This window comes from Cervus canadensis, chromosome 19 (assembly GCF_019320065.1).
Source record: "Cervus canadensis isolate Bull #8, Minnesota chromosome 19, ASM1932006v1, whole genome shotgun sequence".
NCBI classification, from domain to species: Eukaryota; Metazoa; Chordata; class Mammalia; order Artiodactyla; family Cervidae; genus Cervus; species Cervus canadensis.
The window spans coordinates 38200861-38320608 of NC_057404.1; the positions used below are offsets into that span (position 1 = coordinate 38200861).

At 37.5% G+C, this 119748-nt stretch overlaps 2 protein-coding genes and 1 long non-coding RNA gene across 6 annotated transcripts; 1 reads left to right on the forward strand and 2 right to left on the reverse strand.

The window, feature by feature from the left end:
* Positions 1 to 16857: 16857 nt before the first annotated feature.
* On the reverse strand, positions 16858 to 17739 carry LOC122422343. The gene is made up of 2 exons (XR_006263787.1): positions 17691 to 17739; positions 16858 to 16985 (listed from the first exon to the last, which is right to left on the reverse strand). It is a non-coding gene; the product is annotated as an uncharacterized LOC122422343 (long non-coding RNA).
* Positions 17740 to 21385: 3646 nt separating this feature from the next.
* EIF4E (eukaryotic translation initiation factor 4E) lies at positions 21386 to 104610 on the reverse strand. Of its 4 annotated transcripts, none has more exons than XM_043438810.1 (8): positions 104517 to 104610; positions 59744 to 59790; positions 36403 to 36509; positions 30920 to 31015; positions 28058 to 28121; positions 27241 to 27354; positions 25027 to 25166; positions 21386 to 22966 (listed from the first exon to the last, which is right to left on the reverse strand). In XM_043438810.1, the coding sequence occupies exons 1-8, from the start codon at positions 104593 to 104595 to the stop codon at positions 22852 to 22854; spliced, it is 762 nt and encodes a 253-aa protein (XP_043294745.1). In that variant the 5' UTR covers positions 104596 to 104610; the 3' UTR covers positions 21386 to 22851. The 4 variants fall into 4 exon arrangements, with proteins under 4 accessions (XP_043294745.1, XP_043294747.1, XP_043294746.1 ...); XM_043438812.1 differs by lacking the exon at positions 104517 to 104610 and adding an exon at positions 88715 to 88733; XM_043438811.1 differs by lacking the exons at positions 59744 to 59790; positions 104517 to 104610 and adding an exon at positions 59262 to 59505.
* Positions 87162 to 87410, forward strand: LOC122421999 (40S ribosomal protein S27-like). The gene has a single exon (XM_043438176.1). It carries the CDS (start codon positions 87162 to 87164, stop codon positions 87408 to 87410), a length of 249 nt encoding a protein of 82 aa, XP_043294111.1.
* Positions 104611 to 119748: the final 15138 nt, after the last annotated feature.

Sequence of the window (119748 nt, forward strand, 5' to 3'; positions counted from 1 at the left end):
GAGACACAGATGTATAGAACAGACTTTTGGACTCTGTCGGAGAAGGCAAGGTGGGATGATCTGAGAGAACAGCATTGAAACATGTATATTATCAAGTGTGAAACAGATCACCAGCCCAGGTTGGATGCATGAGACAAGTGCTCAGGGCTGGTGCACTGGGAAGACCCAGAGGGATGGGATGGGGAGGGATGTGGGAGGGGGGATCAGGATGGGGAACACATGTAAATCCATGGCTGATTCATGTCAATGCATGGAAAAAAAAACACTACAATATTGTAAAGTAATTAGCCTCCAACTAATAAAAATAAATGAAAAAAAAATAAAACCATATGATTTCCTTATTATGTTTATCTTGTCTCCTCCCTCTGAAATATAAGCTATATGAAGTAAGATATCTTTGTCCATTTTGTTCACTGATATATCCTCAGCAACTGCTACTATTCCTGGCACACAGTAGGTGATCAATAAATGTTGAATAAATAAACAATAATTTTAGAGGTTGCTGAGCACTATGGAAAGAAATAGATCTGGAAATGCAACACAGAGTACTGAATGTACAGGATCGAGGATGGAAGTAGAGACATAATTCAGAATGTAGCCTGAGCCTTATTATTTATTTTGGTCACACCATGTGGTATGTGGGATCCCAGTTCCATGATCAGGAATCAAACCCATGCCCTATGCAATGTAACTGTGGTGTCCTAGTCATTAGACTGCCAGGGAAGTCCAGGCTGAGTCTTACTGAAGTGACTTCAGGAAAAATTTGAAGAGAGAAATTGGATACAATGAGTAAACACAACATTTCTGAGCTTTGCTGAAAAGGGGAACAGAGAATGATTCAAGCAGAAGTTTTATGTTTTAAGCTGGTAGACATAATAGTGTCATAATTATGTCGTTGTTGTTGTTCAGTCCCTCAGTCGTGTCCGCCTCTTTGTGATCCCATGGACTGCAGCATGCCAGGCTTCCCTGTCCTTCACCATCTCCCGGAACTTGCTCAAACTCATGTCCAGTGAGTCAGTGATGCCATCCAGCAATATTGTTCTCTGTTGTCCCCTTCTCCTCCTGCCTTCAATCTTTCCCAGCATCAGGGTCTTTTCTAATGAGTTGGCTCTTTATATCAGGTGGACAAAGTATTGGAGCTTCAGCTTCAGCATCAGTCCTTCCAATGAATATTCAGGACTGACTTCCTTTAGGGATGGACTGGTTTGATCTTGCAGTCCAAAGGACTCGCAGCAGTCTTCTGCAACACCACAGTTGAAAGGCATCAATTCTTCAGTGCTCAGACTTCTTTATGGCCCAGCTCTCACATCCATACATGACTACTGGAAAAATCATAGCTTTGACTAGACAGACCTTTGTCGTACTTTGCTGACAAAGGTTGTATTTATATGCTAATATAAATGGCCCAATAGAAGAGGAAAAACGCATTGGTGGTTCCAAAACCTGGGATTCTAAACTCTAGGAGAGAGAAGGAACCAGTGAAAGAGAAGGAGCAGAAGAGCAGAAAAAATATGTGACTGTTAAAGAACAATATGTACACACATAGTCTCTGGCTTCAAATTGTAGCTACCAAAGAAACCCCATTTCTCTCTGAATACCTGAGAGTAAGACGACATATCTCTACCCCCTTCCATGAAACAATTATGTCAGGAGAGAAGTTATCCACCAAGGTGCGTGACAGTTTGTCAACTTTAACCTCCATGGTTGTGTTGGGGGTGGGGGATGCTATGACCCCTCCTAGTTCACATTACTACCATTTCCTCCTTCAGTTCTTGATTTTATTCTCTGGTTAACTGGATGTGATATATCTTAACATTTAAATCCTACCTCTCCACCCTTCTGCAGCATATTCACTCATCAAGGCACACACTGCCTGATTGCTGTCTTCAACTTTATTTGCATATACCATAGCAGAGTTAAATGGGTGAAGTACTGACTCAAAGATCTTTCTTTTGGAGAAAGATGCAACCATCCAGATCAGGGTTTCTTAATCTCTGCAGGACGACATTTTTTGGCAGGATAATCCTTTGTTGTGTGGTGCATTTGTTCTTGCTGTCAAGTATTGAGCAACATTCTTGGCCAGGACCCACTAGGAGCCAGAAGCACCTTCCTCTCCCTCCCACTTCCTGCACCAATCATGACCAAAAGAATGTCTCTAGACATCGTCAGACATCCCCCAGGAGGTAAAAATCACTCTCTAGTTGAGAACCACCAGTATAAATATAAAGTTTCTCAATATATTATTTAATAAATTCTTTTGTGGTGTCAATGATAATACATGGGATGAAGCCGGGGACTTGTTACCTATATCTTTATTCTGTGCTTTTGTCATAGGTAATCATTCTTAACCCTTCTCTTCTTACCACTAGTCTCAAAATGAGGATCCAGTATAAAGGGATAACTAACTTCACCCTCACTGTAAAACCTGGTACATTTCTATACATCATAGGAATGGGGAGGAGGAAGGAATGAGAACAGATGTACTATGGAAACTTAAAATACTAGTGGTGAGATTTTGCCATCTAAAGTTTTTCAAAATATTTGCTCAAGCACCATACAGGGATTTTTTCCTATCAACTGATTGCTGATAACCTAAATTGGGTCTTATCCACATTGAGTGCATAAGGTATCAAAAAAATCAGAACCAGAAGAGCCCAATTAAGTTTGAAAAGAACATATTTGAATTTAAGAACTAGAACAAACTTACAGTAGTTAAGATAGTGTGGGACTGGCACAAGATATACAAACAGACCAATGGAACAGAACAGTCAGAAAAAGACATAGGTTAATTAGGGCAGGTCTATAAGGAAATGAATGGTTTCTCAGTAAGGGGTATTGGGACATTTGGTATTCTACAGACCAAAACAGAACTTGATCCCTACCAAACGTGACATATAAAATTTAATTTGAGATACATCACAATTGTAAATGTGTAAAGCAATAAAGCCTTTAGACTAAAACAAGAAAGTTTCCTCATGACAGTCTTAAGTAGAACACAAAAAACACTAACCATAAAAGACTGACTTTATTAAAACTAAGAACTATATTCATCAAAAGACAAAATTAAGCAAGGAAAAAAAGGCAAATCATAGACACAAAGATCTTCATGACATAAATTCAACATATCTAAATCAGTAAGAAAATGACCATAATCCAATTTTTAAAATAGGTAAAAGTCCCAAAGAGGTCTGTCACAAAAGAGGCCATTCAAAAGGCCGACAAGCATATGAAATGGTATTTAATTATTTGTCACAGAAATAATAGAGCATAATGAGATTACAGAGTGACTAAAATTTAAAGGACTATTACTGTCAAATATTATAAGGATAAGAAGCAACAGTTGGAACGCTCATATATTGCTGATGGGAAGGTAAATTATTTCAAACACTTTGGAAAATAGTTAGGCAATAGAAAAATTAATGACACTGTGTAGTAAAATGAAACACACACCTACCCCTCAAAGTAGCAATTCTTCCCTTAGGTACAAACCCATGAAAAGTGAGGGCACCTTCCTATCAGAATATATTTTTAAGAATATTCACAGCGGCATTACTCAAACTAGTCAAAATAGAAGCCACCCATATGTCCATCAATAGAAGAATGAATCAAACATGGTAGAGTCTCACATGGAAGACTACATAATAATTTAATTAAAAAACCCAGAATCTCTTGATATTTGCAACAAAACAAATGAAGACCATAGACACTGTATTAAGTGAAAGTAGTCACAACAGTACATACGGATGATGCATTTATATGAAGTTAAAGATTAGGCAAAACAAATAACAATAGAAGTCAGAATATTGATTACCTTTGGAGGATGTGTTGAGTAGGAATGGGCATGAGTAAACCTTCTGGAGAGATGAAGTATTCCATAAATTTATATGGGTCCTATGGAACATACAGACAATTCTTTTGAGTTTTGCTGCCAAGCAGAGAATCAAGGCAGTATGTAGCTGAGAAGGTGGGGTCAAAAATTTTTTAAAGGACAGAAGAAATAGGAATAACTGATAGGAATAACTCAGTAGCGAGGGAAAATGATACAGAGAAAATGCTGGAGTAATGTCCTATGCAAGGTGGGATAAGATGTGATGAGAGCCTAGGAAGTTCTTTTCTGATCATTTCCATCTTTTTGGAGAATTAGGAAGTAAAACTGGCAGAGTGAGGATAGAGGAAGTGATTTGGAAGTAGGGGGAAAGAGAAGTGTGAAATAATCAAAAGGGTAGTACAGTGAATGGACCAAGGAGCTGTATGTACTTCAACCGTGAGGTACCACTGAGGCCCATTTAAGGTTAGGGTGATGCATCCAGTTAGGGTGGTGTGTTCTCCACTCGTGCCGGCACCTGAGGAGTAGAGCACTAAATTAACCAGCTTTACAGTTTTCCCACAGAATGTCAGTTTTATGAATGAGGTCATATATACCTGGGAATCTCATTTTACCAGTTGGGGCATCACTAGTTTCATGCTCTTTTCATGGGCAAAACTAGGAAATAATTCTTAAAATATTTTTAAATGACTTCATAATAATATTTATCATATTTGATATTATAGGGACTTTCTGGACTTTCGGGTTTATCTTTGTGTATCTTTTCTCTGGCAGTGAAAATCTTGGCTCTATTACTGTCAGCAATAAAATTACCTAGTGAAATTTCAAAATTTATTTACGGTTTTGTCCTTAGAATATATCCCTTTTGTTGTTGTTGTTTAGTTACTTAGTCATGTCAGACTCTTTTGCGACCCCATGGACTGAAGCCCAACACATTCCTTTGTCCACGGGATTCTCCAGGGATTCCCGAACACTGGTCTGGATTGCCATTTCCTTCTTCAGGGATATGTTCCATTAAGGATGTACAAATAGAGTATTAGATTCAACATTCACTTGGAATACTTTTCTCTGTATAGATTCTACCAAATAAAATAAAAAATAGGCCTTTTGATTGTTGAAGTTAAATTTGGATGTTTGCATTTTATATTTCTTCTAAATGTAATGTTTACTATATGACACATTCATAAGAGAAAATAAAAACTATATAAAAAGTTACTCATATATACATATGTAACTGAATCATTTTGCTGTACACCTGAAATTAATATATGGCAAATTAACTAAACTTTAACTTTTTAATGGTTTTTTAAAAAGGGGAAAAAAGTTAGAGAAGAATTACTTCTGTCCTTCTCCTGTTCCTATGCCCCCTTCATCCATTATAGGTGACAATTTTCTCACTCTGTAAAGAATTAAACATTTATCCTGCCTTTGGGGAAGAACTGTAACTTATATTTTGTTGATGAGGGGAAATTCTTCTTTACAGAAGACTGTCAGCTAATAAATGTAGAAGGAATTGTTTAACTGGAAAATCTTTCTGCAATTCTTAGTGAAATAATTAATTCAGACAAGATGTTAAAACCATTGGGTAAAAGGTTGTTGAAGATGATATTGGCACAGAATCAAGTATCACCCCACAGACTACTTGCTTATTGAAAAGGAAAAATGTATCTTACAACTGATTGAGCTGGCATTATCATCTCAGCCAAGTGACAAACTTGACATTATGTGCTCACTTATGGGATGCAATGTTAAATACACAACATTAACCATGAAGCATTCTTGCCAAAACACAAAAAGTTTAATGTGTTTCTAGCCAAACCTTTGGGCTAAACCTCCAGTTAATAGGAATGTGGGAGTTAAAAGATTAAGTTAAACAATCAGATCAATCCAGAATATGTGACATCTTACAAGACAACTGATCTGGTTTCGTCTAATGGCAATCTCAAGGAGGAAAATTGACAAAGGTGTTCTAGGTTAAGGGACTAAACAAGACTACATTTTAAAATAACAATGATTCACAAATAGTAAGGCATTCACACCAGGTACATAAAGTTCAACACTTCACAATATTAAACAACTTATTATTATCTTACATTTCTGCATAAGTAGTTGTAGAAATAATAAGTAACGTGCAAAGTGTGTTACTAATTTTTTACATTAGCAACAAGATGGACATTGAACATTAGAATTGCAGGGAGTTTTATTTTTAAAACTATTTAATTACATTTTATTAAAGTTTCCAAAAATTAAGTTATTTAAATTTTTATTTAAAATTGAGATAACAATTATATTCATAATAATTCTAATTTTAATAAACAGCTTTGAATATTTTAAGACTTTTTAAAATATAAAAATAATTTTAGTATTTAATTTCCTCTTTGATGAAATATTTAAATATTATATACCTAGAATACATTTTTTATTCTTTACTGCCAATAGCCATTGTGAACAAATTCTTATAAGAACATAATCAAAGATTTTGTTAGAATTAAAGTAAGAAAAATGGGAAAATTTCTTTAGTTTTGGAAAGATGAGAAAAAACAATGAATGAATATCTAAATATGTAGAGAATAGAATCAAAATAAGCAGTGCTCCTGAAGGAGAATCCTGAAACAGAAGCATTATTGAAAGACATATGTCTTTATTACTCACCCAAACACTGCTGTTGAACACTCAGATATGTGCAATAACGAAATTCAGTCATCTTTGATATTTTACACTTTGTCATATAAAAACTATAGCACTGTACATCTTTTTCTATTTTAATAAAACTTTATTTGCCAAGGTAAGAGGATATTTTAAGTTTGTTATCATGATTCAAACATTTAAAAATTTTAGACATATGGATCTCCATTCAAACTCTTGCCTTGGGTTCTGCAAACATTAGTGGTGGGCCTGACTGCAATTTCAAATACCAAGAGTAATTAAGCAGTATCTATAAAGTGTTCAGAGAAAACTGCAATTCTAGAATCATTAGCCATTTATGTCTATTCAAGTTTCCTTTAACATGTAAAAAGAAACCAAAAGATCATTTCAGATATGTAAAGACTGAGAAAATATATCATGAATCCTTCTTCGAAAAGGTACATAAAGAGATGTCTAACAAGTGACCCAAAATTAAGAGCTCAAGATTGGGAAATTTCTGGGAAGATGGCAGTGTTAATGTACTTCCTATTGCTCAGCTCTTTGAACTGCAGCCCAAATACCAACTACTTCTCCCAAGTGGGCAGGTTGTGTGCATAAGTTAGATCTCAAATTTCCTTAGATCTCTTCTGAAGACTTACCCTCCCTTTCAGGCCTGACAAAACCTGGGAGTCTTGTAGAAAGAGCAAGAGCCTTGGAGTAAGGACTGAAAAGTCACTGATACACGATCATGTGATCATACTAGGTCTCAGTCCTTTCACATGTTTGGCTCTTAGGGATAAACGGAGAAATGACTCACTGACTGAATCCCTCCTGCCCCCAGAATCTGGGGATTCAGGAGAGCAGAGAGCTCTGAGTAGGGGATAAGCAAACTTCTGGCTTGAGTGCCAGCAGAGTGCAAGACAGAAAACCCAGTGCCTTTCAGAACTAATAGAGTTGCAGGTACACCAGCAGCAGGACTTGAACGCTGAGCAAGGGTGGAAGCCTACATGCGAAAGGGAACTAACGAGGCCCCTAATTAGGCAGCCACCGTGAGGAAGGACAGAGCTACTGGAGGGCAAAGCAGTGACCTGAAGCATACAAAACGAAAGTGCTTAAGAAAATCTGATTACAAATCACAAACCATGGACTTAAATTAAAAAAATTTTTTAATTAGAGAAAGGTCACTGCTTAGACCTCAATTAATTAAAGGTCAGGTCAGAGGCCTAGCTCAAAACATTAGCAAGCATGCAAAAAATGGGACTCCAGAGGCGATGACAACTGTGCTGGACAGATCCAAAGGCATCTCTCATAAAAAATCATGGAGTACCAGGAGAAAGTAAGGAAATATAGATGAAGGAAAGGCAGTAACTAACCAAGTCATGGGGAATTCCTTGGCAGTTCAGTGGTTAGGGCTCCACACTCTCACTGCCAAGGGCCCAGGTTCAGTCCCTTGTAGGGATCTAAGATCCCACAAGCCATAACGTAAATCCAAAAAAAACCAAAAAAGATAGTAAAATAAAATGTAAACTTGTAGATTAAAGGGGTTAGGAGCCCCAGTTAAGGCTGTTTGAGAAAACCCACACACCTAAATTAGCTTCATAAAACTCAATTATTTCAATAAAATCATACAAGCTTCAAGGATAAAAGGAAAAAAGACTGCGAGAGAGAAAAAGAATCATCTTCCCATCCCACCCCTTGAAAAAGATCAGTGTTACATTTTCCTTTTTTAACAATACAAAATAAAATTAGTTTAGCTTCTTTCTTAGTTAAATTTTAGTCTTTTCTTGAGTATTTTGCTAAGATGGTGTAGATGGCTGGTAGAATTTCTGAATGTTTCCCTATCTGGGATTTTTTTTTCTTTTCACTAAACAAATGAAGGATGACAGACACTTGTATAATACATAGTGTGCCAGACATTGTTCTACACACTTTAAAAGTATTAATTCTTTCAATGCTTATAACAATTCCATGAGGTAGATGCTATTATAATCCTTATTTTATAGATGAGGAAAGAAAGCAGAGAGGTTTGTCCAAAGTCACAAGCTAGTAAGTGGTGAAACCTTTTCTCTCTACTCACATCAGTCAATGTACAATATAATATTAAAAGTTCTAAGAAGGGACTTGCCTGGTGGTCCAGTGGTTAAGACTCTGTGCTTCCACTGAAGTGGGCACAGATTCAATCCTTGGTCGGGGAACTAAGATCCTGCATGCTGCAAGATGTGGCCAAAAAATTTAAAAATAAATTAAAAAAAAATTAAGCCGTAAACAAAATAAAAAGACACATTATATAAAAAGCAACTAGTACAATGATCATAAATCTGTAAGCTCCAATAACACAAATAGTTGTGTCTTAAAAAAAGTTCAGTTTTTGGATGAGAAAATATAGTACTTATAAAAGTATTTATGATGCAAAACAAGTAAGTAATTTCATAGAAAACAACAGTAAAAAGCAACTTGACAGGAAAGTGGACTATGAATATAAATATGCAGAAGAGTAAATGTTAATAGGCAGACAAGTCAATCCAAAGACACTTAAGAAAATTTTTCAAAACACTAATATACAGAGAAATAAAACAATGATGTATTACATCTATCAAACCGTCAAGAATTATGAGCCTCAGTTAACACCTTACGAAAGGTCTTACTATGGCTGACTGGCTCATGTTCAGTTGTGTTCGACTCTGCGATTCTATGGGCCTGTAATTTGCCAGGCTCCTCTGTCGATGAAAATTTCCAGGCAAGAATATTGGAGTGGGTTGCCATTTCCTCCAGCAGGCGGATTATGTACCACTGAGCTATCAAAGAAGCCCCTATGACTGACCAGGCCTAACTTAGTCTAGACTGCCCCTTCTGACCTCTCTTCTTTGCTTTCTTTATCGTTCAGCCACTGTCCAGCTTCAAATGCATCTTTAAATGTAAAAAACATCGATCCTTCTGCCTAAATACTCCATCCTTAGATATTATGGTGGCTTTCTCCTTCACTTACATCAGATCTTTGCTCCAAAGTCAACTGCTCAGAAATGTGCCCTTATCACTTAATACAGAATCCTCCTCCCACAAAGCTTCCTCTGCTTATCTTACTCATTCTTCCTTACATTTATCAGTTACCTAGTGTAACTGATTGTCTTACTGCATTTGTGCAATATTTATAGAATTGTATTAGTCGTTGTAATGTAATTGCTTATTGCTTCTCTTTCTCAGTAGACTCTAGACTCCAGGAAAGCTGAAACTTTTTTTTAATCTAGTGTCTAGAATAATGCCAGACACATGGCAGAAATACTTGTTGGTGGAATGAACAAACAATACAATGAGCAAACAACTACGAGTAAAGGTGCTAAGAAAATGGAACTCTTCTAAAGAAGGACATGTGGGTTTACACATTTTAAAATTTATATAAAATTATGCACATGTATGACAATATCTCCTTTAACTTTTAATGGGTCAGCATCCACATAATCTAAAGTTTCAAAATATAAGGACATATACGTAAGAAGGATGTGTGTAATGATACTATTTGTAGAGGAGAAAAACTGGAAATAAGAAAAAAATGTTCACCAATAAGGATATGGTTGGATAAAACATGGTACATAGACAGCAGAGATCATGTAAGCTTTAAAATAGCTGAAATTAGATCTGTGCTGAAATTAGATCTGTATCTGATAGGCATAGATAGTAATATATATATTACTACAGGTTAATACAGATATAAATAGTAAATACTATTTATTTGTATTAAATAGTAATCAAGAAAAGCAATATTCAGATAAATGTGTACAATGTGAGCTTATTTTACAAACCAACAAAACCTCCTCTCTCTATGTGTGCATAAATAAGCATGATGAAGGCTGAAGTAATAGATTTTAAATAATGGTTATGTGGGGTTTGAGTTTGGTAAGGAAAATGTCCACACCAAAACAAACACAAGACACGGCCACCTTATAAAGTTACAAATATGACAGATACTGTTGGCTGTCCATCCAACAGCCCTTCCCTTTCATTCTTTCTTGCTATCTTTCAACCTCTCAATATAGAAGCAGAAAATGCCAGAAGCACTTTTTCCCAGCCTCTCTTGAGGGTGAGGCATGGCCATGTACTCTGATCAATGTAAAGTAAAAATCTGCTAGGGTCTCCTAGGAAAGATTTTTTTTTCTCCTTGAAAAGATATGAGGAGAAGCAGCTTATTTTGTGCTGTTGAACATGGCTATCTGAGGAAGTTATGGCTGGAGCTGTGAGAGCCATCTTGTGACTATGAAGGGAAAGCCAAGAAAATCAAAAGTCAGTACAAAGTCTTGACTTTGGTAAACTGCTGTAAATCCTGTAACCACCAACCTCTAGCCTTCGTATTATATTTAATTAATAAACCTCTATAGTTAGTATTACTTTTAGCAAAATATTTGAATCAATTATAGCCCTGTATCTTAACTAGCTCTGTGTTTATGAGTATGAATACATGAAAATTTGACCATCAAAACATTAACAGTAGTTCTCATATAAATTGTTTAAATTGTTTGAATCTTTAATAAGCAAATACTTATAGTCAGATAAAAAGAATAAAGCTGATTTCACTGCTTTTAAAAGTGATGACTTCAGGGTCAGAGATAAACATTAAATATTGTAAATGTGATTATGTAACAGTATAAATTATTAAAATTATTACTCATTGAGAAAATGCAGTGTAAAAAAGTAATAAAAATCTAACTAGCCTCTTAAAAAGACTGAAAATTGTAAAACTTTAAGCATTATTTTAAATAAGGGCTAAAAATATTACGTCATGGAAAAGTTAATATTTATAAAGAACACAAGAATGCTTTGAAAACTTAAAATATCCACTGCAAGAAGCAAAAATAAAATATACATTTTATTAAGACAAAAGCAAAGAAAATAGTTTAAAATAAACTCTGAAAAAAGAAGTAGCAATCAAATATTGGGGGGGAATTTTGATTTTTATTTTTTGGCTGTAACAAAAAATCTTGAATCTGCACTATATAAAGCTCTTACAATAAGAAGCCAACTAATGAATACAGAGATGACGGAAGTAGAAAAATCACCACTTGCCAATCATAACTGAAAGTGAGACCATCAATGGGCATCAAAACTTTGAGGATATAATTTATGGAGAAACAGGAAGTTCTGCTACAAGAGATTTAACTACTACAAAGGAAAAATCACAAGTTTATAATGGAGATACCCACAGACATCACCTTAATCAAGCAATCAAAGTTACCACCACCAGTAATCGAACAAACTGATGTCATGTGCTCCCTGGTTAAGATGCCCTGAGAAACGTATTTATTCTATAATTGCCCTAAGTTCATAGCCTGATTCTAATCATGAGCAAACATTCAAACCCAGATAGAGATATTCTACAAGATACTGGCACATACTTTTCAAAAATGTTATCTCCTTAAACATAGAGGAGTGAGGACTTGTTTCAAATAACAGACTAAAGGAATATGAGAGCTGAATGCAAGGTATAAATGGAGGCTTTCATTTGCTATCTAGGAAACTGTCCAGTATAATAATGATGGTAAAATTTGAATAAAACTTAATTACTGTAATAACTCTTTATTTCCTGATTTGATCATTGTATTATGGTTATGTAAGAAAATGTTGTTTTTAGAAAATATACCCCCCAAACTTTAGAAAACACAATGATGTGTTTAGGACAGAGGGGGACATCAGCTTATTCTCAAATGGTTTAGAAACATATTTTAACTAAGTGACAGGAATTCCCTAGCAGTGACTCTGTGCTTCCACTGCACGGGGTACAGGTTCCATCCCTGATTGGGGAACTAAGATCCCACATGCACCATGGCATGGCAAAAAAATCAAAATAAGATAAAATGGGTAAAATGTTAACATCTGATGAATCTGGGTGAAGGGTATATGGAAATTCTTTATATTATTCTTACCAATTTTCTATAACTTTGAAATTATGTCAAAATTAAAAGTTTTAAAATGCTTATCTGTAGTTCATACATAGATAACTTTTATTGGTCTGAAATGAAACTGATTCATTTAAGAGTCAGACCTAAAGCCAAGTGGACCTCAGGGAGTCGAGAGAAGCAACAGTTCCTAGAAGCAAAAGGTTCTGGGCAGGTAACGTCAGTGGTGTCTACTGCAATGGAAAATTAGCCATTTCCCTGTACGATAAAGCACAATGAAAACTGTCATCTTTAAGCATCAAGTAACATTGAACTGTACAAAGCAAAAACCGTTAAAAAGACATGTAGAAAATGAACATATCTACAAATCTATTAGAGCAAAGGCATAATTACGGGAAGAGATTTTTGTTCTGTTTTATTAGTATGAACTAGTCTGGCACATAGCAACCATTTAGTAAGTGTACTTTCACACATTTACATTATATAAACTCAGGGATTATGATCATTAGGGTGGAATCATGTCTATTTTGTTCTCACGTCTATTCAACAGCAATGGCTGGCACATAATAGGTGTTCCATGAATATTTGTTTAACAACTAAATACTGAATCTGCACTTTCATACTTGTGGGACACTGAGTAGTAAGAAATACCTTTAATAGATTAGAATTACAGTATGATAAACTAATGTACATATTCCCCCCCACCTTCTAACTTTTAACTTAAGAAGCTGATACCACACTTGGGTAAGAATAATACAGGCTCTTTGGCTATACAAATTAAGTATCTGTGTTGTTGCAAATGATTGGCTTAGCAGTCATGAACCATGTGATCTTAAATAGCTGTCTTACAATGTAATGTAATTATTGTCTCACCATGTACCCTGAAGAAAACCTACATTCCAGAGAGTACCTATCAGCACAAAAACAGCATTATTACTTTGGAGAATGACTAAACTATTTAACTGATTAAGAGTTAACCATGCCAAGTGGCAAGATAACTCATTCGGCTATCTAGGAATGCATTTTGTACTTAAGACTCTAATTAAAAATTAAATTAACCAAGTGTAAACCATCAATGGAGGATTTAGAGACTTTTTTTAAAATGCCAACTGATATAAACTGCTTTATAAATTTAATAGGTTCATAATACTAGAGATACTTTTCATGGTATTTTTTCAAGCTGCAGGTTGTGAATATCTGAAAAGGACTGAGACCAAAATTTTAAAATAGACTATAGAAAAATCTCAAGATACCTTCATTCCCTATGGTAGAATACAGCTGAATGAAACTTTTGGTATATACATATATAAACAAAGCCACAACATAAAATGTGTTATTGTAGGCTACTGTAAGCAGCTTTCCTTCTTTCATCCTCATCAAGAGACTTTTTAGCTCCTCTTTGCAGTCATCAGAGTGGTACCATCTGCATTATCTGAGGCTGTTGCTATTTCTCCAGGCTATCTTTATTCCTGTTTGTGATTCATTTAGCCTGGCATTTCGAACAACATACTCTGCATGTGTATTAAACAAGCAGGGTGACAGTATTCAGTCTTGTTATACTCCTTCCCCAATTTTGAACCTGTCAGTAGTTCCATGCCCAATTCTAACAGTTGCTTCTTGAACCACACACAGGTTTCTTAGGAGACAGGTAAGGCAGTCTGGTATACAATTTTCCAGTTTGTTGTGATGCACACAGACTTTAGCATAGTCTATGAAGCAGTAGTAGATGTTTTCTGGAATTCCCTTGCTTTCTCTATGATTCAATGAAGGTTAGGAATTTGATCTCTGGTTCCTCTCTTTTCTAAACTCAACTTGGGTATCTGGAAGGTCTCTGTTCGTGTTACTATTGAAGCCTAACTTGAAGGATATTGAGCATAACCTTACTATCATGTGAAATGAGCACAACTGTACGGTAATTTGGACATTCTTTGGCATTGCCCTTCTTTGGGGCTGGAATGGAAATTGACCTTTTCCAGTCCTGTGGCCACACTGCTGAGTTTTTCAAATTAGCTGACAATATATTAAGTGCAACACTTTAGTTCTTCAGTACTAGTAAAACTCACTGCTATTTGAAACTTATAGCAATGACAGAATGCCCAATATCTGAGCTACTGTTTTGAACATTGCAGATTCAGATTATGTCATACAGTATGGTCCCTGGGTCACATTAATCATCACAAGATCCACTTAGGAGTTTCTTAGAAATGTAGAATTAAGGCCTGATTCCAGGAGTAATCTTTCAGACTGACCATTTGATTCATGTGCACAATGAAATTTGAAAAGGATTGTTTCTCAAGGGACACAGTATCACTGACTACCATAACCAGTAGAAATTTATGGGACACTTGGACTGTAACAATTATAGGTGAGGTTACATCTGGAATTATTAGGGATGAGCAATACACAGATGTACACACCCAAGAGCTGGTATCCCAAATGACGTTCAAACACCCGGCCAGCCATTCATGTGAAAAGTTTTAAAATCTACTTCTAATACTGAAATTTGAATCTAACTGTATTATCTAACATGTAACACCAAATAATCTCTGTACAATTTTAATATACTGAATTTTCCAGAATATTTTGTATAAGATGAAAAAAGGTATACTTTTGTCTAGAACTTAACTAAGCATTTTTACCATTTCAGAGTAATTCGCTAACTTGCATTTAGAGTTGTTCACACTGATACTAGGTAAGTGTTCAAATATCAGATTACTTTCCTTAAATAATCACATTTGAGCTAAAATAATTTTCCTAAAAACTTCCCTCTAATTTCCCCTTATTTTACTGTTAGCTCTATTATTCTAGACAGGGAATTTTTTTCTTAAATAAGTGGTAAGCAAGTTATATTACCTATGAATTTCATTTGAGGATAATGAGTATGCAATATATAACTGGTTTAAAAAATTATGCAGCCCTTACCATTCCTAGTTCAGGAGTCCTTGATATGAGAATACAAGGACATTCAGCCCAAGGAAACCATATAGTGGCTTCAGAACAATAGAAATTCTAAATAGTACAATTTGATACATACATATAGCCACCCTGAGGGGTTAACACATAATTTTGTTCCACCCAAAACTGTAAGAACCACTACATCACACCCTGAAACTATATACAATGGGCTGGATTATAAACTTGGATCTCAAAATGTGGTCAAGCCCCACACCCAACTTCATTTATGGAATGAAATTGCATATTTAGGCAATTTGCATTTATGCAAATTATAATTTGCATCATTTTACCAGCCTACACTGGCTATTAAAAAACAATCCCATAAAAGCTAGAATTACTATATAGTGTCAGTCACTGCATGATGCACACGACAGGAGTTTTTTTTAAGGAAGACCTACAGAAAGCTAAAATTCATTAAAGATTTGCTCTGCACCAAGCACTGAACTATACACAACCAACCTTGTCTCACGACTGCCCTCTGATACAGGTATCACTCCTCGTTTCAGAGATGACAAAAACTGGCTTAGAAATCTCAACTAACTTGACTAGGTTGGTACATCGAATAGACTGCAGAACTAGAATGTGAACCGAGGCTATAGCACACCAAAGCATGTGTGTGCTTTTCCAGGGCAGGTTGCCACGTAGCCTTCACCTTTACTGCGGAGCATCTGCTGAATCCTGTCTTTATTTGACTATCTAGTCAGCTGGATACTTACCACAAAAATTGTGTCTCACAAAAGGCAATTGCTCAAGCACGACATGAGCATCGTTGAAGGACTTGCTTCTCCATTTTATTTGGTTATTAGAATGGGCTTTATGGAATACATTTTGCATGCTAACCTCACTTCTGGCTTAATCTTTTCTCACATTCTATCTTCATTTTTTCACTTCCTATAATAAAGCAACAAACAAAGAGGCATACCACATGCTGCTTTAGGTAATACAAAAAAATGTATTATTAAGACAGTCCTAATAGAGTAGAAGCTTTGCTAAATGATTTAGAAACTACTGTGCAATCACTTTTATAGTTAAAAACCCAATTATCATTCTGAGAATAAGTATATAAGCTCCAGTGTTTCCCAGTTACAGACCTCTGGTTACCTTGGCTGCTTTTCAGAAAGTAAAAGAAATCTTAACATACAGATAAACAATGAGCATTTGAGGACATGGAAAAAGTAAAACAGGGCTCAGTGGCATGTCTTTAAGCTAAGAACCCAGACAATACCATGGACAATCAAGAGAAACTGCAGTGGACTCAAGGACAAGGAGAGGAAAAAAGTAAATATCGAGGCAAATCACACTTTGCTGACTGGATTAATGACAAAGTCATCAGGTGGGAATGGGGTTAGGAGCCTGCTGGAAGTGAAAAGGAAATGAAAACAGGGTTAAGACATTTAGATTTACTGACAGTCACCACAAAACATTTAGAGCAAGGATCAGCAAACTTCTACAAAGGTCCTAAGAGTAGTAAGTATCCGACACTTTGCAGGCCTGTCTTAGTCACTAGTTAACTCTGTCATTATAGAACACACACCAAAGGGAAAAAAAAGACATGTGAACAAATGGGCAAGTCCATGTTTTAATAAAACTTTAATAAAACAGTAATTACAAAACAGAATGCATGCCAAATATGACCTATGAGGTGTAGTTTACTGTCCTGAAAAGAGGTTCAGTAGGCATGGAGACACATGGATCTGAAAGACAAGAGGAAGGCTGTGGTTAAGGACAGAGATTTGGAAGCCACTGTCACAAAGTGACAGTATGGATAACCTAAGAATAGTGAAGATGGGAGATATGAACATTTAAATCAGAATTCTTATAAAATAGCAACACTTGAAAAAAACATTAAGAGAAGGTAAATAATGATTTTCTCAAAGGAGAAAAATTGTGTGAAATGGGAACTTATGAAAAACAAACATCCTTAAAATCAAAACAACTGCCAAAAGAAACTTTTTATGACAATATAAAGATGAATCTGGGAAATGTCCTCAGTTAAAGAAAATCGCAAAGTTAAATTCAGTCTGAGGCTTGAAAACAAAACTAGGTCCTGTTATCAGTGCTGATTCAAGCTTTTTAAATGTTTACAGGCTTAAAACAAAATTAACAACTTTATGCTTATCCTTTGGAAAAAGTTCAATCCAGAGAACTATTTTACTTGTATGTTAAACCAATATTGGCTCATTAGAAGAAAATAAAACAATATTGATCATAAAAATATCATGAAGACCAAAACTGAAAAACTTGCTAAACAGCATCCTGTAGAACACAACCACAACACTGGAGATGACCCTTTAATGCACATGAGAACAGTCTGGGTTTGGAATGCATAGAGAGAGACTAAGGGCCATTTAGTGCTAAAGAAAAGGGATTCCCAAGTTGCTCAGTGGTAGAGAATCTACCTGGCCAGGAGGAGACACAGGGTTGATCCCTGGTTTCAGAAGATCCTCTGGAGTAGAAAATGGCAACCCACTCCAGTATTCTTGCCTGGGAAATCCCGCAGACAGATGAGCCTGGCTGGCTTCAGTCGACGGACTTGCAAAGGGTTGGACACGACTTAGCAACTAAACAACAAAAAAAATGGAAACTGTTTTGCACATATCAAAAAAAATTACACTACACACAGATAAGACTACAACTTACACTGGGAAACCGTAAAGGCAAAAATTACAAGCAAGCAAGGAAGGAAGCCAGTCCTTCAATAAGGCATACATTCATCTAATGGATCACTAGAATATGAAAGTTTTATGTGTTATGACATAAAACTCAACTTTTCAAGATTATTAAATGAAAAAGCAATGCTGAATGATTTGGGTCCAAAGAAAAAAGTCACATGTAGCTGGTGTATGCACAGAAAATTCTTAGACGTATATAAGAAACTGGAGTGGTACCTTGAAAAAGAAAAGTAGGATTGAAGGAGGTAGGAAATTGTCACCTTCTACCTTCTGTAGTCAAAACAGGTATGTTATGTCTGGTCAAACACTGAAAAAAAAACAGGTGACTAAACGGAGAACTGCCATCTACAAAACCACATCAAAGCAGACACAATCACATTTAAAATGCTTCAACAAATTCAAAAGTATGCTAAAACAAGGAAACTTTTTAAAAGCACAATCTCATAGCTGAAAAAGAGCCACACCCACAAAACTACTTGGAGAGTCATACAGATTTCAACAATGTAAAGTAGAAGTTAAGTCTTACAAAAGCTGTAATTTACACATGGGGGTTTGGTCGAGTCCTCCTATCTAGTGTGACCCATTTAGACTCACTGTAAGTTAGTGCTGAAAGGGTGTTTTATATTTACCTATAGACTACTAATCCCTAGTAACAGAAACTCTATTACAATAATACAAGCTATCTGCAGAAACTGTGGAAAGATAGAATTATTTTGGATACCTGCTTTTAAAAGTTTAGAGCACAGACCAGTCTATTTTGTTTTCTTCTGTACACCCAGCCATCTACAGCACAATAAACTGAGGTACTCAAAATGCGTTTTTTGGAGAAAAAGTAGGGATATAACTTCTGTGCAAAACTATCAAGAATTTACAAGCTCAGAAGTAAAAGAAAAGGGGGCAAGATTAAAACATGGAATCTGGTTCCTGTGAATTGGGAAAGGTATAGCACATCTGACCTCACACCCAGTTTCATTTTTTTGCTTCTGGCAGTAAAATAAGTAATCACAAGAATATTAAAACATGAAACCATCCAAGGTGTTAGGGTAACTACCTCATGTCTACTTCAAAATTCACAGTAAGCAAGATATAAAAAAGTGTTATTGCAAGATGCTACAGACTGAGGCTGAAACTTCCACACTAAGTCCATTAGTTGTGAGTTGAGAAGTAGAGATAATGAGCTGGTTGTTTTCAGCAACTGATGGGCAAATGAGCTGATCCGGGCTACTGAAGACGACAACCTAAGAGGGGTGTCTCTCCAACTGTATGTGATAAAGGAGCAGGTTTAAACCCCAAAATGCACACTCCTGTCACAAATGTAAATATATATATATCACATACTTCTTCCCAAGTGGTGCAAGAGGTAAAGAACCCACTTGCCAATGCAGGAGACATGAGACACATGGGTGTGATCCATGGGTCAGAAGACCCTGGAGGAGGGCATAGCAACCCACTTCCAGTATTCTTGCTTGGAGAATTCCATGGACAGAGGAGCCGGGTAGGCTACAGTCAGATACAACTGAAGCAACTTCCACACACACAATGTCACAGCAATATCTGATTTCTGTAGAAGTTTCTAGATACACAATTTCTATACTGGTCTAGAGAAACACCTGCTAGCACTACCTAGGGTCAATTTGATCTGAAACCTTGCATTTATCTGGGTCTAACTCTTGAATGAGAAAATTCAGTTCTTTTTTCCTTCGACTCAGTAAATGAAGACAATCCAATCCAACAATTAGATAAAAAGTAGCACAGAGACTTGTCATTAACTTGTTTTAATTTTAAAATGTAAAACATCACATTATCACACTGCCTTAGTAAATTAAAATTATCCTTTTGAATGCAAACTTCAGCATTTAAGAATCTCAACTCGAAAACTTTGCTTTATTTTGCCATTTATCTTAGAGGATAACAGGACATAGATACTTAAAACCGGATATGAAAATGTTCACTTGATCTATGTACCTCTAAACTCCTGTACCTTTGTCTCCATGTTCTCAGGAAAAAAAGCCAAATGATTAGCTGAGTGTGAACAGAGTACCCTCAGGAGACTCCCCATCTCTTATACGTTTCATTACAAAGGAAGTAAAATTTAAAATGTTCTGACCTATATAAACTGACTACAATCTGGTACAATTTACTGTAGCCCATGAGGTAGGCTCCATACCTCTGAGACCGTATCATGTGCTTTACAGAATTTCTGGAACAAAATTTCCAGGACTCAAATCCATACTATGTGACTTAAATCCTCACTGTTTCTGTTTCTTCATCTGTAAAAAGGGGGTAAGAGCACCTACATCAAAGGATTATTGTGCAGGTTAAAGTGCATATGAAGTGCTTAGAACACTGCCTGGCACATAGTAAGTACGAAATAAGGATTTTAACTTTTTGATTCTTTCATAGTATAATTCAAATCCTTCTGAAGAACTAGAATTTTAACAATTAAATTGGTTAAATGAAATATGGCATATCCTTATGATGAAATACTAATTATCCATTAAAGATTGTTTTAATAATCTATTATGAAAATATATTTAAGCTATAATATCCTGTTGAACAAAAAGGAAAAAGTAAATTAGAAAATCATGCACAATCTAATCTTATATTTAGAAAAGATGCTAATAGTTATAAACTTTGCAAGTTATTCTGATATTTAAGTGATATTTGCCAAAAGACACTCAGAATCATTCCACCCTTACTGGAAAAAAAGACTTAAAACCAACTGTGATTCTCAGCTGATAATGAGGATAATAAAATGCCATAAATTAGGATTCTTAACAATTTAGAACTGTGTACATTTAATGCATTATCTCTTCTCTACTCTCAAAGGCTGATACCTCTTAAAAAGGACTGCATCCTAGAATTAATAAAGCACTGATTTCTGATACATTCCTCCAATGCCACCCACTGCCAACATACTAACATTACCACTGTTACTTTTAAGCAAGCTCTTGAAGTGCTCACAACTACATATACCAAAAGACAATAAATCACCTTAACCAATCACCCAGATTTAAACAAGATATTATTAGGTACATATTTGAGATTATAAATATAAAAGACACAGTATTTATAGAATACTGAACAAGTGGTGTTTGTGGTATTGAGTACTCAGATGGTAGCTTGTGGTACCCTTTAAACGGTTTCAAATTCTCAGTACTATTAATTTCACGTTTATTTTACATAGGATTTTTGTCACTTACCAGTTTTAAATGATTAATTCATAATCACCATCTAGAGACAAAATTTCCTCTCAACTAATGGTTGTTCTACCTACAGTTCCAGCTCACTCTTCCGTCTACAATAGTTATATTTCATTTTATCAAATCTGAAATATACAATTATGCATTACAGATAACCTGTTTTCAAATTCACTTAAAGAGTAGATCAAGTTTTCAATTTTACATAAAGCCATACACCAGTTATCATTAAAAATATGAGTCTTCATAACCTGTTTATTCCAATTCTATTTAGACAGCAACACTAACAAAATTCTTAATGCATACAGCCCCATCACCTACAAGTCTTTCCTTATGCTATTATTTTGACATTTAAAGAAGAACATCTCAATTTAACAACCAAGTTTTATAACTACTATCCCTACCAATCAAATGGTGATGCATCAAGGTCGCAATTTTCATGAGTTTTAACATATTAAGAGTACATTATTTACCTAAGACTAAAGGACTGCGCCTTATTTAAAAAAAAAAAAAGCCACATCAATTTAATTTCATATATATGATGCTACCTATTCAATTTATTAAAAATTAAACAAAATAACCAAACTAATGCTCCAAACTTATGCTGTTCATGTGGAAGACACTACAAGAGAAGACACAATAGAGACTGCCTTGCAATAAGAAATACAAATTCCTTCTACAGAGATGGAGAAATAAAAGGACAATTCTAGTTGTCTAAAAGACAATTCACTGTACACATTTTATTTACAGTTTTGTACACTGTCTTAATATGAATGGGACCGCTTTTCTACTTGAGCCAATTTTGTAACCAAAGCAAAATAACCTAAGTAATACAAAGTGTTAAAATACAGCATAAAGATACAAAAACAGACATACTAATTCTAATTAGGAATGTAATTATGATGTTACATTTTTTTATAATCCACAATTAAGTTTAGGAAATCACACATAGATCACTGATTTGAATGAAATGCATAAATTTGTAGCAAAGCGTTGTAGTTTTAAATTACAAAAAAAAAATTACCAAAGAATGCACAAAATTAATGTTTATTCCACCTTTGTGTCATATTCCTGGATCCTTCACCAATGTTACATGAGAAAGAAAAACTAAAGCAAAACAAATGAAAACTGAAATCAGAATCACTAATGTTATCAAGTAGGGAAACAAATAAATTAAAATCTAGCAGCCATCAGCAAGAGTACAGCACAGACAGTGCCGTAAAAAGAAACAAAGGAAATTGCCAGGAAACTGTGTGCATCACACTCTTTCAAACCAGCAAAATATGCCCCTGCATACAATGGAACGTAAACAAAGTCATTCTCTTGTAAGGTACAGAAATGCAAGTTCTTTTTTTTTTTTAATATTGTAGATGGGTCAAATGTGTTTGTGATGGTTATTTCTATTAAGCTATTACAGAGTGGGCCAGGAACACATTTATGGATTCTGGGGATGATGTGTATTGTAATTCTTTGATTGGGATAATGGACACTCTAGCCAAAAAAAAAAGAAAATATGAACACAGAAGTACAAGACAAAGGCGAATGAGACTTCTCTTATATCTTAGCAACATTTAGATGGAAATCAAATTTAAATGCAGTCCACTCTGCTTTTGAAGAGGCTTTGGTTCAGCTCCCAAATCTCGATTGCTTGACGCAGTCTCCTATGAGAATACTCAGAAGGTGTCTTCTTAAACAACAAACCTATTTTTAGTGGTGGAGCCGCTCTTAGTAGCTGTGTCTGCATGGGACTGATAACCAATCACTATCTTTGGAGGAAGTCCTAACCTTTCCTTGTATACCCTCCTAGAGGAAGAAAAAGAAAAGTAGCCATTAATTTTTATTCAAACATACACCCCAGATCCAGCATTACTATTCTTTATTAAAAAAAAAAAACCAAAAAACTAGAGAGTGAAATAAGAAACTGCACATTTTCCTTTTAGCAAAACATACTCTTCCTTTTCACTACAATCTTGGTTAATCACTTAACCAATATTTGAGAATCTACTATGTACCAGGTACTATGGTAATTATCAATAAATTAATAATAAGCAAAGCAGTGACAGTCCCTGGGGTCATGGTATTTATAGTTTAGAGTATTTGATTATTTACAAATAATCACAAATACATATGGTGGAGCTGCATCACATGCAAAATTAATTTGTGTAAAATCAATTATATGCACCTATTTTAATTTTTTGATCTAAAATGCTTCAATTATATTTTACATATAAACTTTAGTAAATATTTTATGTTACTACAATTACATTTACCTTATCTATTACTGACAAGAAAGCACACTCAAAAATTAAATACTTCAAAGGCAATTTGTAATATTTTCAAATCATATGTGATTCCATTTTAAGGACAAATATGAGTATCAAAGAAGGTAAGTACAGGGGCTGCAATATCATTAATAAGAATGATCTAATCTCCTGGAAAACAAAGAAATCTCTCCTTTTAAATTTATGAGGTCAAAGGTATAATGCTACGAGAATGAAGCACATCTGAAGGTTGAAAAATAAAAATAAAGCTCACTGGCTATAGCTCGCAAGAAAAGTAAATATGACAGGTAAGGCTGACAAGGTAAAACTGGACACAGATCTGAGAACATCACAGGTCAGGCTAGAAACCTGGTATCTAAGAAGAGCAAAATTTAAAAATAAGCACCAAATGAAACAAAAATAAAGATATGTATTTTTTCATGGAGCTGAATCCTCCAGTATACTAGGAAAATTTATTCATACTCTACCCTCCAGAAGATTTCGGTACCTTCCCTAGAATAAGGTATTTGAAAATAATTTTATGATACCTAAAATTACAACTAGTATCAGGTTGACATTAGGATACAATGTACCTTCAATTATACTTAATTACTAAAAATGCCAGAAAGCAAGAGTACTGAGCCATGCAACTTAAAAGGGTGGAAAAATATCCTTCCTTGAAAAACTGAAGTCAAATGTTTAAATAAAGAGTTCAAAACTTGTTAACACTGACACAATTAAAAATCTTCCCGAGGAAAGAAATTCATATCTAATTTCTTTAATGCACTTTCAAAGAAATATGAGATCCCCACAATCAGTAAGATTCAACGCTGACAAAAAGATCAGGAATATGACGACAATCAATTATCAATTTTCTCTTACAGAAACCCTCTGGAAAATGAAGCCTAGAAAGTCCCCACACCTTTTAATTATACTTGCCAGAAAGGAATTATGTTCATAGAATTCATATTGTTGGAAAAATCAACATACAAAGGGGCAAATCAAACATACTGAGACCTATGACCTGTACTTAATTTCAATATAAAATTTAAAGTTCAGTTTTACTAATTTAAATTTAGTAAAAATTAACATTGACTGACATTTGAGGGGGAGAAAAATGACAGGCAATTTTTGCAAATGGTAGTATTTGCCAAAAAAGTTTTAAAATATATACATGTGGGCTTTAAGCATGGACAAAACCAAGCTACTGTCACTTATATCTCAATGGAAATTTCATTTAAGTGTACACATATGTGGCAAAATACACATATACCATTTGCCAATATTCACCAATGTATTGAGTATTATACATTAGCACTGCGGTTTTTAAAGTACATTAAAGAAAAGACACATTCTCATTTGATAAATAAAATGTGACATGCTAAAATAGTGTTCCAGTGATTCTATACTCCATTGAGAGGAAAAAGAAATTTTACAGAAATGAAGAAGGATGAACCAGACACAGAACACCAATACAGCAGTTCAAGGTTATAAATGTGTTCATGAAAACAAGAAAAATAATGATCTACATAAACGTATTTTTTTAAAAGTAGTTCTGCTTTTAGTTATCTATTTTAAAAGTACACAAACAGCAAAACTTACCCTATATGTGTAACAGCTTCTCTGTTTTCACATTCAGTAGTCCATATTGCTATTTTATCACCTTTAGCTCTAACGTTAACAACAGCTCCACATACATCATCACTGTAGTCATCAAAAGATTCTCCAATAAGGCACAGCAGCTTAAAAGAAAAAACTCAATTTCAAATTACATTCAACAGATTATAAACAGCTTCTTAAGTTGCAAAATGTCTCATATATTTATATACAAAGCTAAGAAAGTTTATATATATAGTTTTTTGTCCTGGCTTTTTAATTTGATGCTTTAATACCAAAACCATTAACAGTTTTGTTAACTTTTTCAGTAAACTGGGCAACTGATGTCAGGGCACATAAAAAGTGAATTATTTTATTAATATTCATTTGCTCTGCTGCTGCTTATACTTGCCAACAAACAAGTTTTAATGGAATAAATGAAAAGTTGCTCATGGATGAAATGCCTCTTGTTTCTGTTGCTTTTCATGAACTTTCCCTAATAAAAAAAAAAAATATGGCAAATGCGTAACATAAAATTTACCATTTTAACCATTTTTAAGTGAATGGTTTAGTGATATTAAGTATATTTATATTCACACTGTACCACCATCTGTCTCCACAACTTTTGTCATCTTGCAAAACTGAAATGACTTAATAAAGAGTTCTAAAATGGTATTTACTGATAATCTCTCCCAAAAGAAAACTAAGTTTTTCCTCAATAAAAGCCATTTACTGAAATATTTATTATTGCTCAATTTAGTAAGTGCTAACCACGAACTTCCCTGGTGATCCAGTGGTTAAGACTCCATGCTTCCATGGTAGGGGGCTTGGGTTCAATCCACAGTCAGGGAACTAAGATGATGCATGCCATGTGGCATGCTTAAAACACTAACTACAGACCAGACCAGTGTTCAGGATACAAAAAAAAGTATAATCCCTGACCTTAAAAGCCTGGAGTTTAAAACCTTTCACTAGAGAAAATGTCTATTATCTCAATTTAATAAATGTTGTATGAAGCCAAAAGTTCCAAATTACATCACAACATATAAGCTGAATGATACCAAGCTACAATTTCACTATTTCCTTCACAGATCTAAAAAGTTGAGTACCCAAAGCAATACTCTAAGGACTGTAAAAACTTGTATCATACAAAATGTGAAAGTTACCATAATTTTGAACTTAGTGAAATAACTAGGATGACCTTATTGTGGAAAGTCAGTCAATTGCCAATCACTTTCTGGATTTGTAATATGTGGCAGGGCATTTTACTGTACTAGTATGTAAATATATATAAGATTCATTCACATGATAGAACAAAATTAAGTGCTGATCTAGATTTCTAGAGTGGCATCCTTATCTTCTCTTTGAGTAACCAACGTAAAAAGCAACAAAGTTTTCTACCACTTTAATGGCAGAAAGTGAAGAAGAGCCTCTTGATGAAGGTGAAAGAGCAGAGTGAAAAAGCTGGCTTAAAGCTCAACATTAAAAAAATGAAGATAATGGCATCTGGTTGTATCACTTCATGGCAAACAGAGGTGGAAGATGTAGGAAACAAGAGTCAGTCTTCATTTTTTAGGGCTCCATAATCACTGTGGACAGTGACTGCAGCCACGGAATTAAGACACTTGCTCCTTGCAAGAACAGCTATGACAAACCTAGACAGCATATTAAAAAGCAGAGACATCACTTTGCTGACAAAGGTCCGTCTAGTCAAAGCTATAGTTTTTCCAGTAGTCATGTATGGATGTGAGAGGTGGACTATAAAGAAGGCTGAGCACCGAAGAATTGATGCTTTCCAACTGTGGTGCTGGAGAAGACTCTTGTGGTGCTGTAGAAGATGCTTGAGAATCCCGTGGACAGCAAGGAGATCACACCAATCAATCTGAAAGTAAATCAACCCTGAATATTCACTGAAAGGACTGCTGCTGAAGCTCCAATACTTTGGATACATGATGCAAAAAGCTGACTCATTAGAGAAGACCCTAATGATGGGAAAAATTAAGGGCAAGAGGAGAAGAGGGCAACAGAGGATGAAATGGCTGTATGGTGTCACTGACTCAATGGACACGAGTTTGAACAAACTATGGGAGATAGTGAAGGACAGGGAAGCCTGGAGTGCTGCAGTTCAATGGGTCACAGAATCAGAAACAACTTAGCAACTGAATAACTAGCAACACAGTTTTAGTACTGTGAAACAGCTTTATAATTTTAAAACCTTACTGTCTCTAGCCAAAAACGATCGAGGTCACTTCGTCTCTGCTGTTTGTTCAGTGTAATTAGCCATCGTCCTCCTCGTTTGTTTTTCTCATCTTCCCACATAGGCTCAATACCATCCTGCAAGGTTAGAGATACAACAATATGAGACAATATTGTTAGTTTAACTTCAGATAATACTAAAAACAGTAAGCAACAACCATGTTGTTTACTTTATACTCATAAAACTGTTATTGAGGTAGTGGGAAAAGCACACAAAACTTAAAGCTAGAGGCATGGGATTGCAAAAACATGGAATTGCAAGAACAGAGCCCTGATTAGGGCACTTACTAGCTATCAAATATTGGGTTTGACTTAATTTGGAGATTCTAAAACATTCTGAGTAACATACACCTTTGAGAAGCTATACACATTTCTGTATCTAAAAAATACATACAAAAGTTACACCACTTCAGAGAGCTAATGACTGTCCCACCCACTAATAGCTGACAAAACTCATAAAAGTATCTCGAGGACGCACATACTCCTGACAAACTCTGCACTTCAATCTACTCAAGTATATAAAGAAGAAATAGGACTGGATAATCAAAGCTCTCCTCAAAATCAATCACAGTATGTGCCCATACAGCCAAACTCTCACTTAATTTCAATTATTTATACTAAAAGAAGCCAAAATATACTTATGCTAAAATATGGTAAAGCTAATACAATTATTCTCCAAGCATCGCAACATTAACTATTTCTAAGTTCACAGTAAGATTTTAATGAATACCTGAATGGTCTAGTCTTATAATAAATATATGAAGTCACCAATTAAGCATACCTTAAAAAGTGAGTAGTCACAGCCAGGCATTAAATTACTAGACAACTGGATATGGTTGTAAAGACTAGGTAAAAGAAAAGAACAATTATAAACATAGAAAATGTAGTGCAGAGTTTAGGTGTTTGTATGTACATTCAGAGAATATGATAAAAATAAACAAGATAAAAACTCTTTTACTTTCTTCCCCCTAAGGAGTCAATTTCTGAAACAGACCAAACAGATCTTAATGACAGTCAGCTTTAAGAATCAATCTGATGATTTTTAGAAAATATCTTCAGTGATTTTATCCTGACAATTCTGATGTATTAGTTAACTTAATATATACACATTATTACAAGAAATTGAGAAGAGAGGTACAAGATGGCTTTAAGTAAATGAAAGAATCCAAGAGGCTAACAGGCAGTTTTAAACACACAAAGAGAAATCTACAGAAAGTAAGATAAAACTCCCTGATCATCAGGATTGCATGACAAAACTAAGTCAACATTATTATTATCTGTGAAAGTACGCAAGAGTGGAAAAGATCAGTGGTCCCCAAACACCACACACCGTTACTAGTTTAAGTCAGCAAGCATAATAATCTTTGGGGGAGCTTTTAACGACAGAACAGTTCCACATCCTACTTCTTACAATTTTAATTCCTTAAATATAGGCTGGAACCACAGAATGTGTATTTCTAAACTAGCAATGTAACAGATTAAACATTTGGGATGAATTAGGTATTCCACTAGCCTGAAGGTAGAATGCTAGATTGGATCATTTGATCTCTTGAAGTCTACCATAGCAAAATTGTTATAAAACTGGCAATAGAGTAAGAATGCTTTGCCTGTCTCCAGTATTTTATACAGAAGTGATGATCTTATATGACTAGCAATAATACCACACAGATGGTATTATTTTCCTTAGTAAGATTTTCTTACTGCTATTTTAACCCAGTCTGTACTTCAAGCAGAGTTTTAAGAAAGAGTCAAGGATTCTTTGGATGACATTGCACAGTTTAACAACAAATCCAGTTTGAATGAGAGAGCATTAAGACAGCATACAGCTTGCTGGGTTATTCTAATAGTTAACTCTTTCCAAACTAGATTATCACTGACAAGATTCCACTAGGCAAGAAAAGAGACATGGATACCAACAGTACCTACAGAATTAGAACCACCATTTCTTCACAATTAATGGCTAGTGTGGAAGGGACATTCTTCAATGGCATTCAAAGTAGAAAAGACCAATGCTTCTTTCGGCTGTCTTCTTTCTCCTTAATCATGCTCTAAGGTCTCTTACTAAGTTTACAATTAGAATCTGTAATGGCACACTTAAATAGAATCCTAATGCTACAGACAAGACTAGATTAAAAAAAACCAACCTCAAAGGCTATTTCATTAAATTTGCCCACCAAAAGTGAGAAACTAAGAAGTGACAAAGATAGAAAGCTTAAGGATTTATCTCTCAATTTATGGCATAAAAATCCACTAAGCAATAATATTGCTTACAACATGCCTAAAAACTGTGGTGTCATGTTCTAATTAGAGGCCATTTAGGGATATAATTATGTAAAACTGGTGACAGCCAAACAAACTCAGATAAATGCAAATCTTATTCAGTGGGAGAACAGCTCAGGACTCTGCTCTCCCTCCTCCACAGGGTACTGGAGACTATTATGTTTCAGAAAACTCTTGAAAAAATACAATTAGAGAAGAAAAACAAACAACTAAAGAAGAAAAACACTCAATGTTTTGATGAACGGCAAAACAGAACCATAATTTAACTAGACCTATGAATTACTAGGAGTTTCAAATGAAGTTCATTTTTAAAAAAATGTTTTCACTAAATTAAAAACTTTTTTAAAAAAAGCCCGTAAGTTCAATTAAAAGTGACTAAAGTGATCCCAACATAGTTTCTTTAATTATTCTATGCTTTGTTTGTTTTCAGTGATTCAAATGCATACTAAATGCCTAATATGCTGAAGTATACATCATATGTATAAAATTTTTAATCATACTCTATTAATTTATAATTTTCTAACCACAATCTATCTGTGTGATACACCCAAGCATTAACATTAAAACATAGGAATCACATCATTGATACGATCCAAAATATACCAACTGAACAAATTAGAATACTTAGATAACTGCTAGATAATTTACAGCTCTTAAACATGTTTTTAATAAGCTGTATCTTTCATGTTCTCCAACAGTTTCTCCCTATATATTTTTCAAGCAAATAAGACATACTAAATAAACTGTTTTTAAAGAATCAATATTCCAAAACTTCCTGCAAAGAACTTTATAGCTCTAAATTAAATTATATTGCTAAATCTGAAACAAAATCTCAAAAATATTTGAAGTATTCTTAAGTTGACCACAAAGTATAATAAAATTATCTATCATCACAGATACTGTCATTCTTTGATAAACCCTGATTTATGAGCAGTTCAGCCTTTGAAATCTCAGAATCTTTATCACAGGAAATCCACAGTTTATGCTAAAGAGGATCTGTAGAAATGCTAAGAAAAGCATTCTTTTCCTAAGAAAGCTCTGGAATACCTAAAAATAGAGCAAATTTGCCTAGGTAACCAAGAAAGGGGACAAGGTCCTAAAAGTTGTCAGAAGTTCCAGTGACAATAAAGGATTCTCAATGAATGATATCTTAGGACAAGAAATAGAGAAGAGGCAGAGCTAAATGATGACAAGATGGAAGCTTTCTAAAACTGGTAAGAAATAATCACCAATTCTAACAGTTGTGAGAAGATGGACAAGCAAAAAAGTAAATATTAACTCTTCACCTTACCCTTCTTTTTGTGAATACAACTTAAAATAAAAAAGTACACAATACAACAAACATCCTAAAATGGTTACTTACGCCCAAAAGTCTTCAACAGTATCAAACTTAGAGATCAATCGAAGGTTTGCTTGCCAAGTTTTGCTTTTATCATTTTTAAAAAACCAGAGTGCCCATCTAAAAACAGAAAGTCAGTGTCAACAAAAGTTTTACATCCATGTTCAAAGCAGCAGTGAGTTTCACTTATTAATAAAAATGTTGTCTGAAGACAGTTTTCCAAGTGGACATATATTTTATAACTTTATGATTAATGCTTAATAATCTCAGACATAAAAATGAGATGCATTTCAACACCTACTTGGTAATGTGTATTTGCCAACCCCTGATCAAGGAAAAAAATATTTTGAAAAAGCAAAGGCAGAAAAACTACTAAACACACAGTATCAAGTACTGTACCCTGGATGTCTAAAACTAATTTAGTCTTTCCTGAGAAAATTAAAAACAGAACTACCATTTGATCCAGCAATTCCACTTCTGGGTATTATCTGAAGAAAATGAAAATACTAACTTGAAAAAGATATATGAATCCCCATGATTAGTGTAGCTTTACAAGAGGTTAAGATACAGAAGCAACTTAAATGTTCATCAGGGGGTGAAAAAAGAAAATATGTATGTATGTATGAATGTGTCTATTCAATGGATTATTCACTCATAAAAGAAAAGAAAAATTTGCTAGTTCCAACATGGATGGACCACAGAACTTTCTAACAAGCTAAATAAATCACACACTAGACAGGAAAAACAAATACTATATGATTTTGCTTATACGTGGAATCTAAAAAAAACTTTAAAAAAGGAGAAAAACCCACCCCAAGCTCACTGATATAGAGAACAGACTGGTGGTTCCCAGAGGAAAAGGGGTGGGGAAATGCATGAAGGGGATCAAGTGGTACAAACTTCCAGTTATAAAATAAGTAAGTCATGGGGATGCAACGTACAACATAGTAAATATAGTTCATAATACTGCACTGCAAATTTGAAAGTTGTGAAGAGACTAAATCTTACAAGTTCTCATTATAAGAAATTATAAATATGTATTGTGATAGATGTTGATTATGATCATTCCATAATATATACAAATACTGAATCACTGTGTTGTACATTTGAAATTGTTACACCTCAACTGAAAATAAAAAAATTCCATTCCATCTTTAAAAAAAAAATTGCATTCAGCCATTAAAGGTTTATTCTAAGTAAATGACTGGATGACTAAGCAAAAATATTTGTACAATAAGGTTCTTAAATTTGGAAAACTGGAAACATCTTAAGTGCCTATTAACAATTCTCAGAATGTGGTTTACAAGACCCCTTAGGCATCTTAAGACCCTTTCAGGAGCACTGATGCGTAAAAACCATTTCACAAAAATCCTAAGATATTTTATTTTTCACTGTGTTGACATTTTCACTGGTGATGCAAAAACAACAGTAAACCTAGCGGTGATGTGCCGAACAAGAATCATACAGTGGCACCCATGTCTACCGTTTGTCACTGTTCCTGTATTATCATCAACTCTCAGAGGAATAACTGTCAGTTTCAGTTAAGAATGCCACTGATGAAACAGTAATAAAATACTTGTTTTATTAAATTTCAATTTGTGTACATGTTGTTTTCTGCACAAAAATACTTCTGCACACCAAATACAATGCTTAGGCAATTGAACTGTGAGGAGAACTAGTTGCTTTTTCAAAGAACACCACTTTTACTGGAAGAATAGGCTGATCAAGCATGGTTACTTCTTGAAAAATGAACAGTGAGCATGTTGCTAAAATTTGAGCTTTCAGGAGAAAAATCAGAATTTTGGAAAGCCTGCAGGTGCCACTGAGCATGACAATTTAACAAAACTTGGGGACATTTCTGAGGCATTTAGTAATGATGATGTTATTGTTTTGATATCATATAATGAAAAATGCCAATATTTAGATCTACAAACTCACTGAACCAGTATTTTTTCTAAATGACCAGTAGTATGCATGAGTGGAGAAGGATATATTCCAAATGCAAGACAGATCAATGGATTTTAAAGTAACAGAGTAGAAAAAAGTTCTTGGATGTGGTTTCAGATTCTACATTGCAACTAGCCTGCAAGAAACCTAGTATCAAAGGAAGGAGATATTCCTAATTATAAAAGGCCATTAAAATTTCTCCTTTTCCAACCATGTATATTTGAGGTCATATTTTATCCTTATACTTCCTCTGAAACAACATATCTCCAAAGACTGAAAATGCAGAACCAGCTATGAAAACCTAGCTGATTTCTATTAAGTCAGGCACTTAAAATATTTACAAAAATGCTGTTCTTCTCACTATGTATGTTTTATTTTGAATAAATTTTTTCCATAAAAATCATTTACATTAACATTCAATGAGTTAAGTACATATGTAGTTTTACATTTTTGAGAATTATTTTATTTTCTAATATAGCAAATGAAAATAGATGAAAATCTACATAACCTGTAAAACACTGTGGAATCCTCAATAATTTTTAAGAATGTAAAGGGGTCATGAGCCCAAAGAAGTAATATTTAAATAATTACAATAAATAACTTCAAAAATATAATAAACATAATAAATACATGCAAGAAGACTTCTAGGCTGCTATTAAATCGGTTAATTGTGTGGGCTAAAAAAAAAAAAAATAGGATAACTGTGTGGGTAAAATTCTCTTAAGACTGACATGAAACCCAGAAACCATGGAGGAAAGTTGGTATTTGATTATATGAAAATAAAAAACCTTTAAAATAACATAACTCTTTAGACAATGTTAAAAGACAAATGATTTGGAAGTGTACTTTCAATCTAATCCCCCCCTTGGATGGGTTAGCATCCCTAAAGTACAATGCTTGGAAATAAACTTGAAAAGATAATCCAAAAGAAAATAACAGACAATAAGAACTGAACAGACTTCTCACAGGTAAAAACACAAATAAGCAATTGTCTTGAACAAAACTGTTTTGAAACTTCAATAGAAGAAATGCACATTTAAAACAATAAGACATTGTTTTCGCAAATCAGACTAGAACCAATCTGACAGGCAATTAAATTTAACAGATTGACAGTACCAGTTGGCAAGGATGCAGAAATCAGTAATTCTAAGCAGATAAACGAGGATAATTTGGCAGTGTCTACAAAGGTAGATAATGGGCAGTCTTAAACCTAAGAACTCTGAAATTTTACCATATAGATATACCACTATATTCACACAAGTGTAAAAAAATATAAGGATGTATACGTAAATTTAAAAAATCTGCATACTCATTAATGTAAGCCTGATAAAATACACGACTATATATTCATTTAATACTAACAAGGCTGTCGATTGAAATAAAGACTTAAAATTTACATGTACAAACAAAAACCTCAATAGTATGGCAATCTGTATTAAAAAAAAGTATATATATGTACATTGAAAGGTTTTGGAAAAACACAAACCAAATTTTTACTATTTTGGGGAGTGGAGCAAAACAAAATGGGGAAGAAGGAATCAGAGAAAAACAGAGAACTTACACTTTGTATACTTCGTGCCTCGATGATTTAATCTTTCCTACAATACTATAGTGGTTTTTTTTTTTTTAAGAAAACATAATTCCTTACAAAATTATTTACAAAAAGTAAATAATGAAGAAATTACCAAAATCAGAACCAAAAATGTCTTAGAACAGTTTTCAATGTGATATTATTTTATGCAAGAAATAGAAATTACAGAGAAATTAAAATCCTCACAGATTTCATTTTAGGACTTAATCAGTTTGTTCACTGATAAGGGCACCTTTCAGGAATCTCAGATTTCATCTTAAGCTATGAGGGATATATGCCTTGACCTCCCAATAATAGCAACATGAAGAACTGTGTTCACAGACAGAAGACAGTAAGCTTTTTATACGATACCACTGAAAAGATGGGGGAAAAATAAAGGTTTTAGTACTGCTGCTAGGATGAACTACATAAAACTGCCACTAATCAATTGTAATCAACTTAGTATTACTTTGGCACAATGCTTTCCCGAAGAAGAATTTTTTCCTTTTATCAACTATTTGACCTTTGGTATTTCACACACTGGCTGACAATCCACAGTATCTAGAGAACTGATTTGTTCCTCCCTGGAGGGTATGCTGAATCAACCATCTCCTATGAAAAAACTACCAAAACATATTTGCATTATTACTTCAGTAGGTCTACAATGATAATGAAGGGGAAAAAAGGACATAAAGGGACAATACATTTTTCAGATAAATGAAACCTAATTATAGACTTGTAGGGTCTGGGAGAGGGGGAATGAAAGGAATTAAAGATCCTCGAAAGTTAACTTATCCAATTTACTTTCCTCCAGATTCTGAGGAAATGTTTCTGAGTTTTCCCACCATCAGCTCTCAGTGAATTAAAGTTAAGTTTTATCAGATAAACCAGAAAGATAATTAAGTAAAAGCACAAACATACTGGGAAGTGGTAGGGTGGAGATAGGAAAAACCATATACTGAAGTATTAAACTACTACACTGCAACTATGAAAACTTAACTCATCCAAAACTCTCTTTTCCTCTTCTAAACTTCTCTTAAAATACAAACCAACCAATATCCAGACTCCACATACCTTAGGCTCTTTCTCCTTCACAGACCATCTGAACTTTCTCCTTCAAATTGCCTATTACTGCTCTATACATTTGTATAATTTCTATTCACTCTTCAAACTATGCCAATCTTTTTCCATCATCTACTCTACTAAACGTTCTCCAATGTTAGCAAGGACTTACTGTTCAATCCAATGAATATTTGACCTTTTTGGGGCATATATGCTGTACCTTGTCCTTAAAATAAACCATTTTCTTGGTTTCCATGACCAACACTCTGTCCTAGTTTATACAGTATATATGTCTATACACTCCCATAGGCATTCTTTTTTTATTTTATTTTATTTTTTTTAGGCATTCTTTTTTTAAAATTTTATTGAAGTACAGTTGATTTACAATGTTATGGTAATTTCTGCTGTTCAGCAAAGTGACTCAGCTATACATATGAATACATATTTTCATATTCTTCTCCATTATGGTTTATCACAAGATATTAACTATGTAGTTCTCTGGGCTATACTGTAGGACCTTGTTGTTTATCCACTCTATATATAAAATAATTTGCATCTGCCAACTCCAAACTACCAGTCCATCCCTGCCCAACCCCCTCTCTCTTTGCACCACGTCTGTTTTCTTCATAGGTACTCTTACCCAAAAAAATCCCCTATGTGCTAATATTCCAAGCCTCTGTTGTGAGTCAAATTCATTTAAGAGAACTCATTTACTACTCTGGTTTCAACTACCATTCAAAGTTCTACTTTCTGAGCTCAAGATTCACACGTAAAACTGCTTGCCAGATGTCGGTCATCCAAGAGAAAATGGAATCCTCAACCTAACATACCTAAAACTAGTCTTATCTAACCTTCCCCTCCAAACCTGTCCCATTCACCATTTACCTTGTTGCCCAAGTCAAAAAAATCCATGTGTCAGAAAGCTTACCTGTTCTGTAAAGGGTGTTTAATATAGTGTTCTGGGTTAGCAACCTCCTGATTAGATTCTGTTTTCTCTTCCTCTGTAGGCGGGGGATTCGGAGTAGGGGTGGTTTCCTAGTGGAAAATAATTAAACATTATAAACTTTTTAACATGAAAAAACAACATGAAGAAATTTATTTGTACATTTTTATTGAAATATAGTTAAGTTACAATGTTGGAAAACTTAATCTCTATGATAGCAATACTCTAAATAAATCTGAATCAATACTGTCCATAACATTTTTTAAAGAATGAATTACAGGAGACGCATTTGATAGACAACTAGCCAAACTCTAAGAAAAGCACCAGACTCTTCTAGCATCTCTTCATTAAGAGCAAAATGTTTCTCAAATTTAAAATATATATTGTTATCTTCCACTTACACATTTAACATAAGATTATTAGACACCATGCAAAACAGGAAAATGAAGCATCTTTCTTTTAACACACCATTAAAGTGCTGGCAGGGCGGTTAGCGGGGAGGGCCGGTTCAACTCAAGTTTGGAGAGCATGATTAACTATATTACATGACACACAAAAAAACCTTTATAAAGTGAATAAGGCAATACTACATAGATCCTTGCCTTCATGTCAAACTGTTATGATATATGGTAACTTAAATTGAGCAACTTCTGTCATTTTCAAATGACCCGAAGGAAAAAAGCTGGACACCAGCTTGATTTGAAATCTTCTATATCAGGAAAGGTGTACATCAAGGCGGTTTACTGTCACCCTGCTTATTTAACTTATATGCAGAGTACATCATGAGAAACGCTAGGCTGCATGAAGCACAAGCTGGAATCAAGATTGCCGGGAGAAATATCAATAACCTCAGATATGCAGATGACACCACTCTTATGGCAGAAAGCAAAGAAGAACTAAAGAGCCTCTTGATGAAAGTGAAAGCGGAGAGTGAAAAAGTTGGCTTAAAACTCAACATTCAGAAAAATAAGGTCATGGCATCCAGTCCCATCTCTTCATGGCAAATAGATGGGGAAAGAGTGAGAGACTATTTTTTTGAGCTCCAAAACCACTGCAGATGGTGACTGCAGCCATGAAATTAAGACACTTGCTCCTTGAAAGAAATGTTATGACCAATCTTGACAGCATATTAAAAAGCAGAGACATTCCTTTGCCAACAAAGGTCCATCTAGTCAAAGCTATGGTTTTTCCAGTAGTCATGTATGGATGTGAGAGTTGGACTATAAAGAGAGCTGAGTGCCAAAGAACTGATGCTTTTGAACTGTGGCGTTGGAGAAGACTCTTGAGAGTCCCTTGGACTGCAAGGAAATCCAGCCAGTCCATCCTAAAGAAAATCAATCCTAAATATTCATTGGAAGGACTGATGCTGAAGCTGAAACTCCAATACTTTGGCCACCTGATGCGAAGAACTGAATCATTTGAAAAGACCCTGATTCTGGGAAAGATTGAAGGCAGGAGAAGGGGACGACAGAGGATGAGATGGTTGGATGCCATCACTGAGTCACTGGACATGAGTTTGAGTAAACTTGGGAGTTGGTGATGGACAGAGAGGCGTGGCATGCTGCAGTCCATGGGGTCGCAAAAAGTCGGGCACAACTGAGTGACTGAACTGAAGTGAGACATAGTTATCATCATCATTTAAAAATGTCATGGAAAAATGGAGCCTGGGAATAATGCATATTATCCACATTAATCTATGTAACTCTTCACCCTACTGTAAATTGCTGTCAACAAAAAGACAGCTAAGAAAAGGGACTAGAAACTGAAACAAGTTGATACAAAAGAGGAGGGCACTGCAACAAGGGTTTGGATATCAGATTTAAATGGAACCAGAAAAACAATAAAGATACATATTCACATTAACATTTTATAAATCAGAGATGTATGATCTAAAAGACTTCAGAGCAGACAGAGGATACATATTTTACAAAAATAAAAATTCATTTTTCTAATCAAAACGACACCTCCAGGAACTACTTTTTACTAGCCTATGAAGTCACTCACAGCAAGGACTTTATCTCGATTTTGCTCACAACTATAATGCCAATGAGGAAAATACTACACCCAACAGAAACTTACTGGCTCGATTCCTTAAATTTTAAATATTTACACGAGTAGTTTAGGCCCTAAAATTTACATATAGTAGCCAATGACTTAATATCACATTTTTACCAGCATTTTCTCATCACAATCCATTTAAATCTTCAAATAGATGATCATTACCAAATGCCATTCTTCACTAGCTTAAAATTAATGATGGTCTCCAAACAGGGGCAGTCTGAGTGAATAGAGAAAGTAGGAAACAATTAGGGACTGATAAGGCAGGTGGGTTTCAGGGACAGTGTACCAGAGAAAAGGGTGCTGCGGGAATGAGATTCAAACAGTCAAACATCATCAAACATGCAAAGAAAATTTTCTACAGCAACTGATGATCAAGAGATTAAACTGTCTATAGAAAGAGACCTAGATAACATACATATGATCCAGAGAACAGGGCTAGCAGACAGTCTTAACTTTGTTTAGTTGTTGTGTCCGACTCTCTTGTGACCCCACTGACTGCAGCCCACCACCCTGCTCTGTCCTTGAGATTCCCCAAGCAAGAATACTAGAGTGGGTTGCCATTTCCTTTTCCAGGGGATCTTCCCAACCCAGGGATCAAACCCACATCTCCAGCACTGGCAAGCAGAACCACTGAGCCACCTTATTATTACGGTAAAATATAAGATGGAGGGAATTCCCTGGTGGTCCAGTGGTTAGGATGTGGTGCTTTCACTGCAGGGGCCAGGGTTCAATCCCTGGTTGAGGAACTGTGATCCCACATGCATGCAGCATGGCAAAAAGAATTTTTTTAAAAAAGATATTCTTCCCCTCAAAGTTAAGAAATACTGCAAATTCTCTTATTTACCTAAAGGACAATGATTAGTAAAATGTACTCATGAATTCAAATTCATTCAAATTCAAACTGCATTCCCAGTTCATTCCCTCATTACAATCCACAATTGTACAATTCCACAGTGTTTGTTTACATCTTTTATCAATACCTCAGCAGCACATAAAAAACAATGAATTACACTAGGAGTAACTACAAGTTTCAGAGGATACAAAATGTCACTTCCTAAGTCATTCTTCTCTCCTATTCTACTCTTTTCACCATTAGGAGAATGATGGAAGACTTAGATGATATCTAAAGTCTCTAGATATTTGAGAATTAAAACCAAATATGCTCACTTCCTTAAAAAGTGTTCCTTTAAATTGAAAGTTCTATTTTAATTGAAATTTTAGTCTTTATATTAAGAATATACAATTTTGGAGTTTTCCTATAACTGAAATAAAAAGTTACTAATCTTTAAATAAATGTGTGTAGGTATGAACAAGTATACTATTTTAAAATCTTTCATCTTTGCTTTCAGTATCACACAAACAAGCTAGATTTTAAGAAAAATACTCTAAAACACTTTGTCTCTTCTTTTCAGTATTTGACATGTTTTTTAATATAAGCCTTTCCCCCTCCTTGGCCACAATGACCAGGGATGGAAGCTGTGCCCCTTGCAATGAAAGTACAGATTCCTAACCACTGGACCACCAGGGAATTCCTGTCTTTTTTAGCCTTTTAAGCTACTATCTAGAGTCTGATAGATGTGCAAATTTTTAAGCTTATTTGAATTTCTCAAATCCTCTTAATAACATAAAAGTGATTAACAGCCAATTGTTTCCATGACACAATAAAAATTACTCAAATACTCTACAAAAACATGGCACAGGCCAAATCTAGTAAGAAATCATTTTCATGATGGAAATTACTTATGAAAACATTAATATTATAAGGACATATTTTCTCAGTACAAATTTTCTCAGGTCATGTTGTGCTATGGCCATCTACTTATCACAACAATTCAAAGCTTTAAAAAGCGTACAATCAACCATTCACCCTGAAAACTTCTTGATTCTACAACTATGTTGTACATTATTGCAAAGGAAAATATTTTTGTTTGAGACTACTGAGGCATGCCCCATTATAAAATCATTTTCTGTTCATTTCTTTCAACTTACTGTTTTATTTTTTGTTTAAAATCTCTTAACTTTGATATAAATAACCAGGGTGCATTTTTTCAACTTAGATAAAGCAAAAAAACACACCAAAGTACAGCCATGTTCGATGTTATTTTAACCTTTAAGATTAATTCTATGGCGGTGGTCTGTTCTATGGGGAAGCTCCAATATCATTTTTTTTTTTTTGGCTTGAACACGTCTTAGTTGCAGCATGTGGGATCTAGTTCCTTGACCAAGGATCAAGCTTAGACCCCCAGAACTGGGAATGCACAATCTTAGCCACTGGACCACCAGGGAAGTCCCTCCCATACCTTATAAATCTGTGGTAGTACATATAATGAGAAGTAATGTCCAGGATGATGGCCATGCTGTATTATTAAATTCTTTGATCAAAAATTAGTTTACAGTTATAGTTGTTGTTCAGTTGCTAAGTCACGTGACCCCATGGACTATATGGCACACCAGGCTCCTCTGTCCTCCACTATATCCCATAGTTTGCTCAAATTCATGTCCACTGAGTCGGTGATGCTAACCATTTCATCCTCTGCCACCCTTTTCTTCTTTTGCCTTCAATCTTAGACATATGCCAAATTAATTATAGACATATACCAAAAAAGAATGAAGTAACATTTCAAAAGAACCCTAAAAGGGGGAATTTCCTGGCAGTCCAGTGATCAGGACTCAGTGATTTCATTGTCATGGCCCAGGTTCAATCCCTGGTCCAAAAGACTGGACAGCCAAGGTATTTCCTACATCCAATTTAAAAACAAAATTCTCTCCTGCAATGTCCTGTAACATCCCTCCAGTTTGGTGACCACCCAGCTTGGTAGTCACCCCACAGAAGGAAATTTCACTGAAAATTACATTTTAAATATCCCAGAAACTACCCAGACAAACCAGGAAAGGCTCATTTTAAAGACCATGGCTACTCTCAAATTAATCAAATACAATTTCAACCTAAAAGACAATCTGCAAGTGAAAAACCACTGTGTGACACATTTCAGGTGGGTAGAAAGGTGAATAAAGCTGTGACATGGTACAGTGTTTTATCGAGAGACAGTAAGGAAGCAGGGAGTCTAAAGTGAACGTTCATGAAACCAAAGATAGAGTTAGAACAGTAGACTGGAGCAAGACTCTAAAACGCCTGAGGCTGAAACTGTATCTTTCCACATGGAAGCAGTGGAAGCCATTAATTGACAGGTCAAAGTTATTAAATACAACTAACAAGTAAGGGAATAGAAGAGACAACCAGTTTAAGAACAAGTTATTAAACCTGGTTTTGGATTTGTTGAGTTTATGAGATTCAAATAAAAATATATGGAGAAGAGGGCGTCTCTGGTGGTCCAGTGGTTGGGAATCCACCTGCCAATGCAGGAGACTCAGATTCAATCCCTGGTCCAGGAAGATCCTACATGCCACAGGGTAACTAGGCCCAAGCACCGTAACTACAGACGCTGTGCTCTAGAGCCCCCGAGACACAACTACTGAAGCCCTCACACTCTAGAGCCCTGTGCCATTAATCAAGAGGAGCCACCAGGAAAAGCCACCGCAATGAGAAGCCTGTGCACTGCTTGCCGCAACTAGAGAAAGCCTGCACACAGCAACAAACACCCAGCACAGCCAAAAATAAATAAGTAATTCTTTAAAAAATATGGAGAGGGAGAGCAAGAGCTTTCAATTAACAGATACAAACTACTATATATAAAATAAACAAGGTCCTACTATACAGAACGTGAAACTATATTGAATATCTTGCAATAACCTATAGTGGAATGCAGAGAAGCACACACATACATATATAAATACATTACATTATATGTATATACATACATATACTAATAAACTGAATCACTAGGCTGTGTACCATAAACAGGATGTTGTAAATTAACTATACTTCAATTTTTAAAAACTTAATGTACAGTATTACAATTTATAATTTGACTCAATGAACATGAGGTGAGCAAACTCCAGAAGATAATGAAGGACAGGGAAGCCTGGTGTGCTGCAGTCCTTTGGGGTCACAAAGAGTTGGACATGACTTCTTAGTGACTGAACAGCAACTACCAGCTTATTAACACAGTACCTCAGCAGACTGAAAGCACTACATATTAAAGATATGAAATAACGAACAGAAGCGTAAGCAAAGAATAGAAAAGGACAGCAGTGCTTTATGATTTTCAAGTGGTAACACCAATCCTCACACTTGTATCAAACTATGAGTTCTTTTACATGATAGGTAACATTTACTAAGCAGTTACTAACAAGCAATAGGCTACATTTATATACATTATCTCAATACAGGGAAGCCCTATAGGGCCTATAGGAAGAAATATAGGGCTTCCCTTGTGGCTCAGCTGGTAAAGAATCCGCCTGCAATGCAGAGGCCTGGGTTCGATCCCTGGGTTGGGAAAATCCCCTGGAGAAGGGAATGGCTACCCACTCCAGTATTCTGGCCTGGAGAATTAGACGGACTGCATATAGTCCATGGGGTCACAGAGTCAGCCACGACTAAGTGACTTTCACTTTCATCTCAATATATTCAATCTTCACAATACTGTGAAACTACTACTCTCTCTGCTCTTCAAACTTAAGCCGTGGACACTAACATGTACTGTCTATAGCCTGACATTTTATTGCAGGACTGTCAAGATTCACAAATAAGGATGCTATGTCTCTAAGTTTTACCTGTTTGTTGTTTCAGCATAATTATTATTACTAGAGCCCTTGTTCACTCTCACAAGTGTCCAGAATGGTTACCAAGACACTCCTTCTAGGCTGCATAACCCTACAGTATACATTAATACCATGCTTTGTACCACAGCCTCAGGTCCCACACCTTCACTCTCTTTCAAGTGCATGCCACAAAAAAGACATGAATAGTACACTTCACTCTTCCAACACACACACACACTCCACTAGGAAAAAATATGTAAATGCCAATGATTAATTATAGGGATTCTATATTATGCAAGATAGTATACTAAATACATCAAAATATCTCAGAGCTACAGGTAAACATAGATAAAAACTCTCTTTTATGGATACAAATAATTAACTCTAAGAATATTATTATTTGATATAAGTGACATATGTAAATAGAATTCATGATTCTTTTACTCTTCCTTTTATTATCCAAACATTCAGTTCCCAGGTCTCTTTTCAGCAAAGATGCACTTCCCACAGACCCTCCCATATGTAAATTAGTTTAATTATCTAGTACACAAAAACAAATAGCCTCACATGCCTTGTAAGGAATGAAAAATCTGGTATAAACAGTAAAAACTGCCACAAATAATTAAACCAGCTATTTTTGGGTGTTAGTTCTCAATTACATTATCTATAGTAAAGGAATACCAGCTAACCTGGCATCACTCATCAGGAAAAGTATAGCTATGGATTTTGCAAGTATTCCCTGTCTGTATCAAAGGATCAAACTGGTGACACCTTTGTGCCATAAACTAAAAAGCTGGAGAAGATAAACAATAAATGTTGATTTAGCAAAATACAAATCTTCTAGGGTTTAAAACACTGCTCAAATAGATAATTTTTTCATGCAAAGGACTGTGAGATCCCATATATTACCTCTGATTCCAGACAGTACTTTTTAGTATTCTTTTAAACTAATTTAATATGACACCTAAACAATGAAAAAAATTGAAAATTGAGGTATAGAGGGAAGAGCTGTGACCATTTGCATAAACTGTATTGTGTCCAAAAATTACTCCAAAATTTAATAGCTGTTCAAGTTATAAGAGCTATCTAAAATTTAAGACTAGCACTAGATTTGAGTTCAATTTGCTGTGCTATATGTTTTTGGATAGTCAGCAAGCTACATCTAGCCACTTTTCACTAATATAAAATAATTCTTATAGGTCATACTTGAATTTCTGATCTTCTAGAACCTAATTTTTAAAACCAGAAAGACTTGTGGGCATTTAAAATAAACTAATTCTTAAAACAGCATTAAAAAAAAAAACAGCATTAATATTTGTCAACCAAATTATTCTGCACATCTTAAGTTGCTTAGGACAAGTCTACAAATTCAGAAAGTGTGGTAGAGACAAAAGAATTAACAAACATGTATGATCTAGAATAAGGTTAATAAAATTTAAATGTGAATGCTACTTAAACCAAAGGCCACCAGAAGACTCATATATTCTTTTTAGTTTTTACTGGAGTATAAAACACACAATGTTGTGTTAACTTCTGCTCTGAAGCAAAGTCAATCAACTATAGTTGTGTTGTTCAGTCGCTAAGTCATGTCTGATTTTTTGCAACCCCATGAACTGCAGCATGCCAGGCTTCCTTGTCCTTCACAATCTCCTTGAGTTTGTTCAAACTCATGTCCATTGAGTCGGTGATGTCATCTAACCATCTCATCCTTTGTCGCTCTCTTCTTCTTCTGCCTTCAATCTTTCCTAGGATCAGTGTCTTTTCCAAATGAGTCAGCTCGTTACATCAGGTGGCCGAAGTATTGAAACTTCAGCATCAGTCCTTCCAATAAATATTCAGGGTTGATGTCTTTTTGGATTGACTGGTTTGATCTCCTTGCAGTCCAAAGGACTCTCAAGAGTCTTCTCCAGCACAATTTGAAAGCATCACTTCTTCAGTGCTCAGCCTTCAGGGCTTCCCTGGAGGTTCAGCTGGTAAAGAACCTGCCTGCAATGTGGAAGACCTGGGTTCGATCCCTGAGTTGGGAAGCTCTCCTGGAGAAGGAAACAGCTACCCACCCTAGTATTCTGGCCTGGAGAATCCCATGGACTGTCACAAAGAGTCCATGGGGTCGCAAAGAGTTGGACGTGACTGAGCGATTTTCACTTTCAGTCTTCACTATGATCCAAGTCTCATATCCATACATGACTACTGGGAAAACCATGGCTTTGACTATACGAATCTTTGTCAGCAAAGTGATGTCTTTGCTTTTTAATACGCTGTCTAGGTTTGTTACAGCTTTCCTTCCAAACAGCAAGCATCTTTTAATTTTATGGCTGCAGTCACAGTCCACAGTGATTTTGGAGCCCAAGAAAATAAAATTTGTCTAAAAAAGAAGGGATATATGTATACATATAAGCAGAATCAGCTATACATATACATATATATCCTCTCTTGGATTCCTTCCCAATCAAGTTGTCAAAGAGCAACGAATTTCCTGTGCTGTTCAGTAGGCTCTCATTAGTTATCTGTTTTATACACAGTAGTGTATGTGTAGTACTGTAGTCAGTACCAGTCTCCCAATTCAAGACTAATTTTAAAGTAACTATGGAGAAATTTATATAAGTTGAACATTATATAAAAGTAAAAATTAGTGCTTCAAATCAATCAGTAATATTAAAATGTTAGGACAAGCACCTACACTGCACAAAATTACACTGGTTCCAGTAAGGTAATAATTTATATTTTATTCATTCTTTAAAGTTTTATAATTATAATTTGAAAGGCAAACACTGGAAAGAATTTAACTACAGCTTCTTTTAAACTTCATTCCTGGACTTCACTGGGGATCTACCTGCCATCAGTAAACACGGGTTCTATCTCTAGTCTAGGAAGACTTCACATCCCACGGGGCAACTCAACCCATGTGCCGCAACTCCTGAGAGCCCATGCTCTAGAGATCATGGGCTACACCTCCTGAGCCTGAGTATGCGCACCCTAGAACAAGAGGAGCCACTGCAAGAAGCCCGAGCACTGCAACTAGAGGAGCCCTCACAAGCTGCAACTAAAGAAAGCCCGCACACAGCAATGAGAATCCAGCACAGCAAAAAATAGGTAAAAAATTTAAAATTTGAAAAGCGTAACTCAAATGTAACAATACTGATTAAACGTTAGTTTAAATAATCAATTTTAACATGTCACAGTTAAACAAGCAGTTGAATTCTTTTTAAATTCCATGCATTAGTTTTAAGTTCTATAATGCTAAATAGCAAGGAGGTATAGCTTTGAGTAAACTCCAGGAGTTGGTGATGGACACGGAGGCCTGGCGTGCTGCAGTCCATGTGGTCGCAAAGAGTCAAACACGACTGAGCAACTGAACTGAATGCTAAATGTTAAAATTTTAAATTTCAACGTTAAAATTTCTTACTAAAACTATGGTTTTGGTAAGAATATTAGATTTATCCTTATATTCTCTGAGTATCTGAATCATCTTTCCAAAGTCGTCAATCTGTATTTCTTTAAAAACTAAAAAACCAGGTACTGCAGCCACTGTTTCAAATGTCCCCAGGTTTAGAGAGTATGGTTATATCCTTTCACTTAATGAACCATCCAAACTTCCAAATATAAAAACATCTATAATCTTTAACCCAGTTATACTTTTAATTCTGTATTTATTCAAAGGAACTCTCAGGATAATAGGAGCTTTATATATTTTATATTAGTAAGCAAAAGTAGAGGCAAACAAGATACAGGTTTAACAGATAAATCAGTGTTTATGATTTATGAACTAGCTTGGAAAAATCATTTTAAAGTGCTAACATAAATGCGGAAAAGATTTCAGGACTACATAAACAGAGAATTCTACTTTTAGGGGGCTGGGAGCCACTTTTTTAATTTAACAAGTCCCAAATATATTGTGGTATCTCCAGACAATGGAATATTTTTCTACAATAAGAAAACAAGCTATCAAGCTGTGAAAAGACATGGAGGAATCTTAAATGCATATTATTAAGTGAAAGGATACTTAAAGGGTACATACTGTTTAACTATATGATAACAACTATATTTCTGGCAAAGACAAAGGATAATAAAAAGATTTGTAGTTGCTAAGGGTTGTGGAGGAGGAAGGGATAAACAGAAGACTTTTAGGCAGTGAAACAATGTGTATGAAACTATAATGGTAAATGGGTTATGTCAAGTGTCCAAACCAAACAGAATATGCAACAGTAAGAGTGAATCCTGATGTCAGTTACAGTCTTCGGGTACTAATGATGTGTCAATGTAGGTTCATCCAATGTTAAAGAATGGACCATTCTGGTGTGGAATGTTGACTGCGGGGGAGACTGTGCCTGTCGGGGCAGGAGATACATCAGAACCCTTCAGACCTTCCTTTCAATTTTGTGGTGAAATAAATAAATAAAATTAAAAAAAAAAATTTTGTAGTGAACCTAAAATTGCTCTAAAAAAAGTTAAAGGAAAAGGAAAAGGCACAAAGAGAGACATGGTTGGGGGAGGGAGGGGGAAGAGTCCACAAACAAGTAAACCAAAATATTAACCAGAGAACATACTGTTAGGATTACAGATGACTTTTTTCTTCATACATATCTAAATGTTCCAAATTTATTATGAAAAAATTAATACTGAAGCCCAAATATATATAGTGTCTACTTCTGGAATGCTCAGTCTGTTCCAGAGATGTCAGTCCCTACTTGCACCAACATCACATTTTTAAAAGTACCTTTGTTGAATGTTTCTCCTCGCAGGGGACATTCTTGTTTCCCCTTTTCTCCTCCTTTCCAAAAATTTACTGCCATTCTCATTTGTTTAGTCTTTCAAATAAACTTATAAACTTTTTCTTTAAATGGCCAGAGAGTAAATATTTTAGGCTGGGAATCTGATCACTTATTCATTGTTTTGTTTTACAATCTTGTGAAATAAAAACCATTCTTGGTTAGCAGGCCACACAAAAAAGCAGCCCTAAGGCCAGCTTGTGAACCCCAGCATCAAGTGTAGCTTTCACTGCACTAGCAAATATTTTGATTCAGTTCATACAGAATGTACACATTAACTTTCAGAAAAATTACCAATCTTTCCAATAGTAACTCTTTGAAAAGCAAATCATGACTCTTCACTTATTAAAGTCCTCTACTGTATTTCTCACTTTATTTATGAATCCTGCAAACTGTTAGGATTTATAATTTCTAGGCACTTCAAGACTCTAGCAATTTGAGTATATGATTGCTGCAAAGAATGTCCAAGTTTGTTATTATTCCTGGCATCTTTGGCCTAGTTATACAGAAAAATTGTTAACACTGTATTCTATAATCAGAATGCAACAAGTTACTTTTTAAATGTCATAATAAGTATTAGTTCTTTATTTCTATTCAGTAATCCAGTATCTCGTAGGTTAAGGGAGAGCTGGGTTAAGCACTCAAGAGTGCGTGGCACATGACAGGCACTTAAATGTTTGAATAAAGAAATGATTCTAATTTTGTTCCTAGTCAAAATTGCACTAAAACCACAGTGAATTAAAAAAAAAAAAAAAAAAAGAAGGTGGTCCAGAATCATGGATGGGGAGAGCAGGGAAAAAAAAAGAGAAAGAAAAGTGGAATGTAGATGGACAAGTGGTAACTATCAATACACACCTTCAAGTCTCCTGGCAGCACCTTTATAACTTGGAGTGAGGGGAGTAAATTAAAAAGAATTTGGTGAGGGTTTCCCTGGTGGTCCAATGGTTAAGAATCTGCCTTGCAATGAATGAACACCGGTTCAATCCCTGGTCCGGGGAGACCCCACATGCCACATGGCAACTGTGTACCCTAACTACTGAAGCCTGTGTGCCTATAGAGCCTGTGCTCCACAAGAGAAGCCACCTCAACGAGTAGCCTGCACACCACAACGAAGAGCAGCCCCCACTTACCGCCACTAGAGAAAGGCCATGTGCAGCAACAAAGACCCAGCATAGCCAAAAATAAATAGATAAAAAGAATCCAGTGAAAGCTGTTTCGGAAATAACTAGGTCTCTCCATCCCCAACCCCACCCAACCACTCCAAGTCCCTAGCATTGCTGCCATGAGTTCAAGAATAAAAAGAAGAAAAGCAACTTGGAGAAGATAGCCAGGTATAGATCATGCCTTTAAAAATATGTACCTATGTATGTCCTCCAAAAGTTCAGATTGTGCACGCATACAATTATTCCAGGAAGCTATGAAAATGAGCATTCAGAAGATCAGAGAGAGAGAGAACATCTGGAAATTTAAATTATGAGACAGAAAAGGTTGGAAGTGGTAAAGAACCTGCCTGCCAATGCAGGAGACACAATAGATGCAGTTTCAATTGCTGGATTGGGAAGATTCCTTGGAGGAGCGGCATGGCAACCAACTATCACTGGACTGGATATATGGGTACAATAAAAATTATATTTCAGAGTTTCCCCATTTAATTATAGAAAAATGGTATCTCAGCGAAGTTTTAATTCAGATTTCACTTATTATGAGTAAGGATGAGCATCTCATGTTTTATGCCTCTACTTCCATTTCAGGGCTTCCCTGGTGGCTCAGATGGTAAAGAATCCACATGCAATGCAGGAGACTGGGGTTCGATTCCTGGGTTGGGAAGATCCCCTGGAGATGGAAATGGCAATCCACTCCAGTATTCTTGCCTGGAGAATCCTATGGATAGAGGAACCTTGCAGGCTACAGTACATGGGGTAGCAAAGAGTCGGACACAACTGAAGCAACTTAGCACGCACAGAAAACAAAACAAAAAGAGATGGGAAATGAGAGCAAAATTTAGATTTAATTTAGAGAGCACACAAGAGCATGTCAGAGCATGCAGACATGAATGACTCAGTGACTCCAATATATAATTAACTGTTTCAAAGAGGAAAAATAGGGATAGGAAAATCACCAATAGATTTCTCAGAAGAGATGGATATGAGTTGCTATATTTAAAAAGTTCAATGAGTACGCAGCACAACAGACAATATTCACACTAAAGTATGTCACTGTGAAATGAGGATAAGGAAACTTGACAAATTTCTAGGGAATGGAAAGGGAACTGGTCACGTTAAAAAAAAAACAGAAAACACCATCAGAGTAATTCCTGAATTAAACAATTATAAGAGAAAATGACCATGGGACTTAAAAATTCTGAAGAAAAGGCTACACCCAAACTACATGTTCAATATGCATGGTTTCAAAACTCTTTCTCATGCACCTTTTCTCAAAAATCTTCTGGAAGATGTGATCCACCATAGTGAAACAAGTAACCATAATCAGAGGAAGAAAAGAGATACAGCAAGCAGAGGGGTGTAACACAGAAGTCAAGACAGCAAATCAGGAACACAGTCTAAAGGGATCCAAGTAAGACAGGTGTGCACCAGATATAGAGAGCAACAGTCTAGACTGGAGCAATGTGATTCTGGCTACATTCATTTCGCATCTGTTATGACCAAAGGGCTTACTATTCTACCTTCTATTAAAAACAGATTGACATGTTGTCTGGCCTGGGTGTTTACATACACTTAACTCAGCTTAAACATATGCTAACAAAGCTCCCTTTTCCCTCTTCTGTGCCCTGCTCCCTGGAACAGCTAAGAATTTGACACCAAAATTATATTTTGTTGTTCTTAAATACAGAACAACTCACTCCAAGAGACCTCTTTATTAACTGAAGGTTCTCCGCCTGGCCCATTTCACAGCCCCACCAGGTAACTAGAGAGTCCTGTGTTTCCCAGAACATAATCTCACCTGTTGGTTTTCTCAAGAAGGGCTCTAGTAGAAATTTCAGGAAGTTGAAACCAAGCTATAACCCAGAAGGTGTGTTCAGCTACAGCAGCAATACTGTGCTTTCCTTATACATCATCTAAGTTTTTAGTTTTTCAAAATTAAAACAGCTGAAAGATACACAGACTGGATGTTAAACTCTAAAGACAATTAGACTGTTCAAAAAAAATCAAGGAAATGATTAACATGAAAGTCAGGTTAGTGAGTAGGTGAGGAGGCAGAGAAATAAAGTGTAACCATGGGGTACAACGCAGAAGCACTAATGATGTCTTAACATGACAAGTCTTCAGTTTATTACTCTAAAACTTACAGACACGGGTATATTTTTTCTACATATAAATATCTCAGAAAGGAGTTCTAAAAAGAAAAAAATTGTAGCCTGATAGCCAATGACAGTAACAGAAGTGCTTTATCAGTAGAGTTTTTAAATTTTCAATTTGTTGCCAAAACATTCACCCTACAGATATACCACCTCATGTATAGAATACTATAGATAAGAGCTATTCATCACAGCACTTAACTAGCAAATGGTTGGAATTCCAAAGTAAGTTACATGGCTAAACGGGATGGGACGTAGGGTGGGAGGTAAGGGATGTGTGTGTACGACAGGAGGGGAGCTGTAGACTACTCAAAAGTATGGCTACATGGATACAGGGAGGTATGATTATAGACAGCATAACTCTAACAATCTTTCACATCTTTGAATTTTCTACTGCTTTTCTCAAATAATTACAGTAGTTACAAATCTTTCTAACTGTTCAATTTATCACCTCAGTTCAGTTGCTCAGTCGTGTCTGACTCTTTGCGACCCCATGAATCGCAGCATGCCAGGCCTCCCTGTCCATCACCAACTCCCGGAGTCTACTCAAACTCATGCCCATCGAGTCGGTGATGCCATCCAGCATTCTCATCCTCTGTCGTCCCCTTCTCCTCCTGCCCCCAATCCCTCCCCGCATCAGCGTCTTTTTCAATGAGTCAACTCTTCGCATGAGGTGGCCAAAGTATTGGAATTTCAGCTTCAGCATCAGTCCTTCCAATGAACACCCAGGACTGATCTCCTTTAGGATGGACTGGTTGGATCTCCTTGCAGTCCAAGGGACTCTCAAGAGTCTTCTCCAACACCACACTTCAAAAGCATCAATTTTTCAGCGTTCAGCTTTCTTCACAGTCCAACTCTCACATCCATACATGACCACTGGAAAAACCATAGCCTTGACTAGACGGACCTTTGTTGGCAAAGTAACGTCTCTGCTTTTTAATATGCTATCTAGGTTGGTCATAACTTTCCTTCCAAGGAGTAAGCGTCTTTTAATTTCATGGCTGCAATCACCATCTGCAATTTATCACCTAGTCCTCAGTTTATCTGGTATGGATAACACAGCCAAACCAATAAACACAAATGGTACTATAATTCATCCCCAGATTAACAATCACATTCCCTCTTATAATCAATTCAGGATAATAAACTTTGATATACTTATATGCCTTAATTGGACCCCAGGAAGTGTTCATCAACATAGAAATAATATGTTTTAAGATCAAACCATGTAATATATATCATCAGAAAAAAAAATGAAAACTTGATTGTTGATATGAAATGCTCTAAAAGACATAATAATAAGAAAAACACAAAAGGCCAGAATAGTGTATGGAGTTGGCTACCACTTATTTTTTGTAAAGAATGTACAGTTGATCCTTTAACAATGTAGCGGTTAAGGGTACCGCTTATACAGTCAAAAATCCACACACAACTTTACAGTCAGCCCTTCTCATCCCAAACCTAGCATTTGTGGACTCAAACAACTGCAGATCATGTAGTATCATAGAATGCATTTAGTGAAAAAAAATTCATACATAAGTGGAGCCCCAGATTTCCAATCAAGGTTGCTCAAGGGTCAATATCACATTTGCTTGTGTGTATATATATTATTTAGTGTGTATATACACACACACACACACACACTTCAGTATCTGTGGCAGATTGGTTCCAGGACACCCTAAGATACCAAAATCTACAGATGTTCAAGTCCCTTAAATAAAATGGCACAGGACAGAGAACCCTCCAAAATTTGATACAGTTGATTGAATCCTTGGATGGAAATCCGGGGTGGGGGTGGGAGGGACACTGAATATACAAATTTCCACAGAAAGATATGAACTGACCACCTGACCATGCTGGTTGCCCCTAAAAGTGATCCATCTGGATGGGAACAGCCTGAGAAAACCTCATATACTCTTTTGTACAAAAATTGATTTGTGGACAATGTAAACAACAACTGGCTATTCACTCACACGCTTTCAGAAGAATCCTCAAATAAGCCAGTTAATATGTGAATGCTTTGGAGAGAACTAGGTGGTTGGAAAGAACAGGAGATAGGTTTTTCACATCAGTAAAACAGGACTTGGCCTGTGCCAGGCAGCATCCTTAATGTTTCATGTTAACGCTTTTAATCCTCACTGTTCTTCAATTATTTTCCTTTGTAATCCTAAGTATTAATAGTTTATTTAATGCATTTAAAAACCGTATTCTGATAATGAGGTCACAAGCTCCAGCAGACTGCTAAAAGGATCCATCACCTTTAAGGAAAAAGTAATTAAAAAAGCTAAAATAGCATTAATTATAAATCAAGATCCAAAGGTGATTTTACTAAATACTGTTTGAGAATATAAGTTGTTCAAGTTCAAAAAAAAAAAATTAATTGTATCACTCATAAATCCTATCATGCTACCACCCATACATCCTTTCAGATTTGATTTTATGTTTACTTGTGTGCAATCTATGAATCAGTTCTATCCTTAAGGTAAGAGTTTTTCCTGAAGGTAAAGAGTTGGACTTCTGAGTGTTGGTTGAATTTTAGTTTCTTTTTTCTAAGTGTAGTAATAAAGCTTGTAGGCAGAACCTGGGTTTGAGATCCAGCGCTCTCATTTACGAACTATGTGACCCTGGCAGAATTTTTTTTTTTTAAGTTACTTGAAATGTGAATTTTTCACCAATAAAAAGTATTTATCCCACGACATTAAAATTTTTTTAAAACTACAAGAAAAAGATGTGCATTTTCTCTCTACTGAAATATTTCTTGCCTTAGTTAATACTTTAAGTTATCAGACTTTGTGGTTACATAAACTGTTATCTGAAGATGACCCATGGAAAATCACATAAGAATTTTTTATAACAATTTTTTAGTTCACATAAATACTAAAATCTTATTGGCTGTCATTATAATAAGCACAGCATTTTACAGTAACAAGTTTAAAATACATAACTAAAGACATTTTAGCTTTATAGATTACTGCAAAGAATTTACTTCAAACATTACTCAGAGAAATCTTAAGTCTTATTACTACCACCTCCTCCAAATAATTCAGCTTTTAAGATGAGTAACATACTATAACTGAAACTTTTTCAAAACTGCTTAACTCTTTGCCAGACCTTTCACCAAAATTACTAAAAGTACAAAGGTAGCTGAGAATAGATGCCATATTTGCCAATTTTTAAAAAATTTTACTACACTGTTTCCACTAGCAAAATATTTCACCTGTCAAATCATTTGAATTGACAAGGTCCAGAAATCAAATGAGAAGGGGGAGAAGGGAAGAGATCATTCACTTTCTTTAGAAATCAACCCACAAAGTCCTAGACGTTTACTGAAGAAGGAACAGTATAACTAACTTGTTTAGTCCTTAGACTTTCGACACAATGTTGCTATTTTCTTAAGATTCTATACTTTGGATATCAGCAAACACTGCAGGACAACAGAAACTAAAAACAAACGTCCACATATTTTCTTTTAGAGCTTTAGCAAAATATCTATTAAGTTTATCAAATTAATCTTTCCAAGTCACACAAGGAACACACACTACATGCCTCTTGGAAAGACAGTGTCATGTTTAACACACTCTGGAACTTGGCTGCTTTAGTTTGAACTCCACCCCACCACTTATTAGCTGTGTGATCTTGGGCAAGTTAGTCACACAAAGTTACTTCATTTCTCTGTGCCTTGGTTTCCTTATCTGTGAAATAAGAATAATACCTACCTCATAAGGCTGCTAAAAATTAAATGAATATATGTAAAGCACTTAGTAAGATGCCTGATGTGTTAACTATTATCAAGCTATAAAGACTGCTTAAGTTAAAATTCACTATTACAGACTGTATTTAAAAAGAACATTTCTATTAAGTCAGTTGCTTAGAACTTTAAATCTGCAGCCCTAGAAATGCAAAGCTGATTAGATCTGTTATAGTTCCACAGACTCTTAGTGAACACAGTGAGCAAAAACTACAGCTTCCCATTGTTTCTATGAAAGATATATCAAAAGTTCCAACTGGGGGAAAAAAATCTTATTTTTCTGATCACATTCTCAGGTTCTAGAAGTAAGAGACTAGAAATGACTACATAGTACTTAAGAGATAAAAGTCATCTTTTTTCTCTAGACACATTATAGGAACTTTTAAAACACTACTGATTTTTACTGTAAAGAGCGGGAAGAGTATCAATCATTTACAGGTCATAAGCTTTGTATTTCTGAATAATGACAAAGAAAAGATAAAAATAAAGTCAGCTATGTGAACCTCCTAGCAAAGAGAGGAAAAGGTAAGCATACCCATGCATGAATACACCTGCATGCAGTACATCAATGGAATATTAACTTTATCTAGTTCTTCATAACTGACAAATTGTCATTTCTAAATATTGTTATTTGAAAATCAAAATCACTGTACTTATTCCCATTTTCTAGCTAGCTTTAGAAATTTCAAGGTTTCAACACAGATAATAAAATTAGATTGTAATTCAGGCTCATTTCCACTTCTCAAAAAATTCTCTATGACAAAGATGGAGCAACTCCAAAACAGCAAGAAAATTTCTAATAGAAGCAGAGAAGGAAAGAAGAAATTACCATTGCTATAACAACTACTTCACTGGTTCCTTGTTACATCCAGGATTGCAGGTACTTCTATATTCTTAATCTTATATAAATTAAATAGAATACTTAAAAATTTTTTGTGTGTAGAATTTTCTATCCAAACTGGATTATGGTTACATAATTCATTAAACATTTTATTCTCTGCAACTTTGGAGTGCAGACTATGTCTGTTTCTAAGCTGGACTTCTCTAAGTCAAATAATTAGGCATAATATAAATTCAGAGTAAAAAACAAAGTAAAATGTAAAATATAAACACTAGAACCAAATTTCTTTGGCTGGTGAATGGACTCTCATAACACTACGTTTTCTTAAAGGAAAAACACGCATATTAATATGCAAGGTCTGCTTGTCAACAGTCTTTGTTTAGCAAAAAACATGGCATTATGTAACATATTTGTCACATGAATTTAAGATTTACTTTTTATAAACTCTCTGCAAAACATGTTTCTAAGGGATAAAAAAGGAAACATTAGATTAGCTGACTGTCCAAGTGGATTCCACCTATGAAACTAAGGTATAGTTTAAAAAAATTCAAAAGATATAATGTAAAAGCAAGTAAAACTATATACCTTCAGTTTAACTAAGGAAATAAAAATCTCTTATCTTTGAAAGAATTACAAGTCAAAAAACAACCCAATAATGAAGAAAACAGAATGAAGATAAAAGCTACCAAAACAATGACCCACTGGAGGCAAGATGGCCTGCCATTTTTATCAACTGATATTAAGTCTAACTTTGATCTACTCACAAGCTCTAATTCTGACCTGGCCATAATTCAAATGCCAACAGAGTTAACAGGAGAGTATTGTTCAAAATTTTCCAACAGTACCTGTTAAGAGATAAGTGGTTCCTTTAATTTGCCTATCAACCTTCTTAACAAATTTAGTATCATCCAGTATCCTTCTGCGTGTCCATGTGTTCTGTCGTGGGTTTTTTTTTTTTAAGTATAGTTGATTTACAAAGTTGTGCTAATTTGAGGTATACTGGCAAAGTTTTAAATATACACACACACAGACACATATATATTTACCTTCTTTTTCATTATAGTTATTACAAGGTACCAAATATAGTTCCCTGTGTTATAAAGCAGGTCCCTGTGCTCTATTTTATATATCCTGGTGTGTTTCTGTTAACCCCAAACTCTTAATTTATCCCTTTCTCCTCCCTTTCCCCTTTGGTAACCATAAATTTGTTTTCTGTGTCCGCGAATCTATTCCTGTTTTGAAAGTAAGTTCATTTTAATCATTTTTTTAGATTCCGTGTAAGACACATCTTAATGTAACTGATCACACACACACGCTCGATAATTACATATCAAATTGAAAATGATATTTTACGTAACTGTCAGAGACAAAAATTCCCCGAATGCCTACCAAGGTGGGACAAGCAGGAAAAACCTATGACTCTTTAGGTGCTTATGATTATGCCCAGCAAAAAAGAAAGAAGGAAACTCACAAGCTAACTGAAATAGCAATGAATAAATACACTTTTTTGTAGGCTTTTACAGGGATACTTCAATTGCAACAAATACTAATCAGTTGCTTAAAAAAAAAAAAAAGCCACTATTTAAAATTGCCAAAAAGAATTCTAAATGACTAATCTGCAGACAAGGGTACATTAAAAATACTAAAAAAAAAAAAAAAAGATTTTTTTTTTAAAGTCGTATTTTTACACTAAAAAGGAACCCTTCGAAGTATTTTACAGGCATCCTCAAACTACTATAGTTTCAATCTGGCTTTCGACTTTCACAAACCAGATTTTTAGGTTCCCTACTCCCCAAATTTAAATGAAGTATTCAAATCTCCCAAGGGTCAACAACTAGAAGGAATACTATACTTTATCACTGACCAGGATCATTAGAAATTAAGCTTCTAAAAGTTCACGTTGAACAAGGTATAGAATCCCATTTTGTATAATTTGTATCCTCAAGAACACCTGGTACAAGCTCCTAAAAATATCCGGGGCTATAAATATTTACTGACTAAATACACTCCTTCAACACTTTGTAGTTTTGTTCCCTGCTGTTGAAACAAAACAGCATAGCTTTGCAAAACCCAAAGGACCTAAATGTTGCTGAAACTTCAGAGAATACATTATTGTTTTGTTTAGAGCGTTTAGCCTTGCCCCTATGACCAGCTATAGTGCTTTTAACTGATGCTAGCACAGAGGGCAAGAGAGTTAGCAGTTTTAAGTAGTATCATACCCCATTAAAGGGTTTTAAATTAAAGGTTTTACGTATTTATCGTTTAGCTATTTAACATTAATGTTCTAAAAATCAGTTAATTGTATCAGCAACTTAAAGAGAATTCTGTAGTCAATCTAATTTCCAGGAAAATAAACACATACTGGTACCAATAAAGGAAGAAATAACCAAGCTTTCTGCCTTAAACTCCGACAGTAAGCTAAGGATAGTTTACATCAATGTAATGAAAAGTAAGTATTTTTGTATTCTACAGACGTTTCCATACCTAGTTTTCAAAGTAGTTATAGAAATCTTTAAAAAGAGTCAAAGCAAACTGGGAAGCCATGATCAAAATCACAAACTACCATTAAAGATACACGAAAACATCTGGCAACGAAGGTCTGGAATTGGTTCCAGAGTATCAAAGGTTTTCTGGCGAATGTATTACGCCTCTAAATTATCACTTAGATGCGACATTTCTAAAACGGCAACACAGGCCTAGAAGTTTCAGTGAGCCAGTGCCGGCAAAACCAAACTATGTCAAAGATACTCTCTCCTTTGAGCGGTAACAATCAACTTTGTACTCTGGGATCAACTTGCTTCAAAGAAGTTTAAGATGATACCTAAAATGGGAGGGAAGCCAGTAGAACGGATAAAGAGAGAATCAAATAGAAAATTAACTTGAAAAGTTAAGTTTCTATTTCCAATAAACTGCGTCTGTGAAATCTTCCAGACGATAAAGACTCGGAAGAACAGACGGATCTAGACCCAGTCGCATTCTCTGAGGCGTGCGCACAGCGCGGAAAGGATGAATGAATGGAAGACAGGCGCGTGTGAAATGCAGCAGGTCCCGCCGGCAACCAGACCGGCTGCAGCTCTCCGTAGGCCTCGCTCCTCCCCCTTCCCTCCTCCATGACAGCCCGGTCTCGAGCACGGAGGGGCGAGGACAATGTGGTCCCCCTTCTAACCACCCCCCCCCCCGCCCTTTCATCCTCCTCTCAGAGGTTTACCGCGCGGCACGGGGTTCTCCTCCCCACCCCAAACCTTTCTCGCCTCCCCTGCCGCCAACCCCGGCAACTCTCCGACGCGCTGGAGTAACATGCGCTCGCCCCTCTCGGCTCCCCGCGGCGAGGTCGAAGCTTCTCCGCGCGTGCCGCGGCACCACTCCCGCCCAACCCACCCTCTGGCAACGCGCGCCCACCGGCCTCCCGGCCCACCCGTCTAATGAACCCCGGCACGCGCGCCGCACCCGAGTCCCTGGGCTGGATAGAGGCTCGGGAGGGAGAGGGAAAGGCTGCCCCGGGGCTCCCTCCTCCATCTCATTCCAGGCCGGCTCGCCGCCCACCGTCCCTGTGGATCCCGACGCCTGCTCGGAGCCGGCCCTGCGCCCTCCAATCCCGAAAACACAATTCCCATCACCCGAGCCCAGGGCCCCGAACACCCTCCATCCTCGTGGCCCCCTCAAGGCTCTGCCGGAGGCGCCGCGCCGCCCCTCCCCCCACTTCTCTCCCCGAGCTCTCGGGCCCCCACCAGAACGTGTGCTCCACACGCCGTAGCGGCCAACCTCCGGGGCGCCCCCAGTTGTCCGCGGGGAGGTCAGGCCCAAGAAGAGGGGGAGGGGGCGGCAAGGGGTAGCATGCGCGCCGGGAACGCCGTCCCGCGGGGTCCCCCAGTCCGAAGGGAGACGGAGCGCGGGGACCGGTGGGGGTGGGGGCCAAAGGCAATACTCACCGGTTCCACAGTCGCCATCTTAGATCGATCTGATCGCACAACCGCTCCTGAAGGGGGGGGGGTGAGAGGAAAAAAAGGAGATTCAAACCGGATTGGCCGGCTACTGTTCACGTGACGGACGTGTCCGTTTGGCCCTGGCGGCGCCTGCGCAAGACTGCGGCTGCGTGTTTAACGAGAGGCTTCTGGGAAGTGAAGTCTCTCCCCCTTTTTTTTTCTTTAAGGCAAAGAAGTTAAAAAAAAAAAAAAGAACTGGTCACGTGGTCGATGGGTACGGTTCGCGGTTCTCGGCGCTGCGGACACTCGCGTTCTGCAGGGTGGTTTTCAGTGCCCTGCTCTTCCGCCTGGATAGATGCTGTCGCACTTACTGCCAGGCATGCCTCCTGTGCCCTTTGTCGCCCTGTCCTCCCATCTTCCCTGGAAGGTTGGGAACCGAAGGCTCAGCACGCTCAATAAGGCTTCATTTGCTTAGCTGAGGTCCTAGGACGAGTTGCCTGTGTGTTTATTTAATTTTCTTTTGACTTCTCACCATTTTCTCTTAGTTTTACAAAGAGTTGGCGATGGATAGTTGTGTGAGCAGTCAACCCTCCCCGGTCCCTTGGCGCCGCTAACACTGGTGGTCACTCATCGCCATCACTGCGAACGGGGTGGCGGCACCGCCCACAGTACCCACTTGCCACAGGTTGGGGGAGGGGGAGTGCACCCGACAGCTTTTCCTGTTCCAACTCCTGAAACTAAGACCTTAGAGTTAAATCTTGCGTGGAAGTAAAAATGATTTGCAAGTTGTGTCCTCTCGCTTCCACTGTTCTGCTTTAACGTGAACGGAAACAGCCCAAGTCCAGGTGCCAGCCAGGGAAGCCACTCCGGCCCCCGCTGACTAAGCCCTGGACTGACGGTCAGGAGTCGTTAGGCCAGGTCAACTATGACTCTTGACGTTGACTCATTCTCGTTAGGCAAGTGACTTAGTCAGTGCCTCAGCTTTTTCATTTATGAACCACAGATAATAATACACTTACCTCACAAGGGTTTGCTGTGCTAATGATTGTAACCAGTTTTGAAGAAGCATCGGACTCTATAAATGCTTCAGTAGGCAACCTCGTGTCTTCCTGAGGATCAGCGGCTTCCCTTAATGTTTGTTTTTTTTTTTTTTAAACAATTAAAAAGTTTTTTCTTTCGTGTACTTTGTTACATTGTCATGTACACCAATGCAATTTTAAAGTTTCAGGACAAGCTCCCCCCCTCCCCCTTTTTAACTGTAGCTACCCTCCACAGAGACTTTAATGTTCAGGAAAATATTGTTATATTCACAATAATCACTGGCAATTAGAAATTCATCCCCACTATGGCATCCTACATCTCCTTTCCATGTAACATACTGTGCTGTCATTTCTCAAGACAGTGTTACTCTGCACGGCTATAGATAGAGGTAAAGATATCTAGTAGAGTGCTACTCTAAGGTTTAATGAGGAAGACATTATAAAGTTTCTACTTCCCATGCTTTTTAAGAATGTTAACACCAGAAAAATAAGTATAAGCAGGTTGCCTGTGCCTGCCTGCTTATAGTGTTGCTGATGTTCTTAACTGTGTCATACCTATTATTGAGTACATAATGGGTGCTTGAGCTGACTAACACATAATTGAGGCTGTAATAAGAACTCAAAAACCACGGCCTGTTCATATGCTTTGGTTTACCTGGATGTCAGAGACAATTAATGAAAGCTTCTGACCAGTCAGTTTAGCTTTAGTAGGTTTAAAGTAGAATTCTGAAAAAATAAATGGATAATATGGATTTCTATTTACAGAGACTATCTACTTTTAGCCTATCCGAAGTAATTACAGTGGATCTCCATCTTACTTTCTGTTGTTTAAAATTAGTATCCTGTTACCCGCTCTGACTATATAGTATAGATGTATTATTTTCCCAGTGCTGCTAGTTAACAGAACAAAAGAGATTTAAAATTTGAAGAGATTTTAGTTCCCATGTGGGATTGAAAACCAGTGATGTCTTTAAAACTTGTTTTTAATGATAGCTTCCATTTTATTAGCTTTTCTCTTGATAAAACACACACCTCACTTTTGTCAATCATCCTTGTGCTTCTACAATATATGTGTATATACTCCTATTCTTTACAGCTAATTTCTATTTTGTATGAGCTTTGTTGCATGTGTTTTATGGCACATTCATATGTCTTTGCTTAATATTACCATCAGATTCTGCCATGTCAAAAACTTGGTGATTAGGTTTTTAATCTATGTATCTATATAGTTGCTTTGTTTTACCAACCTGAAATACACAGAGCAGAAATTTTATACTTTATCTTCTAATCCACAGAAAAAGTACATATTTGTGCTTGTACTTAAAGAGGGATATGGTATTAAAACACTTTTATACTTATTGGAGTTATATAATTAACACATAACTAATGACCCAGCATAGTATCATGGTGAAGTGAAGTGAAACTATTATTTAAAAGCCTGGAATAATTGGTTATCATTTAACATCTGTAAATAGTCATGGTCTTTTCTCTGCATAGTATATTCCTGAAGCTGATACATTACTAGTCTTTATAGATTTAACTCATAGTAAAAAGACTTTAAATAATTTAATAGAATACATCATAATAAAAACATCACATCATTTTTATCATGTATTTTGTCACTGGAATTTTATTTAGAGTTTCTAGATAACCAAAGTCATTGTTTTACTGGACACTGTTTAACTATGGTTCAAACTAATCACATCTGCTATGATCAGTCCCTCAAAAATATTACTGTTGCAGTGTCTAGAAATTTTTTTAAATAGGCCTTGGAATTTTAGACAGTCTATTTAAATTAGATGTCTTTCTTAGACTCTGATTAGTACAAAGCAATCATTTGTCTTAAAATGGGTAGGTTTTGAGACTGAGGATATGAAATTGCATAATAAAGTAAATGATTCTTAATATTTTAATGTTGGGTATTAATTTTAGATATAATCTAAATCAACCTCTAGTTAACACTTTTTAAAAAACCATTTCACTCTTTTTTTCATTTTTTTCACTCTCAAACTTGGTTATACTTTACAGTCTATTTTTTAAATTGCTATCGTCACTTTCTACAGTGATGTTACTTTAGGAAGGACCTAAAATGATGGCTTCTAACATGATGAATAATCTTTTAAATTACAATTAGTTTAGTATTTGTGAACATGAGCTCCAATGTCAAATTTTCTTGGTTCATAATCCTCATTCTACCACTTACTGTGTGACCATATGCAGATATCTGTCTCTTTCTGCCTCATTTTTTGTCATGAGTTAGATGGGCCAATAATAGTACTTACCTTGCATGATCAGTGTGAGAAATAAATTAATCCATTAACATGCTTAGAATAGTTCTTAGAACATAGTAGCACTATGTTAACTATAATTACCATGATAAAATATCACATGAACATAAATTTCTGATTTCTACTTTTTGTATAGTATAGTATGCTTAAAAATTCTTTTATGCAGAGAGCCAACCCCCACTCACTGTCTTTAAGCATAATTAAACATTATCACCTCCATCTATAGACAGACTCAGTAAAGTTAGGGGACACAGGCAAATCTACCCAGCCAATGGGGAACCGGAATCCAAACCCAGTTCTCTCAACTCTAAGATATTCTTTCCTCCATACCAGAGCTGCTTTCCTCCAACAGGGTCTTCCAAAATGCCTAGGTCTCTTTGAAGAACTTTTAGTACTAAGTTCAATTACAAAACTTGACAATTCAAGAAGAACTATGTTAGTAATGGGAAGTGTGTAATATTTGAAGGATACTGACGGGACATGGGACGCCCAGGCACTTCCTTTCTGGCCTGTAAAATCTGTTTGCCATCCTAAGTCATGGGTATATAAATAGTTCACTACCCATAAAAGAAGTGTGACTAAGAACCGAGACGGTGCAGCTCACAAGCACCATAATAAACTCATCCACCTAATGATAGAGACAGGCACTGAGCTGCTTCCCTCATTGCATTCAGATCTCCATCCCAGTGCCATCCCCTGAAGGAAGCATTCCTTGACCACCCTGTCTAAATCATCATGGTCATTACTATTTATCCCCCTGCACTGCTTTATCAGACCACTTTGTAACCCTTGCTTTAAACCCAGTATTATATTAAATATTTAATTGTCGGTTGTCTCCACTAGCATAATATTAGCTCCTTGATGATTTGTAGGTAGATTGCTAATCAATATTTGGGGAAAACACAAATCTAATTTTTAAAACTTCACCAAAGTCTGGCCTCAGGACTAATAATGCAATAGAAAAAATATGTCTATGTCCAGGCATCATGTTAAGCAGTTTACATGTGTTGATGGTACCTCATTTTATCTTCAAAAGAACTTTCTGAGATAAGGAAACTGAGGTTAAATAACTTTGCCAGAAATAGTTCTGCCTTCAGGGCTCTTAACAATATATGATATTGACTAGATTGTAATTGGACTGCCTAATAAGAAAGTCAGTCATTGGAAACAATGAGAAATAACCTGCAAATAGTATGTGAAAAATTCATGTTTAGTACCAACAATTACTATAAATACACTTAATGCATCTTTTAAAATTGAAATTTGAAAAAAATTTAAATGTATGGGATGCAATCAGTAGTCTATAGAAATAATCTGCATGATTGTAAACACCCAAAATTCAGAGATTTGGGTGGAACTTCAGAGAGGATTTTCTGAAAATCCATGACTGCATTTTCATTGCTACATATCTGAGTAAGTGCTTACACTGAATTGTCTAGAGAAAGAAATGTATTAATGGGTGGAAGTTGATCTGCTTGCCATGTGTAACAGAGGAATCCAGGATAACAAAATTTGATGATCTAGCATTGTTCTGGGGACAGAGTCGTTGTTCAGTCGCTAAATCCTGTCTGACTCTTTGCGACCCTATAAACTACAGCATGCCAGGCTTCTCGGTCCATCACTATCTCCCTGAGTTTCCTCAAACTCATCTCCATTGAGTTAGTGATGCCATCCAACCATCTCACCCTCTGTTGTCCCCTTCTCTTGCCTTCAGTTTTTCCCAGCATCAGGGTCTTTTCCAATGAGTCAGTTTTTCCTATCAGGTGGCCAAAGTATTGGAGTTTCAGCTTCAGCATCAGTCCTTCCAATGAATATTCAGGGTTGAGGGGACAGAGTACCCTGGCACAAAAATATGAACTCTGGTCCATTGGCCCCCAATGGGAATGGTTTCTTGGGGACACCACAACTATACAATTGCCTTGTTTTGATTCCAGGTTTACCAAGCAACCATATAATGAACATATCTTCTGGTATTGATTTGTATATATGTAGGGTTGATATGGATACATGAATGTCTAGACCACAATAGTTACATTGATCAGAGACCATTTTTTAAATGGCATTAAGTTTTTTAGCTTGTTTTACTTATGCTCTGGTAGCTTGGCTAAAAGAAAACTACCCCTGTGGACTGGATTTTCTGTGTGTCCTCAGACTGTGATGATTCTCTGTTGAAATGCCAATCTACAGGAACTGTCTGTATGGCTACCCTCCCTAGGGCTTGTCAAGTGTTCTTCTCCAACAGTATCTTTGGAGACTTGTGAATTATAAATTTTTTAATTCATCTGCCTTTAAATTCTTAAAAACAGGGGATGTACTAAAAATTCTCAGATATTACCCTACATGTTTCAAGTAGCTAATAGAAAACCATGATTAGTTTTGTAAAAATAAATAATATAACCATAATTATACTCCCAGAAAGCCATTTATATATTTTTTTAAAAAATGAGAAATCACTATTAAAGACTTGGTATTTGGGGAGACTTGGTATTGTCAGGTCTGTGGATGCATTTAGTGCAAATGTGACAGCATTCACAGCTCTGAAATGGGAAGTTGGGAAACAAAGGCCCATACTTCCTCACATCAATGCCTGAGATTTTCAGGGATCAATGCCTGAGATTATCAGGTTTTAAGAAGGCGAAAAGGATTTGACCCTGATATACATATCAGCAGACTGGATGTTGCTGTTGTTGCTCTTCAGTCAGTAAGTCGTGTTCGACCCTTTGTGACTCCATGGACTGCAGCATACCAGGGCTCCCTGCCCTGACTATCTCCTGGAGTTTGCCCAAGTTCATGTCCATTGGGTTGGTAATGCTATCCAATCATCCTCTGCCGCTCTCCTCTCCTTTTGCCTTCAGTCTTTCCCAGGATCAGGGTCTTTTCCACTGGATGCACTTAGTTTATAAAAAGTGACTTCTGGGAAATGGAAAAAAAAAAAAAAAAACATGCTGGGCAGATTTATGAAACCTGTTAGTTTAATTGTGAGGCAGTTTATGGAGATGGAACCTTAAAAAAAATCTGACCTTGCTTAAACATTTCCCCATATATGTCTATATGTTTTTCTCCCCTGAAGGGTAAGAAAATAGGTTCATATGATAATAATAGTCAAATGGGATATCTATTTCATTTTGCAATAAAATAAGATGGCAAGTAAACATGATCTTATTCCTTTATTAGGGCTTAATTTTTACACTTTGAAATATATTTTGGAAATATATAGGAAAATGTCAGCAGTCATTGTTGAAACTGAAAAACTAAAGGGGAATTACTGTTTTGTTAAGTAACAAAAAAAAACGATTAGCTAAATGTAATTAATACTTGAAGAGCAAATCAATCAATAGTACTTGGCTGAAACTATTTGAATGAAAACATTTAAATGTAACTCAATAACATTTTTTGTCTTAAAAAGAAATGTTACATTATATGTCAACTGTACCACACTACAACTTAACTATATCATTATTTTGGGAGATTAAATCACATATCTGATAGAAGATACTGTTGTTGTTGCTCAGTTGCTAAATCATGTCCAACTCTTTGCAATGAGCCCATGGACTCCTAGGCTTCCCTGTCCTTCACTGTCTCCTGGAGTTTGCTCAAACTCATGTTCATTGAGTTGGTGATGCCATCCAACCGTCTCATCCTATGTCCTCCCTTTCTCCTCCTGCCTTCCATTTTCCCCAGCATCAGGGTCTTTTCTAATGAGTTGGCTGTTTACATCACGTGGCCAAAGTATTGGAGCTTCAGCTTCAGTCCTTCCAGTGAATATTCAGGGTTGATTTCCTGTAATATTGATTGATTTGATCTTCTTGCCATTCAAAGGACTCTCAAAAGTCTTCTCCAACACCGCAGTTCAAAAGCATCAATTCTTCGGTGCTCAGCCTTCTTTATAGTCCAACTCTCACATTCACACATGACTACTGGAAAAACCATAGCTTTGACTTATGTAGATCTCTGTGGGCAAAGTGATGTCTCTGCTTTTTAATATGCTGTCTAGGTTTTTCATAGCTGTTCCTTCAAGGAGCAAGCGTCTTTTAATGTCAGGGCTGCAGTCAACATCTGCAGTGATTGTGGAGCCCAATAAAATAAAATCTATCACTGTTTCCATCGTTTCCCCATCGATCTGTCATGAAGTGATAGGACCAGATGCCATGATCTTAGTTTTTTGAATGGTGAATTTAAAGTCAGCTTTTTCACTCTCCTCTTTCACCTTCATCAAGAGGCTCTTTCATTCCTCTTCACTTTCTGCCATTAGGGTGGTGTCATCTGCATATCCAAGGTTACTGATATTTCTCACAGCAATCTTGATTCCAGCTTGAGCTTCATCCAGCCCAGCATTTTGCATGAGGTACTCTGCATATAAGTTAAATAAGCAGAGTGGCAACATACAGCCTTGACGTACTCCTTTCCCAATTTGGAACCAGTCCGTTGTTTCATGTCCAGTTCTAACTGCTGCTTCTTGACCTGCATACAGATTTCTCAGGAGGCAGGTAAGGTAGTCTGGTATTCCCATCTCTTTAAGAATCTTCTATAGTTTGTTGTCCGCACAGTCAAAGGCTTTAGCATAGTCAATGAAACAGAAGTAGATGTTTTTCTGAAATTCCCTTGCTTTTTCTATGATCCAACAGATGTTGGCAATTTGATCTCTGGTTCCTCTGCCTTTTCTAAATTCAAATTGCACATCTGGAAGTTCTTTGTTCATGTGCTGTTGAAGCCTAGCTTGAAGGAGTTTGAGCATTACCTTGCTAGCATGCGAAATGAGTACAATTGTACAGTAGTTTGAACATTCTTTGGCACTGCCCTTCTTTAGGATTGGAATGAAAACGGATCTTTTTCAGTTATGTGGCCACTGCTGAGTTTTTCAAATTTTGCTGGCATTTTGAGTGCAACACTTCAAAAGCACCATCTTTTAGGATCTAAAATAGCTCAGCTGGAATTCCATCACCTCCACTAGCTTTGTCCCTAGTGATGCTTCCTAAGGCCCACTTGATTTCATACTCCAGGATGTCTGCTCTAAGTTGAGTGATCACACCATCATGGTTATCCAGGTCATTAAGATTTCTTTCTAAATAGTTATTCTGTGTATTCTTGCCACCTTTTCTTAATATTTTCTGCTTCTGTTAGGTCCATACCATTTCTGTCCTTTATTGTGCCCATCTTTGCATGAAATGTTCCATTGGCATCTCTAATTTTCTTAAAAAGTTCTCTAGTCTTTCCCATTCTATTGTTTTCTTCTATTTCTTTGCATTGTTCACTTAAGGCTTTCTTATCTTTCCTTGCTATTCTTTGAAACTCTGCTTTCAAATGGGTATATCTTTCCTTTTCTCTTTTGCCTTTAGCTTCTCTTCTTTTCTCAGCTAAGGCCTGAAAAAGGCCTCCTCAGACAGCCACTGTAAGGCCTCCTCAGACAGCCACTTTGCCTTTTTGCATTTCTTTTTCTTGGGGATGGTTTTGATCATCACCTCCTGTACAAGGTTATGAACCTCCGTCCATAGTTCTTCAGGCACTCTATCAAATTGAATCCCTTGAATCTATTTGTCACCTCCACCGCATAATCATAAGGGATTTGATTTAGGTCATACCTGAATGGACTATGGGATTTTCCTACTTTCTTCAATTTAAGTCTGAATTTTGCATAAGGAGTTTATGATCTGAGCCACAATCAGCTCCCAATCTTGTTTTGCTGACTGTATACAGCGTCTCCATTTTTGGCTGCAAAGAATATAATCAATCTGATTTCAGTATTGACCATCTGGTGTTGTCCATGTGTAGAGTCATCTCTTGTGTTATTGGACGAGGGTGTTTGCTATGACCAGTGCCTTCTCTTGGCAAAACTCTGTTAGCTTTTGCCCTGCTTCATTTTGTACTCCAAGGCCAAGCTTGCCTGTTACTTGAGATATCTCTTGACTTTCTACTTTGGCATTTCAGTCCCTATAATGAACATGACATCCTTCTTTTGGTGTTAGTTCTAGAAGGTCTTGTAGGTCTATGTCTAGTGCTTAGCTCTGTTTAAAAAAAAAAAAATCACACTTCCAGAGGGGAATGTGTTTATTTGCCTTTCAATCTGAAGCTGGGATGGGACAATTGCTTAAATTGGCTTGAATCTATAAATTAAACTTTTGTCCTTCAAAATGTTTAAGGAAGGAATTCCCTGGCTTTACAGTGGTTAGGACTCCTGCTTCCACTGCCAAAGGCCCACATTTGATTCCTGGTCGAGGAATGAAGGGCCCTGAAGACACATGGCCAAAGGAAAAAAAAAAAGTTTAAGGAATCATAGAGTAAAACTGGAATTTAAAAAATTATTTTATTACTTCCCTGGCAGTTCAGTGGTTAAGCCTTCCCCTTCCAGTGCAGGAGGGTTTGGGTTCCATCCTTGGGCAGGGTAGATAAGATCCCACTTGTCTCTGGGCCAAAACATAAGACAGAAGCAGTATTATAACAAATTCAATAAAGACTTTAAAAATGGCCCACATTAAAAAAAAACTCTTTAAACAATTATTTTATTTTTATTGTTTTATTTTATACTGTTCTTCAGCTTGGTGATTATTTTTTTCTTTTTTACCCCTTGGTTTTTCTTTTTTAAATGCATTTAATCTTATAATGGTTTCATTTTAAATACAATATAACAAACATCATAGAATTGGTGCTCTTGAATTATGGTGCTGGAAAAGACTCTTGAGAGTCCCTTGAATGGCGAGATCAAACCAGTCAATCCTAAAGGAAATCAACCCTGAATACTCACTGGAAGGACTGATGCTAAAGCTAAAGCTCCCATACTTTGGCCACTTGATGTAAAGAGCCAACTCATTGGAAAAGACTCTGATGCTGGGAAAGACTGAGGGCAGGAGGAGAATGGGATGACAGAGGATGAGATGGGTGGATGGCACCACCGACTCAATGGACATGTTTCAGCAAACTCCGGGAGATAGTGAAGGACAGGAAAACTTGGCCTTTTGCAGTCCGTGAAGTTACAAAGAGTGGGACACAATTTAGTGACTGTACAACAACAACAACAACAACAACAAACAGCATTAAAGAAAAAAAATTTTTAAGGAAAATCCCCCCTACTACCCTAATAGATCTATATGCCAGCATTTTATGCTTTTATAATTATGGGGCACATGCAATTTTGAACTGTGCATTTTTCACATGGTCTCTTATTGCAAAAATTTTCAACACTGTGGACTGGATAATACTTTTTAAACATTTTATTTTGAAAAATTATCAAACTACAGAATATGTTCAATAGTAACTTCCACAAACCCTTCTAAATTAGCCAGTTGTCAACATGTTGCCTTATCTGTCTCAATCTTTCTTTCAGTATTTCCAAGCCATTTGAGAGCAAGTTGCAGACACAATGACCTCTAAATATTTCAACAGGTTCCTCCTAAATATTTTCTTACAGAGCCATAACACAAATCAGGAAACGTAATATTCAAAACTTTTACCTAAAATATAATAACTGACTCAATATTCAAATTTTTCCAATTGTTTGAATAATGACTTTTACATTTTTTTTCCAACTTAGGATCATGCATTGCATTAGTTGTCATGTCTCTTCAGTTTAATCTGAAATAGTTCCTCAGCTTGTCTTTTCAGACACTGGCACTCAAGAGTAAAGGACAGGGACTTCCCTGGTGGTCCAGTGGCTAAAACGCTAAGCTCCTAATGCAGGGGACCCCAGTTCAATCCCTGGTCAGGGAACTAGATCCTATATGCCACAAGCAACTGAGTTCCCATGCTGCAACTAAAGATACTGCACGCTGCAACAGGCATCAAAGATCCTGTGTGCCCCAACCAAGATCCAGCACAGCCAAACGAATAAATAATTAAAACATAAATAAATAAATGTTTAAGAGTAAAGGACAGGACTTCCCTGGTGATCCAATGGTTACAAATCCGCCTGCCAATGCAGGGGACACAAGTTCAGTTCCTGGTCTGAGAAGATCCCGGGTGCTGCAGCAGCTAAGCCCGTGCACTGTAACTATTGAAGCCCGTGCATCCTAGAACCATGCTCTGCAACGTGAAGCCGCCGCAGCGAGAAGCCTGTGCACCACAACTAGAGAGCAGGCTCCACTCACTGCAACTAGAGAACGCCAGAGCCCCTCAACGAAAGCCCAGCACAGCCAAAAATACATAAATAAATAATTAAAAAAAAGAGTAAAGGACAGCTGTTTTGAAGAATATCCTTTAATTTAGTTTGTCTGATTGTTTCCTATGACAGTTTAATACTTGATGCTCATAGGGTTACAATATTGTGAACTTGTTATGTTCATGCAACACTTTTGAACTGTACATTTTTGGCAAAAATACTGCGTCAGTAATATTGTGTCTTTCCCAGTGTGTCACGTCAACACTGGTAACCTTCGTGGTCTCAGAATACTTTATTAAGTAGATACACTACCATACCTAATTCTTCATGGTTACATACTCTGGTTATTTTCAGGTTTCTCCTATTAAGAAAAATGCACTAATGCATACATTCATGAGAAATTTGTTTACATAGATTAGATAATTCCTTCAGGATAAGTTTTCAGCAATGGAATTTGTACAACAGAACTTTTGCTTTTTACACATATTGGAATTCACATTGTTCTCCAAAGTCTTGTATCAACCTAACAGGTCACAACAAACTTATCAGCTTGGGCCTTAAAGCAATTAAAAAAATTTTAATTATAAGAATATATTGCTGATAATTTTTGTCACTGGTTTTTTTATTTACTAATTCATAGCCTTTATCTTTGTTCCCCTACATTTATTTTGCAAATTAAAAAATCTGCAAAATGTTGAAACAGAACATTAAGTACCTGTAAACCCATCATCTAGATTCTCTGATTGTTAATCTTTGGTGATGACTTTTTTTTTTTGGCCGCACCATGCAGCATGTGGAATTTCCCTGACCAGGAATTGAACCCTTGCCCCCTGCAGTGGAAGCACAGAATCTTAGCCACAGGACCACCAGGGAATCCCGGTAGTTATTAATCTTTGGATCAATAAGGATTGATAAGAATATTCATGATAATTGAAAAGTCAGCAGCAGTCAATGGGGTTGTCCCTTAGAATTGTGGAAATAGCTAATAGGACATGGAGTCTCTAGGTGTAAAATAGATGGGGAGCCAACAATGGTACTATTTGACTTATATATTAAAAAAACAATCAATAATAGATGGTAAGAAGCCTGAAGGCAGTTATTACCAATAAAACATCACAATCTTTTGCCCATTTCCTGGATCTGAGCCAGTTTTCAGACTCAGAGTTCATCACCTGAAGGAGCTGGGTGCCTAGGAGAAAGGAACCATGGCCATCAATGGGGAAATAATTTCCCCAGTTCTTTTCCAAATGAATCTCTAGTCATTTATTTGGATAAGTGTATAGTTTGGAAAAGGGAGTATCCAAACATTTCTATAATTGTTGGACTTAGGTTTGACTTTACACTGGTAGGTACCCAGAGACTTGAAGCATCATCCTGACTTCCCTTTTAGAAGGAGAGCATATGAGGTTCAGGCAATAACTGGAATCCTGGTCAGGGTCTAGCTCCAGTGAGCCCATTGTACCCACAAACCTACCAGTGGTTATTTTACCATTCCCTAAATATATACCTGGAATAGACACACTTAGTGGTTGGAACCTTGGCCCAATGAAGAGGTATCGTAGTAAGGAAGGCCAAGTGAAAACCTCTGAAACTGCTCTACCTCCTCTACTAACTCCAGTTAAGATGATAAACCAAAAGGAGTATATTTCTGGAAAGGATAGTAGTATAATTAGTACCACTCCTAAGATTCAAAAGGACTCAGGGATGGTGGTCCGCATATTATCTTGATTTAGTTAACAAGTCTGGTCCATGCAAAAACTGGCTAGATCCTAAAACATGACAGTGGACTATTGAACTCAATCAAGTTGAAGCCCCAATCGCTACTGCTATACCAGACATAGGATCTTTGCTATAGCAAATTAATATGGCCTCAATAGATGGTATATACCTACTAATTTGGTGACATTTCTTTTCCACCTCTACCAAAATGGGGATTAGAAAGACATGGACAGGACAGTGTACATGTAAAATCTTGCTCTCAGGCTGTGTTACAATACAATATATGTTTCTGCCTTAGTATAATCCCATGAGGTGTTTTGTTTGTTTTTCGGCCACACTGTACAGCTTGTGGGATCATCCCGAACCAGGAAACGAACATGGGCCCCGGCAGTGAAAGCAGAGTCCTAACCACTAGACAACCAGGGAATTCCCCCAGTGAGGTTCTGAACGTCTGAAAATCCTGCAAACATCATATTGACCCACTATATCAATGACATCATTCTAATCAAACTGGTTAAGCACAAAAGGGCTACAACATTGGAGACCTTGACAGGACATATGTGCAATCAAAGAGTGGAGAATAAAATGTACTAAGATTCAGGAGCCTGCCATGAAAATACAGTTTAAAAAAAAAAATTTATTTAGGCTGTGCTGGGTCTTAGTTTGCGGCACATGGGATCTAGTTCCCTGACCAGGGAACCAGCCCCACCCCCTCCCTGCATTGCGAGCTCAGAATCTCAGCCACTGGACCACCAGAGAAGTCCCTGAAAATACAACTTTTTAAAAACTTATTTATTGTTTAATTGAAGGATAATTGCTTTACAGAATTTTGCTGTTTTCTATCAAACATGAAAATACAATTTTTAAGAATCCATTAGTCAAGGGCATGTCAGGATATGCCTTCCAAACTAAAGGATCAATTATGGCATCTCACATCCCCCACAGTGAAAAAAGGGAGCCCAACATCAAATATGTCTCTTCAGGCTCTAAAGGTAGCATATTCTACATGTAGGTTCAAGTGATAAGAAAGGCTGCTAGCTTTGAGCAGGGCCCAGAGGAGAAAGGGCTTTGAAGTAGTATCAGACTATGGTGCAATCAGGCCTTGGGCTACACTGCCTGGAAGACATATGATGTTAGATGTGTCAATGGTGGTGAAAGATGCTATGTGGACTTTTTTCAAACCCCAGTGGGATAATCACAATGCAGGCCTCTAGGGCTCTACAGCAAGGCCACAACATTTGTAGCAGAGAATTTTACTCTTGAAAAAAAAATTCTGGCATGCTATTAGACCCTGGTAGAAGAAAGGGGTCTTTTTTGTTTGTTTTTGTTTTTTTTTAGGCTGCACCGTCCTGTATGAGGGATCTTAGTTTCTCGATCAGGAATCAAACCTGTGCCCTTGCATTGAGAGTGCAGAGTCTTAACTACTGGACAACCAGGGAAGTCCCAAAAGGGGCTTACTCATGGTTACTGGACACCAAGTAACCTTACGGTTATAACTACCCTGGTGAGGTGGGTTCTGTGAGACCTATTTCACCAAGTCAAAGCTTAGGCAGGCTAGCAATGATTCATTATGAGATGAAAGTGGTACATCTAGGATTCAGCACAAGTAGGACTCATGGGCACAAGCAGGTTGCACCAGCACCTTCCCTTCCATTTTCACTATGGCTATGTGGGAAATTTCTCAGGAAGAGCTTATGGAGGAGAAAGATTCAAGCTTGAACCATGGCTGGGTTAACTCCACATGGGGATGCAAGTTGAAAAGAGAAGTGTCACTACAGCCCCACATAAGTGTGGCCTCAAAAAAAAAAAAAGGTGGTGAGTGAATTTCCTCCCAAAGGGTATATTGTGTCCTGGCTCCTCTGCTTTGTGTGGAAAGATAAGTGGCCCACGGTCAGACCATATGCAAACTCATGTCAATGGTGAATGGCTTGGCCACCTGGGCAGGTATCTGAAGGAAGATTACAAAACTAGAATAGAGTAGGTCTAGGGTAGATTGGATAGACAGATGAGAGTGTACACAAACTATGAGGATCTTTGTATCCTATGTTAATCTCCACCAGACAGCACCCATCATGGAAGAAACATAAGCAACTAAGAAACAAAATGACTTGGCCACTTGATGGTAGTCAGCCTCTGTCATCAGCCACTTCAGTGCTTGACCAGTGGGTGCTTGAATAGAATATCCATGGTGACTGAACATGGACCCAAAAAGATGAATTTCACTTGCCAAGGCTGATCCATCTACTATCATTGGCAAAATCCAACTTAGTAGACAAAGAGAGGAATCATCATTCCCTCAGAAATAACTGACCCTGATGACCAACCAGGAAGGGAGGATAAGCTTGGTGCCCAGAAAATCTACTTGGGCACCTCTTGATACTTCCTGCCCAATTGTGATGGCAAATGGACAAGTATACAAATTATTATGTACCAAAGAAGACATGGTTCCCTGGGAACCAGACCTGTAGGATAAGGACCTGACCCAAACCATGGGGCAAACTGCTAAGACCAGCAAAGGTGTTCTCAGAGAATGATAAGAATCTTCAGTAGATAGTGGAGGAGAGGCAAGATGAACTCAGCTACAGCCCTGACATCAGGGCTGTAATTCTTTCCACTCAACTTCCACTTCTAAATTTCCCCTAGAAAATAGGTCTACTGGATCTGGGAGGAGGTATTCCAGAATGTATGTGAAGAAGTGGATCTAAGCAGCACAAGGGTTAAACTTCTGTCAACACAGTGGTGAGCCACCAAGGTTCAACTTAATGAATGGCTTGCTGCCTCAAGCTCTGTGTCAGAGTCTACTTCCCTCCCAGGGAACCCAACCAGTAACAATCAATATACATAGACAACAGTTTAAAATTCTGAATTATTATAGTTTGAAACATAGGTGTAGAAGAACACCTATATTCAGTATATTTTTTAAAAACTTAAAAGAACATGTACTAGCATTTGAATTGACTTGGAGAAGTTTATAATTTGAATTATAATTTATGAACAAATTAGAAAAGATATAATGGCATAATTTGTCATAAAACTCTGAGTACATATATTAAGCTGAATATGTAAATCAAAGATGAAAAGTATTAACTTAAATGACACATGTGGCAACTTAAGTTGTGATTTACATATTTTTTAGAAATTGCTTGTAAATAATGCATGTCATGACCTGAAGGATTACTATTGCCATTTAGGATAATACAGTTTGAGAATGTGGCTGAATGTTATTATACTTAGATAGATACCTTACTCATGTCTATATTTAGAAATGCTAAAATCCTGAAATGTTATCTCCAATGTCCCTGCTATTTTTGCTTAGTAAAAATTCAGCATTTAAACAAACTGATCTTATAGTCTCCAATCCCCAACACCAAATTCTAGACCCTGGAAGGCAAGACCTTCCCACTAAGTGACATTATGTGATTGTATTAGTCAGGGTTCTCCAGAGAAATAGAATCGATAGGAGATACAAACAGGAATATATATACATACTCAGTCACTTCAGTCATGTCTGACTCTGCAACTCTATGGACTATAGCCAGCCAGGCTCCTCTGTCCATGGGGATTCTCCAGGCAAGAATACTGGAGTGGGATTTATATATATATATATATAATAGGAATCAGCTCATACAGTTATGTAGGCCAGGAAGATCCACAATCTGTGGTCTGCAAGATGAAAAATTAGGAAAGTCACTAGTAATTCACTCTTACTCTGAAGGCCTGAGAACCAGAGCAGCAAGTGTTGTGTGTTCCAGTCCAAGTCCAAAGGTCCAGGAATTGAGAAGCTGATGGTAAGTCTGGGTCCTAGTGCAAAGGCTGGAGAAGATGGATGTCTCAAACCAAGTAGAGAGCAAATTCACCCGTCTTCCACTTTTTTGTTCTAGTCAGCCCCTGAGCAGATTGGATGATGCCCACCCACATAGATGGGTGTACCATTCAAACACTAATCTCTTCCAGAAACACCTTCACAGACATTTCCAGAAATAATGTTTTACCAGCTATCTAGGAATTCTTTAGTCTAGTCAAGGGGCACATGAATTTTTTTTATTTGAAGTATAGTTGATTTACAATGTTGTGCCAATCTCTGTTGTACAGCAAAGTGACTCAGTTATACACATATATACATTTTTAAAAATATTCTTTTCCATCATGTTTATCCCAGGAGATTGAATATAGTTCCCCTCTACTATACAGTACAGTAGAACTTTGTTGTTACATTTATCCATTCTAAATGTAAGAGTTTGCATCTATACCAACTCCAAACTCCCAGTCCATCCTTCTCCCTACCCCCGCATCACTCTGGCAATCACAAGCTTGATCTCTATGTCTGTGAGTATACTTCTGTTTAATAAATGGGTTCATTTGTGCCATACTTTAGATTCTCTATATAAGTGATACCACATGGTATTTGCCTTTCTGTTTATGACTTCCCTGGCGACTCAGACAGTAAAGAATCTGCCGGCAATGCAGGAGACCCAGGTTCGATCCCTGGGTCAGAAAGATCCCCTAGAGAAGGGCATGGCAACCTACTCCAGTTTTCTTGTCTGGAGAATCCCATAGACAGTGGAGCCTGATGGTCTACATGGGGTTGCAAAGAGTAGGACACAGCTGAGCAACTAACACTTATGACTTCACAGAGTATGATAATCTCTAGTTACATCCATATTGCTGCAAATGGCATTATTTCATTCTTTTTTATGGCTGAGTAGTATTCCATTGTATATACGTACCACATCTTCTTTATCCATTAATCTATCAATGGATGTTTAGGTTGTCTTCATGTTTCAGCTGTTGTGAAGAGTGCTGCCATAAACATATGGCTGCATGTGTCTCTTTGAATTAGAGTTTTGCTCAAGTATATGCCCCAGAGTGGGATTGCTGGATCATATGGTAATTCTATTTTAGTTTTCTTTCTTCCTTCCTTCCTTTCCTTCTTGCCACAATCTTTGGCTTGCAGGATCTTAGTTCTCCAATCGGGGAATCTAACCCATGCCCTTGGCAGTGAAAGCCTGGAGTCTTAACCACTGCACCACCAGGGAATTCTTTTAGTTTTTTAAGGAACCTCCATACTGTTTTCTATAGTGGCCGCACAAATTTACATTCCCACCAACAGTATAGGAGAGTTCCCATTTCTCCACACCCTCTGCAGCATTTGTTATTTATATACTTTTTGATGATGGCCATTCTGACTGGTATGAGGTGGTACCTCATTATAGTTTTGATTTGCATTTCTCTAATAATTAGTGATGTTGAGCATCTTTTCATGTGCCTACTGGCCATCTGCATGTCTTCTTTGGAGAAATGTCTTTTAAGATCTTCACCTCATTTTTTGCTTGGGTCAGTTGTTTTTTTGTTGTTGAGTTATATGAGCAGTTTTCATATTTTGGAGATTAAGCCCTTGTCAGTCACATAATTTGTGAATATTTTCTCCCATTCCATAGGTTGTCTTTCAGTTTTTAAAATGGTATCCTTTGCTGCGTGAAAGCTTGTAAGTTTTAAGTCAGGTGCCCACACCTGACCAATCAACAAAGTTCAGCAGTACTGGGGTATTCTAACTTGGGTTATAAAGTCACTCTTGGGCCAGTCAATTCTGCCTGGAGGAAGGGGTAGCATGTGTAACAATGTAATGACTCTGTGTGAGCCAGAGAGCTGAAGGAGTGGGAAGAGCAGGTTACAGAAAAGGGGAAGGAGTGATGTGCTACCAAGAAGAGAGTGTTTAGTAGAGAAGAAATCAACACAAGAGCTTAATATCATACAAAGATGAATAATTATCCCGGTTGACCAACTTAAGCATTATAAAATGTATAATCTCTAATAAAAGAGTAAAAACTAAAGCATATTTTGAAAGAAAGATAATTTGAAAATATCTAGAGGGATATATATTGCTATATTAACAGTGGTTAATTCTGGAGAATGTGCAAGGGGAAGGGATCATGGTTGGGGGGAGACTTTCTAACTTCTACGATGTTTGAAATTTTTTATAAATATAACTACATTTGTAGTGTACCAAAACTTTTGAATATAGAGAAAAGAGAGAAGACCTACGATTCCTTAAAAGTCCTTTAAGCAACAGAAATAGGGGAAAGATAAATACTCAGAAACTAAAAGAGGTGCATATGTGTAAAAAAAATAACCCAGAATCTATAGACTGTGAGAGAAATTGATTCCGTAGACTTGAAATGAAGAAAGATAGCTGTTTACTCTCTGGGAGAAGAACATCTGCAAGAGAAACGAAATCCAAACTGACACAGTTGATAAGATACTGATGTCCTAAGTTGTTCAGTCCTGTCTAACTCTTTGCTACCTCATGGACTGTAGTCCGCCAGGCTCCTCTGTCCACAGGATCCTCCAGGCAAGGATACTGGAGTGGGTTGCCATGGCCTCCTCCAGGGGATCTTCCTGACTCAGGGATCAAACCCATGCCTCTTACGTCCTATAAGGTGGGTTCTTCACCACTAGCACCACCTGGGAAGAGCAAGATACTGATAGGTCACTAAGTGATCTGGATTCTAGATAGGTAAGAAAGAAAAATAAATAATTAGAGGAATCTGAGGCAAGAGAAAGTTGGTAAGGACTAGTTCAAATATTTCTGAGACCTAGATTGTTGAGATAGAACTGTAACCAATAATTTAAAACATAACACAATGAGAGGTTCAAAGATCTAAAAGCAAGGAATGTTATGAAATGATGAGTTTGCTTCCCCAGAGAGAACGGAATGAGGAAGAATAGCATGTTGCCTGATTAGGTAGAACTTGGTTTTTTTTTTTAAAAAAAAAAAAAAAAAATTTAAAAATTGGCCAGCTGCTACTCTGTATGAACACAGAATTTCCCTTTAGAGCATATCTTTTTCTGCGAGAAACTGCTGGAGTGACTGCTCTCAGTTATGTAAATGTAAGAATATAGGCACTCTTTACACTTTATTTTGTGGCTTAATAAAGCCTGCCCTTCCTAATGCCTCTTCATATGAGAATTTTCATAGAAAGCAAAAGGAGTCTCCTGGGTAGAAAGGAACCAAGACCTTGACCTCTCCTCTTTTGCTATTCCAATTTATTACCATCTATTTAACGGATTGAGCTGGTCTCAACTGATGCCCTTGCAGTGAAGGACACCAGAAATGAGCCATGAAGAAAAGGGGCATCTGGGGAAGGGAACCGGGCCCTACATGGCATAGTGTGTGGCTCCCCAGGAATCTCTCCCCCTCACCCCTTTGCCTTTCACTTGTTTTGGAGGATGTGTCCCCAAATATAAGTCAAAATGCTATGGATTTGGGGCCTACACCGAAGGTATTTGGTCTCCATTTGGACCAGCAAGATTATCATTGCTATGTTAGTAGACAAAATAATACCCCTGAACTACAACTGTTAGTGAACTGGGCCACTGCTCTAATTCTTCTTCAGTAACTAAACAGTTTGGAATTAGGACACGCCTCCTTGGCGAGTTTGGGATTAACCTAGACACCAGATGGCTCAGTGGGTAAGGGATCTGACTGCAATGCAGGAGACACAGGAGACACGGGTTTGATTCCTGGGTTGGGAAGATCCCTTGGTGAAGGAAATGCAACCCATTCCAGTTTTTCTTGCCTGAAAAATCCCATGGATAGAGGAGCCTGGTGGGCTACAGCGCAAGGGGTCACAAAGATTTGGACACAACTGAAATATAGAACAGATAACCAGCAAGGACCTCCTGTATAGCACAGAGAACTATACTCAATGCTTTGTAATAAACTACAAGGGAGAAGAATCTGAAAAACAATACATATATGAAACTGAATCACTGTGATGTACACCTGAAACTAAGACAACATTGTAAATCAACTATACATCAGTAGAAAAATAAATAGAAAAATTCTGAAAAAATAAAAAAAGAACTTGGACTCAGTAAGTTTCAAAGTATTTTTTAATAAGTCAGAGGAAAATGCCCAAACAAAGCCTAGTTCCCCAATACTGAGTAGAAATTACCAAAATCAATCAAGATGGCTTAGGTATAATTACAGAGAGGCACAATTGGATTGTGATTTTGACCAAGAAACTTAGAACCAAGTTGTTGCAGTAGATCCTGCCTGAACAACTGCTGTGATTCAACAAAGGAGTGGGAGAGGGTAGTGGCCTCTCAGTCATCTTTAAAAGCAAAGTCCAGAAAGATAAATTTGACAGGGTATTTTCTGCAAACTCAGGGCCCACGAATACAATAGGGTAGCTGACTTGCCAGCCAAGAACCACCCTGTATCAGGCTTATAAAATTGTTGACACATAGTATTGAATAGTACATAACACTCAAAAACAGCCCTATAAAATTAATCCTGATAACTGCTTCCAGAGGAATGCTGACAAAGGCAAGTGGAGCCTAAAACAGCACTTCATCTCCCTTGTACCTCACCACACATGTTTCTTTTCCTGAATTTTCTATTCTGGTTAACAGTAAAATCACTTCCCAGTTATTCTTTTCTATAAATCTTAACATCTCTCCAATGACAGTCTCTCTCCCATTTTTTACGTCTAGAAAATCATCAGGTATTAACAATTCCTTTTTTATTTTTACTTATTTATTTTTGGCTACACTGGGTCTTCACTGCTGCTCTGACTTGTCTTCAATTGTGGTGAGCAGGGGCTACTCTCTAGTTGCAGAGCATGGGCTTCTCACTGCAGTGGCTTCTCTTGTTGTGGAGCAGACATAGACATACACCCATATATGTGTATGTATATGTAGAAGATATACTGTCAGAAGATATCTGCGCTCTTGTGTGTGTATATAAAGTTAGATGCAAGAAATATATATATATGCACACACATAAAGATTCACACACACACACAAATAGAGGTGCGGGGGTGCAGATATCTTCCGACAGTATATCTTCCACATATATATATATATTTTTTCAGTCACTAAGCTGTGTCCAACTCTTTGTGACCCCATGGACTGAAATGTACCAGGCTCTTCTGTCCTCTTCTATATGTAGTGGAATACTATTTAGTCACAAAAAGAAGAAAAAGAAGGAAACCCTGCCATTTACGACCACATATATGGGTCTATCTCTGTCAGAAGATATATACACACATATGGGGGTGCAGATATCTTCCAAAAGACATGGTGATTTCTTTTCCTTTGGACATATATTCAAAATTGGAATTGCTGGACCTATTTTTAGTTTTTTGATGTGACTTCATACTGTTTTCCACGGTGACTGCATCAATCTACATTCCCACCAACAGTGCACAAGGATTGGGGTCAGGTAATTTTTGGTCATGGTGCACTGTTCAAGTGTGTTCTAGGATGTTTAGCAGTGTCGTTTGCTTCTACCCTAAAGATGTGAGTGGCACCCTTTCTCCAGGTGTGACTAGAATGTCTCCAGATATTGCTGAATGCCCCCCGGAAGGCAAAATTACCCTGGGTTGAGAAACAGTGGTGGTGAGTGTGCGCTCAGTCACGTCCAACTCTTTGTGACCCCATGGACTGTAGCTCACCAGGCTCCTCTGTCCGTAGAACTTTTCAAGCAAGAATACTGGAATGGGTTGCCATTTCTAACTCCTGGGGATCTTCCCAACCCAGGGATCAAACCCTTGTCTCCTGCGTCTCCTGCACTGGCAGGTGGATTCTTCACCCCTGAGCCACCTGGGAAGCCTGAGAACCACTGGTCTAAGCGATTTATTTTCCAGTGTTAGGTCTCAGACTGGGAAGATTTTACAAACCTGGCCAATGTGACATCAAGGCTTGTCCACTAGAGGGCTTCCAGGAAGATTTCCTCACTCCTAGGAAAGTGGTTGGAGAAGGTAATGGCAACCCACTCCAGTACTCTTGCCTGGAAAATCCCAGGGATGGTGGAGCCTGGTGGGCTGCCGTCTATGGGGTCGCACAGAGTCGGACACGACTGAAGCGACTTAGCAGCAGCAGCAGGAAAGTGGTGGCTCAGATGGTAAAGGCTCTGCCTGCAATGCAGGAGACCTGGGTTTGATCCCTGGGTTGGGAAGATCCCCTGGAGGAGAGCATAACAACCCACTCCAGTATTCTTGCCTGGAGAATCCCTATGGACAGAGGAGCCTGGTGGGTACAGTCCATGGGGTCACAAAGAGTTGGACACGACTGAGCAACTGAGCACAACACAGCACAGGAAAGTGGACCCAAAAAGAGACATTCTTGCTGGGAGTTGTGTCTTCATGTAAATACTTAAATGGCTGCAGCCATCACGTGGCCACAAGGGAACAAGTTTTAGGATAAAGCCAATTTGGAGGGAGAAATGTAGGAATGTAGAGAACTGCAAGAAATGTGCACCCTTTAGTATTGAGTGGATGATTTCCCTGCATGCACCTACAGCCATCTTTTTAAAAAAAAATTATTTTATTTATTTTAATTGGAGGATAATTACAATATTGTGATGTTTTTTGCCGCACATCAACATGAATCAGCCATGGGTATCCATGTGTCCCCCTTCCTGAACCCCTCTTCCACTTCCCTCCCCACCCTATCCCTCCAAATTGTCCCAGAGCACTGGCTTTGGGTACCCTGCTTCATGCATCGAATTTGCTCTGGTCATCTATTTTACATATGGTAATATACATGTTTCAATGTTATTCTCTCAAATCATCTCACCCTCACCTTCTCACAGAGTCCAAAGTCTGTTCCTTACATCTGTGTCTCTTTTGCTGCCCTGCATGTAGGATTGTCACTACCGTGTTTCAAAATTCCATATATATGCATCAATATACAGTATTTGTGTTTCTCTTTCTAACTTACTTCACTCTGTATAATAGGCTCCAGTTTCACCCACCTCATTAGAATTGACTCAAATGCGTCCCTTTTAAGAGTTGAGTAATATTCCATTGTGATTATGTACCATAACTTCCTTATCCATTCATCTGCTGATGGACACCTAGGTTGCTTCCATGTGCTAGCTATTGTAAATAGTGCTGCAATGAACACTGGGGTACATGTGTCTCTTTCAATTCCACCTACTGTGATCTTATCTCTGGGCTGCCAGTTATTTTTGAGTATATTTAGGTATGTGTATATATTTTGAATATATATAATAAACAGCAGTATATATATAATACACCAATTTACTCTCACTTGGGTTTGTGTATTTTTTCACATACTATTTGTAGGAGATGTCTCCATATAAATATACTGTATATAGAACAGTTTTATTCTTTCCATTGACTGAAAATTATTCCATTTTATAGATAAAATAAAACTTATTTAACCAGCATCCTAGAGGCTTTTGCTTGTTTTTTTGAAAAACATTTTTCTAATGTAAAGAATGGTTCAGTAAACTTCCTCATACATAAGTCATTTCACATGTAAGTATGCATATGGGATAGATTATAGAAAGTTCCAGAAGACAAAACTTGAATTTTCCCCATGCCTGAATGCCTGTAACTATTTACATAACATTTACATTGTATTAAATATTTTAAGTGATCTACAGATGATTTAAAGTACACAAGAGGAGGGCTTCCCCGGTGGCTCAGTGGTAGAGAATCCACCTGCCCACACAGGAGACATGGGTTTCATCCCTGGTTGGGGAAGATCCCACATGCCGTGGCACAACTAAGCCTGTGCCCCGCAACTACTGAGCCTGCGCTCTAGAGCCTGTGAGCGCCAAATACTGAGCCCATGTGCTACAGCTGCCGAAGACTGAGTGCCTAGAGCCTGTGCTCTGCAACAAGAGAAGCCACTTCAATGAGAAGCCTGCCCAGTGCGACTAGAGAGTAGCCCCCACTCACGGCAACTAGAGAAAAAGCCTTAGCAGCAATGAAGACCTGACACATCAAGAAATAAACACAATTATATAAAAGAGGATATGCACAGATATAGAATGTGCAAAATCTATGCCTTATATATAAAGAACTTGAACATACTTAGATTTTGGTATCTGTGACGGGTCCTGGAACCAATATCCCTGTGGATATTGAGGGATGACTACTTTAATTTTTGTGTGTTTTAATTTTTTAATGTGGAAAATTCCAAACATACACAAAAGTAGTAAGAATAATAACAAATCTCATTTGCCTATAACTCAGCTTCAACTGTTATCAATTTATGGCTTTTAAAATTCTTGGTATGAACCTTTCCCTGGTTTCCACACAAATGAGAATATTGCTCTAGCAAGGGAGAAAACTGCTAGGAAAGGGAGGATCCATGGGTCTATACCTATCTTTTTAGATTTTCTGAAAGTCTTAAACCCAAAACTTGTGCTATTCTGATTTAACTGATTTTTCCTGCAACAGTAACAGCCTTACCAGGCTGTCATATCTGTCCTATTTTTTTTGTTTGTTTGTTTGTTTTCACTCTAATTACCCTACTTTGGGCCATCATAACTTCTTTCTCCTAAATTACTGCAATGGCAGCCCAATTGGTCTTCCTGTATTCAGATATCTATTTTCAGTCCACCCTTCACATTGTTCAAAGATCATTTTTATATCATAAGCCTAATTATGGCAGTCTGTTTAGAAGCCCAAGAATTGCCCTCATTTGCCTACAGAATAAAATTCAAACTGTCTTTTTTTCCACAAGAATCTGAAGTGGACCTTTTTAGCCTTTCCTAAGAATATGTCAGGCAATACACTATACTATAGAACAATACATACAATATACTATACTACAGACCAATATACTATAGTTCTTCTACCCTGAGATACCACTGATTATGACACAGCATTGATGCAATACAGCTTTGGGGTATGAGTCCCAGTGGCAAGGTGGCCCCTACACATCATGGATAGGATATAATGATTTCACAATTATCACAGATACCATATCAGGGCAACAGCAAAACCTGGATGCCATACACTTTTATTCAACATAGTTTTGAAAGTCCAAGACATATTAATCACAGAAGAAAAAGAACTGAAATGAATCTAAATTGGAAAGGAAAAATTAAAACTGTTGCTGTTTACAGATGACATGATCCTACACAATAGAAAATCCTAAAGATGTTACCAGAAAACTACTAGAGTTCATCAATGAATTCAGTAAAGTGGTAGGACACAAAATTAACATACAGAAATTTGTTGCATTTCTATATACTAATAACTATCAGAAAAAGAACTTAATGAAATAGTTCTCTTTACCATCACATCAAAAAGAATAAAATACCTAGAAATAAATCTACCTAAGTAGGGAAAAGACCTGTACTCAGAAAACTATAAGATACTGATGAAAGCAACTGAAGATGACACAAATAGATGGAAAGATATACCACATTTCTGGGTTGGAAGAATCAATAGCGCTAAAATAATCATACTACCCAAGTCAATCTACAGATTCAATTTAATTCCTAGCGAAATGATATTTTTCACAGAACTAGAAAAAATAATTTTAAAATTTGTATGGAAACACAAAAGGCCTCAGATGGCCAAAACAATCTTGAGAAAGAAGAATAGAGCTTGAAGACTCATGTGCCTTGATGTCAGACTATACTACAAAGCTACAATAATCAAAGCAGTATGATACTGGCACAAAAGCAGATAAACAAATCAGTGGAATAGGATAGAGGACCCAATATTGAGCTGGATTCTAAATAAGAGCTGTGCCTTCAGTAGAGGAAGCAAGCCATGGAGACACGGCAGGGAGGGGGTCAGGGAGCAGATATTCCTACTTCAGTCTTCTCTCACTCTCGTATTTTCCCAACTGGAAGCCAGAGAAAAAGCAAGTCTATCAGTGCAGGTAAACTTTCCCAGGCATAAGGACTCTTCTCAAGAGTATGAACATTCAATGTGGAGCACAGTGAAGAGGGGACCCAAAGGAGCAAATACATGTTATCTGACACACCTTCCATCCCACCTACTTTAACTCTTAAATCACAGATTATATCTCCACACATCTGTAGATTTGCACATTTAGCTCTCATCTAGTCTTCAAGTCCAGATTAATTTCCTTTTCCATGAAGCCTTCTTTGCCTTCTTTAGTCAATTTGTTTTCCTATATGTTCTCATAAAATTCCCTTTAAAAGATTTATTTTTTATACCTTAAGCATGCTGTATATATTTATCTTCTCTGATATAAACATTTTGATGGTAAGGGAAAGTTTTTAATCATTTTGTCTTATGCCTTCCACTGAAAATGCACAAACCCACCCATCACACTGTCTTCTAGAATCAAATATTTTAGAGCTAGAATAAAAAAGTCCTAGAAACAACTCATCCATCTACTTTATCAGTGAAGAAACTGGATCTCAAATCAGTGTTGCAAAGAGCTAGTTGAAGTGAAAGTGAAGATTCAGCAAAAAAAGCCAATGATGCCTTCAAAAGCACTTTCAAAACAAGTCTTTCCGGTGGTGATGACCTCATCATGAGAACATGCCTCTCGAAAAGGATCTTCTTCATCCCTCTCCAGAAGAGGAAAAGAGGAAACACAAGAAGAAGCGCCTGGTGCAGAGCCCCAATTCCTATTTCATGGATGTAAAACACTCAGGATGCTATAAAATCACCACCGTTTTCAGCCATGCACAAACAGTAGTTTTGTGTGTTGGCTGCTCTACCATCCTCTGTCAGCCTACAGGAGGAAAAGCAAGGCTTACAGAAGGATGCTCCTTCAGATGGAAGTAACACTAAAAGTACCCTGTAGTAAGATGAATGGGAAACCATTCCAATAAACACATTTTGGGTACAAAAACAAACAAAAAAACAAGTGGGAAAAAAACTAACTTTTTGTGGAAAATCTATGGAAACTTGTCAGCTGGAAAACAGTTGATGAATGGGGTTTTCACTCAAGTCTCCCTGCTTTTCTAAGAAGAATGAATTTAAGTTCATACATATAGAGTCTTAACAGAGAACCAGCACATGGTAAACAAAGAAAAGTGGGTATTTGCTTTAGAGACATAATGGTGAAGTAACTTTCAAGAAATTTCAAAATAAAATGTTCCTCTGATATTTTAACCTTAAAATTTTAAACACATAGGGAATTCCCTGGCGAACCAGTGGTAGGACTTGGTACTTTCATTGATGTGGCCCAGATTCGATCCCTGGAAGAGGAACTAAGATCCTGCAAGATGTGCAGTGTGACCAAAGCAGGGAAAATTAAACACAATAAATTGTGGGACATTCATACAAGGTAACAATATATACCTGCTACAATGACAGCTAAAATGATGACCACCGGCTCTGGGAGTTGGTGATGGACAGGGAAGCTGGTGTGCTGCAGTCTATGAGGTCACAAAGAGTCAGACACGACTGAGTGAATGAACTGAACTGAAAATGATGACAAACATTTATAGCTACTGACATGGAAAAATGTCTATAGTATATTGCAGAGTAAAAAAGTAGGTTATAAAAAGGCATGTATAATATAATACTTTTTTCATTTTAATTGAGGGTGATCTGGAAGGATGTTTACCAAAATAACAATGGCTTTAACTGGTTAGTGGTTCCTCTGGTCAATTTTATATTCTTTAAGCTTTTCTGGAGTATTTAATTGCTTTGTAACCTGCTTGTATTGTTTTTAAAATCAGAAAATAAACGTTATTTTTCATATCAAAAGCAAAAACCAATAATAAGTAAAGTCACCTTAAATAGAGTGGCTTCCAGATCAACCTAAGTGGACTATGTGTGTGTGTTAGTTGTTCAGTTGTGTCCAACTCTTTGCAACCCCACGGACTGTAGCTCACCAGGCTCCTCTGTCCATGGGATGATCCAGACAGGAATACTGGAGTGGGTTGCCATTCCCTTCTCCAGGGGATCTTCCCAGCCCAGGAATTGAACCCAGGTCTCCTGCATTGCAGGCAGATTCTTACCACTGAGCCACCAGGGAAGTCTTTAACATATCTAAAGAAAGAATGTGTCAGACAGCAGGCATCTGGTCAGTTATTGAAGTGCTGAATGAGAAGAATCAGAGAAACAAATTCAGGCAGTACCCATCCAAGCTCTGTCCAAGAGAGGGAGAATCGTGGCCAGTGGAGAGGCTTTATTGACAAGATAATTCCTGTTGGGTAGATGGGTATCTCAAGCACTCTCAGCCGATGACCTTAAATTATAACAAAAGAGAGAAAAAACAAATACCTATATTAGAAATGAGAAAGGGAATGTAACCAAAAATCTGGAAGAGATTTTTAAAAAATTACATGGACATGTTATATATAACTTATTGCCAAAAAAATCAAAGAATTTAGCTAAGAATAGTCATAGCTAAACACAACAGCAACAGAAGAACTTGAGAAGATAGGCAAAGTACTGTGTGCATGAGTGCTTGCTCAGTCACGTCTCTTTGAACCCTATGGACTGTAGCCTGCCTGGCTCCTCTATTGATGCGATCTTCCAGGCAAGAATATTGGAGTGGGTTGCCATTTCTTACTCCAGGGGATCTTCCTGACCCATCGATTGAATCCGTGTCTCCTGCATTGACCCAACTATGTGGGTACTTGCCAGCTGAGCAACTGCCTGCTTTTTCAGGCACAATGCTCAGCGAGGAGCAGAGAAACATATACATAAGATGAGCTGGAGATGGGACTGTGTTAGTCTAAGTCTTAAACTGCATATCATTGTGAACCCCATCTGTGGAACAAATCAGAGGTGCGTCTCAAGGATGTGACTGATCATAGGTATCTGTAAACACTGGTCATATATGAAATAGAAGAAATCATTCCTTAGGTAAGAAATTCCTCAAAGATTGAGCTGAAATCTTTTAAGATCACGCGCACATGGTGACCAGACCTGTGGTATGTATACTGGCAACATTTGTTTTGGTTTTCTTTAGTCCCCTTGTGATTTGGGACCTCTCACCTCTGCTTCTGGTTTGCCATAAGTATTATCTCTTGCACCAGGATTTCCCCCTAAACCTCTGAATTCTCTTACTTCATGGTCACATCTCCTGGGTATCTTTTTCCTCTTCGGCAAGCATGACATTTTATAACTTGCAAAATTATTTTATTTTTTCTGGCCATGCAATGCAGCATGTGGGACCTTAGTTTCCTGACCAGGGATTGAACCTGCACCCATTACATTGGAAGCATGGAGTCTTAACCACTGGACCACGGTGGAAGTCCCCGCAAAGTTCTTAAGGTTTAGTCGTCACTTTATCTAAAATTAGTTATAGTTTTGAAATTTCAAAATTCTTTAGTTTCTTTTTTACTTAAAATGTGGTATTCATATGTAAGTTAGAGGAATAATGATGGAAATCAATTATGCTTTATATGTGTCACATATGTGACACATATGTGTTCCAAGGACTTTACACATGAAATTGCATCTAATCCTCATCACATTCTATGAGATGGGCACTATTATTATTCCCATTTTCAAATGAGGAAACTGAGGCACAGAGATGTTAAGTGCATTTCCAGGTTCAACCTCGTAATAGATGCAGAGTCAGAACCAGAATCCAGACTATTTGGCTCTGGTGTGGGTCCCCGTCGCTTTGATATGGGGCTGCAAGAAGGCAGCCCAGAATATTTGAGGGAAATAGTCCTTCTTTTATACATGACAATCATTCATTTGTTCCTTCATTTATCATACTATTTGGAGTGCATACTACGGAAAAAAAGAAAATGGTCTTCTGGGAATGGTACAGACATTAAAAACCAAACAAATAATCAACCACTGGGACTTCCCTGGTGGTTCAGAGGTTAAGACTCCACATTCCCAATGCAGGGGGCCCAGGTTTAATTCCTGATCAAGGAACGAGATCCTGCATGCTGCAACTAAAACCCAGCAAAGGCAAAAAGAAACCCCAAATAAACAAACCCAACAAGTGCTATAGAAATAGAAAAATGTATAAACTCAGGATGAAATAGTTTAATCAACTGTATTAGTGATTTATTATAATTAGATTTGTAATTAACTTTTGAGTTTATGGTAAATTGTTCTTGAATCTGTAATGAATGCTTTTGACATTTCTCAACAAAACTAGCTCAAAATTACATTTTATTTTATTTAATTCTGTTTAATTTACATAAAAATTTGCTCTAAGCAAAGCTAAAATAGGTTAGCAAGATAGATTCAAGTCTTTATTTTCTTTGTTCTTCAGTCCCATGAATTACTGACAGACAGCTTTCTTAATGATTCTGAGATTCTGGATTTCAATGATTTATTATTTATGCAATAATTTCTGCAAAGCTGCTGAAAGCCGGAAAGTCTATAATTAATTACATATATTAGCCTAAGCAGTTGGCTCTGACATGAAGTGGGTTTGTTTTTCTCATCTCTACAGTATTTTTTGTCACTGTGTTAGCACTTGCTAATGTCTATAGAGCTGTTTTGGTTTTCTTTTAGAGGTGGAAAGAGCATACTTATTTATGCACAATTACTTGAAGATTTCGTTTTAATCTGGCAGATAGAATTGGGGGAGAAAGTTGTAATTAGGTGAATTTCAGGCAAGAGCCGGAGTATCTGGCAAACTGGTAAGGTGGGCCCACATAGAACCATTTGGATAAGGACAAATTTGCTTCTTGGGAGAAATCATCTTGAAGAAAGTCAAGTCAGAAACAATGGACTTGAGTTTTAAGAGAATAGTGATCTCGGGAGCCTGGTGGCTATCATTAGGCACATTCTCATTTACAAGTCCCCTGAGTGGGTGTCTGGGACCTCGGGAGAAGAAGGGTGCTAAGTAAAAGTTGAAAGTGCTGTTTCACTGAAATCTGTTAAGACCCTGACACTACAGGTTTGGATTCCCCTAAAGAGAAGAGACAGGGGAGAAGCATTTTTCTTTAATGCCTTTGGGTGGTGCTTGGTCAGAGACACTGGCAGGCAGAGCAAGAACTGCCATGCATGCTGGAGTAAAGCAGAAGCTGAGATGCCTGTGGAACCATAGCAGTGTCTGCAGGGAGCTTGGCACCTATAGGGCTCATCATGTGATCCAGAGGCTTTCCTGAACACCAGTGAAACCCAGCAGGAATTACCATGCCAGCAGAGCAGGGCCAGGTCCTGCCACAGCCCTGACATCAGGGCTGTAATTCTTTCCACTCAACTTCCACTTCTAAATTTCCCCTAGAAAATAGGTCTACTGGATCTGGGAGGAGGTGTTCCAGAATGCATGTGAAGAAGTGGATCTAAGCAGCACAAGGGTTAAACTGCTGTCAACACAATGGTGAGCCACCAAGGTTCAACTTAATGAATGGCTGTTGCCTCAAGCTCTGTGTCAGAGTCTACTTCCCAGGGAACCCAGCCAGTAACAATCAATATACATAGACAACAGTTTAAAATTCTGAATTATTATAGTTTGAAACATAGGTGTAGAAGAACACCTATATTTAGTCTATTTTTAAAAACTTAAAAGAACATGTACTAGCATTTGAATTGACTTGGGGAAGTTTATAATTTAAATTATAATTTATGAACAAATTAGAAAAGATATAATGGCATAATTTGTCATAAAACTCTGAATACATACATTAAACTGAATATGTAAATCAAAGATGAAAAGTATTAACGTGCAAAATGACACATCTGGCAACTTAAGGTGTGATTTACATATTTTTCAGAAACATGTTTTCGGTGGAAAAGCTCCAGGTTCCAGCAAGTGTATGTGGTACCTGATGGGGTGTGCTTGTGAGCATATGTGAGACACCAGGTGAAGATGCCTAAAACATTTCAAGAAAGTGAGATTTCAAAAGGAGACTGAAGTCCTGCATTATGTAAGTGATGATGTCACTTTATCATTAGTTGGTTATTTCTCTTAACATGACTTTATTTGCGTCTACAAGCTAGTGGAATCTGGACAAATGAATATATATAAAATAGTGTTGAGATAACAAGTCATCATCAGAACTATTGGGGATCTTTTCAGGAGGCCACTTGGAAACTTGTGTCTTAATAATATTTAGAGACAAAGAGAAAGTGCAAGGGCTTCCCTGATGACTCAGCTGGTAAAGAATCCATCTTCAGTGTGGGAGATCTGGGTTTGATCCCTGGGTTGGGAAGATCGCCTAGAGAAGGGAACGGCTACCCACTCCAGTATTCTGGCCTGGAGAATTTCATGGACTGTGTAGTCCATGGGGTCACAAAGAGTCAGACACAAGTGAGCAACTTTCACTTTCGCTAGAAAGTATAATCTCATTTTGTAGTCACAGGCTACCATGTTGCTTAAGGTTGTACTTAAGACCTGATAACCCAGACTATGGCAAACGTACAAATCTGGACTCTGGTCATTGCGTCAAAAAGGTCATGGAGCCAAACAGTGTCTGAATGGGTCAGGGTGGGGTTTTATCCTCAAAAGTGAAAGCAAAGTGAAGGTGCTCAGTTGTGTCCGACTCTTTGTGACCCCGTGGACTGCAGCCTACCAGGCTCCTCTGTCCATGGGATTTTCCAGGCAAGGGTACTGGAGTGGGTTGCCATTTCCTTCTCCAGGGGATCTTCTCAACCCAGGGATCGAACCTGGGTCTCCCACATTGCTGGCAGACACTTTACCATCTAAGCCACCAGGGAAGCCTCAAAGGGAAAGGATATATTTATATTCTGAGAGCAATATTTGCTTTATTTACCCTATCTTTAATTAATGGTAATATTGAACAAACTAAGCTTTAGGATACCTGTTTGCCCACAGCGCCTTCTAAGAGGTTCTTCCCTGTTATCCTCTTCTAGAGTTTTACTTCTGCATATAATTCTCTTGTATGAAAGGACCCTGACACCTTATTCATTGGCACAAACAAAGGCAGCTATCAGATCCAAGAAAAGTCAATAACCCATTTAATCAATAACCTATGAGTTGAAGCCCTTTTTTGGAGTTTCCATGTGGAAGAACTGGTTTCTACATGGGTTCCTCAGGCCACCATGCTAGGCCCCAAGCTCCTGGAGGACAGATGCTCTTTTGTTCGGGACCTTGCCCTATATATTTCTTCATCTGGCTGTTGATTTATATCCTTTAATATCATTTTAAGACAAATCAGTAGTCTGGTGAGAAAAAAAATGAACCTATAAGTTGATCTATCAGGAAAACTCAATTGGGAATAATTGCAGTTAATTAGTCTAATGAATATTATCTATCTTTGGGAGGTGTTCAAATGGTAGCAAAAGCAAAAACTGAAAGACAAAGATTGAGAAAAGGTAACTAGTACAAGCCTCTACATAGGAGAAGTCAAGAATAAGGAGAAGCTAAAATAAACAGATGCTATTATGTTGAAAGAAAGAAGATGGTCCGTTTACTGGTGGGACCTAGAGCAGGACAGTCAGAAACAGGCAGAACTGAATCTCTACTATGGCTGAGCACACAACAGAGGTCACTGGAATCTTAGTCACTAGAACTGCTGGATATCAGGACAGACCTTCCAGCTCTGAGTCCTGACTTGAGTATGTCTCTATTGGCAGACCCCAGCTACCCTCCACACTGCTACAAAAATTAGTTTTAAAAAATCAATATGGATTTGAATAGGTAGGAAAATGTATTTGTTTACAAGGTATACCAAATAAAGTTAATAAAATGAGAATGACTACCTGAAATCAGAAGAAAAAAAAAAAAACAACTAGTAAATATCCGCATTCCAAGGGTCTGTAATGGTACTGAGCATAAAATTTGAACCTGAGTTTCCAGGTATCTACAGCAAAAAGAAAAAAAAAGAAGAATAAAAAGTATTTGGAGTGTTTAACTTTTTCTCTTTTTTGGCTGTGCTGAGTGGCTTGAAGGATCTTAGTTCCCACTTAGTTCCCTGAAGTGGAAGCAAGGAGTTAGCACAGAGTCCTAACCACTGGACTGCCAGTGAATTCCCAAAAATACCTAATTTTTTCTCTTTATTTTTCCCTTTCCTTTTCTCTCATATTTGTAGGTGGGAAGGTCTTTGCTTTCTTCATCAAGATGAAGTGTGTGTAGTAAGGATGGGCATGGAAGTCAGCTGGAAAATTTTCTGGTTTGTATTTCCAAAGTTTAAACCTCAGCAGAAGAGAGAAAGTACAGGTAGGGACAAAATGACTTGGAGAAAGTTGAAGTAAAGGAGCTTCTCTCTGTTAATAACAATGTTAAAACAACTCTTTAGGTCCAATGAGGGCCAGAGGCATGGGTTTGGACATGGGAACCTGGATCATACTTTCGGGCAGTATTGCAAGGGAGGGAGCAAGATAGACCCTAGAGAGGCACAATCGCAGGGTGATTGAGACCCCAGGGTGCACGGGGTTCACAGCCTTGGTAAAAATATCCACGCAGCGAACCTGGTGCAGAAGCAGCTCAGAGCTGCTGGGCGTGAGGGGATGACGTGGATTGAGCATGGTCAGGGCTGTGAAGAGATGACCAACAACCCATGGGCTGTATTCCACCTGCTGGATGCTGCAGCACTGCATAAGATTCCAGAACTGTGACCCATCCTGGGTAAGATGGGTTCAAGCTCCAAGAATGAACACGGTTAAATTTCAACACATCAGAGGAAGGGTGCTGGTGGTGCTCAGAATCAGGAAGTCCCTTGTCGTAGATTTCTTCTACACCTGTATCTGTGAACTGAAATTCACAGCCACTAGATTAATATTATTAGAAAAAAGTACCAAGATCACTTATACGTTTCAAGTTAATCACAGTGGCTATGATGACAGGCTCTTTCAAATCACAAGCCAAAATCACAAGGTAGGAAATCTTAAGTGATGGGGCTTTAAAGTAAGGAAGACAAGTATCTGTTTTACAGTCAGACCCTCCGCGCACTGGAATGAAGCAGGAAGGTCATGTGGGACTTCAGCCGTTTGCGTCATTGTGTTCTCATGATGCCGTGGGTCCCTGATGCAGTCCTGGACCATTCTGATGACTCAGCTACTCTTTGCAGTCCCCTGTTCCTGCTATTCCATTCTCTCCATGGTCTTTCTTAGCTCTCCCCATTCATGGTGTCTGACAGCTCTTGGCATTATTGTCTCATGGCTTCTGATCATTGTCTTTTCTCTGGGTGTTTGTTTGGTTTTGTTCTTTTCATTTTTTGGATTCCACCCCTGTAATAACCTGCTGACTTACTCTGTGTGTTAAACACTCGACTGTTACAAGAGAGGATACTGGTCCATTCATTCAGTCATGGCCACTTCTGTCGGGCAGAGTTCCCCACTTGGGTCATCTCTACTGCACTGAGGGCTATGGGTTCTTGAAACTTTTACAGCCTACTTCACAAGGAGTGTGGTGGGGACATACTCATGAGAATAATGATAATAGCTACCACTTACTGAGTGTTGACTGTGGGCTAGGCAATATTTCAGGTGCTTTACAGTAGTCTGTTCAAACCTCTGAATAAAATTCCTATTTTATAGATGAGATAGCTGAGGTAGTTAGAGGTGAGCAGTATTTCCAAGGTCACACAGCCAATAAACAGCAGAGCCAGGGTTCTAGCTGGGCAGTTTGGCTTTTAGTCACTAAATTTCCAATGCAACTGTATTTAAAGAAACCTACGCTGGAGTTGCTGTACATAGCAGAGGGGGCCAGCTGACCACCAAAGATTCAAGTTCTGTGTTCACAGTGGAGAGCTATTACTGGAAAGCAGCTGTCCAGCCAAGGACTATGTTTTCTAGTCTCTCTGAATCTAAGGACTGGTTCTAGCCAACATGAACAGAAGTGACGTTCTTTCACATTTGGGTCAAGGAGGTAAACACCTGGAGTGCCTTCTACATGTTCTATTTCCCTTCCACAAAACCTTGGAACCTACCTATTTAAGATGGTAGTGCTATAAGATGGAAAGAGCCTAGTTCTCTGAGCAACCATTTGGAGAAAAATTGCCTAGGAGAACTACATGATCAGGAATATTGACTAGACTTTATATAAAGTAGAAATAAACTTTAAAGTGCTGAGATTTGGGGTTTATTTATTATAGCAGTGAGCCTGCTCTGACAACTGCATCATGTAAACACCCACTTCTTGAATAAAACTTGCAAATTTGTTGATACATATGTGGTTGAGACATTCTAACCAAACAAACGTCTTGGAAACTGATATTAAGTGAGATGATGTACACAATTTTGACAAAGGCTCTGGGAAGAAAGGGCTTCCCTGATAGCTCAGTTGGTAAAGAATCCACCTGCAATGCAGAAGACCCTGGTTCAATTCCTGGGTCAGGAAGATCCCCTGGAGAAGGGATAGGCTACCTACTCCAGTATTCTTGGGCTTCCCTTGTGGCTCAGCTGGTAAAAATCCACCTGCAATGCAGGAGACCTGGGTTTGATCCCTGGGTTGGGAAGATTCCCCTGGAGAAAGGAAAGGCTACCCACTCTAGTATTCTGGCCTAGAGAATTCCATGGACTGTATAGTCCATGGGGTTGCAAAGAGTCAGACATGACTGAGCAACTTTCACTACTACTACTACTACTGTGAAGAAAATGTTGTTAACTCTCTACTGATCTTTATGAAAAATTAAAACAAGGTCAGCCAGAGAAAGACAAATATGATATTGCTTATATGTGGAATCTAAAAAAATAGTACAAATGAATCTATTTATAAGACACAAAAAGAGTCACAGATGTAGAAAACAAACTTAGGGCTACCAAGGGGAAAGGGGTAGGGATAAATTGGGAAATTGGGATTGATATATACACACTACTATATATAAAATAGGTAACTAATAAGGACTTACTGTATAGCACAGGGAACTCTACTCAATACTCTGTAATGACCTATATGGGAATAGAATCTAAAAAAGAGTGGATATATGTATAGGTGTAACTGATTCATTTTGCTTCACTTACTTCAGTAAGTTCACATGCTGCAACTGCGTTTGCATGCTGCAACTAAGACCTGGCACAGTCAAAGAAAGAAATATTTTAAAAACTATATTCCAATAAAGGTTAAAGTAAAAAACCCCTAACAGCAGCACAAAGAACTCTGCTCAATGTCAGGTGGTAGCCTGGATGGGAGAGTAGTTTGGGGGAGAATGGATACTTATATATGTATGGCTGAATCCATTTACTGGCCACTGGAAACTACCAAAACATCATCAATCAGCTACTGTAGCTATTTAGTTGCTTAGTTGTGTCTGACTTTTTTGCAACTCTGTGAACTGTCGCCTGCCAGGCTCCTCTGTCTGTGGAATTTCCCAGGCAAGAATACTGGAGTGGATGGATTGCCATTTCCTTCTCCTGGGCATCTTCCTTACCCAGGGATTGAGCCCACATCTCCTGCACTGATAGCTGGATTCTTTACCACTGAGTCACATGGGAAGCCCTAATCAGCTATACTCCAATATAAAACAAAAAGTTTCTAAAAAATTAATTAAAAAACCCGTAACAAGGACTTCCCTGGTAGCTCAGTGGTGGAGAATCCACCTGCCATTGCGGGAGTTGTGGGTCCTATCCCTGGTCCCGGAGGATCCCACATGCATCGGAGCAAAGAAGCCCCTGCACCACGATTATTGAGCCTGTGCTCTAGAGCCCTGGAACCGCAACCTACTTGAGCCTGTGCTCTAGAGCCCTGGAACCACAACCTACTGAGACCATACGCTGCAACTACTGAAGCCCGAGTGCCCTAGAGCCCATGCTCCACAAGAGATGCAACTGCAGCCCAGCTACATCGTAGCCCCCACTTGCCACAAATGGAGAGAAGCCCATGCAGCAATGAAGACCCAGGATAGTCAGCAGTAACTGACTTCTATTCTGAATGTGTGACAATATGTGCAAATATTATTGTAAGCTCAGGCATCTTCTCCTGGATTTTCCAGCATTACCATGTGAATAATCAAGATCATACATTGGGAAATACTGTGAACTACTTCCGCGTTTCCTGGATCTATATTCTGAGAGATCCAGGATAGCATATTTCCCAATGTTATGGACTGAACTGTGTCCCCCTCAAATTCATTTATTGAAATTCGAACCCCCAGCACCTCAGAATGTGACTGTATTTGGAGACAGGGCCTTTAAAGAAGTAATTAAGATAAAATGGGCTTCCCAGGTAGTGCTAGTGGTAAAGAACCTGCCTGCCAATGCAGGAGACATAAGAGGCCCAGGATCAATCCCTGGGTCTGGAAGATCCCCTGGAGGAGGGCCTGGCAAACCGCTCCAGTATTCTTGCTGGAGAATTCCATGGACAGAGGAGTCTGGTGGGCTACAGTCCACAGGGTCACAAAGAGTCAGACATGACTGAAGTGACTTAGAAGGCAATAAAATGAGACCATGTGGATGGGCCCTAATCCAATATGACATGGTATCTTTAAAAGAGATTAGGACACAGACAACACAGGCCATGGGATGATCACGTGTGGACACAGCAAGAATTTGGACATCTATAAGCCGAGGAGAGTGGACTCAGAAGAAACCAAATATGTCAACAACTTGATCGTGGGCTTCTAGTCTTTATAACCGTGAGAAAAGAAACTGTTGTTTAAGCCACCAAGTTCATGGTATTTTGTTATCTCAGTCCAAGCAAATAAATACATCCTCAAAGGCCCTATGACCTCAGAATCAGCATTCTGCTTCTTCAAATCCCCTAAGTCATGGCAAGTGCAATCTTTTACAGTGTGGGCAGGATTCTTTGTACATGAGCCAATCTTTAAATTTGTACAACAAACATTTTTACTTTACTAATTCCATAGGCAAGAGTTCTCTTCTTGCATCCTATGAAACCCTTGTATATTAGAAGATGATCTTTTATTTTATGAGTTGAGACAAACAATCCAACTTGTCAAATAAGTAGGAATATCCCCACTAAGCTGTTGATTGCATTTCAATCTTTGAATGTAACTAAAAGTGTTAGAAACATTCTTCACAATCTCATGAGTTCATCAAAGGCTTTCATCCTAAGTGAAACAGAAGAGAGAGATCTTATGGCAAATAGTTTCTTTCAGTATTTGAGACTCTCAGGAATATAACATGATTTTGTAGGTGATCTCTATTTTTAGAAGTCTTAAAAGTGCAGGTTCACTAATATCAGACTTTTCAGAGAACCCTCCAAAAGTATCTTACAGTTCAGTTCGGTCGCTCAGTCATGTCCAACTCTTTGTGACCCCATGGACTGCAGCACGCCAGGCTTCCCTGTCCATCACCAACTCCCAGAATTTACTCAAACTCAAATCCATTGAGTCGTGATGCCATCCAACCACCTCATCCTCTGTCATCCCCTTCTCCTCCTGCCTTCAATCTTTCCTAGCATAAGGGTCTTTTCTAATGAGTTAGTTTTTCGCATCTCACAGTCATGTCTTATTCAGTTTTTATAAACTACAGAATCAAGTACTTATATATCATATCAATGCTTTAAATAAGAAGAGATGGCATGAGACACTGAAAACATATCCTCTTTATCTCAGAATAAAATACATCCGAATACATAGATAAAACAGTTATGATTATAAAATTACTTGAGATTCCTTAGAGAACTAATATTCTTGCTGTAAAAACTATTATTGGAAAAAAAAAAACCTTGCCTAAATATACCGAGTATTTGAGAAGACATATGGCTTAACTGTAAGATAAGGAATGAGTGAACTGCATTATTCAGTTGCATTATTCATTTCGATGCTGATGACATTGGGAAAAGCAAAGTAGACAGATTATGCAATCCAGGTTGCATATTGACACTTCTTGAACTACACTTCTTGAACTATCAGGAGACAAGGATTACAGTATCACACAGTTACACTGGTTATTCTCATAAGAGCTGCTGTACTCACAGCTACATGAAGTAGCTTTCTCACAAAGACATTCTGACCTTGGTAGCCCATCTGACCTCTCCTTTGAGGTTTCTCTGCTAGCCCCTGTAGAATCTCACCTCTTTCACTGCTTTCAGACATGCCCAGAACAGAGCTGAAATGGGAGTCCTGCCATAAATCAAGCTACATGAATGAATACCATAAATTTCCTAATTTATGTGCTACGTGGTGTGTGTTCCTTTGAGAGTCATAACGCTATGCAAACAGAGTAACTTGGAAAGCACTGGTAGGAAAGGACCTTTTTGCTAAGAAAGGAAGCAACAGAAATCTGTAAGCTCATTTCATGTGAGTGAGTTTCCCACTGAGCACTGCAAAATGGCAGCTGTCGAGGGCCCCCAAAGAAGCTTGGGTGAGCTATCAGAGAAGAAGCTGCTATAAATCTGTAAAACAAATAGATGCCTGTCTTTCATTTCCACACTGGCTTGGTGTAGTAGTTGTTTTTCCAGCCATCTATTAGAAGGCAGAATAAACCATTCTGGGTAATTTGAGCCCAAATGGAAAGATATTAAGAATTATACTTTGCTTCTTTTCTGGGCTTCTCTCTTTGCTAAGAGGGTTGCTGTGAACATAAACAGAATATAAAAGGCTCTTTTCTTGCCTGTAAATGTTATATTCCTTGGTAATGAAGTTTCCATCTTTTAGATCCTTCTAGCCTGTAGATGATGCATTATTTTCACAATTCATATGAGAAATTAAGTTCAGAATCTGCAATGTGGCGTTTGTGTTAATGTATATTTCAAATGTTCCACAACTTATGGATAGCTGTCTAATTCTTTTTTTTTTAAACACTTTTTATTTTGTATTGGGGTATAGCCAATTAACAATGTGACAGTTGTCTAATTCCAATTACTCAAAGATTTCACTTCTTTTAAATTTATCTCAAGCACTGAAAACAGAAAACCAGAATAATGCTTATTTTACACCACATTTCTAAATCCACTTAAAAAAATCACTTCTGGTTCAACTTGTATAAATCAATCTTAGAACAGTCTTGCAACACATTGTAGAATATGTCAGCAGAGATAAACTCAAGCAACTCTTCAGTATCTCTTGCTGCCTCAAAGAGTTAGCAGACGATACCATTTGCCATTTTAATTTGTTAAACAGTATTGAGGGAGATCAGACTGTAACGTGGAACACGTATTTCAAATTAAACTCTGTAGTACTTGGTTGATATTTAAATAAGGCACTGCATTTTAGAGTTGTAGTAGCACAGAATTTGAATCAATTAATTTTGAGGCCGAATTGTAAGTGAAACACGTTTTCTATGAAATGTAGAGAATATGACCTAGGGGTTTGTTAGGTTTGTGAGTCCAGGATTCTTTCTCAAACACTATTTTCAAGAAATGCATGTTGAAAACTCTCCATCTTTATAACTGAACTTAAAACAAGGACGTGTAATGAATTAAAAAGAAATATGATATTTTGAACAAATAATGTGGACTTCATATTAATTAGTATTATAAATAGCATAGTGTGTAAGTTAAAGAAATAATGTTTCTTCTTTTTAAAATGGTGTTTTCCCTATCTTCATTATTTTAAGAAAGTACACATTCATTAGGCATAATGGAAAATATAGAAAAGTATATATGTATATTAAAAAAAAATCATTTGTCACTGTTCCACCATCCTAAGGTAAGTATTGTCCATATTTGGATAAGTTACTTCCATACAGAAACATACTTTTATATGCTTCTGTTTTGAGTTGTATTTGTTTCTAGACAATTTTTAAAAATTGTATCCTTTTCAGTTAACATAGTGTAATAGCATTTATCTATGTTAATACATATCTTGACTAATTTAAAGGGCTGTACAATTTTCTATTAGATGTAGACTCTAAATTTATTTATCTATTACCAAACCATTAGGTATTTAGGTTAATCTGAACTTTATCATTAAGTATGCTACTGTGAATATCCTTCTGAATAGAAAACATTCTTTTTAAAAAAAAATTATTTGGCTGAGCCAGGTCTTAGTTGCAGCACATGTGCTCTTTAGTTGCAGCACATGTGCTCTTTAGTTGCAGCATGGGGGATCTAATTCCCTGACCGGAACTGAACCCCAGGCCCCCTGCATTTGGAGTGTGGAGTCTTAGGCACTGGACTACCAGGGAAGTCCCTAGAAAATATTCTCAATTTTGAATTTTACATTATTTATTTAGGCTTTCTTCTCAGAAGAGAAATCAGATTTAAAGATCTTTTATAAAAAGGCCCCCACCATCAGAAATCTACCAACACTGACTAGTACTGTACATATGACTTCCTGTTAAGCATGGCAGAATAATCATTTATTTTTTCTTCTACTCAAGGCTTCCTTAAAGGGGTAGTAAAAGAATAAAATATATATTAAAACCCACAAGGTCAAAGAAAATGGGAATGAAAACATGCGATCTGGACAAGAGGAAGTTGTGAGTCCAGGAGTTGACTGGGAGAATAAAGTGAAAATATGCACACTCATTCCTGGGGGTTGAGGCAGTCAGATAAACACACCTCCTTGGCAGGAGACAGGAGAAATATTTCCTTGAATGATTCAAGATCAGGAGAAAAAACCACCAAACAATAATATTTGGAGTTCCCAGCATTCAGACAGAAAGTTGGAGAAGAGAATGAATAGAAAATATTTTTTAAAATATTAAAAATTCCTAATGAAAATATTAAGAATCATATGGGACACTGATAAGAAACAATATATATATATTATGGAAATTTACTTTTAACATATGTGAAATGAGAGATATTGACTAAGAATTATCAAAATCCAACAAGAGATATCAAGCCATTGAGCCAATAAACTCTAGACTTAGCATGATAAATACAAAGAAAATCACCTCTGGGACATTATAGCAAAACTAATGAAAACCGAAGACAAAGAGGGAAATCTTAAAAGCATTTACAGGGGAAAAAATGACTTTCCAAAGAATAACAATAAGAGTATCCCCACTAGTTTCAGGGCATTTTCACCAATTAAAAAGAAACCCTCAGTCATTCCCCATTCTCTCTTTTCCTTGTCCCCAGGAAACTACTAATGTAATTTCTATTTCTATGGCTTTGCCTATTTTGGACATTTCATATAAATGAAATCATGCAATATGTGGCTTTTTGTGCTTGACTTCTTTCACTTAGCATATTTTTCAGGCTCACCCATGTTGTAACATGTACTTCATTCTTTTTATGGTCGAATACTATTCCATTATACAGATACAATACAATAAAAAATTCATTAAGCAGTAGATGGACATTTGAGTGGTTTTCAACTTTTTGGAAAATAAATGCATGGTCTTATTTCTGGACTCTCAATTCTGTTTCACTCATTTATATGCCTGTCTATAAACCATTACCACACAGTTCTTTATTTTTCTTGAAAACAGTTATCTATCCTCGATATTTGAGTCTTGCTGGAAACTTCAGGGTTACAAACTGTTGTTTGTCTGGGTTTGTCAGGGTTTGTCAGGGTTACAAACTGTGTTGTTTGTTGTTTACTGATCTAACCTGAGATTCTATAATAATGCTTATGATATGGTAGCATAGCTCAATAAGTACATGATAAAGTTGAATTTGGACTTAGTCTTCTGTTTGAAATAATTCTAAACAGAATTTTAGAAAACCTCTCAGAGGTTTTCTAAATATCCAGTTTTATTTCTTTCAATTATTCTTTGGCTAATTTTATTACTTTAAATTTTTTACTTTTGTTCTTTTTTTATACATAATTTAATTTATTTATGTATGGCTGTGCTGGATCTTCACTGCTGCTTGGGCTTTTGTCTAGTTGCGCTGAGCGGTGGCTACTCTCTGTTGCAGCGCATGGGCTTCCCATTACAGTGGCTTCTGCTGTTGCGGAGCACAGGCGCTAGGGCACACAGGCTTGGCAGTTACGGGGCATGGATGGGCTCAGTGGTTGTGGCTCCTGGGCTGTAGAGCTCAGGCTTAGTGGTTGTGGCGGTGGGGTTAGTTGCTCTGCAGCATGTGGGATCTTCCCAGACCAGGGATTGAACCTGTATCTTCTGCTTTGACAAGTGTATTCTTTACCACTGAGCCAACAGGGAAGCCCTACATTTGTTCTTAGTTCATCATTTTTCAATTTATTTTTCCCCAAATTTCTACCTAATTTTCCTAAGATAATTTATTCAATCATTCCTCACCTTTATACTGATTTGTACACAGGGCTGCAAAGAGTTGGACATGACTGAAGTGACTTAGCCCATATACATCACACATCATATGTGAGTAAATCCTCTTCTACAGGAGGTGCTTCCCTCATAGTTCAGTTTGTGAAGAATCCACCTGCAATGCGGGAGACCCTGGTTAGATTCCTAGGTTGGTAAGATTCCCTGGAGAAGGGATAGACTACCTACTCCATTATTCTTGGGCTTCCCTTGTGGCTCAACTGGGAAAGAATCCGCCTGCAATGCGGGAGACCTGGGTTCGATCCCTGGGTTGGGAAGATCCCCTGGAGAAGAGAAAGGCTACCCACTCCAGTATTGCGGCCTGGAGAATTCGAGGGACTATATAGCCCATGGGGTTGCAAAGAGTCGGACACAACTGAGCAACTTTCACTTCACTTTTCCCTGGAGAAAGAAATGGCAGCCCACTCCAGTATCCTTGCCTACAGAATCCCATGGACAGAGGAGCCTGGCAGGCTACAGTCAATGGGGTCGCAAGAGTAGGACAGAACTTAGCGACTAAACCACTACCATAGAAGGGAGGCAAGGAGAAACTAACTATAAAGGAGATTCAGAATTTGAATTCAGATATTCTTATTTTTTGGACTCTATCATTCTGCTTTCTAGACTACTTTGTCCTTTGGGACTATATTATTGATTTTAAACTGGTACCATATATAGCTTTATATATGGTAAAATTAGACTTCTCTTTTAATTATTACTTCCCTCCCATAATTTTGTGACTATCTTTTACTGTTATTAAAAATAAATAAAATTAAAAATCATTTCAACAATTAACAAAACAATAATAACATATCTCACTGATTTTAACTGTTAATTATAACTAACCTATATATTAACTTGGGATGAACTGAATCAGAAAAAATTTTTGTACACCTGGAACTAGCATGAAATTGTAAGAAGTCAACTATACTTCAATTTTAAAAATGTTTGTTTTCCTATATATAAATATTGCCTTTATATTTATTTAAGTCTTTCAATGAAGTTTTCTAAATTTCTTCTTGATATTAATACATTTTGTGACAAGCTACTTATTAGTATTTTTTAAAATAGGTTTTATAAAAGAAAATTTTTTAAATATTTTCTAGTTTGTTATCTCTAGTAGATGTTATTTATCAAATGAGAAAATAATTCTCTTAGAAGTATTTACAAATATTTATCAAATAATATTTACTGTGCCTATTTAAAATATAGCTTTAAGTATGTGTCTTATTTAAAATATTTTAAGAGCCTCTGTATTTATGTACACAGTAAGTGTGGGAATTTTTCCCCCATCATGATTCCACATACACATTGGTAAATCAAGACCAACAGAAGTTTTGTTATTCATACTAACAATTTGATCAAAACATTTATTAAAATGCATTGAGTGCCTTATAATTTAATAAGAAGGAAAAGATGTCATTGCTTAGAATCTTAAACAGCCTGTTAAAATCTGATTATTTAAAAATTAAAAAAGAATATTGCAGAAAAGCTACTATGGCAACACAGTAAAGGAAATACTGGCTTCTAGAGAGGTTTTTAGTAAAACATGCTAATTCTATTTCATTTCATGAATAAAAATCATTATTGGAGATATAATTTACAATATCTGTTGTCTGATGAACACATACATATTGTACGGAAGGACACAGGGATATGTTTTATGCCATTCATGGCTGAAATGTGCATTTCTGTAATCCTGTTCTATTAGTTTGCTACTGTATGTACACAGTCACATAAACCTAAACAAGTGTTTACAATGCTAATATTAATTGTAAAAACCACTTTCTGGTAGAATTAAAATATGTACATGTTAAAATTAAAGCATTTTAACTAAGCTCAAGCTAACTCCTCAAAACAGGTAAGGCAAGGTCAAGCACTGGCCCTGACTATAATTAAAAAAAAAAAAAAAAGTTGATCATACTATGCATTAGAAAAGTTAACTAGCAAAGCTACAGTAATCAGAACAGTACAGCACAGGGACAAAAACAGACACACAGAGCAATGTGACAGGACAGAAAGCCCAGGCGGAAACCCCACAGACTTACAGATAACCGACAACAAAGGAGGCAAGAATAAGCAATGGGAAAAAACCAGTTTCTTCAGTCAGCGGTGCTGGGAAAACTGGACAGCTACATGGAAAAGAATGAGATTAGAACACTTTCTAACATCATATAGAAAAATAAAGTTAAAATGGATTAAGGACCTAAATGTAAGACAGGATATTAGAAAACTCCTAGAGAAAAACATAGGCAGAACACTCTTTGACATAAATCGCAGCAATATTTCTTTTGATCTGTCTCCTAGAGTAATGGAAATAAAAGCAAAAAGACACAAATGAGAGCTAAATAAACGTAAAAGCTTTTGCACAGCAAAAGAAACCATAAGCAAAACAAAAGGCAACTTATGAACTGGGAGAAATTATTTGCAAACAATGAAACTGACAAGGGAGTAATTTCCAAAATATACAAGCAGCTCACAGAGCTCAGTTTCAACAACAAACAAACAAATAACCCAATCAAAAAACGGGCAGAATATCTAAATAGACATTTTTCCTAAGAGAAAATTCAGATGGTCAACAAGCACATGAAAAGATGTTCAACATCTCTAAACATTAGGGAAATGGAAGTCAAAACCACAATGAGGGGCTTCCCTGGTGGTCAAGTGGTTAAGAATTTGCCTGCCAATGCAGGGGACACTGGTTCTATCTCTGGCCTGGGAAGATTCCATATTCCGCACAGCAACTAAGCCTGTGCATCACAGGCTCTGAGCTCTAAAGCCCATGCTCCCCAAAAAGAGAATCCACCACAATAAGAAGCCCATGCATCATAACAAAGAGTAGCCCCTATTCACTGCAACTAGAGAAAGCCTGCATGCAGCAATGAAGACCCAGTGCAGTTGAAAATAAATAAATAAGAAAAATTAAAAATACCCCACAATGCAGTATCACCTCACATCTGGCAGAATGGCCATCCATCATCAAAAAGTCTACAAATAATATGCTGGAGAGGGTGTGGACAAAAGGGAACGCTCTATATAATTAATGGGATTGTACATTGGTGCAACCACTAGGGAGAACAGTATGGAGGTTTCTTTAAAAAACTATAAGCAGATTTACCATATGGACCAGCAATCCCATTCCTGGCATAGATCCAAAAAAGATGAAAAATCTAATTTGAAAAGATACAAGCAACCCAGTGTTCAATAGTGGCACTATTTACAATTGCGAAGACATGGAAGCAACCTATAAATGTCTACAGATGAAAGGATAAAGAAGATAAGGCAAACATCACCCTCCCCAACACACAATGGAATACCATGCACCCATAAAAATAATGAAATAATGCCATTTGCTGCAACATGAATGGACCTACAGATTGTCATACTAAGTGAAGTAAGTCAGAGAAAGGCAAACAAATGATATCACTTATATGTGGAATCTAAAAAAGTGATACAAATGAACTTATTTACCAAACAGAAACAGACTCATAGACATAGAAACCAAACTTATGGTTATGAAAGTGGTGGGGAGATGGGTAAACTAGAAGCTTGGAATGGACAGATATATATTACTACCTATAAAATAGATTTTTTAAAAGGACCTACTGTATAGCACATGTAACTATATTCAATACCTTGTAATAACTTATAATGAAAAAGAAAAGATATATGTATATTTGAATCACTTTGCTGTGTACCTGAATTAATACAACATTGTAAATTAACTATTGTAGTTTTTGTCGTTGTTGTTTAGTCACTAAGCCATGTCCAACTCTTTTACAACCCCTGAGACTCATAAACTAGCCTCCTCTGTCCATGGGATTTCCCAGGCAAAAATACTGGAATGGGTTGCCATTTCCTTCTCCAGGGGGATCTTCCTGACCCAGGGATCGAACCTTCATCTCCTGCATCAGCAGGTGAATTCTTTACCACTCAGCCACCAGGGAGGCCCCCAGATCAACTACACTTCAAGTAAAAAGAAAATATCATTACTGAGATGCTGATAAACAAAAGTGTATCCTAAGCTGCATTCACATGTGTATACTTCATTTCTTCATGTGTTTATTCTTCAGATATTGTGAAAGTCATAGTAATGATTGGTAGGATGCTAATCAAATTCATTTTCTCTTATGTTGAGGCTACAGATAAACTATGTTTTCTAGCATCCCTTGTATGTGGCCGGGAACTGATTTCTGGCCAGTGGAATGTGCTAGAGTGAACTACACCACTCCCGTGGTGACCTGTGAAATCTCGTGCATAGGAGAGTTCTCGTGGCAGCCTATTCTCAGGTAAGGATTCCAAGGATCCAGGATGTGGTATACATAAAAGACTCATCTGGGATCTGAGATCAGACTGACTGAGAAAGCAGGGCTTCCCCAGCTGATCTATAACTGACTCTGACGTAGGGAGATATAAACTCTTGATTTTCTTAAGTCACTGAGTGTTTTGGGATTGTCTATTACAGCAGTTAGCCTTCCCTGACTAATCTAATGCCACTCCTATACTGTGCCAGCCCCTATTCTGGGGACTAGGGATATAATAGCAAATAGACAGGAGAGACAAGTTTCCTGCTCTCACAGCATATGTCATACACAGAAGGGAGGCAGGCATAAGCAGAGATCATTTGCACTCATATGGCACTCTATGGTTTACAAAATGATTTCACGGTACAAATTCATTTGATTTTCTTAACAACATTCTACAGATGAGGAGACAAAAGCTGAAATATCTGAAGTTCATTGCATAAGACAAAGGGTTTGGAACTAGACACATGGATCAGTTTTCTGACTCCCAATCCATTGTTTACACCGTGATGCTTCTGAGCTATAAAAACATGACAGAGCAAGCGAAGTGTTAGTCCTTGTCATAAACTTCTGTTATTCCATTTCAATTAAAACATATATTATGCAGAAGCAGAAGAATCTTTGTGGCAGCACTGCAGGAGAGGCAGTGGAGGGATGTGACCGGGGAGGGGTAACTGAGGACCTCAACTGTATTGACCAGTATTTCAATTCTTAAGAAGCTTGGTGGTTGCTGTTGTCTAGTTGCTAAGTCATGTCTGACTGTTTTGCAATCCCTTCTCAATCTGGCCCTCTACCCTTTGAGGTGGACTTGTATGGTCCACTGTAGGTGACAGGCTCCTTATCATTGTAGTTTTAGAGGACTGAAGGGAAGGAAGAGAATGAGGTCCTAGATTCCTGACTGTGGGGTGGCTTTGGGCTGGGTATGTCTCTTAACCAAAAATCGTAACTCCAGCTAGGAGGCCTTCTCCTCCCAGCTCACTCTGGATTTTAGCATTTGCATTTATTGCGTTCAGTACTGGAAATATCCAGTAAGTTACCATGCAGGAATCTGCTGAATCCTGAACATCAGCTTCCATGCTGTGGGCCCATGAAGGGGAGCAGGCAGAAACAAAAAACTAAACTTTGGTGAATGTTAATAAACTTCTCAGTTTTGGCTACAAATATTTCTTCAGCAGACACAAAGCATTCTTTAGCATCCATCAATAAAAATGCTACTCTGGAAAGAGAAAACGAAATTGATCCACTTTCCACTGCATCTGAATACCAAAACTTCTGGCTTTGATTTTCTAGGACAGTTGCAACTTACTGCCCTGTCCTCTTACTCCTTCAGATTGAGAAATGTAAATATTTTCCCATTGTTAACTCTCAGTTATTGTACCATTTCTTTTGGTTTTCCAAGGCCCTGTCCAATCCTTAGTATATAGTCCTTTTTTTTTTTTTTTTTGGCCACAGTATGAGACATGTGGAACTTCCCTGAACAGGGATAGAACCTGTGCCCCCTGCAGTGGAAGCATGGAGACCTAGCCACTGCACCACCAGGAAGTCCCTAGTCCTTTTATCAAATTCTTTTCTTTTCTCAAATCACCCAGCTTGAGAGTATCATCTGCTTCTTTCTGGGTTCTGATAAAACCAGTGTTCTCCCTTCCACCCCCAACTCTCTTTCAATCACCACACACACATACCTTTTTCTCTTTTGAACATGAGATAAATCATAGTTACATTACATAAACTTAAGGAGGAAAAACATTGACTAAGCACTTATAATACATCAAGAATTATGATAAGGTTAAGGGTTGGGAATAGAAAAAAAATAAGATATAAATCCTCCTGTCACAAGGAAGTTACAGACTAGTAGGAGAGACAGGTGAAAGAGTAAAGGTAATGGATACAGTGGTTAACAGCATGGCATTTGTAGTCAGACAGATTTGAACTCAAGGCCAGGCTCAGCCACCTACTGTTTATGTGAACTTGGGCAAAAAATGGGATTAGTACTAGGACCTGGGCTTTCAAATCCCAAAGAAGGGCAATGCCAAAGAATGTTCAAACTACCACACAATTGAGCTCATTTCACATGCTAGAAAGGTAATGCTCAAAATCCTTTAAGCTAGGCTTCAACAGTACATGAACTAAGAATTTCCAGATGTACAAGCTGGATTTAGAAAAGGCAAAGGAACCAGAAATCAAATTGCCAACATTCACTGGATCATAGAAAAAGCAAGGGAATTCCAGAAAAACATCTATTTCTGCTTCACTGACTAAGGTAAAGCCTTTGACTGTGTGGATCGCAATTCTTAAAGAGATGGGAATACCAGGCCTGTATCCTGAGAAACCTGCATGCAGGTCAAGAAGAAACAGTTAGAACCAGACATGGAACAACAGACTGGTTCAAAACTGGGAAAGGAGGATGTCAAGCCTGTATATTGTCACCCTGCTGATTTAACTTGTATGCAGAGTACATCATGCAAAATGATGAGCTGGATGAAGCACAAGCTAGAATCAAGATTGGCGGGAGAAACACTAATAACTTCAGATATGCAGATGACACCATCCCAATGGCAGGAATCGAAGAGGAACTAAAGAGCCTCTTGATAAAGGTAAAAGAGGAGAATGGAAAAGCTGGCTTAAAACTTCAACATTCCAAAAACTATTATTATGGCATCTGGTCCTATCACTTCATGGTATATAGATGGGGAAAAAAAGGAAACCATGACAGACTTTATTTTCTTGGGCTTCAAAATCACTGCAGATGGTGACTGCAGCCATGAAATTAAAAGACACTTGCTCCTTGTAAGAAAAGCTATGACAAACTTAGCTTATTAAAAAGCAGACACATTACTTTGCCGACAAAGGTCTGTATAGTCAAAGCTATGGTTTTTCCAGTAGTTATGTAAGAGTTGGACCATAAAGAAGGCTGAGTACTGAAGAATTGATGCTTTTGAACTGTGGTGCTGGAGAAGACTCTTGAGAGTCCCTTGGACTGCAAGATCAAACCAGTCCATCCTAAAGGAAATCAACCCTGACTATTTTTGGAAGGACTGATGCTGAAGCTAAAGCTCTAATACTTGGGCCACCTGATGTGAAGAGCCTACTCATTGGAAAAGACCCTGATGCTGAGAAAGATTGAGGGCAAGAGGAGAAGGGGGCGACAGAGAAGAAAATGGTTGGATGGCATCACTGACTCAATGGACATGAGTTTGAGCAAACTCTGGGAGATGGTGAAGGACAGAGAAGCCTGGTACGCTACAGCCCACGGGGTGGCAGAGTGGGGCATGACCGAGCGACTGAACAACAACTAGGACCTACCTCACAGAGTCCTTGTGAGCATCAAAAGTAACTGCATTAGCATCTCACTTCTACTTATGTAGTAGTACTGACATACGTATGACCATATCTTATCATATAGTACGTTCTTAATAAATGTTACCTGAAATTATTAATTGCAATAGTAACACCTTGTACCTGGTTGAGAGGTAGCACTATGGAAGGCACTGGTGAAGTAGAGCTGCACGTGTTTAACGCTCAGCCGTGTCCTCCTCTTTCCTACCCCATGGACTCTAGCCTGTCAGGTTCCTCTGTCCATGGGATTCCCCAGGCAAGAATACTAGAGGGGATTGCCATTCCCTTCCCCAGGGGATCTTCCTGACCCAGGAATCAAACCTGGGTCTCCTGTATTACAGGCAGATTCTTTACCATCTGAGCCACCAGGAAAGCCCATAGAATACTGGAGTGGGTTGACTTGCTCTCCTCCTGCGGATATTTTGGACCCAGGGATTGAACTTGTGTCTCTTACATCCACCTGCATTGGCAGGCAGGTTCTTTACCACTAGCGCCACCTGGGAAGCCCCAGAGTTGCACGAAGTAAAAGTAAAAATATCAGTTGCTTAGTCATGTCCAACTCTTTTCCACCCTATGGACTGTAGCCTGCCAGGCTTCTCAGTCCCTAGGATTCTCCAGGCCAGAATACTGAGTAGGTAGCCATTCCCTTCTCTAGGGGATCTTTCCAACCTAGGGATCTAACCTGGGTCTCCTGCATTGCAGGCAGATTCTTTACTGTCTGAGCCACAGGGAAGTCAGAGTTGCAAGGGTCAACACAAATTTAATGGGTGAAGTGATACCTGAATTGGATCTCGAAGAAATAGTAATTTCACCAAGAGATCAAATAGGGATCAAATACAACCAATTTCTATCATAGCAAAAACATTTTTTTTTTCTTTTGGTCCAAGATTCAATCCAGTTTCAAGTGTTGTATTTAATTGCTATATCTCTTTAGATCTGGAATAGTTCCTCAAATCTTTCCCTATTGGGACACTAGGATTTTGAATAGTATAGGCTAACTATATTATAGACTGTCTTCTGTTTAGATTTGTCTGATGTTTCCTCATGATTAGAGTCAATTATGCATTTTTGGCAGGAACACCACAAAAGATATACTGTGCTCTTGGTGTTTCATATTAGGAGATGCACAAAGTTGATCTGTCCTATTACTGGTGATTTTAACTTTGATTACATAGTTAGGAAAGCATCTGCAAGGTTTCTCAGCTCTGAAGTTCCTATTTTGCCTTTTTAAATGGTATATATTTTGTAGGGAGTTACACTGAGGTTATGTAACTATTCTGTTCCTTAACAAATTTTCTCCCAATCATTTCAGCACTTGCCTGAGTAAAGTATTACTATGCATGCACCTGTGCTAAGTCACTTTAGTCTTTTCCAACTCTTTGTGAGCCCACCAGGCTCCTCTGTCCTTGGGATTCTCCAGGCAAGAATACTGCAGTGGGTTGCTCTGCTCTCCTCCAGGGGATCTTTCTGACCCAGGGATTGAACCAGTGTCTCCTGCTTGTTGGCAGATTCTTTACCGTTGAGCCACTGGGAAGCCCAAGTATTACTATGAAAGTGAAAGTGAAAGTCCCTCAGTTGTGTTGGACTCTTTGGATCCCACAGACTATACAGTCCATGGAATTCTCCAGGCCAGAATACGGGAGTGGGGAGCCTTTCCCTTCTCCAGGGGATCTTCCCAACCCAGGGGTCGAATCCAGGTCTCCCTTATTGCAGGCGGATTCTTTACCAGCTGAGCCACAAGGGAAGCCCAAGTATTAGTATAATGGTCCACCAAAAGGTAATTTTCTAACAACTTCATTTCTTCCACAGTTATTATCTGACATTGTTATAAAGAAGTGCTTACCTTTGCTTCTCATTTGTGTGTTTTTATCAGTATGGGTCCATGGATGAACATTTTTTAAAATGGCTTATAATCTGATACTATCATTATTTATTCTAATGCTCAGATTATCTCCAGTTTGGCCAGTGGGAGCTCCTTCAAATTGCCAACAATGTGCTTTTTATACTCTCCATCATGTTTGAGCTTTACTTTATATTTTGGTACAATGGGACTTTACAGATTTATCTTGTACTTCCCCTGCTCCTGCAATGTGCCAGTTCTCCAAGAAGCTCTGATTCCTTTTAGTGGGGAATAGTTTTTAGAAACCAAGATCTGGAAATTAGGTGTGTTCATTGCTACTAGGTCCTCTTAGTGGGCTAAGCGTTATCCAAACATATACACATACAACTGTATTATTTATCTAAAGTTTGAGTTCACACTGATACTTCTATTTCGGTATAATCCTACATGATCCATTCTAGCCTTCAGCCTTCTCATATTTTAAACTTTCTGCTTAGATAGTGAAAATTTGGCTCTCAATATCCTTAGTTACTTATTCTCTCATTTTCCTTTTATGTACCAAGCTCCTGATCCTTGATTATCTCCTTTGCTTTGGCCTGGTGTTCCCACAGATCCCCTTAGCTCTGACTGTTTCACTGGCCCCAATTCTTCGAGCTCTGGTTACCTCTTGGATCTTGGCTCCAGCTCCACAGGCCCCATATTAGCGAAGGATGTTAAGCACGGGAAAGACATGATCAGATTTGTCTCTTAGAACAATCAGTTTGATGGCAGGGATTAGATTCAATGGAATTAGAGGTCGTTAAGAGGCTACCGTAAAGCTTAGGCTTAAAATGGCCTAAACTAAAAATGCAGCCAAAGAATAGAGAGAATACAGAAAACAAATATTTAGAAGATAAAACCTATAGGATTGAGTAATTGATTTGATGTTGGAGCATGGGGAAGAAGAGAGAGCCCAATTTCGTTTTTGGCTGCGCCACATGGCTTGCAACATCTCAGTTCTCCAACTAGGGACTGAATTCAGGCCATGGCAGTCAAAGTGCTGAATCCTAAACATTGGACCACGAGCGAAGTCCTGAGAGAGTCTAATTTTTAACTTTGGAGATAACAGTAGAAAGGATGTCACTAAACAAAATAGCGAATTCAGGAAGAAAACGGGATGACAAAAGTGCCCAATAGAGGACAGTTGTTTCTTTTTGATCATATTGAATATAAACTGTCTGTGGACACTTGAAGCAGAGTAGCTAGTTGGAGATGGCTTCGGGCATGTGCTTAGACATTACCTGAAAAATGATTTTCTGTGTGTAAAAGTTCAGAGAAACAAGTCCCTCTAGGGCCAAAGGACTCTGAGAAACACCAAATTCTTATCTGAGACTCTGAAGTCCATTCTTTTGGCTATAAATAGGCTACCTGAACTTTGCCCACAGGAATTAAAAACAGAAATTGATGTCCAATAGGGACTTTGAGTTAAAAATATCAGAAGGAAGAAAAGAATAAAGTAGACTATGTCTGGCATAATTTCATAAAAATCGGTTTTGTTACTTTTTCACAATTAAACAAAAGCATAAAATTGATTGTCTTAAGAACAGCCAGAATGGTGGTCAAGGAAGTTTATGTCACTCAATAGCTTGTCTTATGGGGGTGAAGGGGACCAAAGAGAAACTTATAGCAAGGCTAACTAATATTGATGATAACTATAACTTATCTGTCTCTTAAGCACTTAAAAAGTCGATCCAAATTAATTATGACAGAACTCTAAAAAGTAGGTACTTTAATTTGTATTTTTCTGATATGCAGAGTAAATCATGAGAAACGCTGGGCTGGAAGAAGCACAAGCTGGAGTCAAGATTGCCTGGAGAAATATCAATAACCTCAGATATGCAGATGACACCACCCTTATGGCAGAAAGTGAAGAAGAACTAAAGAGCCTCTCGACGAAAGTGAAAGAGGAGAGTTTAAAATTTGGCTTAAAACTCAAAATTTGGAAAACTAAGATCATGGCATCTGATCCCATCATTTCATGGCAAATAGATGGGGAAACACAGTGAGAGACTTTATTTTTAGGGCTCCAAAATCACTGCAGATAGTGACTGCAGCCATGAAATTAAAAGATGCTTGGTTCTTGGATGAAAAGCTATGACCAACCTAGGCAGCATATTAAAAAGCAGAGACATTACTTTGCTGACAAAGGCCCATCTAGTCAAAGCCATGGTTTTTCCAGTAGTCATGTATGGATGGGAGAGCTGGACTACAAAGAAAGCTGAGTGCAGAAGAATTGATGTTTCTGAACTGTGGTGTTAGAGAAGACTCTTGAGAGTCCCTTGAACTGCAAGGAGATTCAACCAGTTCATCCTAAAGGAAATCAGTCCTGGGTGTTCATTGGAAGGACTGATGCTGAAGCTGAAACTCCAATACTTTGGCCAGCTGATGCGAAGAACTGAGTCATTTGAAAAGACCCTGATGCTGGGAAAGATTGAAGGTGGGAGGAGAAGGGGACGACAGAGGAAGAGATGATTGGATGGCGTCACCGACTCTATGGACATGAGTTTGAGTAAGCTCCGGGAATTGGTGACGGACAGGAAAACCTGGCGTGCTGCAGTCCATGGGGTTACAAAGAGTTGGACGTGACTGAGCGACTGAACTGAACAGTGCCTATCTTAATGCAACTTCTGTGCTCTTAACTGGCCTACAGTATGGCTTTCATAAAGATCAAGGAAGCAGCAGCCTCCAGAGGAGATGGCCAACAGGAGTTTCCAGCCTCCCAGTGCCTGAAAAGAACCCTGAGGGTCTTTTTAACTAGAATTTTCAGAAATTCCTATTCCTCTATCTGATTAGCTCAATCCTGCACACAACCCATCAGAAGCCAGCAAACTGGAATTCCTCCAGAGTAGATGGACAAAGATGACAAGGGATCTAAACATATAATAAAATACAAGGGAATATGGTAAGAACTTACAAACCATAAGCACGATAGCACAAATACACAGAGTTATCATATAGAAAAGGAATGGGACTTCCGGTTTTCTATAAATCTAAGAATAATCCATGGCATAGTGCTATGTGAAAATGCTGAACAAAATATTCCATCAATAACAGCAAATGTGTAAACATTTAATACGCATGTGGAAAAGGATTGAAGGTAACTAGGATAGATGAAACACTGATGAGTTTAGGTGATGGTATCATGGCCAATTTGTGTCTTGACTTTTTTTAGCATTGTTCTTGAAAAAAGAAATTTTAACAAATAAAAGCAAACATATAAAAATAGAAATAAAAAAGGTATAATCAGAGAAAAATGTTCAGCCTTACTATAATCTGATAACAAATAGATTTATCTATTTATCCCAATGAAAAACATTAAAAATAGGTAATACCTAGCACTAGTAAGGTCTCCGGAAATAAGATCTCTAATATAGTTCTGACCAGAGTGTAAATTTTATACACTTTCTGAGGAAAAAACTAGCAAACTATGTAAAAAAGAATAAACAGCAGTGATGATCCTTTAATGCAGCAATTCTACATTTAAGAATATATCCAAAATAAATAAGGACTTATGTGAAGTTAGAACTAAAAAGATACAGAACCTTTGTTTATAATCTGTAATTAAAAATAATCTAAATGTCTATTATTAGTGAATTTGGCTCAGTAAATTATATAACAGAATATCATACAGACATCAAAATTGTGTGGAAAAAGTACACATACATATTTATAAAATATACATATATATGCATTATGTGTAAGTTGCTCAGTCATGTCTGACTCTCTGCAATCCCACGGATTATACATACAGTCCATGGAATTCTCCAGGTCAGAATACTGGAGTGGGTAGCCTTTCCCTTCTCCAGGGGATCTTCCCGACCCAGGGATCCAACCTAGGTCTCTCACATTGCAGGTGGATTCTTTACCAGCTGAGCCATAAGGGAAGCTCAATATGCACTATATATATTTTTTTTACTGCACCACACAGCATATGGGATCTTAGCTCACCAAGCAGAGATCAAACTTGTGCCCCCCTGCAGTGGAAGTGCAGAGTCCTAACCACTGGACCACAAGGGAATTTCCTGGAAAAAGTATATTTGATGGCAATATAGTTCACAACTTGAACAAAACAGGTAACTAAATACTCTGCATAGTATGATCCAGTTTTTGTTTAAAAATATTCTATATACATCTGCTGTAAGTGCATATTGTTTTTACTGTTGTTTAGTCACTAATTTGTGTCTGCCTCTTTTCGACCCCATGGACTATAGTCCACCAGGCTCCTCTGTCCATGGGATTTCCCAGGCAAGAATACTGGAGTGGGTTGCCATTTCCTTCTCCAGTGGATCTTTCTGACCCAGGGATTGAACCCACATCTCCTATATTGGCAGGTGGATTCTTTACCTCTGAGACACCAAGAAAGCCTATATGTGCATATACATGTACATCTATGTATATACATATATTTGGTGCTTGATTTCTTTTTATGTATATATAACATTTTTCAATTTATTATTTGATTTTATTAACTATTTATATGTACTTATATAACAAAACTATTAAAAATAAGTATGTGCTTTTCTCACCTATCAAATTTGGAAAGATTTTTAAAAATATTAATTAGGTAACAAAAAGTTCTCAGCACTTAGTTTGCAGTGGAGCAGGATCCTATGGGGCCTTCCATGTGGCCTTTCCTTAAATCCTCTTCTTTAGCTCCTCTCGGAAATATCCAGATAATAGTATTTAATGCACACTGCCTGAATTGTTTTACAGATGTGAAAACCCTTCACAGAATGGAAGATGTTACTTGATAACCCTGAGCACAGAGCCCCAGGCCTTCTGTCACCTAGGGCTGCAGTTTAGCTCACTTTCAGCGAATCATAAAATTGTAAACCAGCTGATTGCACACCCTGCAACTCCCTCCATCCTTCACTGGGCTTTAAAAAAATGTGTTGCCAAAACCCTTCAGGGATCCAGGGATGGGGCAGGGCGGGCGGTGCGGTTTACAGCAAGGAGTCATCCATCTCCTTTCATAGTCCTACAACAAACCTTTCTCTGCTCCAGACGCCAATGTTTCGGTTTCTTTGCCCTCACTGTGCAGTTGGGCACGCGAACTTGCACTACCAAGTTGATGATCAGTAAATATAGTCCCTCTCTCCTCGCTCGTGACAGAACCATATTCAAGAACAAATTAGAAAATGGCAGACCTGGGACATAGCCGAAGAGACTCAGGTTTGCATTAGATGACCTCTAAAGCTTCTTTCAATTGTGACATTTCATGATCAACACAATCCTCCCCTATTTACCTCTTAAACAATCAACTGGTATAATACAAAAAACTGTATTGAATACTCAGGAGTTGTGTCACTATCACTAGCCCGTACTTTGCCAATGGAGGGGGGAGTGGTGTGAAAAATAAGAGGGCGCGAGGGAAAGCTGACACAAAACCTAGCACACTTCTTCATTAACAGTTCCCAGGCTTCCTTTCTTTGTGAATGAGCGGCGGTCCTTAGGCCTCAAAGCAGACACTATCTGCGCGAATCAGAACTTTAAAATGGAGTTACTTTCCTTTTCCAAGGAGCTGCCGGGTGGACCAACACAGAGGAGTGGAGCGTCCTTTCCAACGGCCTGAGCGTATGGCAGACGTTCAAGACCCTGGGATCCAGTCAGTAGGCGACAACTGGGGATTTCTCGTTAGGCACCGAGAGGGCCTTTCCTAGTCGGCCGAACCTGGCCTTCCCTGGGCGCC

Coding starts and splice junctions, on each gene's coding strand:
- LOC122421999 (XM_043438176.1), top strand. CDS start 87,162: ATGCCTCTCGAAAAGGATCTTCTTCATCCCTCTCCAGAAGAGGAAAAG.
- EIF4E (XM_043438810.1), bottom strand. CDS start 104,595: ATGATGTGTGATGTATATGGGCTAAGTCACTTCAGTCATGTCCAACTC. Junction 36,510..59,743: donor AGATGGCGACTGTGGAACCG/GTGAGTATTGCC, acceptor ATTTTCCACTAG/GAAACCACCCCTACTCCGAA. Junction 31,016..36,402: donor AAACACCCTTTACAGAACAG/GTAAGCTTTCTG, acceptor TTCTGTTTTTAG/ATGGGCACTCTGGTTTTTTA.